This window comes from Dromiciops gliroides, chromosome 6, assembly GCF_019393635.1.
Source record: "Dromiciops gliroides isolate mDroGli1 chromosome 6, mDroGli1.pri, whole genome shotgun sequence".
NCBI classification, from domain to species: domain Eukaryota; kingdom Metazoa; phylum Chordata; class Mammalia; order Microbiotheria; family Microbiotheriidae; genus Dromiciops; species Dromiciops gliroides.
This window is the reverse complement of record NC_057866.1, coordinates 257,804,045-257,947,908: the sequence shown is the minus strand read 5'-3', so window position 1 is coordinate 257,947,908 and position 143,864 is coordinate 257,804,045. Positions and strand designations below refer to the sequence as shown.

The window sequence follows — 143,864 nt, the reverse complement described above, 5'->3', positions numbered from 1 at the left end:
TCATTCTCATCCTACACTTCACTTCACATAGGATTCTGTAAGGACAGCTCTTGGGGAGGAGGGGGGAGATGATGCTCAGTTTATTTTACCAAAAAAAAAAAGGTGGTCAGGCCAAATTTCAAAGGTTGCCTTTTCTTCTCTGCATGTTCTCACTCTTGGTCCTCTTTATCCTCATGATAGATTTAAGAATTGGAGGCAATCCTGGAGTAAGAAAGAAAGCAAATGTTGGTGTTTGATGGGAAACATGGTTCCAAATTGACCCCATAACCTAGTTATCATGGTATTCATTTTTTTTTTTTGCAGGGCAATGAGGGTTAAGTGACTTGCCCAGGGTCACACAGCTAGTAAGTGTTAAGTGTCTGAGGTCAGATTTGAACTCAGGTCCTCCTGAATCCAAGGCCAGTGCTTTATCCACTGCGCCACCTAGCTGCCCCCCATGGTACTCATTTTTACTTCAAAGGAGGAACTTGGTGTTGGTGAAGTTCAACTCTACTCTTGACATAGTTAAGTGCCCTCTCTTTTAATCCCAAGTGTGTGCATATGTGTAACTCAACCAGTGAGGAGAATTGTTGCGATGCTTGTGCACTTTGGAGAAAATTCCCTCCTTGGTCCAGTGAAGTCAACAAGCCATTAATAAGCACCTATGTTTCAGGCACTGAGGGCGCATTTGCATCCCCAGTGCTAAATGCTGGAGAAGGAAGGAAGGAAGGAAGGAAGGAAGGAAGGAAGGAAGGAAGGAAGGAAGGAAGGAAGGAAGGAAGGAAGGAAGGAAGGAAGGAAGGAAGGAAGGAAGGAAGGAAGGAAGGAAGGAAGGAAGGAAGGAAGGGAGGGAGGGAGGGAGGGAGGGAGGAAAGAAGAGAGGAAGGGAGGAAGGAAGGAAGGAAGGAAGGAAGGAAGGAAGGAAGGAAGGAAGGAAGGAAGGAAGGAAGGAAGGAAGGAAGGAAGGAAGGAAGGAAGGAAGGAAGGAAAAAATAATTTCCAGTTTAATGGAAACTAACTTTAATGAGAGTTAACAATTGTGTGTGTATAACAATCCCTTCATCTCTAGACACTGAGTATGGTGGATAAAAAGTTAATAAGATCAAATGGGATACAATTTATAAAGTGCTTGGCATATAGTAGGTGCTTAATGAATTCTTGTTCCTTCCCTTCCCTTTCCCCAACAACTGATCTTGTTCAAAAGAGAAGATAGTTGAAGATGGGAAAGATGAGCTTTCACAAAGCATTAAATAGACTCCTGTGTTACACAAACACTTAAAGAAATGAATTATTAACAAAATTAATCATAGGCATGAGAAAAAGGATAGATGTATAGCATGAATTTGTGGAAATCTTGGGTGTTGCATGTTTAGACAGAGGTCTCTCCAAAATATTATCCTCTCCAGTTTGAAAGCTTGGGTGGTTCAATCACACATCAGCCAACAAACCAAGAAGCAAGGACACAAAGCCCTACAGTAATCTGGGTCTCTCTCAGAGGTACCAGCAAGAGCTCGACTGATGTGGTGTCCAATGACAATTGCTTCATATTTGGGAATGTCTGGGTTACTGTGTTGTCAGCCATGTGGTTTCCTTTGACACAGGACATAGTGTGATCCCTTATAGGCAAAAAGTCAGCAAATACAGGTGGTCTTTTTTTTCCTTTTAAGAAAATTTTTGTGTAGGCCAAAATAATAGATGGATGTCTCTCTTTCCGGATAGCCTGTGGACTCAGATGAGAATCTCATAAGGCAAACTAGAACCACATCTCCAAGACTTCCCATTCTGGGAAACAGTGTTCTCTTCCCAATATCACACATTAGTTTGTTTGTAGTGGGATAAAATAATGGAATGTGGCAGATGCCCAGGGGTCCCACCTGAATGATCTAGTACTGTTTGGGAAACTGGCTAGGTACCTACCTGGGAGGATTGGATGTGAGCCACACCTGGCCTGCCCTGAGTGACGTATGCTGCTGATGTCAGCAGGAGAACCATTCTCCCACATCCAGCTTGAAGGACCTCCCTTTTGGGAGAGGGACAGTAAAAGTAGAAAAGGGGAGCTCATCTTTTCTGTCAGTGAGCTTCTGGCTGCACAGCTGTTTCTTATCGAAACTACAGATCCCAGGTGGTGAGTTAATAAAAATGGGTCCAGCTCTTTGAATTAGCTGAGCTGGAAGCAAGTTTGAGGATTGTGTCAGTCTTTGCTAGAGTCATGGAGCTTATCCATTTTTCTCTTTCCCTATTCCCTTGTCATTGGCTTAATTAATTTCACCTTTGCTGTATATTTTATTCCCATTAATAAAACCTGATTTTTTTGTGGAAAAGAGGATGTTAATCTCCTTTATTATTGGCTTGGGAGAAATAACTAAAAAAGGCAGTTTGGAAGGGAGGAAACTTTGTACCTAGAGGTCCCTCACTATTTTCTGAACCACAATATTATGGCAAGCCACCCAATTAACTCTCCCCATATTAAATTTGGCCCCTATAGTAGACCTTCCTCTAAATAGTAACCTTGGTCCATTGGTGAGAAATCCATTCTTTTTTTTTTTTTAATTGAGGCAATTGGGGTTAAGTGATTTGCCCAGGGTCACACAGCTAGTAAGTGTTAAGTGTCTGAGGTCGGATTTGAACTCAGGTCCTCCTGACTCCAGGGCCAGTGCTCTATCCACTGTGCCACCTAGCTGCCCCAAGAAATCCATTCTTAATAGCACTTTTTTTTTTTTAGTGAGGCAATTGGGGTTAAGTGACTTGCCCAGGGTCACACAGCTAGTAAGTGTTAAGTGTCTGAGGTCGGATTTGAACTCAGGTACTCCTGACTCCAGGGCCGGTGCTCTATCCACTGCGCCATCTAGCTGCCCCGAGAAATCCATTCTTATGTCCATCTCCTGGATTCTCTACTTTCGGGTCAATGCTGTAAAAGGTATCCTATTTCTTTAAATTAAATTTTTAAGATCCAGTCATTCTGGAGAGCAAATTGGAACTATGCCCAAAGTACTATAGAACTGCGCATACGCTTTGATCCAGCAGTACCACTGCTGGGTTTATATCCCAAAGACATCTCCCAAAAGAGAAAAAGATCTATTTGTACAAAAATATTTATAGCGCCTCTTTTTGTAGTGGCTGAGAATTGGAAATCAAAGGAATGCCCATCAATTGGTGAATAGCTAAACAAGCTGGGGTATATGATAGTAATGAAATATTACTGTGGCTTAAGAAGTGACAAGCAGGAAGACTTCAGAAAGGCCTGGAAAGACTTGTATGAACTGAGGTATAATGAAGTAAGCAGAACCAAGAGAACATTGTGCACAGTGACAGCAATATTGTTTCATGAAGAACTGTGAATGACTTAACTATTCTCAGCAATACAATGATCTAAGACAATCCCAAAGGATTAATGATGAAGCATACTATCCACTTCCAAAGAAAGAACTGATGTTGATGGAACATAGACTGAAGCATGCTATTTTTTTTTTACTTTCTTTCATTTTTTTTCTTTTATTCAAGTTTTCTTCTACAAAATGACTAACATGGTAATGTTTTACATAATTGCACATGTGTAACCTATATCCAATTGCTTACTGCCTCAAGGAAGGGAGAAGGGAGGGAAAGAGGGATAAAATTTGGAACTTAAAACTTTAAATAAAAATGTTTATTGTTTTTAAAATAAATTGAATTAATTTTTTTTAATCAGCAAAAATTCGAATGTAACTCCCTCCCACCCACCAATCCCCAATTGAGAATGCAAGAAAAACAAAATCCCTGTTACAAGCATACATAGTCAAGCAAAACAAATTTCTGCACTGGAGATACACACATACACATCTGTATATGTATATATGTGTGTATGTAAAACTCCCTGAACTTCGAGTGCTTCACCTCTTTATCAGAAGGTGTGTAACATATTTCATCTTTAATCCTCTGGAATTGTGGTTGGTCATTAAGTTGATCAAAGTTCTTAAGACTTTCAAAGCTATCTTTCTGTATAAAATTATTTTCATTATATTAATCTGCTAGGGACAGCCAGGTAGCACAGTGAATAGGGCACTGGCCCTAGGGTCACGGAATACTTGAGTTCAAATGTGGTCTGAGATGCTTACTAGCTGTGTGATCCTGGGCAAGTCTCTTAACCCAGTTTGCCTTAGTTCCTCATCTGTAAAACAAAGACACATTGGAGAAGCAAACTCCAGTATCTTTGCCAAGAAAATCCCAAATGAGGTCATGGAGAACAGGATGCAACTGAAACAGTTCAAAACAAAAAGTTTGTGTTCACATGGCTCTATAGTCTTACAGCCCAATAGTATTCCAACACACCACAGCTTGTTTAGCCATTCCCCAATTAATAGGCACCCTCTTGTTTCTAATTCTTTTTTTTTTTTGTTTTGGGTTTTTTTGTTTGTTTGTTTTTTTAGTGAGGCAACTGGGGTTAAGTGACTTGCCCAGGGTCACACAGCTGGTAAGTGTCAAGTGTCTGAGGCCGGATTTGAACTCAGGTACTCCTGACTCCAGGGCCGGTGCTTTATCCACTGCGCCACCTAGCTGCCCCTTGTTTCTAATTCTTTACAACAAAAAGAGCTACAAATACTTTGGTATTTCCATAGATCTTGTTTTATTTAGGACTAATCCTTCCATTAATCTACTTTCCCTCTAATTCTCCCTCCTCTCCTTTTCCTCTATTTTTCTTCTTGAGTGAAATGTATTTTTGTGTATGTATTCTTCCTTCTGTTGACCAGTGAGACTGAGGTTTAAGTGTCAGTCATTCTCCCAACCCCTACTTCCTTATTCACTTCTATTTGCACACCTTGATTATGTGAGGGAATTTTCCTTGACTTTCCTCAACTGCACCTCCCCTTCCATTCCCCTACCCCTACTCCCATGCATTTCTTTCCTCTTCCTTTCCATTCTTGCTTTAAGATCATCAAGATATAATAGAATCCCAGGCCTTCTGTCTAATTAGACTTTTTCTTTGAACCTTGATGCTAGGGTTCAGAGAAAATATAAGTATCATATTTCCACATTAGAATACTAAGCAGTTTATCCTTATTTTATTCCCATATGGTTGTTCATTTGTGTTTACTTTTATGTTTTTCATTTGTGTTTACTTTTATGTTCTCTCTTCTATGTTTTTACTTCAAACTTTCTAAACAGCTTTGGTTTTTTCATCAGGAATGTTTGAAATGCTTCCATTAAAGGTATATTTTAAGGGGGCAGCTAGGTGGCGCAGTGGATAAAGCACCGGCCCTGGATTCAGGAGTACCTGAGTTCAAATCCGGCCTCAGACACTTAACACTTACTAGCTGTGTGACCCTGGGCAAGTCACTTAACCCCCATTGCCCCACCAAAAAACAAAAAAAACAAAAAAGGTATATTTTAAAGTTATTCTTGGTTATAAGCCTATATCTTTTGCCTTCTAGAATATTGTATTCCAAGCTCGCCACTCCTTTTTAGTGTTGGATTCTAAATCATGTATGACATTGACTGTGGTCCCTTATTACTTGAATTTTTCCTTCTGGGTGCTTGCAGTGTGTGTGTGTGTGTGTGTGTGTGTGTAATATACATATACATACACATAACATGTATACATTAATACACACAATATGTATACATATGTGTGCATACACATATACAGGTACATGTGTATGTGTGTGTCTGCATGTGTGTATCTATATATTTGCATATAAATATACACATACCAATACATATACACAAGTAAACATACCTATATGTATGTGTGTATATGTGCCTGTGGATATATGTATGTATGTGTATGTATTCATTTTGTCTGGAAGCTCTGGATTTTGGTTATAATGTTTGTGGAAGTTTTCATTTGGAGGTTTTTGAGGAGATTAGTGAATTATTTCTATTTCTACTTTGCCCAATGGATCTAAGAGATCTGGGCTGTTTTCTTTAATGATTTCTTCAAATATTATATGCAGACTCTTTTTTTGGTCACGGCTCTCAGGTAGTCTACTGATTCTTAAAATTATCTTGGTTTTCTAGGTCAGCTGTTTTTGTTATGAGATTTTAGATTTCATTCTATTTACTCAATCATTTGGCTTTATTTTGCTATTTTGTATTATCCTCATAAAGTTATTAGCATCTAAAAAAGTTATTAGCTTCTATTTGGTTCCTTTTATGTTTTTAGGGAATTTATTGTTTGGGTAAGATTTTATACCTCTTATACCAAGCTGTTAATTTCCTTTCTGATTCTTTCTTCCATGGTTTCATTTCTTTTCCAATTTTTTTTTCCTTTAGTGCTTTCATTACATTTATAAAAACATTTTAAAAGGTTTTTAAAATTTTGCTTTAATTTCTTCCAGGAATTCTAGTTGAATTTTCACCCAAGTTGTATTTTTCTTTGAGACATTGCTTGTAGGTGTTTTGAAGTCATTCTCTTCTTTTGGGTTTATGTCTTGAGCAACTTTATCACCATGGTAGCTTTTTATGGTGGAATTTTTTGTTTGTTCATCTTTCTAGCCTACTTCCTGAATTTGAAATTTATGTTAAGGTCAAGCTTTGTGCACTTCTGGAGGAACTGTCTGGTCTGGTACTGCTGCTTTCTTAGACATACTGAGTATTGTGTTATTTCAGGCTTTCAGGGACAACACAGCCTGGTACCTACAAGTTTTCAGCACTCCCAAAGTAGTCTGATCCAGGGAAAAGTTGCTACCCCCTGGTCTGAACTCTACATGTTCCTGACATGGGATTGGGTCTAAGCAATATGTCTAGTACTTCCTGAATCTGAGACCCAGGTAAGTAAGTAAGTGACACTTGGTACCTGTTCCTGCACTCAGCATGAAGTCAGGCCCCGTTGTACTGAATCTGAGACCTCTTCTTGTCCTAATAAACATCTTTCCCTTGCACTGGAATGTTCCATACAAGCAGACTTCTGACCAGACCCTGTCCCCAGGGTCCATAGACCTCTTTTTCTGTTTCCTGGTGTTGACCTGGACTGGAAAAATGATTCACTCTTATTTTTTCCCTTGGATTTCCTGATCAAGATTTGATCTAGTGAATTTCTTAGGTTTGTTCAGAGGAGCTGGAGTGGGAGTGAGGGGATAGAGAGGATAAGGAGTTCCCTCTTAAGATCCTTATCTCCTTCCTGCTAGTCCTCCATCTTATGGCATGCTGTTTTGAAAATCACTCTCCTCCTTTAAAATGTTACATACCATAGTGATGCTCTTAGAAATAAAAATACATGAAAAAATAGTTTTATTTGGGGAATTTCATGTAACAGAGAGAAAGATGCTATTGGGTATCTCAAAATTGGTGTTGTTTTCTGCTATTCTATCTTATGCAAACTAGAATGTAAAATTTGTTTTATTTAGGGACCATGTTCTAGGTTTTATTTTAAGATAGAAAATGGTAGTAGTTACTTAAATTACCCCCTAGATCTTTTCACATGGTATTGTGACATGCCCTTATATGGAGCAAGGTATCATAGGGTCACCCATCAGTCTTTATCCCCGACAGTTTCATATATAGAAACTGACCCAGGACTACAGCAGTCCTATGGTCCATTCTTATATGAGACTTTTATTAATGTCATAGACCATTTTTTAGCTGTCCTGTTAGTAGAATGTAGAGAGAAAAGAAAAAATTTATTGAAAGGCCCCGGAAAAGAGTTTTAATGTGTGTCTTTATCTAAAACTAAAAGCACATGGTTGTGTTCTTATCAGAGGGAATAAAAAAATTATGCCATGGTTATTATCTTCCAACTGTGAAGTGGTTGGAAGGCTTTTTAACTGAAAATCAGTTTAAATGTTCTCAAAAATAGAGTGTCTGTTTGTTAACCAAGCAGTTAATTTGTCAACATAAAGTTCTTCCTAGTTTTATTTTATTTATAAAGACTTACTCCCAGGGCAGCTGGGTGGTGCAGTGGATAGGGCACCGGCCCTGGATTCAGGAGGACCTGAGTTCAGATCTGACCTCAGACACTTGACACTTGCTAGCTAGCTGTGTGACCCTGGGCAAGTCACTTAACTCTCATTGCCCCACCAAAAAAAAAAAAAAAAAGACTTACTCCCTGTAGATTGTTAATCTAGAGATTGGGAATGCTGAGTTTTGATCCAAACAGATATAAATTGTTGTTGTTGAGTCATGTCTCACTCTTGGTGACCCCAGTTGGGATTTTTACAACAAAGGTACTAGAGTGGTTTACCATTTTCTTCTCCAGCTCATTTTTACAAATGAGGAAACTGAGACAAACAGGGTTAAGTGATTTGCCCAAGGTCACATAGCTAGGAAATGTCTGACGCTGTTTGGGGTTTTTTTGGTTTTTGTTTTTTGTTTTTAGTGAGGCAATTGGGGTCAAGTGACTTGCCCGGGGTCACACAGCTAGTAAGTGTTAAGTGTCTGAGACCGGATTTGAACTCAGGTCCTCCTGACTCCAGGTCCAGTGCTCTATCCACTGAGCCACCTAGCTGCCCCTGACACTCTTTTTTAACCCAAGTCTTCCTGACTCCAGGCTCAGCACTCTATCCACTGTGCCACCTGGTAAAGGTGACTATCACTTTAAAACTAGCTAGTTGATAAAATTGTTCTTCAAATTACTTTTCATTCTGTTGATTTATAAATCAAAAGAAGTCTTGAAACCCAATTTGGAGCAATCCAAGTCGGGGAATTTCTTCTGCTTTGTAGAAAGAACTCATATGAAGAGTAATTATGGGATAGCTCGTTTAGGATAATGTATTTTAGATTTTCTAGATTCTATCTTTCACAAAAATTCCTTAAGGTGTATTACCTTTATAGTACTGGTTACTGAACTGGGAAAGGATGGTTCTGAACATCTAGAAAAGAGTTAATATGGATGGCTTCGTCAAGAACAGGTAGTACCATTCTCATATTATTTCTGTTTTCGAAAGGCTTATTAAACTGGGTCATAAGGGGATGTTATAGATAGAATTTACCTAGATTTTGGCCAAGTGTTTAATAAAGTATGTCATGTTATTCTTATGGGAAAGATAGAGAAATGAAAGGAAGGAACAAATACAATTAAATATGTTTGGAACCGTTTGAATGGCTGGGCTGAAAGAATAATCATTAATGGTTCCATGACAACTTGAAAGGAGGAATCTAGTGGGATGCTCTGGGGATCCATGCTTGGCCCTGTACTGTTTAAGATTTTTATCAATGATTTTGATAAAATGATAGAAGACCTCTATCAAATTTCAGGTGACATGAAGCTAGAAGACAAACATGATGCACACTTGTTGATAGAATTATAATTCAAAAATATCTTGACAGGCTAAAGCACTGAGCCAAATCTAATAAGAAACTAGAATAAAGATCTAATAAAGACATTTAATTAGGATAAATGTAAATTCTTATACCTGGGAACAAGACATCATTTTCCCAAGTACAAGATGGGGAAGATGTGCTTAGAAAGTAGTTCATCAAAGAACCCATTTGCACAAAAATATTTATGGTTGCTCTTTAGTGGTGGCAAAGAATTAGACATTGTAGGGATGCCTATCAATTGGGGAATGGTTGAACAAGATGTGGTATATGATTGTGATGGAATATTATTGTGCTATAAGAAATGATGAGCAGAAAAACCTAGAAAGACTTATATGGAGTGATAGAAAGTGAAGTGAGCAGAACCAGGAGAACATTGTACACAATGCCAATAATATTTTATGATGAACAACTATGAATAACTTAGCCATTCTTAGCAATACAATGATCCAAGACAATTCCAAAGAATTCATGATGACAAATACTAGCTGCCTCCAGAGAAAGAACTGATGGAGTCTGAATACAGACTGAAGGATACTGTTTTTCTCTTTCTTCCTTTCCTTCCTTCCTTCCTTTCCTTCTTAGCTTCCTTCCTTTCTTTCTTCCTTCCTTCTTTCCTTCCTTCCTTTCTTCTTTCCTTTCCTTCCCAGCTTCCTTCATTTCTTCCTCCCTTCCTCTCCTTCCTTCCTTCTTTTTCTTCTTTCCCTCCTCTCCTTCCTTCCTGTGAGGCTTCAAGGCAGTCTAAAAGTTTTTGACTTCTCTTATTTCTTAATCCTGAGCCACATTTTCTAACATTTTTCACCAACTTCCCCTATGTCCATCTTTGTATCCAAGGGACCCTTTTAGTTTCAGGTTCCCTATGTCATCTGATTTCTTTTATAGTGAGAGTGTGATGATGTGCTATTTTACACCTCCCTAACATACAACATCAGTAGAATGTTGCTATATAGATGGGCCTTCCTCTCTATGGGAAGCTTGAGGTCATTAAAGGAGTTTTTCATTTCCCTATAAGCAATCCAACACATTCTTCCATTGGACTATTCTAGGCTCAAATCAGTACTGCCAGTCCTAGATGGACAAGTTCAATGGGTTATCCATGCATGTCATAATTGGAGTACAGTACAGGCTGTGACCGGGTATTCCTTCTCTCTAGGCTCTGGGTTAGCCAAGATGGTACCATTAACTTTTAATTATTAAATATTAAACAAGAAGACAAAAGCAAGACAGCTAGGTGGCAGAGTGAATAAAGTACTGGACCTGGAGTCAAGGAAGACCTGAGTTCAAATTTGGCCTCTCACTAGTTTTGTGACCGTGTGAAAGTCATTTAACCTCTTTCAGACTCAGTTTCCTCATCTGTAAAATGCAGATGATAATAATAGAACCTACCCCCCAGGGCTGCTGTGAGGATAAAATGAGATCATAATTGTAGAGCAGTTGTCAAACCTCAAGTTGCTAGCATAAAAGTCCATTCAATGCTGGGTCACCCTTCCTTACTGATGCATACAGCTTTCAGAGGGACAGTCGGCACTTGCAGAAAACTAGCAGGAAGGCACTAATCAGGGAAAACTGTGCGTCTGGGGCAATTCACGACTCTGCACTGCATCCCTTGATGCCCTTGATCTGCTTAGAGAACAGTCTTCCTTAGGGAGGCGTTCACTCATCACTCTTCTTCAGGATTTCTCTGCTCTCCAGTAGAACCGAGCCACTTCTTAGCCGGATGATATGATCAGACTGTTGAATAGCTAACAATTATATAGAACTTTAAGGTCTGCTAAGTGCTTGATATACTGTAAAACGATATTAAACTATAAGAACTGCTGAAGCTGTTACAAGGTGAAAGCAGAGACCTTGTGCCTGGGGTCTGCAGAACTATAACTCCCATGCCTGAGCTCTGAGGCAACAGCATTAGCTGTTGCAGCAAAACAGTCTGGAATCAATAAAGCTATTTAGAACTCACTAAGCTCTGAGAGGTTTCTGCACCTCGACCTATAGGTAGAAGTCAAAAGCAAGGCAGACAAAGCTCTGAGGAGTTCCTCCTTCCAAGCTGTAGGTGATGGTAGAGAGCTCACCTTTTCCCATTTTACTTTGTGCAAAGCTTTGATTTCAGTCATAGTCTTGGCTGGGCTGGGAAAGCAGCTGCTTCCTTCTCATCCTCTGCTCTTCTGTCTCTTCCTTCTCTTGGGCTTGTCTTTTGTGTCTCTTCATCTTCTGTTTTCTTAACTTTGGTCATGGAATCTCAAAGCAGGATTTCTTGTTGTAAAATGACTCGCCTCCCTACACAGTGTGGACGGGCAATATACAATTGTCACACATACAAAGAAGCTCTTGGAAAGAGAGTTTCCTAGGTATCGGCACAAGTTTTATGTAAATAAACTGCTAGGAAATGAAACATTCTCGATGTCTTTGCCTTTTTTTTTTTCCTCAGGTCTTCTAAATAGTTTCCCTTGGGAGGCTATTTTCTCTCAGGTCCTTTCAAAACTGTTTTCCCCAAATATTTCTCCTCTCGAAGCTGCTTCTCTCAATGTTTCTCACACAATGTACTTTCCCCTACTCCTTTCAACAAATAAAAATGCCCAAATAAGAAAGAGGTAGTAGACAAGCAGTAAATATTCTTTATATAATTCTCTTCAAAGAGGCTCTGTAATATTCTGGTGATCACACCACAAATTATCCCACAAACAGAAGCATCTCTAACTTGGACTTTCTGTTAGATTCACAATAGTGAATAACTGTAGTGAGTATCCGGATTCTTGTTTTATAGCTCACCTTATGTTTATGGTCAGCGGGTGATCGAACAGTGTTATTTCTGTTTCATCTTTCCAGGAATCTTGAATGGATCTTGATGCATCGTGCTACTGGTTTTGCTATTTGGCAGGGAGACATGTAATATAGTCTCCAACAAATTAAAAATTAATATCATTCAGAAGGCAACAGAGAGGTGCATGAGGAATGTGAGCGGGCTGTAATGTATAACCAGGAAGAACTCTGAAGAACAGGAATAAAAGCTGTCCACAAGGAAATGGATGATAGAAAGAGAAGATAGGCCAATTGTGTATTGAGGGCAAGGGATGACAAGTGGGAAGGTTGAGTGCTTCCTTTATTGTCAGGAAAAAGGAAGGATGGCCTCCAGCACATTGGAGTCCATCAACAAGCATTTATGCAGTGCTAACTATATGCTAGGCACTGTACTAAGTGGTGGGGATACAAAGAAAGGTCAAAAATAATCCCACTTCTCAAGGAGCTCACTATGTGGTGAGCTTAAGGGAGCATGCAGACAAGAGTAATATAGGTCGGAACAGAATTGAGTGGGTTTCAGTCGGCATCTTTGGTTTTTTTGGGGGGGTAGGGGGGAGCAATGAGGATTAAGTGACTTGCCCAGGGTCACACAGCTAGTAAGTGTCAAGTGTCTGAGACTGGATTTGAACTCAGGTCCTCCTGAATCCAGAGCTGGTGCTTTATCCACTGTGCCACCTAGTTGCCCCCCTCATCACATCTTAAAAAATAAAATGATATTACTTTACATTAATATACCATAATTTGTGGAACTGTTTTTCAATTAATGGGTACCCACTCTGTTTCCATATCTATGCTACAATAAAAAGGGATGCTATAAATATTTTTGTACATATGGGTCCTTTTCCTCTGTCTTTGATCTCTTTGGTAAATAGTCCTAAGAGTAACATTACTGAATCAAAGAATATATACATTTTAGTGATTTGGGGGGGCATAGCATCAAATTGCTTTCTAGAATGGCTAGACCAATGTACTTCTTCACCAATAGTACATTAGTGTGTCTATTGTTTCATCAAGCAAACCATACGTTTTCCGAAGAAACAAAAGGGGGGGAATGTGGTAAAAATTATTTGTAGTAAAAATTATTGGCGTTTTAGCTGACTCATTTGGGAGGGGCCACACCTGGCCCACCCTGAAGTTACAGATGCTACTGAGGTCAAAAAGAGAACTCTCCATAGGCAGTTTTTGAAGGACCTCCCCTTTGGTGGGGGGGGGGCGGGGGAGAGATTGAACGCTCTCTGAAGGGAAGAAGAGGCTTTCCAGAATGCAAGCTCTCTCTCACTCTCTGGGTTCTCCCCTTCCGGCAGCATGAGCAACTGTAGACTTTCCAGGTTTTGGTGAGTGAACAACAGAGAACCCCAATTTCCTTTGAATTAGCTTAATTGGAAACGATCTGGGGATTGCATAGGCTAAGTTTAGAGTTAAGAGTATTTATCTGTATTTCTTTTTCCTATTTCCTTATCTTTGATTTTTATTAGTTTCACCTTTGTTGTTTAATTAATTCCCAAGTAATAAAATCTGATCCTTCTGTGAATTAAAGCTGCAAGACTCCTTGCTTATTGGCCTGGGAGAAATATCTAAAAAGGGCAGTTCAGAGGGGAGGGTGAACCTAAAGGTCCCTCATATTTCTGGGACCCCAATATTCTGGTGAGTCACCCAATTAATGCTCCATATATCAAATTTTGGCCCTCACACTACCCTTTTGAATTTCTCTTATCAACATGGAGCATCTTTTTAAAAAATAGTTGTTGATAGCTTGGGTTTTTATCTTTTGAGAACTGCCTGTTCAGATCTGGTGACTTTTTATCTACTGGGAGAGAGGTTCTTGTTCTCATATATTTGGATCAGTTCCCTTTATAGCTTGAATATCATACTTTCATCAGAAATGACTGCTGCTAAGATTTTTTCCCCAGTTAACTATTTTCCTTCTAATTTCAACTGTTAATTTTGTTGGTGCAATAACTTTTCAATTTTATGTACTCAGAATTGTCCATGCCTGTCTTATCTAGCCCTTGTTCTGTCAAGGTGTCTTCCTTCTTCTCTTCCTAGTTGTAGAGTTATCACCTCTTTTGCCCCAGGATGGTGGCAGTGTCAGAGGAGAGAAGGGAGCATATATCAGAGATAAAGGTAGCCTTTATAATAATTATAATGATAGCTAGTATTTATATAGCACTTTAAAATACTTTGCAAACATTATCACATTTGATTCTCATAACAATCCTATAAGTGATGTCATTATCCCCATTTTGCAGATGAGAATAGAGGTTAAGTAACCTGCCCAGGGTCACACAGATACTAAGTATCTGAATCTGGATTTCAGTTTAGGTTCTCCTGACTCCAGGTTCAATATTCTATGTACTATACCATCTACTTGTCTATTATGCTGCTTTCCAATAATCAGTTATTAGATCAAAGAGTATTATTATTTTTGTAATTTTTACTGTATATCATCAAACAGCTATGGGGTGGGTGCAGCAGATAGTAATGCTAGGCTTGGTTTCAGAAGCTCTCCACGTTCAAATCTAGCCTCAGACGCTTGCTGGCCATTTGATCTTGGACAAGTCACTTAATTTCTCTGTACCTCAGTTTCCTCATCTACACAATTAAGATATATGTTTGTAGAGTTTTGTTATTATTATTATAGTATCTACTATGTGCCAGGTTGTGGTAGGAATAATTTCCTAATGCCCCACCCCCATGCAAATCAGGCTAATTTTTTTTCTTTTCTTCTTCTTCTTCTTCTTCTTCTTCTTTTTTTTTTTTTTTGCAGGGCAGTGTGGATTAAGTGACTTGCCCAGGGTCACACAGCTAGTGTTAAGTGTCTGAGGCTGAATTTGAACTCAGGTCCTCCTGAATCCAGAGTTAGTGCTTTATCCACTGTGCCACCTAGCTGCCCCCTTGTTTTTTCTTAAAAGCTATCGAAACTGTTCCTGAGATTTGACTGGCTCAGAAGACTAAAGGCTTAAACTATTAACATCACTTCCTAGTCAATTGAGAATAAAACAAACACACAAGAGCTCCATCCTCTCTTTGAGTATTGTCTGGCAGACCACAATGGGATCCTCAGAGGCAGGGAAGCTTACCTCAGCTGAATCTACTCAATGTACTAGATAAATGTCCTTGTTGAATATCCTTCTCCTTTTTAAAAAAGTGTTAAATGACTTTTACCCCAATATTGAACCTAAACTACCAGGGAATTAGCTTGAGTTAGGACTAACCTAGAACACAGTTACTGCGCTAGCTTCTGGAGTTACAAAAACAAAATTGAAACAGCCTCTACTCTCAAGGAGTTTACATTCTAGCTAGAGGAGACAATATGTATTTAGAGAAACACAGGCTCGTGCACACAGACACACACACAAAATAAAAATAGATACAAAACGAAAATTTGGCAGGAAAAACACTAGCATCTAGGTGAATCGAAAAAGGCTTCAACAGCAAACGACAGATGGGCAAGAAGCATTTATTAATCTCTTACTGTGTGCCAGACAGGTGGGTGGCACAGTGGATAGAGCACTGGACTTGGAATCAGGAATATTCATCTTTGTGAGTTCAAATCCAGCCTCAGATACTCACTAACTTTGTAACCCTAGGCAAGTTACTTAACCCTGTTTGCTTCAGTTACCTCATCTGTAAAATGGCAATAATAATATTACCTACCTCCCAGGGTTGTTATGAAGATAAAATGAGATAACATTTGTAAAGCACTTTGCTAATATTAAAGTTATCCATATGGGCTAGCTTTTAAAATTGACATGTCATTCTTCTTTTTATATAGGGGTTTTTTTTAGAGCAATGGGATTAGTTGCTCAGGGAGAGGGGTGGTTGTTGTTTTTTGGTGTGTGGGTTTTTTTTCTTTCATCCAGCTGGAAATCACTGAAGTATATATGTTGTATGATGTGGGTATAAACCCTTTTCTCATCAGATTGCCATCTCCAAATGTACATTTGATTTTTGAATGGATCCTTTACCTGGTTTTTCTATTCTCTAGACTGATCATTCACTATATATTTCATACACACTCAGGTAGCTGTCTGATGTATCTTTCCTATTGCATTGATCTGTTTATTTTTCCTCATACCAGATTGTTTTGGGGATAACCTTTTCCTCCCCTCGATTTTCTTGCCCTCTTGTTGTTTTCCCTTATCTATTTATGATGATTCTCTCTCATTCTAAAGAGGAAGTTGCCTGGCATTTTGATTGGTATCGATACATTTTTATAGTAGCTTTTGATGAGATTACTTGACTTTCTGAATTTTCCTTATGACTGGCTTGTTGTCTCCATCCTTAGCCTGTTTGCCCAGTATTAAGTCCTATGTGATTTTTCCAACGACAATTCTTTGCCATCTTTCTCGAATCAGCTGCCTCGTTCGTTTGATTATGGGGCAATGAGACTCCCTGATAAGAAATGGACCATCACCACCCCACTGTGGTCACCCCATACAACCATCCCCACCTAATTACCTTCACAGCCAAGCATGGATTGCCCAGGTTAAGCCAGACAGGTGCTGCCCTCTGCTGGTCCCTCATTTTGATGGAAGCAGGCAGCATCCACAGGTGTGGAGCAAGCACCATTAAATCCCAAGATCTTTCCTGACTGTCTATCCTGCCACCATACCTGAAAAGTGATGTGGAAAATGAGAGAGCAATAGGGAAGATCACTGGACTTTGAATTGGGATATTGGATTTAAACCCCACTTCAGCCACAAGATGAGTGATCAGGAAGGCCCTGTACCTCCCCAAATCTGTTTCCTCATCAGTAAAATGCAAATAGCAAATACTTGCACTCCTTACCTCGTGGGGTTCTTGTGAGAAAAGAGCTTTATAAGAAAACCATAAGGGCCTATATCAATGTGAGTGCAGTTGACTTTTTACTAAATTTATCACTTTATTATTCTCTAGTTGTTTCTGAGTGTAAGATTTTTCTTGTTCATGAAGCTAAGCACACTGAAGGATCACACAATATATTTATTTTGTTAAATATTAACTCACCAATGGGACAAAGCACAGCAGGATGCACATTTTTAGAAAATTTAGAAAATAAACACTTGGTGAGTTGAATGAAAAATAGATTATCTGTAAAAATTAAAAATTGTCAGTAGCGCCTAAATCTGTGATTTAGGAATCCAAAATCACATTATATACCTATTATTTCTGGTGCTGACTTGGCCTTGAGGGGCTTTAAAAATGCAAGAAAAAGTTTGGGTGAAGGGTGGGGAAAATAAAATCACTTATTTTTAAATAAAGAGAGTAGGTTGGAACCCAGAGGAGAAAAGTATTTGAATTACCCATTTCTATTCTCTCCTGTCTTTTTTTTTGGGGGGGGGGCGGGGCAATGAGGGTTAAGTGACTTGCCCAGGGTCACACAGCTAGTTAAGTGTCAAGAGTCTGAGGCTGGATTTGAACTCAGGTCCTCCTGAATCATTCTCTCCTGTCTTCAGGACACCAGACAATTTTTTGTTTGTTTTTATTTTTGCACAAACAAAGCTAATGCTATTATCTTAGAAGGGAAAGAGATAAGTTTGAAGGGAAAATCTTTGTAACAAGTTTCTCCGATAGAGGACTAGGATCCAAGATGCATAGGGAACCAAATGTGTCAGTCTAAGAGCCCAGATAGAAAAATGGTCACATGATGTGAAATGATACATACATTTTTGGACATGGCCAATGTGGGAATTATTTTGCTGGATGATGCATGTTTGTTGTTTTTTAATTTAATTTTTTGTTCAATCTAAGCAGCAGGAGGGAGAAATCATAATTACTTATAAATTAAATGATTTCAACTGATCATTGTTTGGCAAGCGATAGTATTAGTTGATCAAACAGGCACTGTATATATATCCTGTCTATTGTTTAGTACATTTTTGGTGATTAAGTCATGTCTTAGCATAATCTACTTTGCCACACCCACAGATGTACTATTCCTATAATAAATAATAATAATAATAAATAGCATTTATATGGTACTTTAAGATTTGCAAAGCACTTCATATACATTGTCTTTATCCTCCCCTCAATCCTGGAAATGACCCCCATTTTATAAATAAGGAAACTGAGGCAGGGGTTAAGTGACTTGCTCAGGGTCACACAGTAAGTATCTGAGGCAATATTCACACTTAGTTGTCCTAGACTCCAAGTCCCTTAGGAATAGGAAGTGGAGGGGCAGCTAGGTGGTGCAGTGGATAGAGCACCGTCCCTGGAGTCAGGAGGACTTGAGTTCAAATCCAGCCTCAGACACTTGACACTAGCTGTGTGACCCTGGGCAAGTCACTTAACCCCAATTGCCTAACCCCCATCCCCACCCCCTAAAAAGAGATAATGACCCTCTCCGCTCTCAGAGACAAGTCATAACCAAGTAGTGTTTCCAGCTCACTCTTGGTCAGTCTGAATGCTTCTGTAACCTCTACCCCCGGCTATTGTTCCAGGCCACATCCAGGTCCTCGGTCTCCTTCCATAGCTTTTCCTGTGGCTGCCTGTGATGGCTTCTTCCCACACTCTGTGGCTGTATCAGCATTGTCAAGCTCACACTCCAGGGCACCTAGGAACTCTGGGTAGTCTGCCCCAGGCTGAATATGAGGCCCCCTGGGAATTCAGGAGTCCTTGGAGACCTGCCCCAAATGGCTGGCGAGTCATCCCCCATGTCCTGAGTTTCCACAGCAACGTCTCTGGATTTAGCAGGTTCCATTTGCCAGACTACACCTGAATCATGTGCCCTGCACAAAGGGGCCAGGTTACAGTTGCTGTGGAAACCATGGGTCTGAATCCTCTTAGTGTGACGGCGTGTGAATTCTCTCCTTTCTCAATACATTAAAACCACTTATTAATATTTATTTTTGGAGGCTCCTGGTTAAGATGGGTATGGAAAAGGTCATAGAAGAGGCCAGCTCTCCTACATCCAATCCTGCAAGTCGATCTAAGGGGACAAGAGACAGAGCAACAGTGGAGAGAAGCAGCAACAAGCCCCTGTGTCTTATCCTGGACTACACAAGAAGACAGCCACAAGTCTAACTGGGCTTGGGTTACAAAAAGGGATGTAGAAGCCAACAAGAGCCCGAAGTGACCTGAAGTCTGAGCAGGGATGAGCTGGGGACGCTGGAAAGCAGCTTGACCTCAGACCCCAAAGTCTTTATGCTGGAATGAGCATGTATCACCCAAACTCACAGAATTTAAAAGGTATTAACAAAATAAGGAGGGAGTCACTAACAGTTCTCTTTTTACCTCAATCTTTTTTGTTTGTTTGTTTGGTTTTGGTTTTGGTGAGGCAATTGGGGTTAAGTGACTTGCCCAGGGTCACACAGCTAGTAAGTGTCTGAGGCCGGATTTGAACTCAGGTCCTCCTGAATCCAGGGCCGGTGCTCTATCCACTGCACCACCTAGCTGCCCCTTTTTCACCTCAATCTTACAGGCTGTTCATCCACCTTTAGTGTCTACCTGTCACCCAACCCTCTCCTGTGGCTCTAAGAAGCTGCCCCCAAACCCCAGTAAACTGTCTCAACAGATGGACTGGTGAGTTGGGGGAGGTCTACCCCAAGCATGTGAAGATTTTCCTCAGGCAGGAATGAAATCAATTTGTTCCAATGGCCATGAAAGAAGCTGAAGTAGGTGCCTTGGTCAGGCATCGAAGATAGCCACAGTTATCCTCTGTATCCTGGGCTATCCATCACCAGTCATCTTGACTTTTGTCCTGCCACTGGAAGAAAGGGTGATGACTTTGCACAACTTTGCCTCACTTAGGTCCAAGTCACGTTCAAGTCAAGACAACACCCGTGATGTCACTGGTCCTCTCTGAAGCCAAAGGATGAACTACAGGGGCAGAGACCTGTGTATGTCAGACCCCATAGGTAGTGAACAGATGACAGAATACAGACTTCAGCGTATATAGAGCTACAAAAGAGAAAGAAGCAACTCAACAGCAGGTGCACATACCAATGGAGCCTCCTGGAGACCAAAGACTGGCACAAACTCGGACATCCGCTTGTGGCTTGTCAGAGCCACAATAGGGTAAAGAACTGCTGCTACAAGGAGGAGAAAACAGAGGACTGCAGAGGCCTTATCCTTGCACTGGGCCACCAGGAAAGATGGCTGGACCTGCTCCCAAACAAACCATCGAGAACCATGGTAGTGATATTATCCAAACTGTAAAGAAGAAATGACCAGACAGGGCCTGCTCATCCCCCCCCAGGGAAAGTCCCAGTAGAGACACTGAAGCTGATGATATGAGCAAACAGAAGAAAACTCTGAATACAGTGAAGAAACATCATGGGTTAAGAAAATTCCAAGTGGTTATCCCAGAAGAGGAGAGTATCTTCACAAAAATCAACAAGTTAAGATTCAAAGTAAAGAATGGCTTGACTATAAGGATTCCAGAAGTGATTGAAAGAAAAAAGGCAAGGGTTAAAAAATAAAATTAGAACTCTTGAGGGAGAAACTGGAAGGAGAATAAATACATTAGAAGAAAAGATGGGAAACCTCATTCAACTACTGTTACAAGATTCCCTGAACAAAGAGTGAAACAAACAAAATTAAATGATTCCATGAGACAACCAGAAATACCAGAACTAATTCAAAAGATTGAAGAAAATAGAAAACATCAAGTAACTACTACAAAAAAGATGGGCATTGAGGGGCAGCTAGATGGCGCAGTGGATAGAGCACCGGCCCTGGAGTCAGGAGTACCTGAGTTCAAATCCGGCCTCAGACACTTAACACTTACTAGCTGTGTGACCCTGGGCAAGTCACTTAACCCCCATTGCCTCACTAAATTAAAAAAAAAAAAGATGGGCATTGAAAACAAATTAAAGAATTAAGTTAACCTTAAGAATAATCAGACTTTCTGAAATACATGATAAAACAAAACCTAGCTACCATATTTTTAGCAATCACAAAAGAACTGCCTACACTTGGAGAACAATGTGAAAATAGAGAGACTCCATCTGTCACCTCCTCCTGAAAGAAACCCCAAACTGAAAACACACAGGAATGTCATAGCCAAAATTCTAAGTTTCCAGGTTAAATAAAAATACTGCAATCCTCTAGAAAGAAAGAGTTTAACTATGAAGGGACCACTGACAGAATCAGACAGTGATCCAATGCTATGATTACTTCAAAGGTGAGAAACTCTTGGAATACTTTATGCCAAAAGGCAAAAGATAAAGGACTTTTTGGGTGAGAATAACACCTTCAAAGCTGAGTGAAATCCAACATGACTAATGCAGAAATATATATATATACATATATATATACCCTAGATCAAGTTGCTTGTTGTCTTGGGGAGGGGGGAGGAAGGGAGAAAAATTTGGAACTAGAAATCTTATAAAAATAAATGTTGAAATGATCTCTACATGTAACTAGAAAATAATAAATCACTTTTATGATTAAAAAAAAACAAAATTGAAATCCTTCAGTGGGGGGAAATAGATCTTTAACAGATTAGTGAACTTTCAAGTATTCCTGATGAAAAAAGCAAAGCTGAGCAGGATCTTTAACATGCAAACATTGGAAACAAGAGAAACCTCAAAAGATAAATACATTGGAGAAATTAGAAGGAGCTAAATGATAATAAAATGCTTACATGGAAATAGAAGGAAAAGAAATGTGTGTCCCTTCAGAATCTCACTGCCTTTAAGGATGAGAGCTAAGAAAGACGAATATAAAAGTCAGCTAGATCTCTGGCAGTTACTGAAAGGGAACTGAAAAAAATAAAGATAACATTTCTCACATCTTTGCAAAAATTGAGCATGTACTAGGGTATTCAAAGCCTCCTAAACAAGTTTAGAAGAATCTTTTACTAACTACCATGTTTGCTAGAAATGTAACATACCTCTGTCCCATGCAGAATCCCAATGGAAGAGGAATTCCCCATAGATAGTCTTCCAGAATTTTTCTTCCTGATGGTAGGAACTGGTAGGTGTATCTTCATATGTTCCTCCCTGCAAATGGCTCTATGTCAACTCATCAAATCTGAAACACTGAGCTTTTAAAAGGAGATCCATGATCGTGTACGTGAGTTTGGCATCACTAGTTGCACAGGTATAACCAGGTCGATGAATAATTACAATTATAATGACAAGAGCTGGCACTTGTGTAGGGCTCTCATTGTTAAGGCTCTTTTCATGTTACCTCATTTGAGCCTCACACCCTATGAAGTAAGTACTACAGGCTTTGTAGATCCCATTTGACAGTCCCAGAGTGATAGGCCCACAGTCACACAGCCAGAAAAAGTCAAATGTGTGATTTGAACTTGGGTCTTATTGACTCCAAGTCCGGTCCTCTTTACACTGAATCTGAAGAATGACTGTTGTCCAGGCTTGATGTATACACCTTGAGTTGAGTAGCAGAAGAGGACTGGGCAGGACTGCCTTTGAGAAATTGTTCAGTGTCTTTAATGAACTCTTATTTCTCCCCTGCCTGAAGTGGTATAAAAGATATCATGAGATAGAGATACACACAGAGACCGAGAGAGAGAGAGAGAGAGAGAGAGAGAGAGAGAGAGAGAGAGAGAGAGAGAGAGAGAGAGAGGCAGAAAAGGCCTGAATTACCCCATTTTGAGGACACATGAATTCTCTCCTATCTCATTGCCTACATGTTCCATTGATAGCCACACAAAAATCAAGGCCACTAGCAGAAGGCCTCCAGTATGTTCAGTGGAGAATCTACAGTATTATATATGCAAAAGCCATACAAGTTTGGGAAGGTATGGATGAGTTACGGTCTCCATCATTGTTGGGAATAGCCCATCACCAAGATCATCAATCCACCCAAGTATTTAAAATATATATTAGGGGGCAGCTAGGTGGCGCAGTGGATAGAGCACCAGTCCCGGAGTCAGGAGGACCTGAGCTCAAATGCGGCCTCAGACACTTAAAACTTATTAGCTGTGACCCTAGGCAAGTCACTTAACCCCAATTGCCTCACCAAAAATAAAGAAATAAAGAAATAAGTAAGTAAGTAAATTAATTAATTAATTAAATAAAATAAATATTAGACTAGATGACTTCTGATATCCCTCCTAACTCCAACATTCTATTATTCTAAGAGCTTAATAACTATGAAATGCTAATAAATATAAGGTATTATTATTATGATCCCCCTTGAGTATAATTTGTTGAGGCCAGATGACTTGAATCTTTTGATTGGCTGCTTGTTTCCCATCTTTGGCTCTAATTCCATGTTCGTGCTAAACTATCCAATCTAAAAATAATTCTCTTTGATAGAAACAAAATGGAAATTGACCAACCCTCTTTTTCTTCTTTCGTTTAAAATTCTAATATGTGCATCTTTCCAAGAATCTAATTAATTCTTGATTTTTAAAAAACAGCTTTCTGACAATTTGAGTTATTCATAACCAGTGGACTTCCTTGAATGTTAGTAAATTCCCTCTTTTGTTAGAGGTCCTCAAGTAGAGACTAGATGACCACATCTTGGCCGTGTTCTAATGTAGAGTCCTTTCCAGGCATACATGAGATGAGATGGTTATTACAGTTCCCTCCAACTCGAAAATTCTGTGATTCACATGACACCATTTTTTACAGGAACCCAAATTAACTTTTCTTTGTTTTTGTTTGTTTGTTTGTTTTTTACCACAGACAAACTTTTCAAAGCTTTTTTTAAAGGTTATTGTTATCTTTATTATTTATTGAGTCTTCATTTATTCTGGGATTTGGACTTCCCAACATTATTCTTTTTTTTTTAATTTTTTTTTTTTTTTTAGTGAGGCAGTTGGGGTTAAGTGACTTGCCCAGGGTCACACAGCTAGTAAGTGTTAAGTGTCTGAGGCCGGATTTGAACTCAGGTACTCCTGAATCCAGGGCTGGTGCTCTATCCACTGCACCACCTAGCCGCCCCCCAACATTATTCTTACGGGTTTTATGTTTCTTTTTTTTATTCTTTTTTTTTTTTTAGTGGAGCAATGAGGGTTAAGTGACTTGCCCAGGGTCACATAGCTAGTGTCAAGTATCTGAGGCCAGATTTGAACTCAGGTGCTCCTGAATCCAGGGCCAGTGCTTTATCCACTGTGCCACCTGGCTGCCCCTCTGTTTTATATTCTTTGATTTTATACTCCATATATGCCCTTCTTAAATCTGACCTCATCAGGGATCTCCCTGAAGGATCATTAAAGTTTCTTTATGTATCCTTTCCTTTGCTTCTCCTCTACTACAGAAAAGTGAGCTCTCATCATCATCATTACTATCCTTAATTCAGTATTCTCTACCATGATTCCCTGTCCAAGTTTTTTGATTTATTTTATTGACATATGCCACCAACCTGCCTCATTTTTTCATTTAGAGTCTTTTTTTGTGGGGCAATGAGGTTTAAGTGACTTGCCCAGGGTCACAGAGTAGTGTCATTTCTTTTGAAGACGTGAAACCATAAGGTCTTGGTCTCCTGTGAGAGAAGCTGCCAAGATTCATTTGCTAGTAACATCCTGAATTTTGGTTAAGAGTGTATCATTGGGGCAGCTAGGTGGCGCAGTGGATAGAGCACAGGCCCTGGAGTCAGGAGTACCTGAGTTCAAATCCGGCCTCAGACACTTGACACTTACTAGCTGTGTGACCCTGGGCAAGTCACCTAACCCTAATTGCCTCCCCCCTCTCCCCCCCCAAAAAAGTGTATCATTATTTTTGACTTGATGGTTACAGGCATAGATCTAGTGTTCTTTAACCTTAGTGTTCTGCCAGTAATTATTCTTCTTACCTGATTTTGCTTCTGGAATTCTCATATATTTTCTATGTGTTTACTGTATTTAAGTCAAGTTAAGCCAACAAACATTGATTAAGCACCTACTATGGGCCTGTTATTGGGCCAGAACTAGGGATATAAACAAAGATAAAAACATTCCCAACACTTAAGGGGTTCCCAGTCTTAACGGATGAGATGATATGCAAACAAACAAGATACAGGGGAGATCAGTTGGAGACATTCTCATAGGGTAGGCATTAGCTGTAAGAGAGATTGGGAAAAGCTTCTTGTAGAAGGTGAGATTTGTAGTTTGAACTTGAAGGAAGCCAGAAGATGAAAATGAGGAGGGAGAGGACTGAAGATATGAGAGAGATAGCCAGTTATTGGTGGTGCATTTTTAAATGTTAAGTTAATGCTTTTAAGAGTCATCAAACTCACCATCTTGATCTCATTGAACAGTGTTTGTTGGCAATGGTTCCTTATGCCTAGCAATCAGGCATGTAGCATCATGAAGACTCAGTGTTTGCTCTGGCACCTGTAGCTGGGATCAGATAAAACGATTGTAAAGGCATGGCAGAGCTGTCAGTGAATGGCTTTGGGCTATAGGAATTTCAAATTGAGTCATTTACTGAGCCAGAAACACCCTTTGCAAAATGAGCTGGTATAACACCAGTGAATGTTTGGCAAATATTCAGAAGAAATCAGATGAAACTTCTACAGTCTTAAAGTATATGAGACACTTGGAGGGTGTATCTTCCTCCATAAAATGGAATTGACAATAATCCTTAGACCTGATCTCCTTCCTTGGAATTCTGTGAGTACTAATGGAATTTAAGAGTCTATAAATCACTGCTGACTCTTGGAAAAGAGGTATTAGGTATACATTGTGCTGGATCCTCTTGGGTCAGGAAGCCACTCCCTTGGGAGTGGAGAAATAACCCTATTCCTCTGGGAAAAAATTACCTATTATTTGGGGCATTGGTATAGTAATTCACTAAATACGACATGTGTGTTTGTGTGTATGTATATATATGTGTATACTATGAAAAGATGTGTGCGTATTATATTTGTGTATGCACACTCAAATATATGTACCTGACACATGTATGTTTCATGTACTTTGAGAGAAAACCTCAGTTCTTTTATGGAACCAAATTTAATAAATTATTATTCCAGCACATCAAATAATAGTTCATTTGTGTGTATATCCATATATTTACACATACATACGTACGTGTGAATGTACATGTTCAGGAAGGGGCTTAATTATCTAGTAGGAGTTAATTTAAATACAGAGTTTCATTAGTTGTGGTGTATCCACTATTAGAAATATTTCAGAAGGCCAATATTTCCTGTGACTTCTTAAATTCATTATCCTGATACTGGGAAAGAGAAGGGAAGAAATGAAGCAAAATGGGGACAGGGGCACAAGAGAAAGAATGGAAGAATGTGATAAAAGAGCCAAGGAAGAGCAAAAACGTTGCCCTATGAATGGTGAAAATGGTGAAAATGATGATATAAAACTAGTGGATGAACACAAAGGGATTCTTCTTGTGGGAGAATGTGTTAGAAGGTGCTAATGAAGGACTAGATCATGGCAGGAAGGAATTATGGGTGGTAGGAGGGGATGTGGATGATGAAAAAACAAGTTCAATATAGGCTGAGGGAGACTTTTTTTTTTTCTTTTCCCTATAATTATTTTGCTGATTGAATGGATGTGAATGCTAAGGAGTCAAGATAACATTGGAGAGGGGCAGCGAGGTGGCGCAGTGGATAGAGCACTGGCCCTGGATTCAGGGGGACCTGAGTTCAAATCTGGCCTCAGACACTTAACACTTACTAGCTGTGTGACCCTGGGCAAGTCACTTAACCCCCATTGCCTCACCAAAAAAAATTAATAAAATAAAAAAAAATTTTTAAAAAGATAACATTGGAGAAAACCCATTTTCTGTTCACAAAACTTAGTATTTTCTTGAGCAACCTAATCTAAAAAACAAAAACTAAACTTGTAGATGCAGTTATTGAGCATTCTGAGGCCAGTCTGATTAGGATGGGACTGTGCTGTCCCTCAAGAGGCTAAAATCAATCTAAGCAAAACCATGGGGTTGGAATTTCTCAGAAGGTCACCTAGAACATCTTTTCCTTCTTAGGGGAAAGTAGAATTTCAATTTAAAAGGAAGTGTGCTGGATATGATGCTATTTTCTGGAATGTTCCTGATAGTGCTTTGTGTCAGCATGTAAATATTTAGGAAACTAAAACTATGAGTGCCCATGTTCTCAGAAGAATTGTTGCATAAAAATTATAAATACTTAGCAACCAGAATTTGGAAAATGATTTACCCAGATTTAAAGAAAGAAAAAAAGAACAAAGAGAGAGAGAGAGAATGAGAGGAAGAGAAAGAAATGGAGAAAATAAATGAATGAATAAACATAAAGAAATAGAAAATTTAAATAAAATTAAATAACTATAAAGGAATAAAAATGAATGAATGAAAGAATAGGTTGATAAATAGAAATCAATAAGCATATAAATATAAAAGGAAAGATAAATGTGTATGTGCATGAACAAATGAATATAACTATACATATTATTAAACTTGAATATATGCCTAAAGAAATATTAATATGCATATATGAATGTAAACTAATATAATTGATAAAGAAGCAAATGTACATAAATTAATTTGTAAATATATGCATAAATAAATATACGCAGCATCACAGAGTTGTGCCACTTTCAATGGAGTATGTAGGGAACTCATGTAGGGTAGGTAACCAGTCCTGAATTGGTCTCTTTTACTCCTCTTTAGCCACTCTCTTCCAAATAGATAAAAATGCATGTGTCAGGGAGCTCAATTCCTAATAACTCTCAGAAGCAAAAGGTGAAGACTGAGGAAACAGCATACCCCCTATGTCCCAGGACTTAAATATCAAGTGAGATAATGTTTGTAAAGTGGTTTGCAACCTTAAACCCTCTATAAATACTAGCTATTATTATTAACTACTCTCTGGGTGCCATAGAGCAGCGAATTTGTAGTATTTCCCCTGAGGCAAGTACTATCACTGGGACCCAATCCTTTTAACTTTATATGCTAAGTACACCATCAGGGTATTTGCCAAGGACAACTTTTCCAGTCTTTACTGAAGTTATTATCTCGGTAGAGTATAAGCAGAAGCTAGCGTTTCTGTGTATTGGGATACCCCACCCATTTTTTTTTTTTTTAGTGAGGCAATTGGGGTTAAGTGACTTGCCCAGGGTCACACAGCTAGGAAGTGTTAAGTGTCTGAGGTCAGATTTGAACTCAGGTACTCCTGACTCCAGGGCCGGTGCTCTATCCACTGTGGCACCTAGCTGCCCCCCCCCACCACCATTCTACTAGCCTCAGGATCTCTAGACTTGGGTCTGAGTGACATGCAACAGACACTACATGAGTACAGACTAATGCCTCTATTTAATGCTTTTAGACCTCAAAGTGACTCCAAGATCTTTTCAATCCCCCTAGAACAGTGGTTCTCAAAGTGTGGTTTGAGGACCCCCAGGGATCCCCAGACCCTTTTAGTGGGTCCGCAAGGTCAAAACTAATTTTATACAAAGATATTATTTGCCTATAAAATGTTCTTCTTTTCCCAAACAATACATCACAATAGTTTAAACACAGAAGCAGATATGAGAATCTAGCTGTCTGAAGCATGACATTAAAGAGAGGGCAGCTAGGTGGTGCAATGGATAAAGCACCAGCCCTGGATTCAGGAGGACCTGAGTTCAAATCTGACCTCAGACACTTGATACTTACTAGCTGTGTGACCCTGGGCAAGTCACTTAACCCTCATTGCCAAGCAAAAAGAAAAAAAAAAAAGAGTCAAGGAGTCCTGGGGGCAGCTAAGTGACGCAGAGGATAGAGCACCAGCCCTGGAGTCAGGAGGACCTGAGTTCAAATTTGACTTCAGATACTTACTAGCTGTGTGACCCTTGGCAAGTCACTTAGGCCTGATGGCCTCCCCTTTCTCCTCCCTCTCCAGTGATAGAGAGACATGAACAGAGAGACAGAAAGATACAGAGACACAGAGAGGCAGAGAGAGATAGACAGAGAGACAGAGAGGGAAAGAGTAAAGGAATTCTGAAACCAAAACATTTGAAAACCACCACCATATAACCCATAAAGATGTATCAAAATTAAAGTAAGACTTATTCCAAAGATAAAGCCCCCTGTCCTGAAGAATCTTCTGTCTTTTCTGGAATCTTTCATGGCTATTTTGAGCTGAACCAAAGCTTTCCTACGTATGATGGGATCCCTACTTGCCCAGGCTAGCAGCCACCGCAGCCCCTAGTCACCTTCTAGATGCCTTGAGGCCCCAGAGAAACCCAGTCTCTGAGAGCTCATGCATGGGGTGCCTCAGAGCGTGCTGTTGGTGATGGGATCCATTTTGAGTAGTCCAGTAAATGACAGAGTCTCATGGGGGTCACAAGCGCTACAGCAACCACTGAAAAGAAGGTGGTAGCTAATCCTAGGACTCCCAGAAGATATTGTCCAGACATGGCGTTATTCCATGGGGTTAGGTCATTCATGATGTTCTCTGGGCTTCCTGAGATGTTGTGGAGCCTTGTTTCCTGAGGTTTGATTTCTGTTGTGAGGCTGGAGAAAGGTGAGGGGTGTTCTACTCTGGGAGTCAGTGACTTAAGTGGCCTTCAGTGGATGCTCCGTAGGAGCAGAATTTGAGCATCTAGAATACACTACAGATAGACTTCTTTCCATTTTGTAAGGTCCTAAAATTCTAGCTATATTGTCTAAAATATCTAATGAGTGGTCACCAATAAATTATAAGCTTTAGCAAGAGTTAGACTTTTAAGCATTTATTAAGGAGAAGAAGAATTTGGTAAAGAGAGAGAGAAAGGCCTAGATTCATCTATCTATTAAAGGGAGAGAGCATTCCTAGCTCCGCTCTCCGCCAGAGTCCACACGAAAAAGAGAGAGTCAGAGCGCCAGCCTCCCCCTTCTTCTTCCCTCAAAGCAAACGTCACTTCCTGAGGCCAAAGAAAAAGACGCATGGTCCTGCCCTCAGAGGCCTTCTCCTCATGTTGGAGCTTTCCTACAGTAAGTCTCCAGCAGGTGGCGTTATTCCAATCATTACAATTTCAAGTAGCAAAGAGATTACTTCGTGAGAGAGAGAGAAAGAGAAACACAGACAGAGAGAGAAACAGAGAGAGAGAGAGAAACAGACAGAGAGAGAAACAGAGGGAGAGAGAAACACAGACAGAGAGAGAAACAGAGGGAGAGAGAAACACACACACAGAGAGAAACAGAGAGAGAGAGAAACACACACAGAGAGAGAAACAGAGAGAGAGAGAAACACACACACAGAGAGAAACAGAGAGAGAGAGAAACACACACAGAGAAAGAGAGAGAGAGAGAAACACAGAGAAACACAGAGAGAGAGAGAGAGAGAAACAGACAGAGAGAAACACAGACAGAGAGAGAGAAACCGAGAGAGAGAGACACACACACACACACACACAGAGAAACAGAGAGAGGGAAACACACAGAGGGAAACATAGAGAGAGAGAGAGAGAGAGAGAGAGAGAGAGAGAGAGAAAGGGGGAGGGAGGGAGAGGGAGAGAGAGGAGCAGTTGATAGGTTTTCCTGACTCCAGGCCTGGCATTCTAAGTTCAAATATGACTTCAGACAATTACTAGCTTTGTGACCTGGGCAAGTCATTTAACTCCCGAACCTCAGGTGCCTCATTTGTTTAAAACAAAACAAAACAAAAAACTAGAGAAGAAAATGGCAAAACCCCTCCAGGATCTTGGCCAAGAAAACCCCAAATGGGGTCACGAACAGGACTGAACAACAAGAAGAGTGTGTGTGCGTGCGTGTGTTGGAGAGAGAAAAAGAGACAGATGGATGGGGGGGGGGGAGCCAGAAAAAGACGGGGAGCGAGCGAGCTTCTTTGTTCTTTTTCTTTTCCATTCAATGAGTGTCGCCTTTTATAAATCGTGGCTTCCAAAGCTGTTCAGATTTCCTTTGTGCCGTTTTTTTCTTCCTGGGGAGGAGGGAGGGGTACGTGAGGCTTGTCATACCCAGAACGCTTGACATGTCATTCTTCAACGTATTCGGGGCCCGTTGACTTGGCGCTCGGTCCACCCGGCGGCTTTGTCTGGCGCATCGATCTTCATTGTCTTCCGAGGCTATTGCTCAGAACAGTTTCCCGGGAGAAGTTCCAGTTTCCAAACTTAGAATTTCTTTCTTCTTCTGCCGGATAGAATGGTGTTCTTTTGTTTCTGTTGCTATTTTCCCCGAACGAACGCTTAGTCCGGTGGGGGACCCTCAAATCTTCAGAATAGAACCCAAAATGGGGGAGCTCGGGTTTCCCTAAAAGATAATAAGAATACAGTTATTGAGGGTGTCAGAAAGACAACGGCCCCGATAGGAAGGAACATCGCTCTGCATCTTTTCAGAAAAGAAATTGAATTAACTGACCTCCTTCCTGCTCCGGGGATCATGCCCATAACTTCCTGCAGGAGAAGGCGCTTTCTGTGCGTGAAGTTATAAGAAACGGACCGTCTGCTTTGTGGCTAAAATAAGATGTAGCTCTAGGAATGCTATTGTTATTTCAACGATCTCTATGTCGTGCTTTGAAGTCTGCATTTTATCCTCCGAACAACCCTGAGAAGTAGGTGCTATTATTATCCCTAATTTTTAAAAAAATTGATTAGTTGTGGGGCAGCTAAAAGCATTGGTCCTGGATTCAGGAGGACCTGAGTTCAAATTCAGCCTCAGACACTTGACACTTACTAGCTGTGTGACTCTGGGCAAGTCACTTAACCCCAATTGCCTCACTAAAAAAAAAATTGATTAGTTGTGTCCAACTGTTTGTGACCCCATTTGGGATTTTCTTGGCAGAGATACTGGAAAGGTTTGCCATTTCCTTCTCCAGCTCATTTTGCAGATGAGGAAACTGACGTAAACAGCCTTAAGTGACTTGCCCAGCTGTGTGGCTGGTTAGTATCTGAGGCTGATTTTGAACTTGGGTCTTACTGACTTCAGGGCCAACACTTTGCCACCTAGCTGTCTCAATTTATAGGTGGAGAAACTGAGGCAAGCAGAGGTTATAAAGTGACTTGCCCAGGATCACACAGGTAGTAAGTGTCTGAGACTGGATTTGAACTCAGGTCTTCCTGACTTCTGGGCCCAGAGATCTCTCTACTATGCAACAAGGAGAGTAAATATGGTTGAACCCCATTGCCCTTAAAAAAAAGTGAATTGTATTTGGGCGGAGGGGAGTATTCCTCAGTAACCTGTCTCTTTTTCCCTTTGTTTCAGCGGAGCAGGCATGGATGGGAAGAAATGCAGCGTGTGGATGTTTTTACCCCTTGTTTTCACCCTATTTACTTCAGCCGGATTGTGGATAGTGTAAGTGGCTTACCCTTCATTCAGGTATCTTGGGATACAGGTGCAAGGATAAACATGGAAGGATTCTTAGTCACTCCGCATGCTACCCTGTACTTCATGGCCTCAGTAGAGTCTAGGGGAACCCTAGTAGTGATCCTTCCCTTTCACAGATGACGAAACTGAATCCCAGGGAATTGGGAGCTGCTTTGAAAAATATACTCCAGGGGCGGCTAGGTGGCGCAGTGGACAGAGCACCGGCCCTGGATTCAGGAGTACCTGGGTTCAAATCTGGCCTCAGACACTTAACACTTACTAGCTGTGTGACCCTGGGCAAGTCACTTAACCCCAATTGCCTCACTAAAAAAAGAAAAAGAAAAATATACTCCATTCTCCTTGCTAAATTCCTTGGGGGGGGGGGGGCGGGAAAGAGAAGCTAACCAAGGCATGAATACTGATCATTTATTTCATTTTGTTAGTAAACATAAAACATTTTATGACCTGATAACATTTTTAAAATTTACTCGCTGGTTTTACTCCTCAGGCATTGGTGGGGCAAAGACTTATTCCATAATCTCATTCATAATTAGTCATCCACGCAGAGGTTAAATCCAAGCCATCATGAGTCTTCATCTTAGAGAGGCCTAGAGATAGGAACGTTCTTGCCCTAGACCACACAAACAAGTGAGTGACAGAAGCAAGAGTTGAACCCAAGGCTTCTGACTTCAAAGCCAGGAAAACAATATAAATAATGACTGTAACAAAATAAATGGAAAGAAAAACAAAATGATCAAAACTGAATGCAAAATTATAATGATCAAATTTCACCCTAAAGAAGAAAGAATGGGGGGCAGCTAGGTGGTGCAGTAGATAAAGCACCGGCCCTGGATTCAGGAAGACCTGAGTTCGAATCCAGCCTCAGACACTTGATACTTACTAGCTGTGTGACCCTGGGCAAGTCACTTAACCCTTACTGCCCTGGAAGAAGAAGGAGGAGCAGGAGGAGGAGCAGGAGGAAGAGGAGGAGGAGGAGAAGGAAGAAGGAAGAAGGAAGAAGGAGGAGGAAGAAGAAGAAGAAGAAGAAAGAATGCACAGCTGGCCCCTCTTCTTGTAAAGATGGGGAACTATGGGTGTGGAACACTGCAATGCATTGGTTTGTATTTGCTAAGCTTCCCCCTCCCCATTTTTATGTCTTGTTATAAAAGATGGCTCTCCAAAAAGGGGGGAAATGGGAGAGAAACGTACACAATGTAAAAAATATCAATAAAAAATATAAGGCAGAGGTCAGCTAGGTGGCGCAATGGATAGAGCACCGGCCCTGGATTCAGGAGTACCTGAGTTCAAATCTGGCCTCAGACACTTAACACTTACTAGCTGTGTGACCCTGGGCAAGTCACTTAACCCCAATTGCCTCACTAAAAAAAAAAAAAAATATATATATATATATAGCATGCCCCCAGTTCCTAGGTAACTGGCCACCTGATTTGAGACAACTTTAAAACAAGAAAAGTTTGATTTAAGCAATGATGCTGTGGCAGTTAACCAAATTACTTTTGGAGTGATTCACTTCTAATCCTGGTTTTGCCACTTGCGGTGTAGGCTACTCCCTTCAGATCTTACTTTTCTCTTTCAAGCAAGATTTCTTGTCATCTAGGTCAGGGGTGTGCATTGAGGACTAAAATGATATTATTGAAACTTTTGAGCTCCCACAGACTAAATGAAATCTAGTGATAGCAGTTGAGAGATCTGTTAATTGGATGATTTCATTCATTTTTTCCTAATAAATAAACCAAGAGAAATTATTCTCATTCTTCTCTCTCTTCTAAATTTCTCTTGTTCTAGATACTTCATAGCCGTGGAAGATAACAAAATTTTCTCTTTAAATGCGCCCGAAAGGTAAAGTTTATCTCTGTTGCTTTGCTTTTGGTCAGTAAGCTCAGCAAAAAAATTCACCAGTGAGTGAAACTCATCTGTGAAGTAAAAAGTCAGATCTTTAATCTGGGCTTCCATGTTTTATTCTTTAGGAAACCTGGTCAGAAACATGCACCCTATATAAGGTAATTTCATGTTGTGGGCTTTCCTGGAAGGGGGTGGGCGATGTGTCCATAGGGAAGGAGAATTTTGACCCAACTCCAATGAAACTTTTTTTTTAAGTATTGCAGGTGATGAGCCTCCTGCAAGTTGTGTGTTCAGTCAAGTGATGAATATGGCAGCATTTCTTGGTAAGAACCACATGAAGAATGGTTTATTTACTTATGGGAATATATATTCTTTTTTTTTTTTTTAGTGAGGCAATTGGGGTTAAGTGACTTGCCCAGGGTCACACAGCTAGTAAGTGTTAAGTGTCTGAGGTCGGACCTGAACTCAGGTACTCCTGACTCCAGGGCCGGTGCCCTATCCACTGCGCCACCTAGCTGCCCCCAAATTAAAAATCTTCTAAGCCTAAATCAAGTGAATTTCTCAATATGCCCAAATGGCCTTTTGTTTTTGTCTTACACAAAAATGCAACTTAACGTGAATGCAATTGTATTGCAAAGAACCGCATTTTTACTCGTCTCCTTCCCACTTCCTGCTGTAAAGATGAAAAATTGTTCCACGGTTTTCGTGGCAAATTAATTCGGGGGAAAAAACGCGGGGAGAAATTGTTCCGATACTATTCGTTTTATGTTTAAAGCTCAGTGGTCACATCGGGGTGGCATCCTCTAAGATCGTCCTAGGCAACTCTGTGAAATAACCAGAATAACCTTTCTTGTTCATCGCCTCTCCCCTGACACCATTTTGAGGATCAGCCGTCTTCTCTCTTTCCCAGGATCCGTTATTATCCCCACTGAGTGACCGATCTACCCTAATCGAATCTCCATTATCACTGGCACGTGGAAAAGAAACCAGCAGGTGGCGCTGTAGGGGGCAAAATTGACAAACTGATATCGACTCTTCGCTATTCCCTCCCCCGTTTATGGAAAGAGGCAGAGAGAAATCCTGCCTGGCCGTGCGCATCCTCTCCCATGTGCCAGCTCAGAGTAGGGGAGGGCTTGCCCTTGTACCCTCCACCTTCTTCCTCCTAATCCACCCCCATCCCCCCGGCTTTCCTCCCCTACCCCTCCCAGCCTTTCACTGGAGTGGAGGCTGGGGAAGGTGGAGACAGGCACACCTTGTCACAACAGCAGGCACCTCTACCTTGGTTTAGAGGCGAACCAAACCCCAAATTCCGTTTAAACTCTGCTTATTGAGAAATTAAGAGTGATTAATAAAATTATACCCACTCTTCAAGCCCCCAGGAAGCCTGTGACTACCACGCTGGTAAGGGAAATTTCCCAGCAAATCCGCATGGTCAAATAGCCAATGACTTCCCGGCCAGATGTAGGTTTTATGTGAAGAAAAGGTAAAGTCATTTTAAAGGAATGACAGAGTATAGGAAAGACAGAGTCATAAATTGAGGCCAGATAGTCAAACCTAGGGAGGGGGGAGATCGAGGGGAGAAAAATGTCCGGAGCTGTTGAGGTCTCAAAAGGGCAGACACCCCCTGGCAAAACAATCAAAATTCCTTTGTTCAAAGAGAGAAACTTTTGCAGCCGGCAGCATCCAAGCTTGGTCCATAACTGTGATCAACCTAGCTGACCGCCACAACTCAGCCAACCCAGAGAGACCTTTGTGAATCTCCCCATTTCTTCCCCAGGGTGGTGAACTACGACTCCCAAAATGCTTAGCTAGAAGTCAAACACTGGGGGCAGCTAGATGGCGCAGTGGATAGAGCACCGACCCTGGATTCAGGAGTACCTGAGTTCAAATGCGGCCTCAGACACTTAACACTTACTAGCTGTGTGACCCTGGGCAAATCACTTAACCCCAATTGCCTCACAAAAAAAACAAAAAACAAAACAAAACAAACAAACAAAAAAACAGAAGTCAAACGCTGAACCTTGCAGGACAACCAGCCCAAGGTCTGACTGCATGAGCCTCCTGGGCTCCCCTCCTAATCTTAAGACTTGAGTAGCAGCTAGGTGGCGCAGTGGATAGAGCACCGGCCCTGGAGTCAGGAGTACCTGAGTTCAAATCTGACCTCAGACACTTAACACTTACTAGCTGTGTGACCCTCGGCAAGTCACTTTACCTCAATTGCCTCACACACACAAAAAAAAGACTTGAGTGACATAGCTCATTCCTTAAGCCAGGCTCCCATTATACCTTCCACAGTGTTGTTATTATATTAATCTATTGTTGTAAATATCTATTAGGATAATAACAGCATCTACCTCCCAGGATTGTTGCGAGGATCAAATGAGGTACTATTTGTAAAGCACTTAGCACCGAGTCTGGCACTTAGTAGGTGTTTAACCTGTTTCCTTGCTTCCTTCCTTCTTTCCTTCTTCCTCCTTCTCTTTTTTTCCTTCCTCTCTCCTTTCCTTCCTTCTTCCTTCCCTTCTTCCCTCCCTTCCTCACTCTCTCCCTCCTTCCCTTCCTTCTTTCCAACTCTAAGGCCAATGCTCTTTTTGATGATAAACGAACTTCCCCCTACTTCATAAAGTGGTCCCACTGAACACAAATCCCAATGCTGGACATTTATAGGTGCTGCCTTACCCCTACTCAGGTACAAGGATACTAGTCAGTGTGTTGGAACCAAAAACTGTTCTTTCCATAGTCTTAAAAATAGGTCCCATATTCTCAGTGTTTTCCATTTTTCTTTACTGTCTTATTTTTTTTTATTTTTTTGTTTATTTTTAGTGAGGCAATTGAGGTTAAGTGACTTGCCTAGAGTCACACAGCTAGTAAGTGTTAAGTGTCTGAGGCCGGATTTGAACTCAGGTCCTCCTAAATCCAGGGCCGGTGCTCTATCCACTGCGCCACCTAGCTGTCCCTACTGTCTTATTTTTTAAATCATGGTGGGGGGGGGGGGGGCAGCTAGGTGGCTCAGTGGATAGAGCACCGGCCCTGGATTTAGGAGGACCTGAGTTCAAATCCGGCCTCAGACACTTAACACTTACTAGCTGTGTGACTCTAGGCAAGTCACTTAACCTCAATTGCCTCACTTAAAAAAAAAATTTAAAAATAAAAAGCTCTTTAATTCCTCGGTATCTCCCAAGTCCCATGTCAGACAGGATTAGAACCTTGGTCCTCTAACACCAGAGCCCAGTGCTCCTACTATATCAGGCTAAAGCTGGCATTACTGATTACTACAACAAACAACAAATCACCAGGTCAGTGCATCAGGCTGACTGCTTTTGATATAGCAGGCCATTTACAAATCAATCTGGACAGTGTTTATTTGCTTCTACCTTCTAGCTTAAGCAAAGATTAAATACTTAGTGGTTTTCCTTCCTGGAGTCTGGAAACCTGAGTTCAAATCCAACTTCAAACACTACTTTTGTGACCCCAGGCAAGTCATTTAATCTCTGCCTCAGTTTCCTCAACTGTAAAATGGAGGAATAATAGCACCTACTGTCCAGGATTGTTGTGAGGATCAAATGAGATATTTGTAAAGTCTGGCACATAGTAGGCACTTAATACATGTTTTTCCCCTTCTTTCCTTCCTTCCCTCCCTTCCTCTTTTCCTTCTTCCTTTCTTCCCTTCTTCCTCCTTCTGTTTCTCTTTCATTCCTCTCTTTCTTCCTTTATTTCTTCCCTCTTTCCTTCCTTCCCTCCCTCCCTCTTTCTTTTCCTCCCTCCTTCCTTCCCACCTTTCTTCCTACCTTTCAAAATTAACAATTCCAACAGGCTCCTATCTCGCTTAAACATTGAAGCCATAAGACATTTCTAAACATCCTGTCTGCTAAGGCATATGATTCTATGCCTTAGAGTGGCTATGAGGAGTTAAGACTAAAACTTTATTATTTCTTACCTAAATATTGTCACTTCACTCCCACCCAACTTTTACCCCAAATAGAATGGGTTGCTGTGTCCTATCGCATTCATAAATAGAAATTACAGATGGATAAGTAGTGAAATGAGAATTTGGCCAGAGACTGGAAAAGAACTGCTGATGGAAGAATTTATAATAAGTATTCCTCTGATGCAGATGATATGAAGGGGGAGGGGGTATTTGATTTTTCTGAGCAACAAAAGCAAAATGGGAAAGATCTGTCTTTTCATTTCTTTTAAAATGTAACATTAGACCTAAAAGTTAAAACAAAAATTGCTGGCTCTTTTTCTTTTAGAGAAGGTTCTTATTTTAAGTAATTATTCCTACTAAGTAGGTGGGGGGTTTTCAATGCAGAATGGTAATTAACGCTCTCCAAATTTCGGTGCCTGTGCGACAAAGCCTCTGCCTCTCCACCTTGGTTAGGACTCCACTGGACACATAATTAGGGTCAATTTGGCAGGAATTTCTCGTGCCTTTGTTTCCTGTGAAACTTGCACATACCCAGAGAGGTCAGCCTTTGAAGAGGAATGCCAACCATGTCTTTATAAACCACCAATACTGAGTCCAGTTAAGGCCCAAATCGATTTAGACACTGTACAGGTATCACTTTGATTCGGGCTTTCATTGCATTCATATAGGAATTGCTAGCTAAAGCCAGAATTCAGTGTCTGAGGAACTCCTCCCTAGCCGCCCATGGCTTTGTTGTTTGCCTGGATTAACACAGTGGCCCTGCTCCCTTGAACAAGAAAACTTGCTTTGAAAGACAAGGCCATGACCCCAACCCAGCTGGAATTCTGTCACAAAGTGCATCTCGCTGCAGGCTGTGGTGCTGAGATGGGGAACAGAATTAGAACCACAATATAGCTGAGTCGTGCCACACAGGGTCAGGGAAGGGAAGGTACTGCTCATAATAAGGTGTTCCCTGCTAGGCATCAGTCAGGGCCACAACCCCACTTCTCCGCTTTGAGGTTTCTAGAAAGACGATGTCCCCAGCCTTGAAATGTCAGTACTTCCCTGAGTATTTTTCTTCACTGGCAAAGATTATTGAAATCAAATCAGGTCAACAAGCATTTATTATGCTTTATATTACTATCTTTCTATATGTATATACAAGAGGATTTCCTATTTGGTCCTCGATGTAATAGGGAGCCATTGAAGTTGATTGAATAAGGGGGTGACCTGGTCAGAGCTGCTCTTTAGGAAGATCACAGAACGCTGAGTGAAGGATAGACTGAAGTCAGGACAGATTTGTGGCAGACCCATCAGTAGGCAACACCAGTAGTCCAAGCATGGGGTGATGAGAGCCTGCCCCAGGATGCTACCAGTGTTGGAGGGGAGAAGAAGGCATGTGCAACTGATGTTATGGAGGTCTAATTGACATAACAGATTGGATATGGGAGGTGAGAGAGTGAAGAGGAGGGTGGCACCTAGTTTTTGAGCTTGGGTGAGTGGGAGGATGGTGGTGCCCTCAACAGTAATAGGGAAGTTTAAAAAGAGGAAAGGGTTTGGAAGGGAAAGATAATGTTTCATTTTGGACATTCTCAGCTTGATAAGTCTATGAGACATCCAGTTTCAGATTTCCAAAGGGCAGTTCAAGATGTGAGACTGGAGGTTAAGAGAGAGGTTTCTGTTTTTGTTGTTCAGTTGTGTCCAACTCTCCATAACCCCATTTTGGGCTTTCATGACAAAGATACTGGAGTGGTTTGCCATTTCCTTCTCCAGCTCATTTTACAGATGAGGAAACTGAGGCAAACAGGGTAAGTGACTTACCCAGGGTCACACAGCTAGTAAATGTCTGAGGCCAGAGTTGAACTCAGGAAGATGAGTCTTTCTGACTCTAGGCCCAGCACTCTATCTACTGTGCCACCTGGTTTAGGGAAGGATAAATCAATGCTGAGAATCATCTGCCTAGAGTTGATAGTTGAATCCACAGAAGTTGATGATATCAGGTGAAATAGTACAGAGGAAGGAAAGAAAAGGGCTCATGACAGAGTTCTGTGAGTGTTTTATGGGAAAGACAAATATAGGGAAAAGACTTGACCATGACTCTTTACAATCCTAATCTATCACTTTTCCCCTCTACTTTCATAACATTTTATTTTTTTTTAAAATTTTTTCTTTTTTTGTGGGGCAATGAGGGTTAAAAGTGACTTGCCCAGGGTCACACAGCTAGTAAGTGTCAAGTGTCTGAGGCCGGATTTGAACTCAGGTCCTCCTGAATCCAGGGCCGGTGCTTTAGCCAGTGCGCCACCTAGTTGCCCCTTCATAACATTTAAAATGTATTAAATTTAACATATTAAAAATGCCAACTGGGGCAGCTAGGTGGTACAGTGGATAGAGCACCAGCCCTGGATTCAGGAGGACCTGAGTTCAAATCCTGCCTCAGACACTTAACACTTACTAACTGTATGACCCTGGGCAAGTCACTTAACCCCAATTGCCTCACACACACACACACAAAATGTCAACCATCTACAGGACCAAAATGTAAGTAACTTGCTCAAGGTCATACAAGTAGGAAATGGTAAAAGTAGAATTTGAACTCAGTTTTTAAACTGCAAGTAAAGCACAGTGTTAAGTTTTTCACAATGACAAATATCTCCTAAGCCTCTCTGTCCTGCACTGACCTTGTTTTTTGAGAACGCCAAGGACATTATCTTGCTGTTCTCTCTTTCCTGCAAGGCACAAACTACCTATGTCATCATTATCTACTTGAGGTACAATTGGATTCCCCAAAGGTAGATTATTGATTCAAGCACCAAAAGGAAAATTTCTCAATTCTCAATGTCAATGGACATTACTGTACACATGGTGTGAAGAAAAGTATGCTATTGTCGCTTGTTACATTTTATTTTGTGTTGTGTGTGTTTTTGATTTTTAGCCTTGGTGGTAGCTGTTCTCCGATTCATACAGTTGAAACCCAAAGTTTTAAACCAATGGCTAAACGTGAGTGGCTTGGTGGCCTTGTGCCTGGCTTCCTTTGGAATGACATTACTCGGTAACTTTCAGGTACTTTCCTTTCTGCTTTTCCCTCCTGCCTCGTACTAGTTGTTCTTCCACCTTACCTTTATTTCCAACATAACCACTAGATTTGTGCTTATTTAAAAATGGCAGCCAACCATTTGCTTTTCCTGTATCTCTGAGTGTCTAGGAAGAAGCTTAAGAATGCTAATGGAACCTCCCCACACCCTACCTCCAGTGGACTGAGAGGTCTGGATAGGTTTGCTTTGGGGGAGGCGGGGGGAGGTGTGGTCTTTCATTCTGTTCTGTCTTTGTTATGCAGTTTTGAACTGGGTGTTGGGAATAGGATCATAGAGTTCTCAGTGTCACCTACACCAACCCTTTCATTTGACAGATAGAGAAACTGAGTTCAAAGAGGTAAAGTCAGTTTTTGCCACCAGCAAATTTCTTTCTTTCTTTTTTTAGGTTATACATGTACAATTATGTAAAACATTACCATATCAGTCTTTTTATATAAGAAAACTTGAATAAAAGAAAAAAAATGAAAGTGAAAAATAGCATGCTTCAGTCCGTGTGCAATAAATATCAGTTCTTTCTTTGGAGGTGGATAGTATGCTTTATCATTAGTCCTTTGGGATTGTCTTGGATCATTTGTCTTGCTGAGAATAGTTGTTATTCATAGTTCTTCATCAAACAATATTGCTGTCACTGCGCAAAACGTTCTCCTGGTTCTGCTCACTTCACTATACATCAGGTCATACAAGTCTTTCCAGGCCTTTCTGAAATCATCCTGCTTGTCATTTCTTATAGCACAATAATATTCCATCATCATCACATACCACAGCTTGTTTAGCCATTACTCAATTGATGGGCATTCCTTTCATTTCCAATTCTTAGCCACCACAAAAAGAGCTGCGATAAATATTTTTGTACAAATAGGTATTTTTCTCTTTTGGGAGATGTCTTTGGGATATAAACCTAGTGGTAGTATTGCTGGGTCAAAGGGTATGTACAGTCCCATACCCCTTTGGGCATAGTTCCAAATTGCTCTCCAGAATGGTTGGATCAGTTCACAACTCCACCAAATGTAGACTAGTGTCCCAGCTTTCCAACATCCCCTCCATCTGCCAATATTTTCCATTTTTATTATATTTGCCCCTCTGATAGGCATGAGGTGATACCTCAGAGTTGTTTTAATCTACCAGCAAGTTTCAAAGCTAGAATTTGAACTCAGGTGCTTTAATTCCAAATTCAATGCACCTTACACTGCATATTGACTTAGAAAATCACAAAGTAGCATTATCTATGTTGTACTGGATTTTTATTATTCTGTTAAGATTTCCCAATTGCATTTTAATGTAGTTTAACCAAAGTTTGGGGGCTTTTAAGTCTGACATCTCTATGGCCTTTAACACGATGCACTTGCTGGAAGGTAGTTTAAAAACATAGCAGTTAGGTGGTGTCATAGTGCATAGAGTGCAGGGCCTGGAGTCAGCTGTGTGACCCCTGGGCAAATCACTTAACCCCTGTCTCTCAGTTTCCTCATCTGTGAAATGGGCATCATGGGTAGGTATCACCTACCTCTTAGGGTGGTTGTGAGAATCAAATGAGATAACCTTTGTAAACCACTTAGATCAATGCCTAGCACATAGTAGGTGCTTAATAGATGCTTGTTAACTTCCTTTTTTATCTGGGAGACCAGGCTTTACTTTTGCTTAATGAATGATTCAGGCAGCTAGGTTGTTCAGGGGATGGAGCACTAGGCTTGGAATCAGGGAGACTATTCTTCATGAGTTCAAATCTGGCCTCAGACACTAACTAGCTGTATGACTCTGAGCAAGTCACTTAATCCTGTTTGCCTCAGCTCCTCATCTGTAAAATGAGCAGGAGAAGGAAAGGGCAAACCACTCCAGTATCTCTGCCAAGAAAACCCCAAATGGGGTCACAGAGAGTTGGTCAAGACTGAAATGACTGAACAACAACTATCCCTAGTTTATAAATGAGGAAACCGAGATCTAGGGGAAGTGACTTGTCCAAGGTCACACAGTGAGTAAGTGTCGAAAGCAGAGCTTGAACTTAATCAAGTCTTCCTGACTTCAGATTCACCCCTTCAAGAAGCCAGAAGGCTAAGAGATCAGTGAAACCACCTAGCATTGGGTGGTCTTATCAAAGGACAAAGAAATGGGAGCATGATGATCATTCTAGTCATCTGGCCAGTTATAGCTATTACAACATGGATGTTCTGAATCACTGTCCTGATTGTTCCATGACAGCTATCAATTTCACCTGAGGACTGTCCTTCTTAGTCTTTGTCCAAATTAGTAACTTTTATCAACTACACACTAATCTCTGATCCCTGTGTACTTTCCAACTGAATGGCGGAGAGTTCTCTGATTTCCTCTTCCATACCAAATGTCTGGTGTTATTTCAAGAATAACATTTCCTATGAATCAACTGGACTTTCTTGGGGCATCAAGCCCCAACATATTACAGAGCATTGTTAACCTCTCATGAATCTTCCCCAGGGTCCCTTTAGGCCTCTGTAAGTCAGGGCCCAGATTCCCCTAATAGAAGTATAGTTATGAGGGCAGCTAGGTGGCACACCGGCCCTGGATTCAGGAGGACCTGAGTTCAAATCCAGTCTCAGACACCTCACACTTACTAGTTGTGTGACCCTGGGCAAGTCATTTAACCTCAATTGCCCTACAAAAAATATATATATAGTTATGAGAGACACATTATGAGTGGTTATATTCCCAAAATGAGGATCTCCAGGAATAATCTCCATGACCATTGGTCAGAAGGGATTCCTAATTCATTGTGTAGCTCAGTGGGCCAATATTGATGAGTGACGTCATCCTCTATAGACCACTTGTGGTCATTCAAGAAATCCTGGAGGGGGCAGCTAGGTGGCGCAGTGGATAGAGCACCAGCCCTTGATTCAGGAGGACCTGAGTTCAAATCCGGCCTCAGACACTTGACACTTACTAGCTGTGTGCCCCTGTGCAAGTCACTTAACCCCCATTGCCCCACAAAAAAAAAAAAATCCTGGAACCCAGAGCTTGCTCTGACCCATTGGAATCTCAGCCCATTGGAGAGTCTCTCCCATTGGGAATAGCCAAAAAACAAAACAAAAACAAAAAACCAGCATCTGCTTACAAAATCTTTTGGCAGTTACTTCATTCTAGTGTTTTTTCTTTGTTCATTATTTCCTATTTGTCCTGTATATAGGTTGTTGTGTACATATTGGTTTAATTCTCATCTCCCCTATTAAATTATCAGCTCCTTGAGAGCAGGGACTGTCTTTATTTATTTATTTGTTTGTTTGTTTATTTATTTATTTTTTAGTGAGGCAATTGGGGTTAAGTGACTTGCCCAGGGTCACACAGCTAGTAAGTTGTCAAGTGTCTGAGGCTGGATTTGAACTCGGGTTCTCCTGAATCCAAGGCTGATGCTTTATCCACTGTGCCACCTAGCTGCCCCCATCCTTCATTCTTGAAGAGGACCAAAGTGACATCACTATGTCGGGATCGAGGTACAGTGCGTCTAACTGTGGGTGATCAGACCAATATAAGCTTGGAAGGCTCTACCACAAGTCAGCCACACATAGTCCAGTTGAACATTTAGACTGGGGATGCCTCTAAATTTGTATATCTCACATTTCTTTTGAGCTACTGCAATTATCCTTTGCATTTTTTCATAGTATCCTTAGGCCAAAAGAAATACCTAACAGTTCTATTTATTAAGTAGTCAGTTCCAACAACTAAATAAGTACTTACATCCCAACAACTTACTGGCTATTTGAAAAAATTATATATGTGAATAGAAAGAAAAAATGTTTCCTTTAGTTTTTTTTTCTTTTTTCTTTTTGGCGAGGCATTTGGGATTAAGTGACTTGCCCAGGGTCACACAGCTAGTAAGTGTCAAGTGTCTGAGGCCAAATTTGAACTCAGGTCCTCCTGAATCCAGGGCCAGTGCTCTATCCATTGCGCCACCTAGCTGCCCCTCCTTTCACTCTTAACCACAATTACTTACGGGTGGCACGTTGTGCCAACTGGATACTGCACGATTTCTCAAAGTTTGGGATCAGAATGGACACCAACAACCTCATTTCCTGTTCCACATTGATTTTTTAGGGCACTCGCTTTTTATTCACAGCAGCTGCTGAAAACCCAGCTTCTCATAGATAAATAGGACTTCCCAAATAGAAGCTTTAGCACTCAGCAGGAGATAGTTATATTCATCCTCTGTGTTTTCCTAGAAAATTTAAAATATCCCCCAGAACCACAGAAAATAAAAGGTCACCTCCTTGACCATAGAGTCAGCCTAGGCCTTCTGTCTCTAAATTGCTTGGCTATTTTCAGGATGCCCTTGGTTGGACTTCTGAGAAACCACTCTAGACAGGCTATTCCTGGCCTAAATTTTAAAAATTTAGATCTTTACTCTCCTGAGCCAGGCTTCTGCCTGTAAAGTTTGTTATATTCAGCATCAAGGACAAAAAAGGTCTGTGGAAATCGCCTGGGCTAATGGAAGCCCCATCAGAAACAGCTTTAATAGAAAATGGAAGTAATTTTTTAAAAATTAAAAAATTTTAAAAATGAAATGGAAGTAATTTGAATAGACTGCAGCAGTAGGGGACAGATTTTTTTTTTATTTTTTTTTTTTTTAGTGAGGCAATTGGGGTTAAGTGACTTGCCCAGGGTCACACAGCTAGTAAGTGCTAAGTGTCTGAGGCCAGATTTGAACTCAGGTCCTCCTGACTCTGATGCTGGTGCTCTATCCACTGCACCACCTAGCTGACCCCGGGGACAGATTTTTTAGGGGGAAAAATCACCAAATTTATCACTTGTCTACCTCTGATAGTATTTCCAGTTTTCTCATGTCTGCTGTACTATTTACCAAAACCAAATTAACTTTTGACCAGGAGGAACAGACATGTTTAAATACTTAAGATAATCATTAATGGGAAGAACCCTACGTCTCCTAGACAAATATTTTTTTAAATAAATATTAGCTCTAATTTATAGATCAAATAGCATTCAAACCAAAGAGATTCCAGCTTCCAAATTTCTCATCATCATCATATAATAATAATAATACTGGCATTTATATAGCACGTTTGGTTTTCAAAGTACTCTACGTATCTCATTTTAGTCAGCCATTGAAGTGTGAAGTGTGAAGTGCAGGGCACCATACTAAGCACTTTGTTGTTGTTCAGTTGTTTTTCAGTCATGCCCAACTCTTTGTGACCCCATTTAGGGTTTTCTTGGCAAAGATACTGGAGTAGTTTGCCATTTCTTTCTCCGGCTCATTTTACAGATGAGGAAACTGAGGCAAAGAGAGTTGAGTGATTGGCCCAGGGTCACACAGCTCTCAAATGTCTGAGGCTGAATTTGAACTTGGGTCTTCCTGACTAGTTCTGGTGCTATATGCGCTGTACCACCTAGCTGCCCTGATAAGTACTAGGGATACAAAGAAAGGCAAAAGTCTCTGCTCTCAAGAAATTCACTGTCTAATGGAGGAGACAACCTGCCATGTACAAACAAGATTAAGACAAATTAAATTGGAAATGGGGCAGCTAGGTGGAGCAGTGGATAAAGCGCCAGCCCTGGATTCAGGAGGACCTGAGTTCAAATCCAGCCTCAGACACTTGACACTAGCTGTGTGACCCTGGGCGAGTCACTTAACTCTCATTCCCCCCCCCCCACCCCAAAGAAAGATAAATTGGAAATAAACAATGGAGGGAAAGCAGTAGAATGAAAGGCGTTGGGGGATGACATTTTGGGAAATAGATGCAACTATGATCACTGTTTTACAGATGAGAAAACTGAGGCAAAAAGAAGCTAAATGATTTGCCCAAGTTGATATAGCTAGCTAATGTCTGAAGCGAGATTTGAACTTAGTTCTCCCTGTGTCTAGTTAAATACACTACCTCCCTCACTATTTAATGGCATTACATGTAAATGAACCTCTAGCTATCATTTCTCTGTATTTGGCTTCCACAAGACATCTCCTTTCCTTGGGGGCTGTGCTCTAAGTCAATATGCAGCAGAAGCCAGAAGGCAGAGAATTTGGAAAAGAATTAAGAGGGGGAGGAGAGCTGCATTGAGTGTCAATGGCATTTACTTAGAGTTTATCAAGTGAGAGAAGAATTTTAATATGATCACTAGCTAGCAGGAATGATAGGATCAAGAAGGTTTGGGGGTGTTTTTGTTTTTTTGTCTATTTGTTTTTGGTAAGGCAATTGGGGTTAAATGACTTGCCCAGGGTCAAATAGCTAGTAAGTGTCAAGGGTCTGAGGCTGGATTTGAACTCAGGTCCTCCTGAATCCAGGGCCAGTGCTCTATCCACTGCGCCACCCAGCTGCCCCTGTTGTTTTTTAACAGTGGGGGAAACAGGCGTGTTTGTGAGAAAAAAGGAAAAGTGCAAGTAGATAGAGATTAAAGATGAGAGAGAGAGACAGAGAGAGAATATGATAGTAAACTCAATCTTCCCTAGAAGACAGATGAATTAAGAGTACAGAGACTGAATCTGCCACTTACTTATCTGCCTGTTCAGAGAGCCACATGATTCGATGGAATGCCCAAGAACTTATAGAGGTTAAGCTTCTAGTCACCAATTGACACCATTTAATTGTGGTGAAAATTTTCATTCTTTACATTTTTGTTTGTTTGTTTGTATGGGGAAATGAGGGTTAAGTGACTTGCCCAGGGTCACACAGCTGCTAAGTGTCAAGTGTCTAAGATTGAATTTGAACTCAGGTCCTCCTGAATCCAGGGCTGGTGCTTTATCCACTGCACCACCTAGCTGCCCGCATTCTTTACATTTTAGCCAAAGTCTATTAAGCATTACTACTTGGAGAGAGGTCCAACTGTTCAAAGATTCTTCCTGTTTATTGGAATCCTACCTGATCTATGAAATAGGACCGCTTACATCTTACTGTAATGAAATAAAAGATAAAATTCCACAGCCGAGTAAAACAAAAGTATATGTTAGATTTATGGTTTTAAAATTTTCATTTACAGTGAACAATAGTGATATTGAAGAAATGCTTCCCAGAAACCAGTTACTTCCTCTTTGACCACTCCCTCCAAGGTTTCCCCTTTTTTGCTCAAAGGTATACAGGAAGATTAAGTCATTTAACTGGATTTTTAAAAAAAGGCATTCTTTTTTTTTTTTTTTGGATGAGGCAATTAGGGTTAAGTGACTTGCCTAGGGTCACACAGCTAGTAAGTGTTAAGTGTTTGAAGCCGGATTTAAACTCAGGACCTCCTGACTCCAGGGCCGGTGCTCTATTCACTGCTCCATCTAGCTGCCCTAAAAAGGCATTCTTGTTCTTAGTTGAGTCACCAAAGGCTAAGTCTCTTAGTTTCAGGAAATCAAGATCCTTCCCTTAAATTGATTAAATCTTCTCAGAGAAAAAGGAAAAGAACCTATGTGTTTTCAAATATTTATAGCAGCTCTTTGCGGTGGCAAAGACTTGGAAATTGAGGGGAAATCCATCAAATGGGGAATGACTGAATAACTTGTGGTATATAGTTGTGGTGCAATACTACTGTAAGAAATAACGAGAAGGTTGCTTTTTAGAAAAACATGGAAAGACTTGCATGAAATAATGCATAGTGCAATGAGCAGGACCAAGAAAATGTTGTATACAGTAACAGCAATACTGTTTAAAGAGTAAATGTGAATGACTAAGCTGTTCTGAGTAACATTCAAATTGACCATGGAGGATTCATGAAGGAAAATGCTACCCACCTCCAGAGAAATGATATATGCAAGTATGTGTTGTATATTTCCATATATATAGTATCAAATGTTGGCCTTCTTTACTATGGGGTTGGAAAGGAAGGGAGGGAGACAACTTAGAACTTGAACTGTAACTAAAAAAATAAATTAAATAAATATAAGATAATTTTAAAAATTGATTAAGTCCGGGGGCAGCTAGGTGGCACAGTGGATGGAGCATCGGCTCTGTATTCAGGAGTACCTGAGTTCAAATCCGACCTCAGACACTTAACACTTATTAGCCATGTGACCCTGGGCAAGTCACTTAACCCCAATTGCCCTGCCAAAAAAAAAAAAAAGACAGGGAAAGTAGCCAGATTGCACTAATTAAATATAGAAATCTGTACTTGAAAGTAATATTATTTGGAGGGTATATTGAATGATCAGTTTAAAGAAGGAGATACTTAAGGCTTGGAAAAATCTGGCATTTTATTCATACCTTACAAAAGTGACTGAGAGTATATATCTCCATATCTATTTTCCCATCTATATATCTATTTTCCCATCTATATAAAAACTTTAAATTTTAAATTTTAAATCAAGGGCATCAGTTGTAAGGGTAGGAAATAAGCAGACCTTTGTGAGTGCTCTCCAATGGACAACAATACTTACCATTTCACAATTGATGGGAAAATGTCAAAGATCTAAGATCCAGTTGGGCTTTGTTGATTATGAAAAAAGCATTTGACTAGATTGAGCAGAATGCCACCTTATAGTGTTTGTTTCCAACCAAGTGTCTCCATTCCACACATCTAAATCACTCAAGACTAGCTGTGTGACCCTGGGTAAGTTGGGGTCCTCAAGATGCTCCTGTTTGCAGATGACCTCATCCTGGTTGCATTCAGTTCTGGAAGACAGCAGAGCTTCCTGGAAAGAGAAAGCCATAACCCTTCAAAAGAGTTTTTGACTTGACCATCCACAAGTAGCTAAGGAAGGTCAATTGGCCAGACTGTAACATGAAAATAGAGCTTCTATATAGCATGTCTCAGAGCTAGGATAGACAGGACAAATGGACAACTTGAGCCCAAAATTCAATAAGAAGGTGAGAGCATACTAGCTCGCCTTGGGGAAACCACACTCTATGGGTTGTACTCTCCCTCCTCTACCCCCCATTACACTTTCTCTAAGTGACATACTGACCTCAGCAAGTCAACTGAGGCATCTCTGGAAAATTCTCTGAGTGACTGTGGAGGCCACCACATTGTCCTTTTGAGACCCTCGTGGAATGCCATACACAAAGAGTCTAAAAATACACATGACACAGCTCTTTCTAAATGGTTTCTTTAATGCCATGTCAAGTTCCAGTAAAAGTCTATTCAGTCCCCTGCCTAGGATGCACTCCATCCTCACCACCTCCTCTTGACATCTATAAGTTTCCTTCAAAGTTCACCTCAAGTGCCACCTCTTACAAGAAGTCCTCTCTGAACCCTCCCAGTTGCTAGCTACCATCTCCACCAAATTACTTTGTATGGACAAAGTGTCCCAGAAGTATTACTATAGTTTTCATGATTAAAACTGCACTAAAACTTTTGAGACAGCCTGATTTGGGGACTTATAAATGCATATACTTCCCTAGATAAGATGCAAATTATTTGAGGGTCAAGGCAGTACCTGGAACTTTGTTGTTAAGTTGTTTTCAGTCATGTCTGACTCTTCATGACCTCATTTGTGGTTTTCTTGGCAAGGGTACTTGAGTGGTTTGCCATTTCCTTCTCCAGCTCATTTTACAGATGAGGAAACTGAGGCAAACAGGGTTAAGTGACTTGATCAGCTAATAAGTATCTGAGACCAGATTTGAACTCAGGAAGATGAGTCTTCCCAACTCTGGGCCCAGCACTCTAGCCATTGTGCCACCTAGCTGCACTTAGTAGGTGCTTAATAAATATTTGCCAATTGATATTTTGAAAACAATAGTATGTCAAATTTAATCAAACCCTAATCACCCATCTCCGTGGAAAGTTCTGCTGAAAGAAACAAGAAAAGCCCAATATGTGAAGCTTTCGTGGATCATTGCAGTGATTTGTGGCTTTATTTCCTTAGCCATATCAATGGGTTAGTCTAGTTTTTCAGAAGTCACTGAAAATAGTCTGTGGCATTATTCTACCTAGTGGCATGAGTTTCAAATTTCTAACTCCCAAGCAAAACCTTTCAAAGAGCTCCCCCTCCCCAAAAACTCGCTGTACCTTAAGACTCTCCTTATTTATGTAGGCCTCCAATTGCTGCAAATGCTACTTCTATGAAAGCTATGCTTCAGACAGTATATATATATATATATATATATATATATATATATATATATATATATATATATATATATATAAAATTTTTTTTTTTGGTAAGGCAATTGGGGTTAAGTGACTTCCCCAGGGTCACACAGCTCGTGTCAAGTGTCTGAGGTTGGATTTGAACTCAGGTCCTCCTGAATCCAGGGCCGGTGCTTTATCCACTACGCCACCTAGCTGCCCCCTAGACAGTATATTTTCAATTTTTGGGGGGGGGGGAGCAATGGGGGTTAAGTGACTTGCCCAGAGTCACACAGCTAGTAAGTGTCAAGTGTCTGAGGCTAGATTTGAACTCAGGTACTCCTGAATCCAGGGCTGGTGCTTCATCCACTGCGCCACCTAGCTGCCCCCACAGTATATTTTTAAAAATCTGTTCACGTGGCTACTTTGATTATACAACATAGACACAGCCAGACCCTACCTTTTCTTTACAACACAGAAGTTAAGACAACACCCTGGGCTTTCATTAATATTCTATGCTAATAAATTATTGATCCTTCAGAGTTTGCCTTCCTTTGTGAATACACAACCAACTTTCAAATTTCATTTTCTCATTCTAAAAGATAATACTTGAGGATGTGTTCCTTTAAACCATGGAAGTAACCTTTTGGCGTTTCTCCAACACACACAGGATTTTTAAATTTAATTTTAAAAATTGATCTCAAGGACTAGATCCTTATATTCTTCCTCATATAAAGAAGTTGATCAGTGACCAACCCTGCCCTGATCCCACTCCCTCTACCCCCAATCTAGAAAGCCCAGAATATGATCACAAGGTGTTTATAACTATAAAAATTCCTCTTAGCCCAGGTCCCTTTGGGATATGTGAAGACCTTTTTCTAGTGGAACTCATCATTGGATGAGAGAGGCTTTACTTACCTAAGTCCTGGGGACAGAGTTCAGTTCCAAAAAAGACAGGGCTCAGGAGCACTTTTTTGTGTTTTGGTGGGGAGTGAGGGGAAAGAGAAGCAATTTCTTTCTCTTCCTCCCATCCCATTAATCTTGGTGTCTAGAAGTGATTTGCCCAGAGCCTGTTAACCCTGTTATAGAAAATTTGTCTGAAAGTGTTCTAAGCCCAACCAGAAGGAACAAAGACTCCAGATGGGCATGGATACAGAGAGACAATCACCTGAGGGAAGAGAAGCATGATCCACGGCATCAGAGGAATGAGCCAGCCCTAGATGAGAGAGAGAGAGAGAGAGAGAGAGAGAGAGAGAGAGAGAGAGGTAGCCTTACCAACTAGAGGATGATATGATGAAAGAGAAGCCTTCCAGGGCACGGATTCTGGAATTGAGAGTGGCCCGGGCTGTGTCTCCCACGTGTACCTTACTTATTACCATCGTACCCTAAGTTGTGTTCACCCTTTCCATGAATGCTATGTGTGATTATGGAAGAACCCACGCCCAGTGTCTGGGAAGGAATATTTTAGAGTTACTTTGTTTTACTAAATATTATCTTAGTAAGTGCCTTTGCTAAGAGTTCATCGTATCTACTGGCCGATTGTTACTGGGAAGCACATCAGCAGTTTCTTGTTAGGGTTAATCTTAGAACCCAAAGGATCCACCACTTACTGGGGACCTAACCCACAGGTTTGAAAGCAAGTTGGAGGGGTAGCCCAGGGTGGGGGTATTACTCTTGAAGGTGTTTTCTCACATTTCTGTTTCCTCTCTCTTCTCTTACATTTCCCTTAACATTTTTCCCCCTCTCAGGGTGGGGATGGAAGGGGTAGCACGAGAAGACTTCGTAATCATGAAAGATCTATATTTCTTTCTTTCTTTTCTTTCTTTCTTTTTTTTTTTGCAAACGAGCCTCCACATGCTATATTGTTTATTCCTCTCCAAGCTCACCAACGATGAAGAAATCCATAACGTAGGCACCTCCCTAACTTTTGGATTCGGTACATTGGCTTGCTGGATCCAGGCCGCTTTGACACTCAAAGTCAACATCAAGAATGAGGGTCGGAAGATTGGCATTCCCAGAGTGATTCTAGCAGCGTCCATTACTCTCTGTGTGGTGCTCTGTATCCTTTTAATATAAAAAGGGTTTGGTTTTGGTTTTTATCTTTTTCTTTAGGGAGGTTAGAATACAATGCAAACATAGTTTGACTATCTAGATGTTAGAACACTCACTTCACTGAGGCCTCGATGCTATTCAAACAAAGTATCAGCAAAGAAGGGAAGGTTTGCTTTGTTTCGGGTTTTTATCATCAGCTTTATCAGGCTCCAAAGGAGATGATGTGTTAGAATATAATTTGTGACTTTCCAGAATTATTTTTAGAGTTTATTTATAAAAAGTGCATAATGCTTTCTTCTCAAAACAAAGATAGTAGATTTTCTCCCTTTGGAAAAAATGAAAAAACAAAACATTCTTAACTACAAAAGTATTGCAATTGTTTTTCTCAAAAACAAACAAAAAAGCCCCCACCAAACTTCCATTGCTATACTAGTGGGTGATTCAATTGTTCCATTTAATAAATTATCCACTAAGAGGTTTAAAAGCAAGCAAATTTATATCTTGCAGAAAAAATTAATTAAGCTATTCTAAGATGTGAACTCAGAAGCATATTTAGCCATCCCAGATAGAATGAACGATTAATACCATACAGTATGTACTATAGTGATTTGTTTAACAAAGACAACAAAGTCAAGTCTTCATTATTCAGAGACTTTTTCCGATTTGTGAGTTTTCCAGGCCCTTTATTTCTCTTTTCTCTGATCACCTGCCCTTTGGCCATCTTGCTAATTAATTATCAGCAACCCTCATTGATCAAATGGACCAAAGTTAAAGGGGCTGACACTCAAATCAGCCATATTTGCCCCTTCTTTGCAGATTGATTTTAAAAAGTAATAATAATAAGTTGGTGGGGGCAGCTAGGTGGCACAGTGGATAGAGAACCAGCCCTGGATTCAGGAGGACCTGAGTTCAAATCTGGCCGCAGACACTTGACACTTACTAGCTGTGTGACCCTGGGCAAGTCACTTAACCCTTATTGCCCCACCAAAAAAAAAGAAAAGAAAAATAATAAGTTGGTGGTTGAGAGGTTAAACTCTTTGAGTTTGCTATTTCAGTTGCAAAAGCTAAATAGGAGAGGGAGAAGGGATGGGGTGATCTGGCTGTTATAGAGAATTTGTCCACCTCAGAAATCAGTAAACACTATAAATGATTTTTTTGTTTTGATATTGTCCAGAAAATTATGGAGAAAATGTGAATAATGAAAATTAATATTAAACATATGTTGTGTTTTTCCAAGGGCTAGTTGTCTAACATTTACCAGCACACCCTTGGAGAAAGGGCCATTCCTAATTATCTGCAGATTTTCATGATCTAAGTGCTCCAGTGCCAAATTAGCATAAAGGTCTTAGCTATATTTACATCTGGACACTCCATCAGAAGAGCAATGAGCAACCTCCAGATGGTTTAGAGTGCTGAGATCATTATTCTAAATTATCCTATCATTATCCTAAGAAGCCATTTATTAGGAGATCCCCACAACAGCAAGAATCCTCTCATTATACAAGGTGGATAAACCCAGGCGTGCTAACTCTGATTCGACCCATGTGCTTTTGCCTGTTCTTTTCCCATTTAGGACTGTCACAGAGAATTGTTTTTCCTTCTTTTGGTACTCAGAACTGAGAGGAGAAAGAGGTCCAGAGCCTGTGGTATTAAGTGCTATTAAGTGTAGTCTTGGAGAAAGAACAAAGTTCCAAGGGCTTGCCTTGATTAAAAAAAAAAATTACCCCTCCTTGTTTCATGGAAGTCTGCTGTGGACACAAAAATGAATACCAATTATATCTGGGGCCTTTAGTAAACCAATTAATTCATAATCTAATGGGCAGCACTTACTACTGCTGAGTAAGCTCAAGGTACAGTTTTCCTTTTTTGTTTTTGTTTTAGTGAGGCAATTGGGGTTAAGTGACTTGCCCAGAGTCACACAGCTAGTGTGTTAAGTGTCTGAGGCCGGATTTGAACTCAGGTCCTCCTGACTCCAGGGCCGGTGCTCTATCCACTGTGCCACCTAGCTGCCCCTACAGTTCCTTTTAACAGTCATTTTGTTAGATCCTTTCCCCTAAAAATCCGTATCCCCAACAGATATTGTGGAAAGCAGTAAAAAAAGAAGGGGGAGCAGCCAGGTGGCGCAGTGGATAAAGCACCGGCCCTGAATTCAGGAGGATCTGAGTTCAAGTTTGGCCTCAGACACTTGACACTTAGCTGTGTGACCCTGGGCAAGTCACTTAACCCCCATTGCCCCAAGAAAAAAAGAACAAAAATACAAAAAAAAAAATGGGAAGGGGTTTCAACTCATTTTTTTCATAGGTCATTGCAAAGAAGGTTGAAAGCAGCCCTTGAAGATTAAAATTGTCTTCTCTGTTTCTGAATAGGAGAGGGAGAAGGGGCATCCCTAACTTGGAGTGTGACAGCTGATAGCATTTCTAGGTTAGGCTTGTCAATCATTACATCCAAAGTAGTTTCAAAAATGTCTCTTTCTTCCCCCTAGACCCTTAAGTCATTTCACTGTTGTCTGCCTCAGTTTTGTTTTGTTTTTTCCCAGTTGTGTCCAACTCTATGCGACCCCATCTGAGGTTTTCTTGGCAAAGATACTTGGAGTGGTCTGTCATTTCCTTCTCCAGCTCATTTTATAGATGAGGAAACTGAGGCAAAAAGAGTTCACTTGCCCAGTGTCACAAAGCTGGTAAGTGTCTGAGGCCAGATTTGAGTCCAGGAAGAGGAGTCTTCCTGAATCCAGGCCTTGCACTACGCCACCTAGCCGCCCTTTGCCTCAGTTTCCTCAATTATAAAATGGAGGTGATAATTAGAACCTACCTCCAACTCCCAGAGTTGTTGTGATGACTTTTTTTTTTTTTTGGTGAGGCAATGGGGGTTAAGTGACTTGCCCAGGGTAACACAGCTCGTAAGTGTCAAGTGTCTGAGGCCGGATTTGAACTCAGGTCCTCCTGAATCCAGGGCTGGTGCTTTATCCACTGCGCCACCTAGCTGCCCCTGTGATGACTTTTTTAAAGCACTTAGCCATGATACCTGGCACAATTAATAGATGCCTGTTCCCTTGCCCTCTCCTCTTATTGATCTTATGGGGTTCTTTGGGTACCAGTCAGGTCAGTCTAGCAAACTGTAATGATAGTGGCTTTACTTTGGAAATGGGAGGTTGCAACATGGCCTGTCCACCAAAGTAGTCCGCCTAAAATTCCAGGTGTGTTTTTCTTGACTTTCCCCTTCCCCCAGATTTTATCCTCATGGCCCAAGAAATCCACATGCATGCAGCCCGGATTCAGTGGGGCCTAGTGATGTGCTTCCTGTGTTACTTTGGCACCTTCGCTGTGGAGTTCCGGCATTACCGTTACGAGATCGTCTGCTCCGAGTACCAAGAGAATTTCCTGAGTTTCTCTGAAAGCTTATCAGAAGCATCTGAGTATCAAACCGACCAAGTGTAATTTGACTTACTTTGACCTCCTTGGTGACCATGGGGAAGAAGGGTTAGGGACTGACACAGGCACAGGATGTCACATATGATTTACGATACCTGACACATACAACACACATACACACATCTGTTCACAACCACTGTCACTAAAGGGGCCTCTTTTTTGGAGGGATTGTTTCTTTAAAGGGGGGAATAAAAAGACCACAGCCTTTACATGAGGACATGGAAACTCTTGCATCTTCAACACACACAACAGACAGAGAAGCTTTTGCAAGACCATATTTTTCTCCCCTTGCCTGTCCCCTTTTCCCAGCCCTCCCCACTACTCTGTTCTCCTTATCTACTATCGTTGCACCATTCATACCCTTTCCTGTTAAGTAGGGTCAATCCAATGGAGAAGGTACCAACTCCCTAAGTCTTGTTTCACATCTAAGGAAGATTGAAACAAGCCAGTCAACCTGGATGGTTTTCATAATGGATGACCAAATTGTACAAAGAAAAATGCCCAGGCGTTGGGGGTTAGGGGAGGTCAGGGAGGGAATCCCCCAAGCGCTGAGCCTGTTGTCCTATCTAACACTCCATTGTGACTTAAAAGCGGAGCAACCTGTGTTCCAATGAAAAAATTAATTTTAGAGAGAAAAATCTAGGACAGATTACAGAATTAACATTCATATGAAACGAGGTGACGATGCGGTTTCATTTTTAAATGCGCTTTTTGTTTCTCTGCTTCTCAAAAATTGCCTTGGTATCACTTTGGACAGAAAAGGATCTTAACATACAGATGTCTGCCTTGTATTGGACCCAACCATAATGAGGTCAGATTCTTATCCCCTGGAGGCTTAATTTACTGGGATTTTTCTTTCCGTTAGAAGAAACTAAGATGACTTATGGTAAAGGATGAGTGATAAAGAAAGACCAAAAAGATCTAGAGGCTGTCTCAGATTAGGTTATTTTAGCAAGATCGAAAGCAACAGAGTTCTACTCTTTGAAAGAAGCTCATGAAACACTCAGAATCTGTTTCTTGTTCTTCTTGTTGGCCCAGCATTCTTTGGATTTATGGCTCCTGGAGTGACTGGGAATGGCGGTGGCCACAACTCAAACATACATCCATCTATGCCTGCGTGTTATTCTAGCAAATCCCCTGGATGGCTCATAGGAGCTGTGGGATTTTACAGAACTTTGAAAAAACACTGCTTTGGATCCAATGAAAGGATCAAAGGATCAGCAAAAATCATTAAAGAAAAAAAAAGCAATGAACGAGAATTTTTGTTTTGTGGAACTGTCACCCACACGAGGTACAGGAAAGGAATAAAGTTAGTTGTGAAAGGAGTTTTTAAAAAAAACAACCCAACACACAACAATTAGAGAAAAGCAAGTTTGGCTAGAAGTCAGCAAGCATATTCAGGAAGAATTTCAAGCAAAGAATAGTCTTTTTATTAAAAGGGCATCTACTTGTAAATAGTCCAAGGTAACATTTATTCTTTTTAAAAAGAAAAAAAACTGCTTTTGTTTTTATCATTTTTATATTGTAAAATTTTATCAAAGAAAAACATGAAGGCTTGTGATGATTTCTTTTACTTTCCATAAGTAAAATTAAGCTGCTGACTTTGGGTGATGGGATATTGTCCTATGTTCTCCTGAGAGTCCGTCTAATGGTGGGTGCCCTCTGGCAAAGCTAAGCAATTACCAATATCACACACAGGGTCAGGACCACTAAATAAAATGCGTTTATGACTAAATAGGCTTTGTTTTTTCCTTCCCGATGCCTCCCACCACTCATGCCTCCTTCCGGAGTGAGGCTTGGGATGGACACTCCATAATAAACTCCAGTCACACAAAGCTGACGCAAAGACCAGGCTGGCCACAGACTAAGGGAGTTGGATAACCTTGGTCCAGAAGACGGGGTGCACCCATCAAGATCAGGGGCAGCTAGGTGGCACAGTGGATAGAGCACCAGCCTGGATTCAGGAGGACCTGAGTTCAAATGTGACCTTAGACAGTTGACACTTACTAGCTGTGTGACCCTGGGCAAGTCACTTAACCCTCATTTCCCGACTAAATAAATAAATAAAAATTATTATAGCAATGGGATTCTTGGGTAGAGACCCCCCATTATTCTGTGATTTAGTGGACTAGTTCTAGGAAGTTGCCTGGGGCACAAAGAAAAGACTTGCCCAGGGTCACACAGCTAGTATGTGTTGAAGGTGGAATTCGAATTCAGTTCCTCCTGATTCCAGGCCTTGTACTCTTACCCATGAATCCAGGCAGCATTGCTTAGTGGAGATTCTATTTCACTTGGAATGGAAAATTTTCTTTTATGGTGCATTCAAAACAACAACCATTTATTATATCTTGTAACTGGAACTCAGGGTGAAATTCTTCACCTTAGGGCAGCTACATGGCACAGTGGATAAAGCACCAGCCCTGGATTCAGGAGGATCTGAGTTCGAATCTGGCCTAACACTTGACACTTACTAGGTGTGTGACCCTGGGCAAGTCACTTAACCCTCATCGCCTGGCAAAAAAAATAAAATAAAAAAATTAATTCTTCACTTTAATAATTTTGATACTTATTTAATCAAATTTAATAATTTACATATACATTTAATAATCTTATATCTCTAATTTTGATAACCACACCATTTAAAATTACTTAGTAATGATAATTACATAATATTTAATATTCCCATGTTAAATTATGTTATTTTAATAATTAGATAATAACAGCAACATTTACAGTGTCTGCTAGGTGTCAGGCATTGGGCTAAGTGCTTTACAATTATTATAGCATTTGATCCTCAGAAGCCTGGGGTGTAGGTGCATTATTGGCTTACTTTGGAATGGAAAAACAATTACCCACTTCACCTTCCAGTTCTGAAATACATCCCCTTTGTGTTGCATTTGGGGACCCTCGGTTCTTTAATTTCCCTTTTTAAGAAGGTGAATTTCATAGTAGGCTTGGTAAAAGCTACTTTGGACACAACTAGGCTATTTCTGGCATCATTCTCTGAGGTGGGAATTCCAAGGAAATGTCTCAGCACCTGCTTGCTCTCAGATCAGAATGAGCAAGAGGGAGATAAGATGGCTCTATAGAATGAACACTGGTCTGGGGAATCAGGAGACATGGATTCCAGTCCCAGCTCCACTATGAATGTGCTCAGGCAAGTCATTTCCCATCACAGTTTCCCCATTTGTAAAGTGAAAGGGGGCTTGTAGTTAAGATGGGATAAAGGGAAAGGGGGCTTCCAGCTATGATGAAAGGTTGGTTACAGAGAAGCCCAGTGCTCCTATATGAACTCCCCAAAGGGCATCAGGTCAAATGATCAAGAAACCTCACGAGAAATAATAGCAATTCCTTTGTTCCAGCTCAGGACTGCACAAAGAGACTGGCAGGGGCCTGCGGGCATTGGGGTAGGGAGACTGCTAGACAATAGACAGTGTTCTAGTAGGAGAAGCTTGAGAGGGGTCAGAAGCTCAGAGGACAATGCCCCAGGATGTCTCAAGAGGAAGAGCAAAAAATTTTGCCGTCCTATGACTGAGGGGGAGGGAGGATCTAAAGACCACAGCATTCTGACCCAGAGGGGCCTGACCTCTGATCACTCGGGGTTCCTGATACCTGGCAGAGTTTTGAATTTAGAAGCTCCAGAGGAGGTAGAAAGCCAATGGTGACTGCTCAGGACCAGATACTGCCTGATCATCCCATCCAAGAGTGTGGGAGAAGCAGGAACCTGGCTCTGTCATGGCCTCAGTTCAGAAACTAAGACTGCAGACATGAATAAACAGATAACAAATACCATGGGTGACTAGAGTCATCTAGAAGGTAAAGGCTTTTAAGAAGAGATATTCCACAAGAAATAAAAGCAAAGCCTTATTATAGCTTGATCACAAGGACCCTAAGAGTGGCTGAAATGTTGTTTGTCCTTCTTGAAGAGGACCAATGATATCAGGAGGTGATGTCATGACTTGCAGGGAATTGGATTTAAGTGAGAGAGGGCTGTGCAGGGTCACCAGCCTCACTTTCTCCTCCAGAGCCATCTGGGTCCAGTGGCAAGATACACATCAGGACAACTGGAGAGGGCCCCAGATGCAGTGGGAGACCTTGGCCTTTTTCTTTTCTTTTCTTTTTTTGTTTTTTGCGGGGCAATGGGGGTTAAGTGACTTGCCCAGGGTCACACAGCTAGTAAGTGTCAAGTGTCTGAGGCTGGATTTGAACTCAGGTCCTCCTGAATCCAAGGCCGGTGCTTTATCCACTGCGCCACCTAGCCGCCTCCCAGACCTTGGCCTTTTTAAACTAAGGTGTTTCCCAGGTCTCAATTTGTCTGACGCAACTCCCATTCAGTGATTAAGGTGAGGTAAAAAATGAAGCCAAAAAATGCCTTCTTTTGCGTACTCAAAAAAAAAAAAATCAATCTGGGAAGGAAAAACCCTTAAGGTTTCTGGCCAGAAGAAAACAATCGCTATAGACACTCACCCTGAACCATAAAAACCCAAACAATGACCAAGTGAGGCTTAGATTGGGACCCATTGTTGGCCAATCAGTAAGAGCCAGAGTGATTTGGGTTTGAGGTGTGGTCAAGTAGCTCTGTTTGAAACCCAATGAACTTTATTAAAGTCTGGTTTTTCCAGTAACTATATTTCAAGAAATCACAAATGAGGGGGCAGCTAGGTGGTGCAGTGGATAAAGCACCAGCTCTGGATTCAGGAGTACCTGAGTTCAAATCCAGCCTCAGACACTTGACACTTACTAGCTGTGTGACACTGGGCAAGTCACTTAACCCTCACTACCCTGCAAACATAAATAAATAAATAAACAAACAAACTAATTAATAAGACATCATAAATGAAAGTACAGGGGCAGCTAGGTGGCGCAGTGGACAGAGCACCGGCCCTGGATTCAGGAGGACCTGAGTTCAAATCTGGCCGCAGACACTTAACACTTACTAGCTGTGTGACCCTGGGCAAGTCACTTAACCCTAATTGCCTCACCAAAAAAAAAGAAAGAAAGAAAGAAAGAAAGAAAAGAAAGTACATGGGGCAAAAGAGTTCATTGAAATAGATCTATGGAAAAAGGAAGAATTTATGACCAAAGAAGAGAGAGAACATTATGGAATGCAAAGTAGATAATTTTGATTATATTAAATTAAATAGTGTTTATACAAACAAAACCAATGCAACCAATATTAGAAGGAAAGCAGAAAGCTGGGAAACAATTTTTACAGCCAATGTTTCTGATAAAGGTCTCATTTCTCAAATATATAGAGAACTGTGTCAAATTTATAAGAATACATTTTATTCCCCAATTGATAAACAGTCAAAGGATATGAACAGGCAGTTTTCAGATGAAGAAATTAAAGCTATCTATAGTCATATGAAAAAATGTTCTAAATCATGATTGATTAGAGAAACTGATGTGGGGGCGGGTTTAATTAATCAAATTGATCATGTGGCATCCCAAAGAATTACAAGACTAAGTGACTCAGTTTCCCAAGTTTTACTGAAAGACTGCTGACCACAGGGAGAACACCATGGAGATAGGTGTCTCAAATAGGGGGAAGAAGAAGAATCATATTTATAGTGAGAAAAAGTAGGTTATCTCCTCATTATCTTAATCTTCTCCTTGTGGAAGGTTCCTGGGAGGTCTTATCCTAATTTGGACTTCCTGGGGTCCTAAAACATCCCACAATGCAGTACTTTTTTCCCTGGAGGCATGTTTTTGGGATTTACATGTCAAAAGGTGAACCTAAGGACACATTTGACCTTCTCTGTGCATGTTCCTAAAGACATGCTTAAACTTGTCAGAGCCAGAGGGTCTCTGTGTTTATGATATCTCTTTACTTAACATCTGGTTTCTAGGTGTCCTGTCATCTAGGAATATTAATGGCTATTAATGGTTAATGGTCCCTAGTTACTGTCTCTGTTGATGGTGAGAATTGATAGGGACAAACCCTCTTGGTTACAGTAAGAACACAAACCTTAGTTTCTCTGTTAACCCTTTTAGGTACTATTGATAAGGACTCAAGCCTCAGTTTATCTGTTAACCCCCTTTTACCTCCTCCATCAAAATGCATATTAAAACACTGAGGTACCACCTCACATCTGCCAGATTGGCTAATATAACAGAAAAGGAAGAAACAAATGTTAAAGAAGATATGGGAAAATTGGGACACTAATGCCCTGTTGGAGTTTTTAACTGATCCAACTGTGGGGGAAATAGGTGGTGTGGGGGTCCTTGGGTATTCCTCTTTAAAGAATTACACCTCTTGCACACAATCCAATTAGAATAAAATGGTCTTTCATTTGGGCCCTGGAGAAAGTGGCCAAGAGGGAAGTCAAAGATTTTGACTCAAGGGGAGGAGGTGGCTTAGAGACCTTTGTCCTCAACCAGAAGGGAAGCCAAAGCTTTTCTAGCAGACAGATGGGGAGGTGGGGGGGGGGACAGATGGGGTAACCACCTGACAATGGAAAGGAAATGGGGGTGGGATGGGGAAAGATTCCTGAGAGTCAGGGGGAATTTTCTTTTGGAATAATAGTCCTGACCTCTGGAGTTATCTGTCTCCTAACTCAGGTAGTAGCCACCCAGAACTGATTTTCCTGCTATCAAATTCAATCTCCTCTAACTTCTTAGGGGTGTTCCTCCTGATATCTAGTTGGCCAGTTTAAACTTTAATAGTCCCAACCTCCACGTCACAACCATTCTGGAGAGCAATTTGGAATTATGCCCAAAGAACAATCAAACTGTGCATACCCTTTGACCCAGCAATACCACTACTAGGTCTATATCCCAAAGAACCATAAAAAAGGGAAAAGGACCCACATGTACAAAAATGTTTATAGCAGCTCTTTTTGTGATGGCAAAGAATTGGAAATTGAGCAGATGCCTATCTATTGGGGAATGGCTCAACAAGTTGTGGTATATGAATGTGATGGAATACTATTGTGTACTACAAGATGAATAGGCAGATTTCAGAAAAACCTGGAAAGACTTACATGAACTGATGCTGAGTGAAGTGATCTGAACCCAGGAAACAGTAATGGCAATATTGTGGGATGATCAACTATGAGAGATTTAACTCTTCTCAGCAATACAATGATCCAAGACAGTTCCAAGATTCATGATGGAAAATGCTCTCCACATCCAGAGAAAGAACTATGGAGTCTGAATGTAGATTGAAGCATACTATTTTCACATTTTTGTTCGTCCCGTTTCTTCTTTCGTAACATGACTAATGTGTTAATAAGGGCATCTAGGTGGCACAGCTGATAGAGCACTGGCCCTGAAGTTGGGAGGACTTGAGTTCAAATTTCACCTCAGACACTAGCTGTGTCACTTAACCCCAATTGGCTTAAACATCCAGGGCCATCTCCGGTTGTCCTAAAATCTATTTTGCCAGGGTTGGATTAGTTCACAGTTCCACCAACAGTGAATTAGTTTCCCAATTTTCCCACATCCTGTCCAACATTTGTCATTTCCCCGTTCAATCATTTTAGCCAATCTGATAGGTTTGAATTGCTATCTCAAGGTTGTTTGGTTTTTTTGTTTTGTTTTGTTTTTGGTGAGGCAATTGGGGTTAAGTGACTTTCCTAGGGTCACATAGGTAGTAGGTGTTAAGTGTCTGAGGCCGAATTTGAACTCAGGACTTCCTGACTCCAGGGTCGGTGCTCTATCCACTGCACCATCTAGCTGCCCCTCAAGGTTGTTTTAATTTGCATTTCTCTAATCAATAATGATTTAGAGCATTTTTCATATGACTATAAATTGTTTTGATTTCTTCTTTTGAAAACTGTCTCTTCATATCCTCTGACCATTTATCAATTGGAGTATGGCTCATATTCTTATAGATCTGATAAAATTCTTTATATATTTGAGATATGAGACCTATAGCTGAGAAACTGTCTATGAAAATTTACCCCCACCTTTCTTTCCTTCTTATCTTGGCTACATTTGTTTTATTTGTACAAATCCGTTTTTAATTTAATATAATTGAAATCTCTTTTTTGTTAATAAATTGCTTGCCTTTCTATAAGTCTGATAGGTAATGTGTTCCATGTTCTTCAAATTCTTGTAATATCTCTCTTTATATCTAAGTCATGTGTCCATTATTGGGGGGGGGCATGTGTCCATTTTTACCTTATTTTGGTAAATGGTTTAAGATATCAGTTATTGCTAATATTGTGGGAATGCAATGGGATCCCGGTAGCTGATAAGCTACACCAAAGATGATATGCAGGATTTGGGTGGATGCTGCATATTTTAGGGATGCCCATTATTCCAAAATCTCCTCCAGTTGTTTACATTTCCCTCCCTTTGTTTTGTAAAGTTCCTTCAGTGGGACATTCACCCAGGTGATCTGTTCCTGGCCATTATTCCTCTCTCCTAATAAATCTCTTATTTTACAAGATTCCTAATGAGCCTATTTTTGGGTGAGCCAGTCCCCCATCCAGGCTGCAAGTCCCCCCAAGACTAAAAAGTTAGTTGAAACAATAATTTTAGCAAATAGGATAAAGTAAAACAACATTAGCATTCCTATATATCACCAACAAAACCTTGCAAGAAGAAATAGTAAGAGATACCTGGCAGTACACTTGCCAGGAACAATATGAACAAAATTATTTTTTAAAAAAACCAAACTTTTTTACAAATAAAATCTGATTTAAATCATTGAAGAAGTGTTCATTGTTCATGGGTAGGCAGAGCTAATAAAAATGACCGTTTTACCTAAACCAATTTATCTACTGATATCACCCTAATTAAGTGACCAAAAATTGATTTTACTAAGTTAGAAAATAACGAAATTCATTTTGATGTCGGGATAAGTCAAGAAAGCAATTGTGCCATCCCTTAGACTAGGGAAAGTTCTACTTATATTCCTTACATTCTTACATTCCTAACTCTGCTTATTGTGCTTTGGAAACATGGTAATTCTGCCATGTTTCAGAGAACTGCTTCCTGTGTTTTAAGGGATGTAGAAGAGAAATAAGGGGATGGAATTTAGGGAAATTTTCTTTAATAACATTACTTACAGACAAATTTCAACTAACTCAGTCCCAAATACCTCCATCCAAAAGCCAGTGCTGTCCCCTGGGTCTCTAATTACTGCTTTATTCAATTAGGGTGATGTAGGAGGCAAAAAAGGGGTTAACAGAACAACCTAAGGTCCGAGCTCTAATTCAGATACTAGCTCTAAAAGGGATTCAGACCCCAGTTAATGGATAACTTACAAGTCAGGACACTAGGTTCTCTCACCCACATAAATCAGTACCCATAACGGGAACAGAGGGAGAGAGGCCATGAAGACCTTAGGCTAAATGACAGGTGATAAAAACTTAGACTAGAAATAAAAGAAAAATGAAGATATTTTGAAACTAGTCATGGGAATCAGAAAGAGACGTGCACAGAAAAGGCCAAATTTGTCCCCAGATTCACCTTATGACGTGTAACCCCCAAAACACACCTCCATGGAAAAAGGTACCCGCCTCAGGGGTTGGCTTAGGACCCCAGGAACTCCAAACAACGATAAGCCCTCCCTCCCTGTACCTCCCTAAAGAGAGGATTACTATAATGAGACTGATAATCAATTTATCTACACTGTAAATATAACTGTCTTTTCTTTCACTATTCAAGAGATACCTTTCCACTTTTCTGGTTCTCTCCCTATGTTCACTCACAGCATTGCAATAAAACTTGGGAAACTGAGTCACCGAGTCTTGTCATTCTTTTGGGACGACTCACAATCAATTTGACCCTAATTCCATCCATATCAAGGGGAAAATCCAAATGGTTGCAACTCCCTTAGAAGGAAAACCGCTTCAGAGCATTCTAATACACTGCATGAGAGACTTAAGACCACTGCATCATATGAAACTGATTTAGATTTGGGGAAGGTATTATTACTGTCAGATGGAGAGATGAGGTCCTTCCCAAACTCCATCAGCAGTCTTTGGAGGGGGTAGGAAACCAGGAGGTTGCTTTAGTGTGTCAATCAGAGGATTACCCGAACATTTTACTCAAAGTGTGTTCAAATTCATTTACAAGAACAACTAGCATTTATATAGTTTTCCAAAGTTTGCAAGGCACTTTGTAAAAAAAAAATCTCCCATTTGATCCTCACAACCCTGGGAGAGGGAGGTGTTATGCCCTCATTTAAAAACCACTTTTTTTGCAGGGCAATGAGGGTCAAGTGACTTGTCCAGGGTCACACAGCTAGTGTCAAGTGTCTGAGGCCAGATTTGAACTCAGGTCCTCTTGAATCCAGGGCCGGTGCTTTATCCACTGTGCCACTTAGCTGCCCCATCAACAAACACTATCAACAGACACTTAAGGAAACAGAAGCCAGAGACTAAACCATTAATAGCCATTAATAATCCTGGATGACAGGCAACAGAAACTGTACCTAGGAAGCAGATCTTAAAGAGATATCCTAAACAGAGACCCTTGGGGTTTAAACCCGCTTTAGGAACATGTGCAGAAGGACAAGATGTGTCCTTGTATATGATGTTTAACCCCACCCCAAACACACCCCTACTGAGAAAGGTAGCTGCCTTGGGGGACGTCTTAGGACCCCAGAAATTCCAAAACAGGATGTGAACCTCCCACAAGGAGGAGATTAAGATAATGACCCACCTCTATCAATAGAGGATGTAAATAAACCCTTGGGAGAGAACAGTAGAGCCCTTAGTGTTTCAGAGGCTCTCCTGGCTCTCTGGCTTGTAGGTCTGAACTCCGTGGGTCTCCTCGAGACCACAGGCTGTATCCTTGGGAGACAGCTGGGGTCTTTGGGGGCTTTTCTCCTGCTTCCGCTAACTGGCATGCTGGCGCTCTCTCCCTGCTTTCCCTACCATGCAGCCTGAGACATGAAGTTAGGGAGACACTTTAACAGATATATAAAATCAATAAATTAAAATATGTTTATCCCAAACTGTTACCTATAGCAATAGCAATTCATTTAAAAAACCACAACTCCACACAATCTTAATGTGAACCCATGAGACTTTTACTACTCCAAGAGCTCAGCAAGTCATCACATTCCCATGTCATCCTCCCATGACACCCAGGGGCAGCTATGTGGCACAATGGATAAAGTACTGGCCCTTAAGTTGGAAGGACCCGAGTTCAAATCTTACCTCGGACACTTACCAGCTGTGTGACCCTGGGCAGGTCACTTAACCACAATTGCCTTAAACACTGGGGCCATCTCTAGTCATTCTGATGTATATCTTGCCACTAGACCCAGGGCCATGTTGGAGGAAAGAGTAAGGTTGGTGACCCATACAACCCTGTCTCAAAGTCATGACATCACCTTCTGAAGGACAAACAACAACCCACCCCACCCACAAACCCCCAAACCAGGCAAGAACTGTTTGAAACTGGTGATAGGTTACTGAATCTTGGGGTGTTACTGCTGGTAAAGAGACACTGGCTTGTGGCTGCTGTGGCCATGTTTAGCAGTGATTTTCTGTGGGATTTGATATTCCAAAGTTATCAAGTTTCACTGGTGTTCAAATATGAACTTTTGGGGGATAATTGTTAAAAAATGTCTATGAAAATTTCGATTATCTTTCTGGAAGAGCCTCCAAAAGTTGGCCTCTTCCTTGTCCATTTTCTCTTGAGTTGGACACTCTTTTCTCCTTTAACTCTAGCCTCATTATCTCCTTAATCCCATACTCCTCCTCCTTCCCCCGCCCAACCTGAATTCCCCAACCTTGATAATTAGGAAATATTCATTCCACTCACATCTCCTTTTCTTATGGGGTTTGCTTTGTCCTAATTGCATTAAAGAATTGAACATGTCAGTTTGACTTGTGAGTCACCCACAAAACTACTCCACTGCTTCGTTGCGGGATAGTGGTGACCCTCGGTTCTTAGAACCACTGGGGAGCATATTCTTTTGGCAGGTCCAGAACAGCTTTAGCCCAAGCTCTGATGAGGATGCTTCACTTGGGAGAAGGTCATTAGCACAGTGACCACAGGCTGAGGAATTCCCCAGTGATAACAACTCCTCAAGACCATTTACTAAACAACTTCAGAGTTAAGAACCTGAACCACTGAAATCCCACATCTCCAAAGGGTCTAAGTATGTAAGTTTTCTGATTTTTAAAATGGGAAATTTTGGGGGCGGCTAGGTGGCGCAGTGGATAAAGCACCGGCCCTGGATTCAGGAGGACCTGAGTTCAAATCTGGCCTCAGACACTTGACACTTACTAGCTGTGTGACCTTGGGCAAGTCACTTAACCCCCATTGCCCCGCAAAAAAAAAAAAAAAAAGGAAATTTTTCTCTTTTTGGTCCAGACCTTTAATAATTTAATTAGGGTAGGCCACTCCCTTCAGAAAAAACTCCCTCCACCAAAGCAGATTAACAAGTCATCTGTACCATAGTATTGAGAGACTCATGTGGGCAAACTGCATGGTGAAAGATGATTTATCCAATGCTACAACACAGCCCGGATGTAGACCCAAGTCTCTCTGAGCCCGGGGCAGCTCCGTCACCCCCCCATGCTGCCAATCTGTTCTAGTCTCCTCTTTGTTTCACAGGTCACTGGAAGAAATCTGTATGTACCGTCTGGCATGAGCGTAAGGACCGTAAATGACAACACCAGCCAATCAGCTCTTAGGGTCATAAATAAACGACCAGGGGAAATTGTTTTTTATTAGTCACAACATGAAATATTACATGAACACGCATATCAGAACCAAACTGGGGTAGAGAGTACTGCTACAACTTATACTTCTTCTCTAACAATTCCAAGGGAACTATTTTTTTGTTTTGGGACAAGGGTTTCTTGATGTTAGGGATGACATGCCAAGTACTCAAGTCTAGGATGATACAGAAAAGCAGCATTAAGCTTTTTGCACCGTGATAACAGGTAGTTATTAAGGCTCACTGTCAGAGCCATGGAATTACAAGCTATACCCTGACGCCAACAGCAACACTTGGTCAGTCAAGCCATGGGAGTGATTTTCATGCCTCGATGTTTTCTTCTTCACTAGACGCTAATAACCAACTTTTGGCTTTGTTGTGTGCGAGATGGCTACACTTGGGTCACCTAAGTGTTTGCTCCCACCACCATAAAGAGGACACTGTAGAAAGGTTCTAAAATCACAGCAAGTTTGCAGGAATGGTTTTAGAACAGTTAGGCTTTCCCCTCTGGTAAAAAACCAGCTAAAGCAGGTAGACAAATGGGTTTTTTCCCAGCAATTTTACCCATTGTGTTTAGCAACTGCCACCCCACGAGGGAGCAAATACTTTAGGAATGCAGCTTCAACAACTCCTATCTTCATAATTTAAAAAGAAAACAGGCCTTCCTTTCACTGACTCAAAATTCCCTTCCCTCTCCCTTAGGGACCCCTGGGGAAGGTGATCTGAATATATAATTTTCTTTAGATGTGCGATTTTATCAGTGGAATGAACCCAGAAAACAAGAGCAGAGGTACAATTCAGAGAAAGAGTTTTGAGCTCCGTTCCACAAACAGGGAAGCTTCTTCCCCCTAAGTTGACGAAGGCAAGAACAGTTCATTGAAAGAAGTGATGAGGTTGAAATAAGACTTCTCATCATCCGTCAATCCCGCATTGCCAGGTCTCACTACCACGGCCACATGGACGTCAGCCTCTTCTGCCGCGTTGGCCTCTGGGGAAACAAAAACGGGACCACACCTTCCTTAAAACAGGGGAGCGACAAAAGGAGTCAGCTGTGCCTGGGCACAATCTAAACCTCGTTCTGTTACCCTCTTCTAAGGTCACATTCTCCCCAAAATAAATGGGCTTCAGAGATCTTAAATCACCCATTGGTATCCCCACTCCCACCCCTCCCAACCCCTGCCCCAAACAGATCTAGGAAATACACTAGACTGAATCCTGGTGGGGAAGTCCAAGAAAAACAACCACAGCAATTTTTGTTTTTTCTTGCAGGTTGGAACAGAGAGATAGACAGAAGCCTGGGGACCCTCCAGGGGCACACTGCTCAGGGCAGCCCACTGCAGGGTGGGCCAGCTGGCAGCTCTGAGGCACTCAGGGTCACAGACCTGCACCCACGGGCGGCATTTTGGGGCAAAGGGTAGCGGCAGGTCCTGGGCTGGTTCAGAAGCAATCGACAGTAGTGTGGCTTGGAGCCCAGGAAGGAACGGGGTCTCCAGTCCAAAGCTGGTAGAAGAATAGCCAGGGCAGGAATCCCAGATGAAAGGGGGGCCCACAGGGTTCCCCAGGGGGCTGACCAGGGCTGAATCCAAGCGCATCTGCTCTTCATCGGACTGAAACCCCAATCAGGAACTTGTAGAGCTCAGTACAGGGGACTGCAATGTGACTGTGCACGGAAAGTTTGCAGGCCCCCAGTGTGACCCGATATCCTGCAACAACACGACACTCGGTGCTCTAACAAAGCACCAAGAAAAAGAGAAAATGGCAGTCTGGCTGGATCACAGAGTGTGAGAGTGAGGGGGGCAATGTACAATGAGATTGAAATAGTAGGTATGGGCCAGGTTTTAGAGGAATTTAGAATCTAAACAAAGGCGTTCATGTTGTATTCTAGAGCCAACAGAAAGTCACTGAAAGTAGTGAGTAGGGGAATCATACGGCCAGATCTGTGCTTAAAGAAAACTGCTTTATCAGCAGTGTGCAAGATGGACTGAAGTGATGAAAGACCAGAGGCAGGGAAGCTAATTAAGAGCATGTAGTTATCATCCAGGCAGGGGTGATGAAGGCCTGAACTGGTGTCTTTAACCAAAATAGGGAAGTTTAGATACCATGGGGCCAGGGGAAAAGATAATGACTTCACTTTTGGACATGCCTCATATGTCACCTGTTCATCGAGTCTGAAATGTCCAAATGGAAATCAGTGATCCGGGAATGAAGCTCAAGAGATATGGGGGGAGATATGATATACTTTCATACATACGGTACATTTATTCCATTTTGATAAATAATAAGGAAACAACTTCAGAAAGAAAAGAAAAAAAGTATCAAGAGCACTGGCCCCCACACCTTCTGTCATCCAATACTGTAAGAGAAATTTAGCAATAGCAACGAGAGAAGAAAAAGAAACTGAAGGACTCGGAATGAGCAACGAGGTAACAAAAATATCCTTTTTGCAGATGACGTGATGATACACTTGGGAAATCCTAGAGGTTCAACTAAAAAGCTAAATGAAATAATAATTTTAGCAAAGTAGTACGATATGAAATAAACCCATCTAAATCCTCAGCATTTCTATATATCACCAACAAAATCATGCAAGAGAATGAGAGATACCCCGTTTAAAATAACCAGACTTAAAAGTAAAATAAAATAAAAAATAAAATAACCAGACTTTACATGAACATAATTACAAAAAACTTTTTATACAAAAAGTCAGATAGAAATATTAATTGTTCATGGCTGGCCAGAGCCAATATAATAGAAATGACAATTTTACCTAATCTACTTATTCAATGCCATCCCAATTAAATTACCAAAAAAAAAAAAAATTTACTGAGCTAGAAAAAATAATTCATCTGGAAGAATAAAAGGTCAAGAATATCAAAGGAATTAATGGGAAAAATGTAAAGGAAGGCAGTAGCAGATCTAAAACTGCATTATATGGTAGTAATTATCAGAACTATCTGGTACTGGCTAAGAAATACAAAGGTGGATCAGTGGAACAGAATGAATATACAATACACAGTAGTAAATGATTATAGTAACCCTGTGTTTGACAACTGTAAAGAATTAAGGTTTTCAGGGTAGCTAGGTGGCGCAGTGAATAAAGTACTGGCCCTGGATTCGGAAGGATCTGCATTCAAATTTGGCCTCAGACACTTGACACTTGGTAGCTCTGTGTGATCCTGGGCAAGTCACTTAACCCTCATTGCCCCCCACCCCCCCAGGTAACTGGGAAATATTAAAAATAAATGAATTAAATTAAAAATAAAAAAAAAAGATTTAAGCTTTTGGAATGAGAATTCACTATTTGGCTTTAAAAAAAAAAAGACAACTGGAAAACAGTCTGGTGGAAACTAGGTATAGACCAACATTTGACATCATTTACCAAGATAAGGTCAAAATGGATATATGACCTAGATATAATGGTTGATACTGTAAGTAAATTAGAAGAACATGGAACATATTACCTGTCAAACTTACAGTTAGGAGAATAATTTATGAATAAACAGGAGAGAACTGAGAGATGTCAAAATGGAAAATTTTAAGTACATTAAAATTAAAAAGGGTTTGTACAAATAAAGCCAATATCACCAAGATTAGAAAGAATATTGGAGGGAAAATTTTATACAGTTTCTCAGATAAAGGTCCCACATCTCAAATATATATATACAAAGTTTGTCTAATCTATAAGAAACAAGTCATTCCCCAATTGACAAATGGTCCAAAGGATATGAACAGTTTCTGGATAATGAAATCAAACTACATATAGTCATGAAAAAATATTCTAAATCATTATTGATTAAAGGAATGCAAATTAAAACACTTTGAAGTATCATCTACACCTATCAAACTGGCTAAAATGATAAAAGGAGAAAAGGTTGGAGGGCATGTGAAAAAACTGGGACGCTGATACACTGTGGAACTACGAACTGATTCAAACATTGTGGAGAGCAATCTGGAATTGTGCTCAAAGAGTTACAGAACTGTGCAGACCATTTGACCTAAAAATACCACAATTAGGTCTGTTTACAAAGGTGATCAGGGATAAAGAAAAAGAACCTCTATCTTCTAAAATATTTATGGCAGTTCTCTTTGTAGCAGCAAAACACCAAGGGGATGCCCATCAATGGGGGAATGGCTTTGAGCCACTCACACTTCCACATCAGGTATTTAATCAAATAGAGAGAATTTTTTACCTTTACCTAAACCCCACTTAACCAGCTTTTCCATTTAGTGCCTTACTTTCTCTATGTGCTGACCATACTTATGAAGGCACAAAAAGTTTAAGAGCAAGAAACATATTTGCTCATTTTTGCTGAAGAAAGAAATCTACTGTCATGTGCACACTCGCAAAGCCGGCAGACGTGGCTTTCTCAAAACCCCAAACCGACCGTGCGTCTGCTCAGCTCCAGGACGGGAGCATTTCTCTCAGTGCAGACAGGGGTCTCCCAAGGGCCCCCCAGCAGGCTGCACTGTGTAACCTTGCCCCCCTCTTCTCCCTGTTTCTCAAGCTGTGCAGTGATTGGAAAGCCTCTTTCCTCCTCACTTTTAACTTCACTAAAGCCCCTTTGTTTCCTGACAGACACAGCTTAACTCCCTCGTGCATAAATATTTGGGATCCACTGATCTGAAAAATGAAGTGAATCCCTCCAGACGCTCCTCTGTGAGAAATGAACAGCTTCCCTGCTGCTAATCGGAGAAAGGTCTTGTTGGTACCCGGACATAATCGGTCAAGGGGAAACGTGTTGATGATCTGCTGGAGCGCAGCCCCTGGGCCTCGAAGGTGACTCACGCTACAATGTGCAATGAGAGGAGCTGATCAAAGCTAAAAATTATATTAACTGGGAATCAGTGTAGCACAGCGTACAATTCTGGCAGTAACTCACAGATAACTGAGTTTTAGTCACCTCTCCAAACACAGAAACCCTAGCTAGTTTACTTCTGCTTTGGTCAAATACTTTGATGTAAAATGAACCTCAAGGTACTAGATAGCATAGGATGGGAATTGGGGAAAAAAAGTTGGAGGTTGCCCAAATAAATATCCAAGATACCTAAGAATCTTACCCAGGGCAAGGATTAGCAAAACCCTAGATGTTTCAAAGTGTACCCAACAGGGGCAGCTAGGTGGCGCAGTGGATAGAGCACCGGCCCTAGAGTCAGGAGTACCTGAGTTCAAATCCAGCCTCAGACACTTAACACTTACTAGCTGTGTGACCCTGGGCAAGTCACTTAACCCCAATTGCCTCACTAAAAAAGAAAAAAACAAAAAACAAACAAACAAAAACCAAAGTGTACCCAACAAAAGAACTAAAAAAAGATTTAAAAATGAATGTTAAAAAGTGTCTTTACATATAATTGGGGGGGAGGAGGAATATATATATGTTTTTGAAATTTAGAAAGTACTAGTTAGATCTCCTCAGTTTTATAGAAATAAAGGCCAAAATACTTACTTTGGGACACAGAAGTTTGGGGTCATACCCAAGATTAGAACCTGGAACTCACTCCCGCTCCCATGCTCTTCCCACTAAGGATTCCAAGAGTGGATGAATTAGGTAAAACTCTTCCTAAACTTTGACTCAAGACCCCTGGCAGCTTCCCACCCCCTCCCCACACATCATACTTTGAAAATCCTTTTATTTTCCTTAGATTTGCTACTCCTTTCCTGAAGACAATGGAGAAAAGTGATTGGGGAGTTGAAATCAAGCATAAAAATCCCAACCTCCCACACCCCTAAGGAAAGGGTGGTTGAATGGAAGAGGTTTTTAAGCTTCTTTAGATACACAGACATTCATTTTCCAAGACTCCAGAAGGCAAAATTCCCCTTCCAGTGAGTATGTGGAGCTCACGCTGCCCCTCAAAGAACACGCCGGCAGCCTAGAGTCTGGAAAGGAGGAGAGGGACCCACCTCGGGTAACGTCTGTCAGAAACAGGATGTTGTTGGGGGAGCAGCCGATGCTCGTCGCAATTCTCCTGTAACTTTCACTCTCTATTTTATGTCCAATCTTAGTATCAAAATGGCCATCAAAAAGCTGAAGGAAGGAAACATTAAACAACAAGTCAAACGAGTACAAGGAGAATTCTCAGTCATATGATGGTGACAGCCAGTAGATCAGACAGCACCCACATTTCCCCAGTCTTCCCCAACCAACAAAACATTATCTATGGAATGAAATTTATGTAATGGCCCATATTCACGAGGCAGCAGAGTGGTACTATCCCCTCTTTGTCTCTCCTTCCCTCCTCCACTCTCTCCCTTCCCTCTCCTTTTCTCCTCCCCCTCCTATTTCTCTAGTCTCCCCCACCCCCATATACAGTTGTCTATAATGATAGCACTGAAGAGACCCCCCCAGCCATTTAACCCAAGAACATCATTTTACAGATGAGAAAACTGAGGCCCAGAGAGGGGAAGTGGTTGAGGTCATGTAGGTAGTATGTGACCTATCCAGGATCTGAACCTGGGTCCTATGACCCCGGACCCAATGCTTTTTCTTTTCTTTTTTTTTTTTTGGTTTGGGCAATGAGGGTTAAGTGACTTGCCCAAGGTCACACAGCTAGTGTCAACTGTCTGAGGCCGGATTTGAACTCGGGTCCTCCTGACTCCAGGGCCAGTGCTTTATCCACTGGGCCACCTAGCTGCACCCCACCCCCCTTTTTTTGAATGCTTTTTCTTTTGTACCACAGGTCCCATGTTCGGATTTGGGGGGAAAGTTGCTAAGTTAAAACAGAATCTGATGATCTCAAATGTGCAAAATGCTTTCTACAATAAGCATGACAAATGGATAAATGAGGGTAAAGGAAGTATGTCGTTTTGCTAGAGTTCTATCTCTAATACAACCTACTTCAGCATGCATCCAGTTTCCCTCAAGTGTGTTATAAATGCCTGCTGATTATTTACTGTTTCTTAGTGGACAGGCTCAGTGCTTTTTTTTCCTCAAAAAATGAGTAGGCTTTCCTTGCCCCCTAAGAATGTGTACACCCTGGGGGCAGCTAGGTGGTGCAATAGATAAAGCACTGGCCCTGGATTCAGGAGGGCCTGAGTTCAAATCCAGCCTCAGACACTTGCACTTGCTGGCTGTGTGACCCATGGCAAGTCACTTAACCCTCACTGCCCCACCAAAAAAAAAGAGTGTGAGTCCACCCCTTGATTTCATTTTTAAGTATTTTATTTTTCACATGTAATTAGGAGTTACAAGCGTCGTCTTCCCAAGCAGGAGGTAACCTTGTTGAATCCCTTGTGGTTTCTCTCTGCTGTTCACCTCTTTATGCTTTTTCTTGAGTCTTGTATCTCAAAGTCAAATTTCTATTCAGTGTTAGTCTTTTTATCAGGGATAAGGACTTTAGAGTCCTTAATTTCAGTGAATGCCCATTTCCCCCGCAAGGATTATACTCAGTTTTGCTGGGTTAGGTATGTGATTCTTGGTTGTAATCCTCGCTCCTTTGCCTTCTGGAATATCATATTCTAAGCCCTCCAATCTTTTAGTGTAGAAACTGTCAAATCTCATGCTATTCTGACTGTGGCGCCATTAAATTTGAATTGTTTCTTTCTGGCTGCTTGAATATTTTCTCCTTGACCTGAGAACTCTGGAATTTGGCTGGTTCCAGAATATCAGGACAGATTTCCTTGATAATTTCTTGGAATATAATACCTAAGCTCTTTCCTTGATCTATTTTCTAGATTAGTTGTTTTTCTGATGAGATTATTTCACATTTTCTTCTATTCCGCCCCCACCAATCTTTTGACTGTGTTGTTTTTTTGTTGCCTACTTGCCCAATTCTAATTTTTAAGGAATGATTTTCAGGGGCAGCTAGGTGGTGCATTGGATAGAGCACCGGCCCTGGATTCAGGAGGACCCGAGTTCAAATCCGGCCTCAGACACTTAACACTTACTAGCTGTGTGACCCTAGGCAAGTCAGTTAACCCCAATTGCTTCACTTAAAAAAAAAAAAAAGTGACTTGCCCAGGGTCACACAGTTAGTGTTAAGTGTCTGAGGCCGGATTTGAACTCAGGTCCTCCTGAATCCAAGGCCGGTGCTCTATCTACTGCGCCACCTAGCTGCCCCTCTTCAGTATTTTTTTGTGCTTCATTTCCCAAGCTGTTGACTCTTTTCATGATTTTCTTGCATCACATTTCTTTTCCCAGTTTTTCCTCTACTTCTCTTATTTGATTTTTAAAATCCTTTGAGCTCTTCTAGGAAGTCTTTTTGGGCCTGAGACCAAGTCACATTTTTCTTTGAGACTTTGGGTGTAGCTAGTTGTTGTTGGTTTTTTGTTTTTGTTTTTGTTGGGTTTTTTTAGGCAATGGGGGTGAAGTGACTTGCCCATGGTCACACAGCTAGTAAGTGTCAAGTGTCTGAGGCTGGATTTGAACTCAGGTACTCCTGAATCCAGGGCTGGTGCTTTAACCACTGCGCCATCTAGCTGCCGCCCCCCAGTTTTTTGTTTGTTTGTTTTTCGTGAGGCAATTGGGGTTAAGTGACTTGCCCAGGGTCACACAGCTAGTAAGTGTTAAGTGTCTGAGGCCGGATTTGAACTCGGGTCCTCCTGAATCCAGGGCCGGTGCTCTATCCACTGCGCCACCCAGCCGCCCCTTCCCCGGTTTTTTTTTTTTAATAGTATTTTGTTTCCCAATTACATGTAAAGATAGTTTTCAACATTCATTTTTGTAAGATTTTGAGTTCCAAATGGTCCTCTTCGAGAATGAAGGACAATCAACAATTCAGCGAGTCAGAGTGAAATGAAGACTACAGACACCCATTCTTCATCATCCCCCTACTATGTATTCCAAGCAAATCCAGCCCCCACTCTCCCTTCCCCAGACTTCGAGAGGATGGTTTGTTGTATGGTGCTAACTTAAACCATGCAACCACCCAGAGCTTGGTGGCACCAGAAAAGAAAGCTCACCTCGAGAATGTCTCCTTCTGTCGAATAGCCAAAGAGCAGCTTCTGCGCCTCAACACTACCTGAAGAATAAATATACACCTTCATGCCGGCTTGTCTCCATTTCCTGATTGCGGGAACGACGTCCTCAAAGAATCTGGAGGAAAGAAGCGAGTGAGAGCCTCTCCACAGCCAGAGCCAGGCCTTCTGCTGACAAGGAGCAGGGTCGCTAGTCTGCAATGCTGGGGGGGCCCCTCTCTATTCTCTCTCTCCCCCTGCTCCCATGAGGCTGCTGACCCGCAGCTAAAGTGGAGAGAAAAAAGCTTATCCCTTTACGCAGGAGAGCCCCCTGCCCCTCATTTGTGGTGAGTTTACTCTTTACCCAGCTCTGATAATCTGGTTTCCAGGCTGACAGTAGATTAGAATCAGCCAATTAAAAGGAGAAAGTGGCCACTATGGCCACCCAGAAGGAGAGTAACAAGTGAGAGTAGGCCTTTAGCTCATGCCCCATGAGAACTAGGGGCAAGATCCAAGAATCTTTAACCTATAAAAAGAGAAGTCTTGAGGGCCATACAAAGTGATTTTAGAGTCTCTTTCGGTTAACGAAGGGCATATTTACAATACTCAGATTAATGGGTCAAAGGTTATGATTATATTTGAAAGTCACGCAGCATATTACAGTTAGCTGTGTGATGGGGACAGTATGCCTTCTAAATTTTTAAGTCTTCTAAGACTTAGCAAAATGTTCTAGAGGAACTTAAAAATGTGTGTCAAATGAATATGCCAGACTCTTTTGCAAAATAAGTCCATAAATTTTGTTTCAACAGAAATGTGAGTTTCTCCACAACCTCATGGCCATGGAATTTTGTTTACTTTTCCCAATTTGGTGGGTGTTAGGCCAAAGTTATTTTAATTTTGCATTTCTTTGACTTTTGGAGATGTGGAAGTGATTATTTGTAAGCTATCTTTTATTATCTATTTATTTATCCTTGGATCATTTGCCCAACAGAAAAAGAGAAATTCCATCTAAAATAATTACAAAATGTTTGAAACATCTGACACCTCAAGGCACACACAGGAAGCATATGACTACATACATAAAGCCACTTTACACAAATAAAGACCTAAATAACTTAAGATTAATTGCTCATGGGTAGGCCAAGCCAATATAATAAGAATGGCAATGCTACCCAAAGTTATTTATTCAGTGCCATAATCAAACTATCAAAGGACACAAATATTGAGTTAAAAAACAGTTAACAAAATTCATCTGAAGAAATTAAATGTGAAACGTAAATTCTCAAATTGTAAGGGAAATAATGTAAAAAAAGTACCAGAACTCAAACTATACTACAAAGCAATAGTCATCAAAACAATATAGTTCTAGTTATAAAATAGGGGTTGACCAATAAAACTGATCAGGTACACAATTTTGTTCTTGTTCAGCCATTTCAGCCACGTCTGACTCTCTGTGACCCCATTTGGGGTTTTCTTGGCAGAAATACTAGAGTGGTTTGCCCTTTCCTTCTCCAGGTATTTTAAAGATGAGGAACTGAGGCAAACAGGGTTAAGTGACTTATCCACGGTCACACAACTAGTCAGTATCTGAGGCCAGATTTGAACAAGAATTCCTAGAAAAGTTAAAACAAGAATTAAAAAAAAAAAAAGAATAAGAACTAAATCATGATTTTAAAAAGTCAAATGAAAGCTATAAAACTTTACTGGGGGGCGGGGGAGACACCTTAAAAACTGGAATTAGCCAGACAGAAGCTAATTGCTCCATGAGGCATCAAGATATAATAAAAGAGCCTAGACACAATATTCTAAGCAATCTTAAAAGAAAACTGCCCAAATAGAATCAAATGGCAGAGTAAAAATTGAAAAAGGCTATCAATTGTCTCCTGAGACAAGCCTAAAACGATAACTCCCAGCAATATTATAGCCAAAGTCAAGGAAAAGCTACTGCAGGCATCCAGAAAGAAGGAAACACTGAGAAGCCACAATCAAGATCACACAAGATTTAGCAGCCATCATTTCAAGGGGTGAAGAGCTTGGAAGGTGATATTCTAAAAGGAAAAGGTCACAAGTACATCAAAGCAAAAAGTAACCTGGAATACATTTTGGCCCTTTTTTTGGGGGGGCGGGGCGGGGCATTGGGGGTTAAGTGACTTCCTCAGAGTCACACAGCTAGTAAGTGTCAAGTGTCTGAGGCCAGATTTGAACTCTGGTCCTCCTGAATCCAAGGCCGGTGCTTTATCCACTGCGCCACCTAGGTGCATTTTGATCCTTTTTAATATTACTAAGGGCTTCTTTGTGACCACATGGTCTTTTTTTTTTTTTCACATTGTTTTGTTTTGTTTTTTAGTGAGGCAATTGGGGTTAACTGACTTGCCTAGGGTCACACAGCTAGTAAGTGTTAAGTGTCTGAGGCCGGATTTGAACTCAGGTACTCCTGACTCCAGGGCCGGTGCTCTATCCACTGCGCCACCTAGCTGCCCCCCCACATGGTCTTTTTTAATGAGGCTCTCTCTGTGAACATCTGTGTATACCTTGCTTCTTTAATTCATTTATTCCACTGAACAAATCAGACTGGTAATTTCTTTGGTGTTTGTCCTTTTTTACCAAATTATCAGGGACGCTGGGATGAGGCAGGGGAGGAGAGAAAATACAGACAGACAACTGGTTTCTGTTTATGTTAGGGATTCAAGGAGAACCTGCTACTGGCAGATCAAATGCAGCTGGACAAAAAGGAAAATAATTCTATCATGAGAAAGAGTCCATCCAGAGCAGATGGTGAAAGACCAGCATGGGACCAGGACATGAGGATCAAATGAAGAAATGACTGGGGAATAGCTAGACTGGAGAAGGATAAAAATTGGGGGGCAAGGAGAGAAGGGGCATGGGATAGGACATCATAACTCTTTAAATAGCTGAAGAGATTAGTTTTGTTCTGCTTGTCTTCCGTGGGCAGAACTAGGACCCACAGACAAAAATGGTGGCATCAAATTTAATTTGAAATAATCAGACCTATTGAAAAGTAGAAGAGGCAACCATGGGAAGGTACAAGTCCCCTTAGTGGTTAATCACTTAATTTCTGTTATAGAAAAGATTATGGCTTATATACAGGCGAGTTGACCTCTGATGTCCTTTCCAATCCCAAGATCCCACAACTAGGAGAAATCAGATTCATACTGGTTCATTTCAGAAAGTTTTGCAGCCTTGTTTTATTCCAAAGTCCGAACAACCCCAAATAGTTCTTATTCTGATCATATGGTGTGATTTAAGTACTTAATACAATAAATGTTCTTTCCTTCCCACTTCCAAAATAAGCATTTCCAACTGGAGTGAAAGATATATTACTATCTCTGCAAAGACCACTAGGAAGGACAGCTTCAGTATGACAAAACATTCCAATTAAGAAGAGAAAAGACCTGTAATGAGGAAGACCACCTATACACAGCAAGGCCAGGGAGGGGAATTATGGTTTGGGAAGTCACCCATTTAGTGAGTATAAAAATAGGACAGTGCACTGTCATAGCCAGTGGTGGGTGGAAAGAGCCAGGATGCTGGGTCTGAGGGCCCTGTGGCTCCCTCAGGGGCTTGGTGCCTTCCAGACACGGGCAGGGGTGGGGGTCTGCTTTGGAAGGTGCTGGTAGAGCAGCAGCAAGGGAAGGTGGCCAGGGTGGAGAGCAGTAGCTTCCCTCCCCGGGCATGATCCCCAGCAATGCTTATACAATGAGATACTTCTCTTGCTGACTGGTCACAGGACTTTTAAAGAGGGGGGCAGGGGAGAGGAAGACACACCGGAGATTGTTTCATTGAAGCCTTCCCATTATAAATGACAGGCCCAGAGCAGCAGAGAGAGACGCCTGAGGCCATGTGATCGGGCACCAGCAGGGCTGGAAGCTGAGCAGTCTCCTCAGGCTTAGGCCGTAACTCTCCAACCCCCTAGAAATGTGATGTGCACAGGGTCCACACTCTGGAAATCCCAAGAAGCCAGTCAGATTATGGACAGCCAGGACAACCACCGCAGACGGCACCAAGCTGATCAGCTGGGCCTGGGCTTGGCAGACAGCAAAGGTTTTTTTTTGTTTTTTGTTTTTTTGGTGAGGCAATTGGGGTTAAGTGACTTGCCCAGGGTCACGTAGCTAGTAAGTGTCAAGTGTCTGAGGTCGGATTTGAACTCAGGTCCTCCTGACTCCAGGGCTGGTGCTCTATCCACTGCACCACCTAGTTGCCCCCAGACAGCTGGGTTTTAAACAATCTCAAGCTGTCTCTAGGTCCCCAAGCTTATTTGTAACACAGACATTCCCTCCGTGGGATTTAATCAAAGAAGAATCAGCAGTGCAGGGGACACGGACGGGAGGAGACAACCGATAACCTAACAAAGGTCACCGGCACTGAAGAGCTGGAGTCAGACAGGCAACCTCCAGAAACCCCCAAACCAGACTGAAACGTGACTGGGGAACATGTAACTACGTAGGAATACAAGAGAATAACCACTGGGCTCCTGCGGGGGCTCGGCAGCATCAGTGCAGGAGACGGAATCAGGGAGATGAAGGACGTGGGAACAGAAGGACCGGGTGTTTCACTGATCAGGAGTCAGGTTCCCCCCCAGCCGTCGCTTTTCTTTACAATGCCACAGTCTCATGTAGTTCAAAGAATGCCGGGGTCCTGGCTGCCACCAGTGTCACCTCCGCCATGACACTCCCCGAGAGGAAAGCTGCCAGGAAGAGGGCTCAAGGTCTCCCTCCAAAAGTGCTTTACCTACATGATCTCATTTGTTATTGCTATAATTATTATCCTTATTTCATAGATGCAGAACTGGAGGCTCAGGAGCCAGAAGCAGCCCATGGCCAGTCATTCGATTCAAGCCCGGCTCTAATAGAAAGGACAGCACCAAACACAGAGCTCTGCCACAAAAGCCCCTCCCACCTCGCAGGGGTCCAGCCCCGCCAGCCACTACAACCCTTGCACAACCGCCGCTGTCCGGGGCGCTGCTCCCCCCTCCTTAACTGGCCCATCAGAAGCTGCAATCTCCGTGCCCACAAGATGCAGATGTGAGTGTGGCATGAACTCCCAGGTCTCCAGAGGCCTTGCCAGGTGTGCGCGCCTCTGTTTGGGAGCTAGATGAGGACAGCTGGCCAAGGATATCATCCCATCACTTGTGTGCTGGACAAAGATGGAGAGAAATCACCTAACTGCTCATTATCTGGATCGTCTATCCCGCAGGAGGAGATCATACAACAAAACGAACACACCCAAGCACTGGCCCTCAGTTCACCTCAGAGCCACAGCGCCACATGCCAGGGTAGGGCAACGCCTCAGAGAGCTGGCAAAGGCCAGGGGGCAGCAGTCCTGGCCAGGCTGGGGAGGGCGCTCTGCCCACAGCCCCTCAGGGACTCCTCTGTGGGAGGCCTGCACTCTGCGGCTTGGGAGGGATCTAAGGGGGCCTGGCTGGGGGGACGGGGCTCTATCCCAGTCACTCACTCGGCCTTCACTGTCCCATCGGCGAAGGCAGCCCGCCATATGTGGCCCTGCAGCTGCTTCAGGGCGGGGGTCTTCCTATCCAGGGACATCTGCCAGTACACGTTGTCCACCACGGCCTGGATCATCTGTTCGGTGTCGTCAGCGCCATGCTCCGATCTGGGGGGGATCAGCACAACACCCTCCAAGTGGGAATCCTCTTCTGCCTTTAAGTCATTAAAGATGATTTGTTTGGTTAAATCCTTTCAAAACGAAACCTGAAGACCACAGCAGACACTGTCTTTATATACTTTGTCTTGTCATCCCAGATGGAATGGATCACTTCCTATCTGAATCAGAGAAAGGCAGGCCACAAAACAGGTAAGCTGCACGGAGACTTTAATCTGTTCTCCATTTGACAAATGAGGGAAACTGAGGCCCAGAGAGGGGCCAATGCAGCAGCAGAACCAAGACCTTCCCGCTCTCTATTGAGAGCACACTACCCTCTTAAAGGACAGCACTCAAGATACTACATCTAGAAACAGAATGTTAGTCTTCACTGTTTCCACAGCATCTGCTTTATTAAGATGCAAAATGTAAAACCGCAGGAAGAAGAGGCAGTTAGGCAGAGCAGTGGACAGAACACCGGTCCTGGAGTCAAGAGGACCTGAGTTCAAATCCGGCCTCAGACACTGACTAGCTGTGAGACCCTGGGCAAGTCACTTAACCCTCATTGCCCACCTCCCAAATAATAATATAAAAATAAAAACCACAGGGAGAGTGAGAGGGAAAGAAAGAATAAGAGAGAGAGAGGGAAGGAGGGAGAGAGGGAAAAGAAAAGGGGAGAAGAGAGGAAGGGGTAAGGAAGGGGAGAGAGAGAGGGAATGGGAGGGAGAGAGAAGAGCAAGTACATTTTGTTTATAATAAGGCATGAGCTCCACAGAGCAGAAAGAATCAAGCAGTAGATGGGAGAAAAGGAGAAAAAAAGGATTTTTTTTTTGAAGGGAAACGAGAATGTATGAATATAAAAATTTTAGATAGAGACAAATGGAGTCAAAAGTCTGGGTGCAGTTACTGGAGGGTGGGGGGCTAGACAGAGAAACAATGAAAATGCATGTTGCCAGCAAGAGAGAGGGAGAAACAGGGTGACCAGATACTGGAATGCATCAATACTCACTACAACGAAGGGGCGCATGCAGAAATGGGGGCTGGCTGCACTGAAGCCACCCTGGGAATGGGGGGGGGGGGGATGGGGATGGGGAGAGCAAGCAAACTTTCCAACCTGTTTTCTCAGCAGACTCACATCCTGTTGACACTCCTCTTCTCCCCAGTGCGTGTGCAGATAATCTTTAACATTCTCACGAATGTAGGAAAATAACGTGTCCTGGACAAAAATAATCGTGGAGAGAAAAAGAGATCACAAAAAAGATGAATTTCAAGCCTAGAGAGGCTCTCAGTTTAGCAATGAGACCATTTATCAAAAATGTGACTAAGTTTCCATTTATAGGAGGACCACCTGAGGACATATATTAAAAATAGAGGACGATGATCAGTTGGTTACACATGAAGCTCCCTATCAAAAAATTAATGCATCTTTAAGAATCCTAATACTACTATGGCTATTTAAAGTCGGTACTGCATATATAACCTCTTTCAGGTTACTTGCTATCTTGGGGAGGAGGGGAGGGAGAGGAGGGATGGAGAAAAATTTGAAAGGAGAAATCTTATAAAAACAAAGGTTAAAATAGGTACTATATGTCTAGGCAGCTGGGTGGCTCAGATCACTGGGTCTGGAAACAGGAGGACCTGAGTTCAAATCTCACTTAAAACACTTCCCAGCTGTGTGACCCTGGGCAAGTCACTTCACCTCAGTTCCTCAACTATAAAATGAGCAGAAGAAAATGGCAAACCACTCCACTATCTCTGCCAAGAAAAGCCCAAATGGGATCAGGAAGAGTCAGATGTGACTGAAACGACTGAAGAACAAAGGAGATTCTGAGATCTCTCTGGATTTTCTATGTCTAGAATTCTATTTTGTCCTCACACTGGGCTGGGCAGGTTGTGTTTTATTTACACAGCACGAGACTGTTGTAATACTACATGACACTTCTCAAGGGTGTGAGAATTCAGACTTAACCCACTGCTACCCGCCCACTGCTACCCGCCCATTCCAAACACTGGGCTCACCAGGGCACAGAGAGGACACAATTCTCAAAAAATGATTCTGGCAAAGTACCGACTATGCCAGGCTATAAAAACCCAAGAGGCTACAGACTTGGCAATGAGTTTGGAGAGGCTCCTCACCAGTCGGCTGGGTGCCCACCAGAGACCATCCACAGTCTGGGCTGTGGAGGAAGCAGTCGCACTAATGAAATCAATAGACACAAGGTCTCCCAGGGACAAATCAGAGCCCAGTATGTCTCTGGTAGAGTATTTCTCTTTCACAAGACTACAACCAACAATCTCAAACATGAGGTCCCTTGTGTAAATGGCCATTTATGCTACTGAGAATACTGTATCTGAGAAAGTCCTGTTGGGGGGGTGGGGGGTGGCATGGTGGTTAAGAGTACTAATCCTGGAGTCAAGAGGACCTGAGGTCAAATCTAGACTCAGATGCTGTGTGACCTTGGGCAAGTCACTCAACCTGTTTACTTCTTTCCTCACCTGTATAATGAGCTGGAGAAGGAAATGGTGAATCACTCCAGTATCTTTTCCAAGAAAACCCCAAATGGGGTCACCAAGAGTTGGACCTGACTGAAAACAACTAAAGAACACTATGTGATTTTTGGAGAGCAAATTAGGCAATATTACTCCACACATGTTTAGAGATCCAAGTAGAATTTTATTTTATCAAGCGACTGCTTTAATGAAAATGTTGTACACTAGATCAAGAATGATGAAGTATATTTGTACTCCAGGCATGGCCACTGTGTTGATTTATTTTACTTTATTCTACCTAACTTAACTCTACTACATGGCAGGGTCTGGGCATGAAAGCCCACCAAAAAGGGGAAGGTAAGACTGAGTCATCTGTATAACACCATAGTTTGGGTTTCCTGAACTGACCTAGATGAAAGCTGATTTTTATCAATTTTCAGTTACAAAGTAATTAATCAAATGCTTCATTTGTCCAAATAATACTATTTTATTGAACATGCAAGAGTCACTTTCAGCCAAAATAGTTGTCTGACCCTCCCCAGGCCTCCCAGGAGGCCCAGTGTCTGCAAATCTACAGCAAAACCTGACATTCATACCTATGGAGCAGTGATCAGGAAATGCAATGAGAAGCTATCTTGACTTCTCCCCCATCCCCAGTTGCATCCATCCAAAGGCAATAACAGAAAGGGGGCATCCACCAAGCCAATAGCGCCCCCCCCCAATTTGGGCAGCCTTGTAGGGCTCTGGGTTTAGAGGCAGCAAGAGTAAGGCCCCTCTCCCACCCCAAAACACACACACACACACACACACACACACACACACACACACACACACACACACACACACACACACACACACACACACACACACACGGCCAGGCTCAGATTGGCTGCCCCATGTCCTGAGATGCTAGAGAGGAACCTGAAGATCCGGTGCCCTGAAGTTCAAAGAGAATGGGTCGAGGAGTCAGCATGGGGATCCAAGGCGAGACCAACCCGGCCATGGCAGAGGATAGGGCCTGGCTCTAGAACCAAGCCCCGATTCAGCAACAAAAACAGCTAGAGGAAATGCCAGAGAGCAGTATGATAAATTATTGTAAACCCAGAGGTCCCTTGAAGGAAGGAGAGAACACTCAGTAAAAACTGACTGGGTTTTCAAAGGAAAAAAATGTATTTTCCACAAGGGACACGAATAACTAGAAGAAATGAGATTTTAAAAATAGAAAGAAAGGGATGAAAGCTCTTACAGAAGGAATGGGAAGGGGGAAAAACAGCTTAGAAGAGAAGCTGATAAACTCTACCCAAGTAATGGTATCCCTCAAAACTAGCCTAAATCGGGGCAGCTAGATGGCGCAGTAGATAGAGCACCAGCCCTGGAGTCAGGAGTACCTGAGTTCGACACTTAACACTTACTAGCTGTGTGACCCTGGGCAAGTCACTTAACCCCAATTGCCTCACTGAAAAAACAAAAACAAAATAAAACAAAAAAACCCAACTAGCCTAAATCAAACAGAAATTGAAGACTCCATGAGACAGCAAGAATATTAGGACAAAGTCGACAGATTAAAAACAGAAGAAAATATCAAATACTGGGGGAAAGAAGCCAAAAAATATAATTTCTGAATTCTTAGATTCCCTAAAAGCCAAGATTTTTTTAAAAGCCTGTTCGCAATATTTCAAGAAATTGTGAATAGCCTGGCCCAATCTAACAGAACCTGAGGGCAAAGTGAAGACAAAAGGAGAGCACCAATCACCTCCTGGGGTGGGGGGAACCCCCAAACCCAGTGGAAAAGTCCCAGGAAGATGATGACAAACTTGGGCAGCGTCCGAGCCCCAGGGATGGACCAGTCCAGCGTCTCTGAAACCTCTCTCGTGCTTGCCCAGGGCCTGGCATGAAGGCCTCTGCATACATTCATTTTCACTTTTTTTCTGGGCTGTTTCTGTTTTTCTGATTTTAATTTCCACGACACAATTAAATTCCCAAATAACACTGCATGAGTACTTAGCAACAAACATTTATTTTATTTTATCCAGTTACCTGTAAGGGTAGTTTTCAACATTCATTTTCATAAGATTTAGAGTTCCAAATTTTTCTCCCTCCCTCCCTCCCTTTCCTCCCCCCTCCACAAGATCTCTACCAGGTTATATATGTATAATCTACTACGGACAGTAAGCTTCCTCATTAGTTCCTTGGGATTGTCTTGGATCATTGCGCTGCTGAGAGTAGCTAAGTCATTCACAATTGCTCATTGAACAATCCTGCTGTCACTATGCACAACGTCCTCCCAGCTCTTCTCACTTCATTATACATCAATGTTCATTAGTCTTTCCAGGTTTTTCTGGGATCATCCTGTTTGTCATTTCCTGTAGCACAAGACCATTCCACCACAATCATACAGCACAGCTTTTTCCATCATTCCTCAATTGATGGACATTCCCTTGATTCTCAATTCTTAGCCTCCACCAAGAGTTGCTATAAATATTTTTTGTACAATTTTTCCCCCTTTTTTCTTTTTCATGATTACTATTGTTAACTGTTTCCCTTCCATCCTAATCCCTTTCTCATGATATTTATTCTATTATCCCTCTTCTTTCATCCTATCACTCTTCAAAAGGATTTGCTTCTGTCTGTCCCCTCCCCCAATTTGCCCTTCCTTCTTTTGCCCCTCACTCTTTATCCCCCTCCCCTCCTATTTTCCGGCAAGGTTAGAGAGATTACTCCACCCAGCTGAGTGTGTATGTTATTCCCTCCTTGAGCCAATTCTAATGAGATTGAGGTCTTTGAGCCAATTCTGATGAGTGTTAGGCTCATTTACTGTCTGGGCTGTTTCTGAACATAGAAAGCCCCACCAAATGGTCAAGGAATGGTTCGGCAAAGCATGGGGAGGCACCTAGGGAGTGGATGGGGGCAGTTCACTCGCAGGAGCCAAAGGACCTTGTGATTTTTCTATCTGCCTAAACATGATGAAACCTGGGTGACAGAAGGAAACCCTGAAGTGGGTGCTGCCCCTTGGGGGGGGGTGGGACGGGGACTGGGACTGGGAGAGGCTCGAGGTCAGCTGGAGGTCGGAGTTCATGGGCAAAGAATCCCCCAAGCATCAAGAGAGAAAACTGGAGGCTGGTGGTATAAAAAGCAGCCAATACACTCTGGAGGTTTATGGGGATCTACCTGAAAATAAAAGCCCAGGTGCTTGTGAAAGCGCTGAAACACCTCCTTGAGATCCAAGGCATCCTGGGACTCTCTGATGCCTGAACTCTGACCTGGGGGTGGCTGCTCACCACAATGGGCAAAGCTCTCCTACCTTGGAGAGACAAAGGCTGTATCCAGAGCAGACGCTGGGACTCTGAAGTGAAGGAGTCTCATTATCCTCTTGGGGACGCATCTGTCTGGGAAGGACAGAAATTAATTCCACAGGATGCAGGCCCCGTCATCCTGCCATCTCCAGTACGCCGGTTTCTCTGGATCGTTTTTTTCCAAAAGGTTTACCAGGCATGCAGCCAAGGAATGCTGAACCTAACTGGACCCCGAAGGAAGAATAAACGGGACCGTTCCAGCTTTTCTGCGATAAAGGCAGACGGCTTGTGTGTGAGATGAAGGAGAGGCACGTTTCCAGCACAGAACAAAAAACTTCCCGGAAATAAAAATACCAGTTTTCAGGACACCCAGAGTCTCCCTCCCAGAGCCAAGAAGCAGTCGTTTGCTGTCAGGTCTGGTAGTGAGCACCCATCTGGCCGCTAGACTCCTCCCACATGGGGGTCATCTGGTAGCCAGGCAATTCCAAAAAGAATGACCATTTCACAGAGCCTGGCATCATCTGCGCTGCTGTGACTTGTGGTCTTTTGGCTTTAATTTACCCGGGAAGGGCCTAGGAGATGGTTATTGAAATAAGTTTAGGGACCGGGGCAACTAAAGATATGAGGCCTACATGGAGCAGTGCAGAACCAGGAGAGTAGACCCCCAAACCTATTCTTTCTAGTGCAGAATTTGGGATCGCACGGCTCCCCACAGTTTCCTATTCTAAATGTACAGCTCTGCTGCAAAAACACATTTCAACTGGAAAGTGCTCATTTGTTTTTAATGAGCCAAATGTAGCCGGCTATTGCCCGTCAGAATGCAGCCAAGGGGAGAAGACAGAAATAGAAAAATGAGCAGACGGCTGGTGGTGCAGGGGACAAGTCAGGAAGACACCTCCTCAGGTTTGGCTGCTCTGTGAGCTGGGGAGGTCACCACCCCTCTGACTGACTGCCTCGGTCTCCTGTGTAAAATGGGGATCACAGGGTCCCATGAAATAATGACTGTAAAGCACTTAATGCCAGGCCTGCCACGTGGCGGGTGCCCTACGACCGTTAGCTACTAATTGTAGCCATAAGACCAACCCAAGTCCTGGTTCTGCCCTGGGAAATCGTAACCCGTCTGCACCGGCTTCTTCACCTGAAATAACTGGGGAACGTGCCCTGTCCCTCGCTAGGGTTCAGACCCAGCTCCTTGGGCGGGTATCATTTACAAGTGGCTATTTCTTTTAGAGAGAGCAAGGCTCTGCAGCTGAGGGGCCCGGGGCGGGGAGTTCCAGCTGGGGCCCAGGGACAGGGTGGGGGAGGGCTGGTTCCTCAGGCTGGTCAAAGGAATGTGGACGAGTTCCCAGTTCTTTACCACCACACATGTGCCCAGCCCCACATCTGGGGCCACACCCTGGGGCTTGTTACAAGACCTTGCTCAAACTCCTCGGCTCAGCACCCAAAGCCCTGTTGGGGCTGGGGGCTGTGGCTCTTTGGACGCCATGGACGCTCTGGCAACGTGGAGAGGCCGAGGGGCCCGTGTCAGCCTCATGGGGTTAAAGGCAATAAAATGAAGTACACAGAGTCACCAAGGAAACCAGAGATGTGAAATGGTCATCACACTTCTCTCAACCAGACTGGTCCAGTCACCACTCCTGCTACTCTGCCTTCCCCCCCCTCTGCCTGACGAGGAAACCAGCATTTATTCATAGGACCTTATTTGAGCAACACAACAATGCAGGGAGGCAGCCCCTGTTATTATCTCCATTCTGTGGGTGGAATGACTTGCCCAGGGTCACACAGCTAAGAAGTCTCTGAGGCTGGACTGGAACTCAAGTATTCTTGACTCCGAGTTCTGTGCACTGCACCACCCAGCTACCTACTAAATGAAGTCTGAACCACGGAACCCAGCACGGGGTTCCACCAATGGACACGGAAGTCCACCACCCCTCGCCCCCAGCAGCCCTGGAGAAGATGCAAGCTGTCACAGGCCTCTGGGGCTGCTGCAGCCCCCAGGCCCTCAGCAAAGACTCTCAGCCCTGCCAGGAGATGGCTTTATCAGAGAGAGATGCATTTATGGCCCTCTTTGCCCCAAACCTCTGGGGACAGCTGGATGCCCCGTGTGTACGTCTCTTCCTTTGTGGGGGGTGGAGGGAGAATGGGGGCTAATGAGCTCCTGGGGGGGGGGGGCAGGAGCCTCCCCCCAAGCCATAACTCTGCTTTGCCAGTCTGTATCTGTAAGATTCTCCTTCAAAAAGCATGATCCCCAACAGTGCTTTGGGGATGAACTACAGTGGGTAATACGAGCATGTGCTACTCAAATTCTTTGTTTTTTAAATAATTATTTGCTACTTATAGAATAACAGCTCTCGCACCTGTTTAGACAGTAAGTATTTATTATTAATTTCAGTAAAGAACTGACTGCGTGGCAGTTCACAGAAGCAGAAAAGCCCCAGCTCCTTGCTGTCTCTCAGAGAGCACATGGCTTACCGCCTCCCCCCCCCCCCAAGAGCAGCACCAAGTGACAGAGGGTCCAGGAAGGAAGCCAAGAACGGGGTCCCTGGCCTGGTCTCTACTTTCACCCTCTTTTGAGAGAGGCAGGTCAAAGCTAACTGGCCAGCACCACTCAGTGCCCTTGCTTGGCATGACTTGAGGGTGGTCCAAATTAAAGTGAATGGAGGATGCAAAAGGCCAGGGCTGCAGGCGAGGCTGGAGGAGTCCAGGTGTGGCTTCAATCCCAACAGCCACCCCCACCCCCACCCCCAGCTAGAAAAGTCTCCATCTCCATCCCTATGGTACACCTGGGGCTGGACCTGAACTTTCTGGGGGAGGGGCGGAGAAAGCCAACTAAGACTGGGTCCCTGAGTCCCCCCCAAGAAATCCATTGTTGAGAATTCTTTTCTCACAAGCAGGGTGGACAGGACACACAGCCTGCCCCTCTGGCCCCCTCAAAGCCGGATGCACTCAGAGTCACGGGCGCCCCGGGGGGCGAGCTTCCTAAGCCAGAGAGGCAGGCCCTCAATATCTCCAGCAGAACACCCCCAGCAGCTAGCGCACCTGCCAAAGGGCTGGTCCGTGGGGACTTTCTCCGGGGACTGGCAGGCTTTGAGAGCGAAGCCAGGTGGCTGAGAGGCAGCATGGTGGCAAGGTGGAAGGAGCAACCAGGCCCTGCGCCCAAATCCTGCCCCCGGTGCCGTGTGCCGGAGCAGGGGGGCTCGCTTCTCTGGGCCTCAGCCACCCCAGCTGTACAATGGGGTGCTGGGGTTAGATGGCTCCTGAGGTCCTTTCCAGTTCTAACTCTGTAAAAGCCCCCGGAAAATGTGGAGAGTGTTCAAGTATCCAATTAGCACCAAGCCCACGGGCGGCCACAAAAGGGCTTCCCTCCCCCCCTTCGGTCAATAATGATAACAGAGTGGAGAACCACCGGATTCAAGTTTGATAGCAGGAGAAAAAACCAAACCAAACCAAACCAAAAAGGCCTATCTTTGCATGAAAAAACAAGCTTATCTTTCAAATGATCGACTATTGGCCCCGGCAGGGCCGGCTGCAAATGACAAAGGATCTACTAAGTGAACTCCACCGGACAGGTCACTGACAGGGCTGAAGGTTCCCTGGACTGGTCACTCACTGCTCCCGGGCTTCTCTCAAGACAGCTTGGATCCCAACTTCTGTAGGAGGCCTTTCCCAATCCCCTCCACTGCTAGTGCGAGAGAGAGACACACACACACACACACACACACACACACACACACACACACACACACACACACACACACACACACGGCTTCCTTACACTCAGGAAATGGGGCAGCAGTGTCCACAGCCAGAGCGGGTCCCCAGAGCCAAACAAGCCTGGAAGTGCCCTCCAGCTTGCCGTTTTTTTTTTTTTTAAAGCAAGGCAATTGGGGTTAAGTGACTTGCCCAGGGTCACACAGCTAGTAAGTGTTAAGTGTCTGAGGCCGGATTTGAACTCAGGTTCTCCTGACTCCAGGGCTGGTGCTCTATCCACTGCGCCACCTAGCTGCCCCCCTCCAGCTTGCTTTTAAGGAAAAGCAGGCCTACCCTGCATGGGGGCAAGGATTAGAGTAGGACTCCCACCACATACCCTGAAAGGATCCAAGGATAGAGTTCTGGGGGTGTCTGTGAACTTGGGCAGAAAAAGAAAAATGACATTTCCTCATGTTCTAATTGAAATTTACAAGGGGCATCAACTGTTTGAAAACATTATTAGGAAAAGGGGTCCACCAGGTCTCAGCAGACTGCCCAAGGGTCCCAAATACCAGTTCTCAGGAGGACCAGCCTTGATTTCTTTTCCTGTCCTTATCAGGACAAATTCCATCTCCAAATGTTTCTTTTTTTTTTCCGAACCAGCGTCCTTCCTTCCCAAGCCTTGGAAATGTTGGGACAGCAGTTTTCATACTCAGGTCACATCCTATGCTGGTGTGGATCTTTCAGGCCCCAAAAGCCTCTAAGTTAACCTGTGTTCAGAACAAGGATCCCTCTGACAATGGCTCTAACTCAGTGGCCCCTCCAGGGATGGGGGAAGAAGCCATCAGCTTTCCCAATTTGGCCTGTCCCCCTCCTGGAGACCTCCAACAATGAGGACCCCCTCCACCCCCATTTAACTTCTCTGCATTGGCCGTCTCTCCAAGGCTGTGAGCTCTATGGAGCCTTGAAATTCACCCAGGCCGAGAGCCTTATTTTAGAGAGAAACGACATACTGGAGAAAAGCGAGGATTATAGAGCCTCAGATTTTCTGGTCAAGTCAAGCTACATAGCCAGGGTTATATGGAGGGCGGAACAACTTAGAGTGGTGGTTTGGGTGATGACCATAAACTACGATTCTTGTCACTCCTCCATGCAACTGATAAAATGTTTATTGAGTCTAACTGAATTTTAGCATTTCCTTCAACTGTCTAAAACTATTCTTCCAAGACAACTCTGAAGGACTTATGAAAAATTCGATCCATCTACAGAGAAAGAACTGATGGTATCTGAATACAGATGGAAGTATAAATATTTCTGTTAGTTCCTTTTTAAAAGTTCTTTTGTCTGTCTTCTTTCACAATCTAATGTGGAAATGTTTTGCATGACGATACATGTATAACTTATATTGAATTGCTTGAATTCTTAAGGGGGGATGGGGAGGAATAGAATTTGGAACACAACATTTTTTAAATTGATGTTAAAGTTTGTTTCTACATGTAATTTGGGGAAAAAAATAGAATTCTAAATAAAGTTGGAAAAAAATATCCCGAGAAGAGCTCCACAGGTCTCACCAACACTGCCAAAAGACCCTTCACAAAATCGGCACTCCCGGTACTTCTGAAAAACTATAAAGAAAGCAGACTATTCTTTGTCCAGTTTCCAGAACAAAGAGAGTTTAATTCATGACCATCCTGTTATGGTCAGGTCTTTAAAAATGAAACACCAAGCACAGAGACCCCATGTTCCTCTATGGGGGGAGGGTAAAAATCATCTAGCAACTGTCCTTAGCGTCTACGTTTTTTAGTAAAAGCATATCAGAGTCTTTTGAAAACCCTTTTTTCTCATCTTTAAAAAAAAGGGCTGGATCGGGTCACATGACCACAGACTAGGAAGATCCTGGTTCTCTCAAATGCACCTAACTTTTGATTTGAGGCCTCAGCCCTTCAGTCACAAGTCACAGGCACCTGGATTTCTGGATACTTATTCTGACAGTAACACATTAATACCCTTGATAAAAACAGCCCACCTTCCAGCCAAAAGAATATCCTCATCATCAGTCTTAAAGACAACCCTAAAGGATGAGTGCTCCCACCTTATTCAAGTTAATTCTTTATTCTACAAAAAATAAAAATAAAAACAAAAATTCTTTATTCTAGGTAACCCAGAAAAGCAAACAGGAACACATACTATTTCTTTCAATTGTTAGGTAGCTTTGCTTACCCCCCCCTTTTTTTGCGGGGAAATGGGGGTTAAGTGACTTGCCCAGGGTCACACAGCTAGTAAGTGTCAAGTGTCTGAGGCTGGATTTGAACTCAGGTAACTCCTGAATCTAGGGATTTGAACTCAGGCACTCCTGAATCTAGGGCCGGTGCTTTATCCACTGCGCCACCTAGCCACCCCCTTTGCTTAACTTTTTAAAAACTTTCTTCCATCGCATGATTCGAGAATGGATTTCAACTTTTATTAAGCACCTACTACGTGCAAGGTACATTATCGGAGTGAAAACCAATTTCCCTGTGATTGGCATGTTTGTGGCTGCTCCAGCGCCCCACTCTCCACCACGGCAGAGATCCAGTGATTTGCCATGTCCTTCTCCGGCTCACCCTACGGATGAGGACACAGCTAGGGAGCGTCTGAGGCCGGATTTGAACTCAGGAAGGGGAAGCCTTCCTGCCCTCTGCGGCTTCGAGTACAGCAGGTGCTCAGAACCACACTAAAGGTGGCTGGTGCGCACGGAGTGTACCAGAGGCTTGTCTTTATTGGCGCATCGCCAGATAATCAATCAAAAGATCCTTGGGTCCCATCTCTCGCCTTCCAGAGGATCCTGGGGTCCAGACCCCTGCCCAGCCACAGGGTCAGTGTTGGGTCCACGTGGCCCCGCCAGGTAAACCCACGGGGCGCCCACTCCAGCATGAGAACGACTTCCTGGGTGCCCCCAAAGGGCGGGGATGAGGCAGGTGAGAGCCACCACAAGTGCTGACACCCCCGCCTTTCGGGGCACCGGGCCCCGCCCCGCCACAAGCCTCCAACCTCCAGACCGGCCCCGGTCCCGCCCCCTTTCAGTCCCCACCTGGGGCGGATCACCTCCTCTCCCCCCCCCCCGCACGTGGTTGGGAGCTCCTCCCAGGCAGGTCCTGTCCCGGGCCTTTCTTTGTATCCACCCCTCCCCCGGGCACTCAACACACAGTAGGCACTTAACATATGAGTCACAAGAGAAAGCAGGGAGGGGATGTGTCTTCGGCCTTCCGGAGCTGCAGGAGGAAAGCTGGAGGGGGTGCAGATCAACAGGCCCTAATCCCCAAAGTCGGAATTGAACAGCGCGCACTTATTAAGCGCCACCCCGTGCCAAGCCCCGCACCTGTTCTCGGGAGCTCGCCGTCAGGTGGAGGAGGCCACCCCCTGGTCGGGAAGGATGACGGTGCATTGGGAGTGGTCCCGACCCCGCCTGTCCCCAGGGGCACCCCCGTACACAGCAAGCGCTTCCTAGCTGCCGGCCCCTTCCCCCGCAGCCTCCCCCACACACAGCCGGCGCCTCCTAGATGGCAACGTCGCCCCCCGGGGCCCTCGGTACACAGCAGGCACTGCCTAGATGTCAGCCCCTGCCCCCCGGGACTCCCAGCACACAGCCGGCGCCTCCCCCCGGAGCGCCCCGTACACAGCAGGCGCCTCCTAGATGGCTGCCCCGCCGCCCCCCTCCCCCTTCACGGTACACAGCAGGCGCTGGCTAGCTGCCTCCCCTCCACCCCCGGTACACAGCAGGCGCTTCCTGGATGCCGGCCGCGCCGCCCGTTCCCGGCCGCCCCTCACCTTCACGAAAGCAATCGGGGTAGTGGTACCTTCGATATCCAACAGGATCACGGTCACCTCCGGGGGCACCGAGAGAACCACCATGGCTCCGCCCCGGCTGCTGCGGCTGCGGCTGCGGCGGGGAACGCGGGAGGAGCCCGGGCAGCCCAGCGGGGACGCTCGGGGAGCTCTCTGCGCCGGCGCGCTGGACAGCTGGGGCGAGGCGGTCGGCACCACGTGGGGAGGAGGGGGCGTGTCCCCGCGACGGAGCGGGCCAGGGGGGAGGGAACAAAGCGTGCTCAGCTCAGGGACTGCGGGAGAGGCCTGGGAGCACGTGCCGAGAGGTTTTCCCCTCCCCTCGTTCTGACGCTCCTTCGACCCTCCCGCCCAGCGCCTCCTTCCCCTTTCTCATGTTCGCAGACGGGCCCCTTCCCCGCCCCCCTCCCCCATTCCCACTCCCCGTCCCCGACGAAAGCCTCCGCGAGGCCTCCCGCTCCCGCAGCCCGGGCTAGAGACTTTTTCGGGGGGGAGGGGGGAGCTTGTTGCGTTGGCGTGGGGGGGGAGCGGAAGCGCCTCCCGGGCCGCGCCACCGCCGAAAGGCGCTCCCGGGCGCGCACGCTTCCTGTGCCGCTAGTTCCTAGCCGCCCGAGGGAGGGCCCAGCACGCGTGCGCGCTCGCCAGCTAGCGCCGGCCGCAACGAGCGGGCCCCCGGCGCAGCGCTCCTGGGCTCCGCGGCGGCCCCAGCCGAGCCCCGGGCGGCAGGAGCGGCCGCGCGCGGGGGGGGACCGCGGGAGGAGGCGGGGCCGGACGGGACGCCGCCGCGCAGACCCAGGTACCCGCGGCCGCCGCCCGCCCCACGGCGGGGATCGGCAGCGCCCGGAGCGGCGGTTCGACTCGGGGGTGGGTTTTTGTATCGAGCGGCGCCCCGTGTAACGCGGCCTCCCCCGGCAGGCTCGGCCGTTATGGAGGTCCCGCCCCGGCTCTCGCAGGTGCCGCCGCCATTGTTCCCCTCGCCTCCCTCCGCTCCGGCCCCCCGCAGCCTCTCCCATTGGCGGCCCCGGGCTCCCCGGCCGCCGGCCCCGCTGCTGCCGTCGCTGAGTTCCGGCTCCGCCCGGCAGGGGGCGCGCCGAGCGCCGCGCCACGTCACCGCCCCCCAGCCCTCCCGATTGGCGGGCGGGGCGTCTATAAAGGGAGGGCGCAGGCGGCGCCCGGATCTCTTCCGCCGCCATTTTAAATCCGGCTCCATCCAACGCGCCGCCGCTGCGACTCCCTCTCCGCGCCGCCTGCCCCCGGCCGCCAGCCCCGCCGCCATGGAGGACGTGAACGAGTACAGCAACATGGAGGAGTTCGCCGAGGGCTCCAAGATCAACGCGAGCAAGAACCAGCAGGACGACGGGTACAGCACGCTTCCTTCCTCCCCTCGTGCCCTCCCGCGCCTCCGTCCCCGCCCGCCGGGCCCCGCGTCCCGGGCTCTGCGCGCGCCGCCAGCCCCCGCGCGCCGGGGCCTTGGGTCCCCTCCCGGGCACGGGGTGGGGGGGGGGGTGAGGAATGGGGGCGGGGGTGGGAAGCTTGGTCCGCTCCCCTCCCCCTTCCCGCGCGGTGGGGGAGGGGCGCGGGCGCCCGCGGGCCCGGGTGCGCAGGCGCCGCCGGAGCCGGCAGGGGGAGGGGCCGGGCGGGCCGCCCCGCACGCCGCCGCCTCTTTGTGCGCGCCCGCGGGGCTTCTCCGGGAGGGGGCGGGCCGCGAGGTAACGGGGTCCCCCCCCTCTCTCTGCAGTAAGATGTTTATTGGGGGGCTGAGCTGGGACACGAGCAAGAAGGACCTGACCGAGTACCTGTCGCGCTTCGGGGAGGTGGTGGACTGCACCATCAAGACGGACCCCGTGACGGGCAGGTCGCGCGGCTTCGGCTTCGTGCTCTTCAAGGACGCCGCCAGCGTGGACAAGGTGGGGGCGGGGGCGGCCCGGGCGGGGGGCGCCGCGGGGGCGGGTCCGGCCGCGCACGAGCCTCTGCCTCCCCGCAGGTCCTGGAGCTCAAAGAACACAAGCTGGACGGCAAGTTGATAGACCCCAAGCGGGCCAAAGCCCTGAAGGGGAAGGAGCCCCCCAAAAAGGTGTTTGTCGGCGGCCTGAGCCCGGACACGTCCGAGGAGCAAATCAAGGAGTATTTCGGAGCCTTCGGAGAGGTAGCGGCGCCGCGGGGGGCCGGGGGGGGCGGCCGGGCCGGGGGGGGGGGGCGCGATCTCACTCGGCGTCTGGCTCCTAGATCGAGAACATCGAGCTTCCCATGGACACCAAGACGAACGAGAGGAGAGGCTTTTGTTTTATCACCTACACGGACGAGGAGCCGGTCAAGAAACTGCTAGAGAACAGATACCACCAGATCGGCTCCGGCAAGGTGGGCGGGGGTCCCGGGAGGAGCGGGCGGGCGGGGCTCCCGGGGGGAGCGGGCGGGCGGGGCGGGGCGGGGCTCCCGGGGGGAGCGGGCGCGGGTCCCGGGGGGAGCGGGCGGGCGGGGCGGGGCGGGGGTCCCGGCGGGGCGCGCCCCCCCCCCCCACTCCCCCCCCTCACCCGCGCTTGGCTTCCCCGCAGTGCGAGATCAAAGTTGCCCAGCCCAAAGAGGTATACAGGCAGCAGCAGCAGCAGCAGAAAGGAGGGAGGGGCGCTGCGGCTGGCGGACGAGGTGGGACTAGGGGGCGTGGCCGAGGTAAGCCCTGGCGCCGGGCGCAGGCCCTTGTCATCTCCTAAACCCGAGCAAGCCCAAAAGAGATTAGAAGTTGCTCGTGTCCGTGGGCGATTTCAAACTTTTTAAATTCATTTCACTTTATTTTATTTTTTTACTTTTGGAAAAGCCGGTCTTTTTTAAGGAATAATTGCACTGAAATTTAGTGTCATCACTAGTAGGATAAAGGTAAAGGTTATCAGTAGGGACACCATGGCGTTTGAAATTTCCTTGGGAGGGGGGAGTCCTGTAGTCCTAAGTGGAACGGCAGCCCACCATCTATATTAATTTTGTCCTGGTTTTCCATTAAATTTAGGAAGCATGATACTGGCACAATTGGACTTTCTGCCCCCTTTTATGTCAAATGAAAAAGATGACTGAAGCAGATAGCACCAAAGGTGCCCATTCTGCCGCTTAAGATTTGTAGGATGAGGGACAATTTATCTTGACTAGAAATTCAATCCTCTCAATTTTATGTTAGACCTGGGGGTCAGAAGTTATTTCCTAACAATCATTGTGCATTGTTTCAGGTCAGGGCCAAAACTGGAACCAAGGATTTAATAACTATTATGATCAAGGATATGGAAATTACAATAGTGCCTATGGTGGTGATCAAAACTATAGTGGCTATGGCGGATATGATTATACTGGGTATAACTATGGGAACTATGGATATGGACAGGGATATGCAGACTACAGTGGTAAGAATATTTAACTTAATTTCATTGGCATTAAAATTCAGTGTTTAAATACAGTCCCCCTCTGAAATTGTTTTGGTGCATAGGTTTATCCTTTTATCGAAGTATTTGGCTCCACTAAAAACTGAGCTTGTAAGACAGTGTGTAGAATGATAGAAAATGCGTATGTTAATTGACAGTGAATAGTTCTGAATGTAATGAAATGCATATTTTGAAGACCAGTTTGCAGCAACTATGAAACTATTTTTCTTTTTTGCTTTACTACTTAATGTTGGGCATGTCAAGTTGTTGGGGGTACTCGATTTTTTTCAGCACTAGTAGTAGTAGTAGAATCATGCCTAACCCATTGCATACACATCTAATTCTTTTTGGGTTTTTTGTTTGTTTGTTTTTAAATAGGTCAACAAAGCACGTATGGCAAAGCATCCCGAGGGGGTGGTAATCACCAAAACAATTACCAGCCATATTAAAGGAGGACACAGAGAAAACAGGTGTGTGTGAGAATGCAAGAAACCGTTTAAAATGCTTACTGTTATTTAAAGATCAATAGACCAATAGGTGAAAGTATATTTATGTAGCTTTTTTACTAAACTTTGTTTAACTTAAAACCATTTTTTTAAAAAATTGTATTTTTTTTAAGTGTCTATAGATCTTTAACTTTAAAATTTGATCTCGCCTTCCTTAGTACTCAGAAAAACTTAAGAGTTTTTCTGTTCGCTTTGTGTGCCAGGTGGTCTAAAGGAATAATTAAACTTTTTTAGAGCTATTAACAGGTAAAGTACTGAAATGGGTACAACTTAAGGAAAGCAGGAATGTTGTCTTCTAACTCTGACATTATACCTTGTTTGTACCCGCCAGCGGGAACTTCATTGCAGGCCGTGTGTCACCCTGACCACGTCTCTCTCTGGGGGTCGCACGTTGCGGGCAGAGCGCAAGGCACACACCAGAAAACGCTGTCCTGTGGTATGGTCTCTTCCAACTTCATGTACCAGCGTAAAGATTAAAGTGGAAAACTTCAGACTTTGGCTTCTTTTTTTAATCTTTTTGAAGATTAAGTCTCTTAACTTAAATGGTTTTTTACAGGAGTTAAAGTACATTTTTACAGCTTAATCATTTTGGTCTTCTGTTTAGTGTTGTATTTCAATTGTGGAGCCTCATTTTAAGTGTGTATTCTTTAAGATTTAATGCTTGCTTTTTCTTTTTATAGCTAATAGTGAAATCTGCAAACCAAAACAACTTTTAAATCTGGGGAAAAAAAATTAAAGATCATATGCACAAACAAATTGATACTTTATGGTAAGCCTATTGGAAATCCAGGTGTTTGATCAACATCATTGAAATTTTCACTTACTGGAGGTGCTTCTAACTAAAGCTTACCTAGTTAATTCAGGCTTCTGAATTTCAAAAGTTCGTGTTCCTGGGATCAGAAGAGACACATAACTGCCATTAAACTGAAGACCCAGGTCAACATTTAAAAGTGTAGTAACATCATTTTTCCAATAAATATGCATATGATCTTTAATTATTGAAGAAAAGAATAAATTGAGGACTTAAAGCAATTCATGAAAATGGACCTTTGAAAACTTATGACAATTGCAGAGATCTGATGGGTCTTCTGTTTTATTTTAGGTGCAGTTGTTACAACAGCCTATCTTGCAGGATGACGACATTGAATGGAGAGTGGTCTTCTATTGATCTGAGATGACTATTTTGTAAAAGACTTTTAGTGTACATGACACAACTGTGTCCAATTGTATATAGCGGCCGATTTAGTTTTCTTGTTTTTGCTTTGTCCTTTGCCATCTGTGTTATGACAAATGTGGATTTGTGTTTATACAAATTTTATTTGTATAATTTCATGTTAAATGATTCTCAAAAATAAATTACTTGTGATTGTTTTTCTGTGTCAGGTACTAAATAGCTCTGTAAAAATGTAATTTTAAATAAGCAATAATTGAGGCACAGTTTATTTTCTAGGAGTCATGGTCAGTGGGGAGAAACAGTGATCCTTTATAAATAGTGAGCAGCAAACTGCCTTAGTTTCCTAATTCCCTTGACAAGGTCTATGCTAAGGATTTGTGTCCATGTTTAAAATAACCATAGCTGCTACCATGCAGTTTTACAGTGTTTGTCCCCCCACATGCATTCTTGGGATCTTTGTGATGAGAAGTGTTAATTCAGCATGTTGTGAATAGCTGAAATTGTTTTTATCAGGACATAGATCCCTTGACTTATTTTCAAGAAGAGGAGCACCTTTTTATTATACACCATTCAAATAAGGCATAGTTAGTAACTGCTTTTGAGTTGACAGGATGCTTTGAGTCTATTTGTTAAAAAAAAAAAAACAAAAAAACCCATCTATTATGATTATTTGACACTTGCATTGAATGTGAGTGTAATTCAAATTGCATATTTCTATATCCATTGGAACTGGATCAAAGATTAATATGGGCAAGATTTTCACTATAGAGTTGTAAGAAAATCAGTTGTACTCTGAAAGTAGTGCATTATGTCACTGCCAAACTATAGATAGCTATTTTCCTGTTGGAACACAGATTTGGAAAGCTTTAGTAGATTACGCCTTTTGTCATGGAAGTTTTTAGGAAAAGTCATAATAGTCAATCCCATAAACTCATGTATTGTTTTGTATTCTAAATAAAGGTTATTTTTCCATTTTTAAATGATATTCATAGTGCATGTGCTCTGAGTAGTGAAGCATTTCCATATTCAGATAAAGGGGGAGGAGGGAGGTATGTTTTAACCAGAAACTTAAAGCCTTCTTTATGTGACACATTCTGTGTAATTATAGCAGGGCTTCCTAATAGTATACTGCAATTGAATCTGGCCTTCATAGCTCTTGAGCAAAGAACCAAACTAGGCTCTGTATTTAAAAACTGGTTCCAATTCCCACAGATTCCCCTGTAGTTAGTTTATGGTCTTTGTTAGACCTGTAATATCAAGATTGTTCTTTGAGCCTAAACTTTACTTCTAATTTCATGCAATCAAGTTAAGCCTTAGTCTAATATCTGTTGGTTTTGTCCACACTGCCCCTTTCCCCGCTTCCGTCCTCTGGACTTGTCTTCCTTCTCGTTCTCCTAAGGGCTCTCAAGTTTACTTCACATTCTCCTAGCTTTGATTTTCCCCATGTTGGTGTTGCTAAATTGGCCTTCCTTACAAGCAGAGCGACAGAATTGGATTTCACCAGGAATTGTTTCCCTGTTGACTCAGAAACAGGAAATTGGAGGGAGATGATTTGGTTTTGTGTTGTCAAAAGGCAATAGATGCAGTGTGTTTAGGGGAGTGATTCCTGTCAAGTTGACATTGAAATTGTCCTTTCCCTAACTACAAATGAATAAAAGTTTTTTATCCTTTACTCTTCATTCAAGTCTTGCTATATTTGATTTTGAGGAAGTACTTTGGGAAAACAGACAATGCTAACCAAATGCTTCTCCCCCTGCCAAAAAAAGCCACCGACACTTGTTTTTACTAAGAAACTAAGGTACTTGAATTCTAAATTGTTTTTAATAAAGGCACCTATGGATTATGTAGGGGAACATTTTTTGGTTTTGAGTCATACCTAGCTTGACAATGGGAAGCACCTGAACTCCAAGCCCCCTGGTAGCAGGAATGTGGGTTCAGGGGCTTATTTCATGTGTTAGAACATAGATTGATTAAATGGCTGGTGGTGGTGAGTTAGGTTACCAGATATCCAGAAGAGTCATATCTAGTATGATTGAACACTTTTTGCCCAAGTGCTCCAGCCAAACAGCGCTCTATTTAAAGTGGGAATGGAACCAATGGGAAGAAGTGGTTCTTGGTAGCTTTCTAAAGAGAAACAGTCTGCTAACTTGCAGAGAATTGTTGGAGCATTGTTGGCAAGTAGGGTTTTCCCCATCCCTATCAAACCTGGGAATGGGTGGGGACCATTCTCTGAAACTTCTAAAGTGAATCCTGAAGTCATTAAAACCCACCATTTAGTGGTGAATGGGGTTCTTTTTCTTGGCCTGAAGTTAGATACTTGGGCCAGGGAGACCTAATGTAGCTGTGCATCATTTTATTGTATATGACAACGGAATGCCAGGGGACCATGCTTGAGGTTGAGTGGGAGAAGATGTTTTAAGTCCTGACCCCTGCTACCTCTGGGACTTGGTGGAGACCACCTCACTGGGCCTGTTTTCCTCATCAGCATAGTGAGAGAATTGTTCCACCACCCGCTTAGCTCTGAATCTATGATCCTGGCTCTTTAACTGGTAGGAATTTTAAATGCCCAGTTGCATATTTTGTGGGGATTCTGAAGAGGAGAGTTGTTTTGGTCACAAGAGCCCTTGTTGCTGTTTCAGTTTTATACTGGGTTCTGGGTAATCACAATCATATAATACTGCATAAAATCACAATTATATAATACCTACCTACCTGCCTTCTCAACCAACAGATTAGGCAGAAACCATAAATCAAGGAGCAAAATACTGCATTAGAACGGAAGATCAAAGTAAATAGTAGAGGGGAAGGGAATAAGCATTTATATGGTGCCTACTATGTTCTCATCTCATTTGATCCTCACCACAACTCAGGTGGGTGCTACTTTATCCCCATTCAACAGGTGAAGAGACCGAGGCAGACAGGTGAAGGTACTTGCCTGGAGTCACACAGCCCCTATAAGTATCTTAAGGCTGGATTTGACCTCAGGTCTTCCTGACATCAAGCCCACCCAGGAAGTAGTCTTCCACAGATTTCCCACACACACACACACACCACCCCCCAGGGAGAGAGGGAACCCTGTGGGTAGCCCATGCTCCTACTAGGAAGGCATGTTGTGATGGAACGTCTCTCAGGTTCATCCCCTCACCATCCCCCCTCCCCCTACCCTGCCCCAAATCTACCACGGCTTCTTGAGGCTTCCAAAATTACCATTCCCTGCCTTCTGTGGGAGCTGCCCGACATCTGTCACTGTGGCTTTTCCTCTCCTCCCATTATTGCTCTTTTGTCAGATTACCACAGACAAAGAATGTCTTTTGTTAGTCAGACCTCCCAGACTTTGACTATCCCTGGTTAGGCCCTCGGGTCCCACATGCACAATGAAAAGCCACCCCCACCCCCCACCCCCTCACCACCTCAGGACTCCAGCTGAGTTAAGGTAAGCCAGGGTACCCAAAAGACCAAAGATGTGGCTTCATATCCTGCCTCCACCCAGAGCCCCTTGTCTTAACTTGAAGAAATCAACTCAACTCCCCCAAGATGGAGGAGTTAGATTAACCTCTGCTGTACAGGGCTATAGCCCTGTCATGGGGGCAAAGCTGTAGGGAAAAACTTGCAGAGGAGAGGGGACATCTTTGCAATGGATACCATGGTCCCTGCCCTCCCTTAACAGAGTTTAGTATTGAGCTCTTTGGAGATTCCATTTGATGAATGTCTTTATTCATATCCAGTGGAACCGAATTGAATGTGACTAAATCAGATAAGGAGGGGGCTAGGTGGCAGAGTGGTTAGAGTGCCAGGCCTGGAGTCAGGAAGACTCACCTTCCTGAGTTCCAATCTGGCCTCAGATACTTTCTGTGTGACCCTGGGCAAGTCACTTGACCCTGTTTGCCTCAGTTTCCTCATCTGTGAAATGAGCTGAAGAAGGAAATGGCCAACCACTCCTACATCTCTGCCAGGAAAACCCCAGATGGGGTCACAAAGAGCTGGACACAACTGAAACAACTCTACGGTGACAACAAATGCTGTTATTAGCCTCCTTGTGCCTTGCTTTCCTCTCTAGTCTTCACATTTCTCTATGATCAGAGTCCTTCACATTAAGGAGACTTTCTTTTTTTTCTTTTTTTTTTTTTTTCCGTGAGGCAATTGGGGTTAAGTGACTTGCCTAGGGTCACACAGCTAGTAAGTGTTAAGTGTCTGAGGCCGGATTTGAACTCAGGTACTCCTGATTCCAGGGCCGGTGCTCTATCCACTGCGCCACCTAGCTGCCCCTTAAGGAGACTTTCTAAGTACTTTGGAGACGAATTATAAAAATCGAAGGTCAGCTCCAGTTGAGCTGGGCACCAGAGCTGTTTACGAACAACAATTTTTGACTCTTGAGGTTTGAATTCAACTAAGCATTTATTCCATTCAAGGCAGGGCACCAGGAACTGGGGCTAGAGACAAAAAAAAATGAAAACAATTCCTGTCCTGAAGGTACTAATGTGAACTCCGTGTATACAAATAAAGAAACACAAACCAAAATAATTGGATAAGGGAAGTGCTAGCGACTGGGGGACCAGGAAATGTCTCCTTGGGGCAGGAGGTGGTTCTTGAGCTGACCCTTGCATACGTACAGTGAGGGACTCCAAAAGGTTGTGAGGAAACAGAGGGTCATAGGTGTGCATGGGGAGGGAGTCAGCCAGTTTGTGGAAAGACACTGAGGACAGACAGGGATTGCCCGATATGAGAACAGCAAGTCGAGATCACATAGGGAGGTAACTCAAATGGTGAGATAATGAGGGGCTTTAAATATCAAATTGGAGGATTTGTATTTTATTGTTCTTGTTGTGCCATTGGTCCTTTTCCTCCTGGAAGAGGACCAATGGCATTGTGGGTCATGTCTTGACCAGCGAGTGAATTGGATTTTAATGAGTCAGAGCTGTACAGAGTCATTAATTAGCCTCACTCCTCCAGGGTCATCTGAGTCCAGTGACAAGTAATAGGTCAGGACAACTAGAGATGACCCCAGATTGGCCTTTTTAAGCTAAAGTGCAAGAACAGAGCTCGGGGAGAGCCAAGGGCTAGTTGTGTAGATTTGGGAGTCCTGTGCTTAGGGAGAGATGATAACTGAATTCATGGGAGCCGATGCAATCACCAAGAGAGAGGAGAGGAGAGGAACCAGGAAAGAGCCCAGGGTTCTATCAGTGAAGAGAAGTGGGAGCTCATGGATGAAGGTCCAGCAACAGATTTAGAAGCAGTCAAAGCAGTAAGAAGAGAGGAGTGGTTGGGGAGAATGCTAACATTCTGTTCTGGCTAGTGAAGACTAAGGATGAGTTGTAGTGTGCCCATTGTGGATAAAGGCAGTGACTACCTTAATAACAATATGGCACCTTAAGGTTCCCAAGGAACTTTACTATAGTATATCATTTGATCCCGCAATAAATCTGTGAAGTAAATACTATTATCATCTCCAGTTTGTAACCAGTCATCCAAGCAGGAAGTGTCTGAGCCAGGATTTGAACTCAAGTCTTCCTAATTCCAACTCTAGGACTTAAGGTGCTGTACCACTTGCCTTCCTTTAGGAGGAAAAAAGCACCCACCTCACTTGGGACTCTAACCAAAGATGTGGTCCTATACCTAATTATGACTGAATTTTCCCTTCATAAAAATCATATTGGAATTTTTCTAGAGACCTAGCACTGAACTCTCATTTCCCTCCAGTTTATAAGGGGATGATGGGTAGTGTGGGGGAAACACTAATTCCCATGAAAAGTCCTTTCTATGGAGTTAACGAAGGTCTCTTTCAATCTCCCTCTTATGCTATTAGATAAAGTGCTTTGTAAACCTTAAAGCCCTCTCTATTAGCTATTACTATTATTAGCTATTGTGGAGGATACAGATGGTTCAGCAAGAGGTTTGGGGTGACTTTTGTTACCCCAGAACTTAAGTTCTGTTGCAGTAAAAGGAGTTAGATGAAGGTGTGAGAGTGATGGCTATATGGTATGGTAGCAGGAGGGAACAGCATGTGGTAATAATGATAATAATAACAAATAATATTCAATTATTATGCAAGGTCTATTATATAATGAATATATGTCATTATGCAAACTAATAATTAGTACATTAATCATAGCTAATTAAGAAAATGGCATTGATAATAAGAAACATAACAAATGATTATATAGCATAGAACTAATTTAATAGTTATTGTTAACAACTAAGGAAACATCACTGATAATAAAAATAACAATTACATTAGCATATACTTAATATGATTATATATCGTTATTATATTTAGAACAGATAGGTGGCACTGCCTTGGATAGAGTGCCTGACCTGGAGTCAGGAAGACTCACTTACTAGTGACCCTAGGCAAGAAACTTAATTCTACCTCAGTTTCCTCATCTATAAAATGAGCTGGAGAAGGAAATGGCAAACCACTCCAGTATCTCTACAAAGGAAATCCCAAATGGGGTGATGAAGAGTCAGACAGAACGGAAACGACTAAACAGCAAATTATTATATTTATTACATAATGAATAATTATTAGCATTTATAATTCATTAAGGGAACAGCATATTATAATATTGATCATCATGATGACTAATAATAGTATAGGTATGTATATACACACCACACACACATTCACTTGATCCCTATGAGGAGATCTTTGTTGAGAGGCAGCCTATATTGTGGTAGAAAGGGTGCTAGAGTCAGGAGACCTAGGTTCCAATCCTGGCTCTCTATCTCTATACACGGGTGATCATAGGTGAACCTCTCAGAGGTTCAGTTTCCTCATCTGAAAAATGAGAATAATCAAACTTGTACTACCTACTTTAAGTTCCAGTCTTAAGGAGAGCGGTTTGGAAGTCTTAAATTGCACTGTATAAATTTGTGTTATTCTCATTTCACAGAGATGAAGTGACTTCCCAATGGCCACACACACAGCTAGTAGGTATCAGAGATGGGATTGAAATCCATCTCTCCTAACGCCAAGGCCAAGACTCTTTCTCCTATGTCTTGATGCCAAGTGGGGCCTTCACTAGTTGTCCTGATCTGTATCTTGCCACTGGATCTGATGATTCTGGAGGAGAGTGAGGCTGATGACTTTGCACAGCCCTGCCTCACTTAAATCCAATTCATTTGCACTCAAGACATGACCTGTGATGTCACTGGTCCTCTTGGAGAAGGAAGGATGAATAACAACAATCTGATGCCAAATATAATCATAACAACTCATAGTATGTGTTTCTCAAAGCTTACCTTTAATACTTGTGAAGTAGGTATTAAAGATGTAGAGAGATGAATGAATGAATGAATGAATGAATGAATCAATCAATCAATCCATAAACATTTATTCAGCAACTACTCTCTGCCAGATACTGGGCAAGCGTCTGGGGATAACAGGGATACAAATGAAATAGCCCATTGCTTCTAGGAGCTTGTAATCCAGCCAGGAGAGATAATATATCCCTGTGTGTTGTTCAGTTGTGTCTGACTGTTCATAACCCGTATGGACTGTATTGTCCATTGGGTTTTCTTGGCAAAGAAACTTGGAGAGGTTTGGCATTTCCTTCTCCAGCTCGTTTTACAGAGGAAACTGAGGCAAGCAGGATTAAATAATTTGCCATGGGGCACACAGCTAAAAAGTGTCTGAGGATCGATTTGAACTCGGGAAAGTACCTGGCACTCTATGCCCTGCAGCGCCACCTAGCTGCCCCTAATCAAGAACTACTGAAGTTTATTGAGTAGAGGTGGTACTCAGCCAGACACTTGCTTAAGGAAAACCCCTTTGGAAGCTTCGGGGAGGATTGTTTGGAGTGAAGAAAGACTTGATGGAGGAAGATCAATTACAAGGTGAGAGGGGTGGCCATGGGAATAAAGAGGAGACTGAGCTGAGAAATGTGGTGGAGGTACAAGTGACAAGATTTGGCAACTGATTAGATGTGGGGTGAGAAAATTTTAAAAGTCAAGATAATTACAAGATTCCAATCTTGGGAGACTGGAAGGATGGGGGCATCCTTGAGAGACACAGGGAAGTTTGGTAGAGGGGATGGCTCTTAGTGGCATACCATGCTTCTTTCTTTCTTTTTTTTTTTTTCTTAAAAATATAATTTGGCAGCTAGGTGGCACAGTGGATAAAGCACCGGCCCTGGATTCAGGAGGACCTGAGTTCAAATCTGGTCTTAGACACTTGACACTTACTAGCTGTGTGATCCTGGGCAAGTCACTTAACCCCAATTGCCCCGCAAAAATAAATAAATAAATAAAGAATAAAATATATATAATTTGATATTTTATTCCCCCCAATTACACATAAAAACAATTTTTAAAATTTTTTTATTAAAATTTGAGTTTTAAATTCTCTCCTTCCCCTCCCCACTCATTGACAAGGCAAGCAATTTGATATAGGTGATACAGGTGTAGTCATGCAAAACATATTTCAGTCATACCATAGTTCTAATTTCCCCAAACACTGCTACCGCTGAGGTGTTATGAAAACATCTGGAGTTTGTTTGTTTGTTTTGTAGATGTTCGTTCTCCATTTCATAGGCCTATAACTTAAAAATGACTCCTACGTTTAGGGCCAGAGATTTTTGTAATATCAGATACTTGCTTCACTTAAACATGCCTCACAGTGCACTTCCCTGAAGTTGCAGCATATTGGTTCAAGAATCCCCAGGGAGCAACCAATTATTGGGCCTCAGCCACTGCCCAATTTTATCTCTTGGTGATAACAATTCTTACTTTTATTTCTTCATTGACAATTTGACGACTGGATTCGAGGGGCTTCTACTCCTACATGTTAACCTGTCATATATGGACTACGCAAAGCCACAAGGAGCTTTGTTTGATCCTACATTTGATTCCTTTAAAAATAAATCAAGAGAATGACCATTGATAGTTCACTTGTCTGGAGCACATCGGCTTCATGTCAGCTTTTTGGGAGGAAAGCATTTGCTGAGAGCTCTAAGACAGCAGTTGTTGATTCTCGGATAATAGTTTAGAGGGGATATACTTTGTTCTCAACTGCTACTTCTGAGAAAAAGGAGGAGAAGAAGAAAAAGGAGGGAAAACACAAGATATTCTTCTGTACTGCACTTATTGCTAAGAGGAAGAGAAGAAAAATCCTGCTAAAAGATTATCTGTCACTCATAGATTCAGGCAGAGCCAACACCCTTTACCGAGGTGATCTTTTCCTAAAAGAGTACAATTCTACTTTAGCAAAGGGTGTCAGCTCAGCTTGAATCTAGAAGTGACAGGTTGTCTATGAAGAGAGCTCAGCTGAGCTTAGTGTTTGAACAGTTCAAATCATCAGAGAAGTAGCCCTAGGAGTTGATCCATTCATCTGAGATGCCATGAATGGTGACGTGTTAGTTCAGGAGAGTGTAGATCAGTTGAGTTTATCGGTGAAATCATTTGTTCACTTGAAGCTATGTTCATGAAAAGACTTTTATGGACAATTCCTGAGAAAGAAGACAATTTAATATCATCTGTGGCTCCTTAGTTGTGAGTTAGTTGCTCTGGCCACTTAGTACAAAGTATTCCTTACTATCTTGGTACTGAAATTGTGTGCCTACTCAGTCTGCAAACATTATGTATATTGGTGGGAGAGTATGATCCAGTTATTGGGTGGACATGTGTTATATAAATATTATATATTTGCTTTGCATTTTTTTTGTTTGTTTATTTGTTTTTTAGTGAGGCAATAGGGGTTAAGTGACTTGCCCAGGGTCACACAGCTGGTAAGTGTTAAGTGTCTGAGGCCGGATTTGAACTCAGGTCCTCCTGACTCCAGGGCTGGTGCTCTATCCACTGCGCCATCTAGCTGCCCCTTGCATTTTTAGTATATGTTTTGGTTAATGTGTAATCAAGTATTAGTTGCTATTTATTAATGTAAAATACACCAGTGGGGGCTCATGAGCTATAGCGATGTCGGCAATAGTGTCTCATAAGAGTTATCTCTAGGACATTAAGAGTAAGATGTACCTGACATTCTTCTGGGAAACTCCAGCTTACTTTTATAGAGGCAGGAAAACGAGTCACAGAGAGAAAGAATGAGTTTTCCTGGTGTGGTGGTACTAAAAATAAAAACCAAGATTTTTTATTTCTTTGGTTTATGAAGTCTTTTCTTTATAAGGAAGACAAACATATTGGATAAAGGATTTTATTCTGTCAGCACACTGTTTGGATTTTGTAGGAATGGTGGTAGTCATTGGGTATATCTTATATCATTTAGGAAAACCTTTGCTCCCTGTTATGGTTTTCATTTGGAATTTTATTTCCTACCTGTCTCTTTTATTCAAAATTATAACACTTTCTGGGGGCAGCTAGGTGGCACAGTGGATAAAGTACCAGCCCTGGATTCAGGAGGACCTGAGTTCAAATCCAGCCTCAGACACTTGACATTTACTAGCTGTGTGACCCTGGGCAAGTCACTTAACCCTCATTGCCCCGCAAAACAAACAAAAAACTATAACACTTTCTTCTAGCAAAGAAGGAAACCCGTTAACTCCTTAGACTTGCAGAGAAGATGGACATGGAATAACTTTTAGCTATAGCAATAAATTATTGAGGATGAGCTTGAAACCAAAGGGACAGAGCTCTGCTTCTATATGCTAACCTGTGTCACCATGGAGACACAACCCCAGAGCTGGTGACACCGGGGAAATGGTGTTTCTTGGACTGCTTTTTGGGGGTTTCTGTGAGAAACAGAGCCAAGTAAGGAGTGCAGGGTGTGGAGTTCACTAAGCCACAAGGCAAACTCTGAACTTTGAACTCCTGCCCTGATTCCATTCCTTCTGGTATCTTCAATTCACGTCAAATCAACAAGCATTTATTAAACACCTACTATTTTCCAAGCACTGGGGATACAAAGAAAGGTGGAAGACAGTCCCTGCTCTCTTTCTTTCAGAAATTCCCACAAAGCAATCCCAGAAGCATTATGGAAATGCATATTGTAATTAGTTGGTGGATTCTGGGGCAGTGTCTCCATGACAACGTGGATTACAACAGAAATACAAGAAACAAGGACAAGAAAGAAGACAAAAGGGAATGGGCAAAGCATAGCGCCCCTGGTTCATACTTTTCCTTGCTTACAAAGAAGAATTAGGTTAGGTTTGCTTTACAGACAGGAATAGAAGGGAATCATTTCCTTTCCTTTTCCCAGCATCAGTAATATGAACAGAGGATTTCTGCGAGAAGCCTGTAAGTTAATAAAGGGGGATCCTAATAAATATATTTGACTTGCCCTCTTGGCTTAGCCCACAAGTAAATGTTACTACAGGTCTAGTTCAGGCAGGCAGGTAAAGCTTTACTCTTTGAAGTATTTCAGACACCTGACTGTGTGTGAGCATCTGTAAAGTATACAAAGGGGGCTCTAGTATAATCAATGCATGGTATAGAATTCCCTTCCCCAATTCCCTCGGCTTCCTTTTGCCTCAAGAATTTATCTCCCAGGGCAGCTAGGTGGTGCAGTGGATAGAGCACCGGCCCTGGATTCAGGAGGACCTGAGTTCAAATCCAGCCTCAGACACTTGACACTTACAAGCTGTGTGACCCTGGGCAAGTCACTTAACCCCAACTGCCTCACCAAAAAAAAAACCCCAAAAAAATTCTTTGTGTTTTTTTTAAATCTCCCTTTTGTCTAGGGATTTTGATTCACTTTAGTTATTCATTTCTGTTTACAATCTCTTATGATCATGAATTGTGTACTGGCTTAGGAGCACTATGCCCGTGCGCCCCTCCAATCGGTATGGACCTTGGTAGGCAACCATCGCTTTCTATACCTCCCTACACTGAAGACTTGCTTCTTTCCAAACCACTCCCTGCCTCACTTCAATCCAATTCACTTGTAAGTCAAGACATCATGCTCCTGATGTCATTGGTCCTCTTCAAGAAAGAAGGATGAATGGGGCAGCTAGGTGGCGCAGTGGATAGAGCACCGGCCCTGGATTTGGGAGGACCTGAGTTCAAATCCGGCCTCAGACACTTAACACACTAGCTGTGTGACCCTGGGCAAGTCACTTAACCCCAATTGCCTCACCAAAAAAAAAGAAAGAGGGATGAACAACAATCTCTTTCTGGTTCTCTCCAAGCCATGCCCTCCCTACCCATATCTGTGCTGTATCAAGCAACAAAGATTTATGGACAGTCCATTTTCTTTTATATAAAGGGGGGGGGATGAAGCAATAAAACTTGACAGACAGCAAAGGGAATGGGTGAGGGTCATTGGATATTTGCAGAAAGAGAAACCATCTGCTTTTAGCTCCTTTCCATTGTGGGACAAAGTGAGACAAAATTCTGGAGAAGTAGGACAGCTAGGAATTGCTCCTATCCCTGATGAAGACACAGGGAGTTGAAGGATACACCTTCCTGGCCATCACTCAGGTCATAGTAGTGTCTCAGCAAAGCAATAATTTCTTTTTTTTTTTTTTTTGGTGGGGCAATGGGGGTTAAGTGACTTGCTCAGGGTCACACAGCTAGTAAGTATCAATCATCTGAGGCCAGATTTGAACTCAGGTCCTCCTGACTCCAGGGCCGGTGCTCTATCTACTGCGCCACCTAGCTGCCCCAGATCTTTTAAAGATCAGCCTCAGCTGAAGAACATAATGGAGTTATGGGTTGCTAATTCATATTTTAATTCTTTGTCAGTGCACACTTATGAGTCTTTCCGGTTTTAAGCATTTCTTTTGTGTGGGGAAGAGTAATAGCTGTCCTATACCTAGTCTCCCATGTACCCTGAGTACCTTTCTATTCTGTAAACTAATCTAAGATTTAAAAAAATTTCCATGAGGCTCTGCAGTAGGCATAAAGATTTAGAGAAGGCAAGAAGAGTCCGACTACCCTTTCTGTAGAGCTAATATCTGCCCAAGGTGTAACCTGGTCTACAAGAGTCCAGAAGCCAGGGCTACCTAGTGGGAGATAGTGTCCTAGTCCTACCACACCAGCACCAGTCTGCTGTAACACCCAGTTTCCAAATTCTGTATTATTCTCTTCTCCAAACTTCTTTTCTTTAAATTTCTCTGCTCCATTCTCATCTTCCCCCTCTCTTTCTCTGAAGAGTTGGAGCTTCACTGAGGAAATAATTACTTTTCCCTCACATTTGCTTTCCTCTATGGGTAATCTATTGATTTAGAAGGAATCTTCTTTTAGAAGGAATCCCCTTATTAGGTTGGAATGACCACAAAATGGAAATATTTTAGTTTAAAACAGGCTGTATCAAGACTAAAATAGATCTGTGATCACACTGATGTCCCTTCTCCCTCTAAGGATACAGTTTAGAATATTCGCAATTATATAGTATTTCAATTTTTGACAAAATGGCAAAGTGGTGTCTTTCTTTTCTTTTTTTTTTGGTGGGGCAATGAGGGTTAAGTGACTTGCCCAGGGTCACACAGCTAGCTAGTAAGTGTCAAGTGTCTGAGGCTGGTTTTGAACTCAGGTCCTCCTGAATCCAGGGCCAGTGCTTTATCCACTGCACCACCTAGCTGCCCCAAAGTGGGGTCTTTCAACAAAGATGGCCATGTGAGAGGTTTTAGCCACACCTGGCTGCCTGGAGAACTACTCCAGGAACAATGGGAAAATAGCCAAATGAAACTAGAGGAGCATTAAACAAAAGAGATGAGCTAAGAGGAATATGAATGAGATATTTCTCATTTGTAAAGAGACACACTACAAAGGCCCACATCAAGATTTGAGCCAGTACCTGAAAAAGTCCTAAGAGGACCTCCATTGGAATACCTGTCTTAAAGGGTAATGGGCAGGACTGGCCAATGAGGGTCCCATCCTTCAAGCATGAACAATGTTTTCTGCCTACTGCATATTCACCTGGAGGCTGGGCGAGCCTGCTTCTGTAAAGGCATGATGTGATGAAAGGACCCTTTCCCTCCTTGATTCAGAGCTTTCTTGGTACCCTGTGAACATTTTCTGTCTGTATACCGCATGATAATGAAAAGCCTTTTAATTCACTGCTGAGCCAGAGCTGAAAATACCTTCAGACAAAAGGCTTGAATGGATGAAAATATTTTTTCCCTGGTGGTTCCAGAGAGAAGAAATCCTGTGGGAAGATAGGCTGCAGGAGTGACATCAGCAGGTCCTGCTTCAGCTGTCTTATCTCCCACCTGAGATGCCATGTGGCCGTGGACATTTGCCACCACTATTGCTGTTTCTATTGTTTTTGTTATTTCTGATTTTAGGTGACTGGGTAACAGAGATAAAATGGACCAGATTAAGACCTTGTGGGCTATTAATGGGCAAAAAAGCCCTCAAAAGTGCAGCACATTGGGGGCAGCTAAGTGGCGCAGTGGATAAAGCACTGGCCTTGGATTTAGGAGGACCCGAGTTCAAATCCAGCCTCAGACACTTGACACTAGCTGTGTGACCCTGGGCAAGTCACCTAACCCTCATTGCCCCGCCCCCCCCCCCTCAAAAGTGCAGCACATGGAGTTCATAGTAGGATCTGCTAGTAGTCATAGCAGAATGACATTGAAGATGGTGAGGAGCCACCTATGGAAGATGGTTTGGCCATTGGCTATGTCATCCCTTCCCTTTCCTGCCCCCCACCTCTCACCCCCTGCCCTGGTGAATGTGGTCAGAGGAATATTTGTAAGCAACCAGTGGAAATTTGATCCTAGTCTCCCTAGAAAAGGAGGTGGTAGAATATACTTCCCGTTTAGGAGATTTTTGTTCTCCTGGTCTTGCTATATTTTCTCGGTAAATATAAAAGCTAACTGATCATAGCTAGTAAACTGATATTGAAAAGAAATCAACTTGTCAATGTCAACATTGGGAGAGATTAATCAATAATTGATATTGGAGGTAATTGCAATTGTTTGAGGGCACAAGAGCAATAGTGCAAGCATACTTCATTTTATTGCACTTTGCAGATACTGCATTTTTTTACAAATTGAAGGTTTGGGACAACCCTGTTTCAAGCAAGTCTTTTGGTGCCATTTATCTAATAGCATGTGCTCGCATAGTGTCTCTGGGCCACATTTTGGTAATTCTCACTGTATTTTAAACTTTTTCCTTTTTATATTTGTTATGGTGATCTATGATCAATGATCTTTGATGTTGCTATTGTAATTGTTTTGGGTGCCACAAACCATTCCCATATAAGAGAGTGAACTTAATAAATACTGGCTGTTCCCATCTGTCTCCCTCTCCTTGGCCTCCCTATTCCCTGAGACACAACAATATTGAAATTAGACCAATTGATAACCCTACAATGGTCTCTAAATTTTCAAGTGAAAGGAAGTTGATAAGGCAAACTTCATTTTTGTCTTATTTTATTGAATTGTCACAGCCACCCCAGCCTTCAGCAAACTCCATTCAGCAGCCATCAATATCATGACAAGATCCTCCACCAACAAAAAGATTACAACTCTAGCAGTGGATAAAGCACCGGCCCTGGATTCAGGAGGACCTGAGTTCAAATCCAGCCTCAGACACTTGACACTTACTAGCTGTGTGACCTTCGGTAAGTCACTTAACCCTCATTGCCCCACAAAAAAAAAAAATACAATTTCTACCCATAACAGAGAGAGATATATGAACTGCTTCTACTCAAAAAGATTACAACTCACTGAAGGCTCAGATAATAGTTAGCATTTTTTAGCAATAAAGTATTTTAAATTAAGGTCTATATAATTTTTTTAGACAAGATACTATTGGCACACTTAATAGACTACAATATAGCATAAACATACTTTTTATATGCAGAGGGAAACCAGAAAATGCATGTGACTCACTTTACTGCAGTTGTCTGGAACTGAACACATAAAGTCTCCAGGGTATGCCTGTATCAGAAAGTCACCCATAATCCCTCAGGGTTACCCCTAGAAAGCTGAGAGAGTATTTTTGCAGTTCTCTTCTGGGAGATACAATCTGTTGCTGTGAGTGCAAGTTGAAGGAGTGATACTAGAGTCCAAGTGCTAGCTAAGCGTTTGAAGGGTTGTGACACAAGGGAGGGATTAGACTTGGTTTGTTTTACTGAACCAGGAGCAATGGGAATGCAGTTGCAGTGAGGCCAACTGAGGCTTCATGTCAGGGGTCATACAAAAGGAGGAATGGGCTGCCTAGAGAGAAGTCTGCAGGTAGCAGCTAGATGACCTCTTCTCAGGATATTCCTTTTGTACACGGTTCACACCAGATGGCCACTGACGTCTGTCTCATTCTCAGATTCTGTGACTTGATGATTCTATGATCCCAATTCTCTCTCCTGTAGCCCCTTCCAGAAAATCAATAACGTGCAAAGAACAGGATTCATGCTTCAACCTCTTATCTAACTCATCTAGGAATAAAGCAAGGATGAAGGTCCTGCTCATCCTTTCAATCTGAGACTGTCAAAGGGAGCGAGTCCCAACACAGTGTAGAGTCAGTGTAGTGGTGAGAGGCAGAGGGTGGCAGGGCCTGGCCCTGCTCACTTTGAATCCCAGGTCAGAATCTTGGTGCAAGGAAGCAGGGAAGGAACCAGGGATCAGAAATCACTAGGATTCCATTTCAGGATTTCAGGAAGAAAAGGTACAGAGATTATGATCCCAGACTCAGCTGCCCCGTTCACGAACACCACCTCCACCTTAGTGCACTAGGCCAAGACCGCTGGAGAGCCTAGGCCCAAGAAGTGATTATCAGGCTGACTTACTTCTCCAGACTGAGACAGGAGACTTCAGTTTGTTGGCTTGCAGCAATTCATTCCCATCCTAGGTCCTTTCCTGAGTGACAAGAATGGCAATAATTTTAATAGTTGTAAAGAAACCAAGAGAAGTTTGAAAGAAGCAGAAAAAATGGGGGCCTTTGCCCCATCTCAAATTAAGAGGCTGAAGACATGAGAAAACAAGAAAACTCTGGATACCATGAAGAAATACTACTGGTTACACAGAAAACCCAAATATTAAGAAACTCTGCAATAATTACAAATAAAATCTCAGAAAAAAAGAATGGATAGACCACAAGGACTACAAGAAGGATTGGAAAAAATAAAGGAAGAGTTAAAAGAGATAAAGAATGAGATTATTGGGGCAGCTAGGTGGTGCAGTGGATAGAGCACCAGCCCTGGATTCAGGAGGACTTGAGTTCAAATCCAGCCTCAGACACTTGACACTTACTGGGCAAGTCACTTAACCCCCAATTGCCTCACACAAAAAAAGAATGAGATTATTGCTCTCTGGACAAGAATCTGACTAAAATAGATGGTAGGAACTTGAACCAAGTTGTAAATTTACTGAAAAATAGAATGGAACAAATAGAATTCAAAAAATTCAATGAAAGACTGGATTGATGAAAAACATGGATGAAGCACTTATAGGAGTTCTAGGGAGGCACACAGAAGTGCAGTCCAAAGAGTTTACATTCTAATAGAAGGAAACAACATATATTGGAGGGTGTGACTGTACAGTAGAAGAAAAGACCTAGAAACCATACAGTTTCAGCTGCAATTTAGATGATCCATAGGTACATTGAAATATCAGTCTTCCAAGTACCTGGATGGGACTGGCCCATCACCACTGAGAAGGGAAGAGTAAGGATCATAATAGAATAGTGACCCTGGTTTCTATCTGGCAAGCGTAAAGATGGTGAAGGGAGTGGGGAATGTTTATGACCATCCAGGAATGGAAAGGGGTAGGGAAGCAGTGGGAAGAAGATGGGGTGTGGATGACCTGAGGCAGGGGAGGGGGAAGGTCTCCCTTTGGGCTCTCTAGGTTCCAAATAACTAATGAAAAATATAATCATAACAATGCTGGGGATTTACTTTACACACATAGCAAACTGGAGAAGATGATAAAAGATAGGAATGTTGGAGAGGTTATGGAAAGATGAACACACTGATATACTGCTGGTAGAGCTGAGAATTGGTTCCATCATTCTGGAAAGCAATTTGGAATTAAGCTTAAAAAGTGACTAAAGTGTGTATGCTGTCATTAGAGATCCCACTGCTAGATATATACACAAAAGAGGTTAGTGATAAGAAAAATTCCATATACACCAAAATATTTATAGCACTAATTTTTATAGTAGCAGAGATTGGAAACAAAGTATATACCTAATGTCTAATACATAAATGTACTGGAATATTACTGCTCAGTAGGAAATAAGAGGTATGGTAAATATAGAGAAGTATATGAAAAGACATATAAACTGATGCAAAGTGAAGTAATCAGAACCATGAAAATAATATACAAAATGAATACAAAATGGAAATGGAAATAGAAACAGAAAATTTGAAAGTAAATAATGTGAAATTATAATTATTAAGGTTGGCTCTAAAAAGGATATATAACAATGCACTTTCTTCACTACAGAGGTGGAGGACCATACCATTTGTGTTGTGCTACATATAATGCCATCCTTGGTTGATATGTTGGTTAATTTTTACTGAATTATTTTTTAAATTTTAATTTCTTGTTATAAAGGGTTACTCTTTGGGAGAGAAAGGAGAGATATATTTGGAAATAAAGAGGAGGTAAAATAAATTACTAAAATTGTTTAGAACAAAAAAATCAATGCTATGGCAAGGAAAAGCAAAAGACTAAAAAATTAGAAGGAAATATGAGGTAACTATGCTTTTAAAAAACCAACCTGGAAAATAGAATGAAGAGAAATAATTTAAGAATCATTGATATCTTGTAAAATAATGACAGAACAGAACTACAGGATGCCATATTTCAAGATATCACGGAAAAAAGGAAAAAGAACAAAAAATCGCTCAGAACTAGTCAGATAGAGAGCCCAAGTTACCTCCCATTCTGCTCACTTCACCTGCTATCGGTTTATATAAATCTCTCCACATTTCTCTGAAACTACCCCCTTTCTAGTTTCTTCATAGCACAATAGTATTCCATTACACTCATATACCCTAACTTGTTCAGCTATTCCCCAATCGATGGGCAGCCCTTCAGTTTACAATTCTTTGTTGCTAAAAAAGCTTCCATCAACATTTTTGTACCTATACATTTTTTTCCTTTTTCTTTGATCTCTTTGGGGCATAGCCCCAGCAGCAAGTAGGTCTAAGGGTATGTGCAGTTTTGTAGTCCTTTTTTAGTACAGTTCCAAATTGTTCTCCAGAATAGTTGGACCACTTCACAACGATGTACCTGTTTTCCCAAATCTCCTCCAGCATTTGTCATGCATCTTTGTCAACTTAGTCTGATGGTCATCTCAGAACTATTTTAATTTGCATTTCTCTAATTATTAGCGATATGGAGCATTCATAAATGAACTTGAAAAAAACCAGTCAAGATAAACTTATAAATGAGTCCTATAAAATGCTCTAGAACAATAAACTCCTGTATTACATATGTAACTTCTTTGGTTTTCTCTTTCTTTTCTTTCTTTTGAGGCAATTGGAGTTAAATGACTTGCTCAGGGTCACACAGTTTGTGTCTCAGGAGAGATTTGAACTCAGGTCTTCCAAACTTGTTCTATCCACTGCACTACCTAGCTGCTGCATCTCATTTAGTGCCAAGCTTAGCACAGTGATCTACTGTCTTGCCTAATAAATGTTTATTTATTAATTGGTCTTCTATGAGAGTGGCAAATGCGGCCAGCGTGGCCTTCTGTTTTATACTTCACTAGATTTGCTGTTATATCTTTGAAGGAATCTTGTTGAATTCTGATGCGGGCATGGGAGAAACTTTGTTGGAGAATCTAAGTTGGTGTTTTGCTCTACTGAATCGAATGCCTTTTTTTTTTTTTTGATCAGTAAGTGTGCTGGTTTCTTGTATTCTCAACATTTGGTTATTCTCTGATGACAAAGATGTGGCCCAGTGAAAGCTTGTCTGTTGCCTTCCAATACCTTTATCGGGAAACTGTTGATGGAGGCATAGATTATTTTCATAAAAATTTGTATAAATTTGATTATGTATTATATAGACACTAGAACTGTGATTTCATTGATATAGGGAACAACTTCCTGGTAAAGAAACTCCTACCCAAGCAAACTGGTCCTTTCTCTTCTACTTATAACCTTAGGGATTTGCCTAAAGCTTTGGGAGGCTGATTATTTTGCCCAGGGTCAAATGGCCAGTCTGTTTTAAAGCTGAGACTCAAAACCAGGTCTTCATGGTTTGGGGGCTATGTCAGGATGCCTCCTTTAATGTTACAGATTTTTCAAAAACTTTAAAAATGAGAACAGAAATGAAATGAGAAAAAACCTTGGCAGAGAATATCTCTGATAAAAAATCTGACATTCAAAATATACAGGAAACTGATCCGAATGTATAAGATTAAGAACTGTTTTCCAGTAGATAAGTGGTCAGATTAAATGAGTGCAATCCAACAAATATTTCCAGGTGCAGTGCAATGTGCTAGACGCTAGAGATACAAAGATAAAACGGAAAGTAGTTCCTCTTCTCTGGGAGATTATTGTCGGTTGGGGGAGATACAACACACATAAATCTAACCACTAGAGAGAGCTCCTGAGTTTAGACACTTGGTAATACGGCCAGTTTGTTATGGTAGCATGGCTATAATAACCCTGCATTAGTAGTTTATTTCCGTCAGTTAGGTTTGAAGGGTCCTCATTCCCCACCCCCTTCCCTCTAAAGGATTTAATTTGGAAATGGGAGTGGGAAAGCTGGCTGTTCCAAGTCCCAAAGCATCAGGTTACGAGATGGCTTCCTTTTTTAAAGGGAAGGGGGAAGGGGGAAGAAGGGAAAGGAGGAAACTGGAAACATGCTAGGGTTAAATTTGGCCATGGGGACCTTTTCCCAAGCCTTGTGGAAGATAACACTGGTTCCCCCTCTCTTCCTTCGCAACTCCAGCTCCAGACCAGCCTAACTGGGCAAACATGTCTTTCTTCTCTGAAAGGAGAATTGCTATCTCTATATGAGTTAAAACACCCAAAGTCTTGGTCTTTTGTTGACTAACAAACTTTATCACACAGTTAAAAAATTAATACAGAAAGTAGACATCTGGGAAAGAACAAATCTTCCAGACCTCTTCCTTGATTCCTAAATAGCCAAGCAGGGTCAAAAGGGAGCAGAAAGGGAGTTAGTGGTTACTGATGACAAAAAATTTTAAAAAGAAAAAGAAGAAAGAAAACATCAATGAACCATTAAAACAATACACAGAAGAGAACAGAAACAGGGCAGTTTTATTTCTATCGTGCTTTTAAAAACAATGCAAAAGACACCCAGTTTTAGATAAAATCGTTTTCTGTCCTTTGTGCGTAGAAATGTTCTTGTTGTAACTGTACACGTATAACCTATAACAGGTCGCTTATTGTCTGAGGGAGGGGAGAGGGGAGAGAGGAAGGGATAGAATTTGGAAGTTAAAACTTAAAAAAACATCAGTAAATGTTAAAAAGTGGTTTTTACATGTAATTGGGGGGAAATAAAACGTTATTTTTTAAAGAAAATGTTCATGTTGGTTGATGTGAGTTAATTTCATAATTAAAAAAGAAAATTGACATTTGTGTTCCTGGGGTTTTGGGGGGGCATGCCTGTACATTTGTTTCTGTTACTTTCTTGAAGGAAAAATCACTCTGTTGGTTACTTTGCTCATGGATGAACAACAATGTGGCTGTCCTCATTTGTTGAGACAACGCTATAAAGGGAGAGGTTTGGGGTTCTCTGTACTGAGGCCAAGATGTGGCCCGATGACAAACAGGTCCCAATCTTTGGCCTCAGCATTTATCCTTTTCCATTTTAAGTGAAGAATTGGAGGCTCTGATTTTGTAAATTTAAAAACACAGGTGCAGGAGCTCTTGGTTTTGTAGGCAGTGAGGTGGCTGGGTCTGGAATCAGAAAGACCCGAATTCATAATTCTCCTCAGATGCTTACTGGGTTAGACACGTTTCTGGTATGACCCTGAGCAAGTCATGTCAAATGAGGATAATAATAATAATACCAACCTCCCAGGGTTGTTGTGAGGATCAAATGAGACATTTGTACAATTCAATATAAACCTTAAAGTGCTATGTAAATGTTGCCCTTATTCATTATTACTATAGTCATCTCAGCATTGATAATCCAACAAGGAGGAAGGAGCGACCCTTAAAAAGATTTAAGGGATTAGATCTGATATGTAGAGTGCCTGAAGGACTAGGGACAGTCACAACATTGTACAGGAGGCAGCAATAAAAACATTCCAAAGAAAAAAGAAGGTGGCACAGTGGATAAAGCACCGGCCCTGGATTCAGGAGGACCTGAGTTCAAATCTGGCCTCAGACACTTGACACTTACTAGCTGTGTGACCCTGGGCAAGTCACTTAACCCTCATTGCCCCGAAAGAAAGAAAGAGAAAGAGAGAAGCGTAAGAAAGTAAAATGGCCATCTGATGAGGTTTTACAAATAGCTGAGAAAAGAAGGAATGCAAAAGGGAAAGGGGAAAAGGAAAGCTATACCCAACTGAAAGCAGAGTTCCAAAGAATAACAAGGAAAAAATAAGGTTTTCTAAAATGAGCAGTGCAAAGAAATAGAAGAAAACAATAGAATGGGAAAGACAAGAAATCATTTCAAGAAAATTAGAAAAAACAAAAACAAACCCCTCAAAACATTAAAAACCATTTTGGGGGGGCAGCTAGGTGGCGCAGTGGATAAGGCACTAGCCTTGGATTCAGGAGGATCTGAGTTCAAACCCAGCCTCAGACACTTACTATCTGTATGACCCTGGGCAAGTCACTTAAAACCCCATTGCCCTAAAAACAAAACAAAACAAAACAAAACAAAACAAAACAAAACATTTGGGGGCAGCTAGGTGGTACAGTGGATAAAGCACCGGCCCTAGATTCAGGAGGACCTGAGTTCAAATCTGGCCTCAGACACTTGATACTTAACTAGCTGTTTGACCCTGGGCAAGTCACTTAACCCTCATTGCCCTGCAAAAACCAAAACCAAAACCAAAAAACAAGAAAATCAGAGATAGCAAGGGAAAGTTTAATGCAAAAATGGGCATGATAGGAGACAAAAATGGTAGGCATTTAACAGAAGCAGAAGAGATTAAGAAGAAGTAGCAAGAATATACAAAAGACCTATATAAGAAAGATCTTAACATCCCTAATAACCATGATGATATATGGTGACTGATCCAGAGCCAGACATCCTGCAGAATGAAGTCAAGTGGGCCTTAGGTAGCATTGCTAACAATAAGGCTAGTGGAGGTGATGGAATTCCACCTGAGCTATTGAAAACCCTAAAAGATGGTGCTGTTAAAGTGCTTCATTCAATTTGCCAGCAAATTTGGAAGACACAATAGTGACCACTGGATTGGAAAAGATCAGTTAATGTCCTAATCCTAAAGGAGGACAATGCCAAGGAATGTTCAAATTATGGAATGACTGTACTCATTTCAGACACCAGCAGGGTTATGCTTAGGATTCTTTTTTTTTTTCTTTTTGTGGGGGCAATGAGGGTTAAGTGACTTGCCCAAGGTCACACAGCTAGTAAGTGTCTGAGGCTGGATTTGAACTCAGGACCTCTTGAATCCAGGGCTGGTGCTTTATCTGCCGTGCCACCTAGCTGCCCCGATGCTTAAGATTCTGCAAGCTAGGCTTGAGAATTACCAGGAGAGCAGGCTGGTTTTCAAAGAGGCAAAGGAACTATAGACCAAATTGCCAACATCCTTTGGATTAACCAGAAAAACATCTTCTCCTTCATTGACCACATTAAAGCCTTTGACCGTGTGTATCACAACAAAATATGACAAGTCCTCAAAGAGATAGAAGTACCCTATCATCTTATTGTCTCCTGAGGAACCCGTATTCAGGCAAGAAGTAACAGAACTGAATATGGAAACAACTGATTGGTTTGAAATTGGAAAAGGAGTATTATGGGGAAATCAGTGGTGTAGGAGTCCTTAGGTATTCCTCTTTAAAGAATTATAACTCTTGGGGCGGCTAGGTGGTGCAGTGGATAGAGCACCAGCTCTGGATTCAGGAGTACCTGAGTTCAAATCCGACCTCAGACACTTGACACTTACTAGCTGTGTGATCCTGGGCAAGTCACTTAACTCCAATTGCCTCACCAAAAAAAAGGTGGGGGGGGAGAATTACAACTCTTGAACACAATCTGATTAGAATAAAATGATCTTTTATTTGGGCCCTTAGAGAAAGTGACCAAGAGAGAAGTCAAAGATTTCACCTCAAGGGGAGGAGGTGGTTTAGAGCCACGACTCTCTAAGACACCTTTCTCCTCGACAGGAAAGGACAGATGAGGTGACTGCCTGACTCTGGAAAGTTCCCTTTGGAGGAGGGGAAGGCTTGAATGAGGGGTGGTAGTATCTCTCTCGTGGCACAGCTCAGGTAGCAGCCATGCCCAATGGGTTTATGTCCTGGTAGGGTGGGAGAGGCTTGAATAGTAGCCCTGACTTCTGGAGCAATCTTTGTCCCGAGCTCTGCTTCTCTCCCCCTACTTCTTAGGTATGTCCATCCTTTAGTTTAGCTTCTAACCTCTGAGTTAGGCCAGACTCATATCCAGGACTATGACAAGGCTGTATATTGTCATCTTACTCATTTAACTTATATGCAGGATATGCCGTATGAAATGCCAGGTTGGATGACTCAAAAGCGGGAATCAAGGTTCCTGGGAGAAACATCGACAACCTCAGATATGCAGATGACACCAGTCCGAAGGCAGAAAGTAAAGAGGAATTAAGACATCTCTTGTTGAGGGTGAAAGAGGAGATCTTAGAAACTGGTCCCATCACTTCCTAGCAAACAGAAGAAAAAGAAATGGAAGGAGCAGCAGATTTTATAGTCTTGGGCTGAAAGAACACTGCACACAGCAACCGCAGCCATGAAATGAAGAGGTTTGCTCCTTGGAAGGAAAGTTATGACAAATCTGGAAATCATACTAAAAAACAGAGACATCACCTCATTGACAAAGGGCCATACTAGGTAAAGCTGCGTTTTTTCCGGTAGCAACGTATGGCTGTGAGAGTTGGACCATAAGGAAAGCTGAGCGCCGCAGAATCAACACTGTCGAATTGTGGTGCTGAAGAAGACTTTTGAGAGTCCCTTGGACAGCAAGGAGATAGAATCAGTCAATACTTAAAGAAATTAATTTTAGCTGCTCACTGCAAGGTTGAATACCGAAGCTAAAACCGAAATACTTTGGCCACATAATGAGAAGACAGAACTCATTGGAAAAGACCCTGATGTTGGGGAAAGATTGAAGGCAAAAGGAAAAGGGCATGACAAAGAGTGAGAGGGATAGTGTCATGGAAACAGTGAATATGAACTTGGACAGACTTCAGGAGATAGTGGAGGACAGAAGGGGATGGTGTATGGTCCATGGGGTCATGAAGAGTTGGACAGGATTGAACGACTCAGCCAGAACCCTGAGGTTCCTTGCTAAGTTACACTTGCTCTTGCGGGGTTGGGTCCCTAGAGAATAGTAGTTGCTCCCAGAGTTCAAGGTTCAGAGTTTTTCTAAAACTATAGGTCATGAGATGCTCCCCTCCTTTCTTCCCATTAAAAGTCAGCCACTAAACAGAAAACTGAGAATTGAATGACCATATACATCTTCGAGATGCCGACTTGCTTTTTCTTCCAATCATTTTGCTTTCTCTTTGGTAGACTGACTTTACATCACAAATAAAACTAAACTGCAGGTTACTGGTGGTAACTTGACCATACTTTTTCTCCCCACAGTGCCCCTTTGGGGGCACTGCTCTGGTCATTTCTATGTATTTGATTATTATCAAGATTTTAAGGGCAAAGGAAAACTTAATCGTTATGGCCTACTGATAGATTTATTGAATGCCCATGACGTACTTAGTATTGTTCTCAAAACACACATCCACATAACATGGTCACCATTAGTTTCTTTCATTCTGTGGCAGCTTGGTCCATGTCATGCATGATATACATGGATCATACTCAGACACTCTGTATTGATATATAGGCTAAGTATTGATTAGGTACTCGATAAATATCTAAAATTTAGTGCATTTGTGTTTTAGATTTGTAATTATTTGTCCTAGTTTCCCTAGCAATTTGGTAGTATTGATACAACATCTTTGTAGGACAATTATGCTTTAAATTTTAAAAATTAAATTTGAAATTAATAAGCATTTATTTTCTCTTCCTCTCACCTTCCACTGCCCCACCATTAAAAGGAAGAAAACAAAACTTTTCCATGAATAAGTAGAATCAATAAAAGTATATTTCCACATTAGTCATGTCCAAAAATGTTTGTCTCATTTTGCATCTTGAGTTTATCATCTCTGTCAGGCAGTGGGAGGAGAGGTTCATCATCAGTCTTGGTTAAGCTCATTTTTTGTTTGTTTTTTGGTGAGGCAGTTGGGGCTAAGTGACTTGCCCAGGGTCACACAGCTAGTGTCAAGTGTCTGAGGCTGGATTTGAACTCAGGTCCTTCTCATCATCAGTCTTGGAATCATGGTTGGTCATTTCATTGATCAGTTTTAAATCTTAATTTGTTTGCCTTTACGTTGTTGTTATTGAATAAATTGTGCACTTACTTCTGCTCACTTCCCTCTAAATGCAAGTCTTACAAGGCATCTCTAAAACGGTCCCTTGTGTCAGGTCTTATTGTGCAATAGTATTCCATTACACTCACATACCGTAATTTATTCATCCATTCCTCAATTGATAGGCACTCCATTACCCTCGCCAGTGCATTCATGTGACAGTTCTCCTGCAGGCCCTCCAACAATCGGCATTTTCCTTTTTTGGGGGTCAACTTTGTCGATCTGACGGGTGTGAGGTAGAATTTAGGAGTTGCTGTAATTTGCATTTCTCTTACATGGCTATCGATAGGACAATTATTTTAGCTGAAGATTTGGTATCTACCTCCAAATCTGCTTTGAGGGAAAACTGTCTTTCCCGGCTAAGTCGAGCTAGAGTTGAAATGGATCTGTGATTTTGGAAAAATGTGCAGACTGCAACTCACCCATACCTTACCCTAGTCCACTTTCGTCTGTATGATCCCATCCACTCTCCAAAGGGGCCATATGCAAAGCGGTGGATTAATAAAATGCAGAGTAATATTGCATCATGGCAAAGTAATGCTTGAGGTGTGCATTGCTACATTACTGACCCATCTCCATGTCTGAGCACATATTTTCTAGACGTCTTTTTAATATCATGTTAACCCCCAAAGCCTTATTTGTGTAACATAGTGCCCTGGAACTACCTCACACCAAGGAGTCCCTCACAGGTTTGCAGGAGAAAACTACTCCCCACTACAATGTTACTCTGTGGGTCCTCAGACTTAAACCTATGCCTCAGAAGCCCCTATTGGTGAGCTTAACTTTAATAATCAGCTGATAGATGCAATTAGCACAAAGCAAAGGAATTTACTAAGGTAGCATAGTAACAATGGGCATGATGCTCGCTGACAAGAAGGCATGAACAAAAACGAAATTGTTGATGCCATCAAACAAATTATATTTTTCTTTTGGGGTGGAGAATAAAAGATAAACACATGTGATCCATAAATAAAAAGCACCTATACATTACCCCCATAAACCTGGGTTACACTTTCCTGCAAATATGTGGAGAACATCATTTTGTTACCACGAGGGATACACGGCCAGTGACTTCAGCACTAAAGAGTCAGATGTTCTTTCTCTTTTTGTGGTATCCTTGCACTGCTCCCCTATAAGCACAACTTCTCTGCAGGAGTTAAGGGTCATTTGACTGTGCACCTTAGTTATTTCTTGAATCTATAACTGGCTCTCTTCTCTGCTGCCAGAGGTCACGCTCCTTGAAGCTGCTTTCTGTCCCCTACTCCGAGTTAGTCAGTTTCTGCTCTTTTTTGGATGTTGTTTTCCCTACAGTGAGTAGCTCTTCTGCAAGATAAGAGAGGGGGCAGCTAGGGGGCGCAGTGGATAAAGCACAGGCCCTGGATTCAGGAGGACCTGAGTTCAAATGTGACCTCAGATACTTGACACTTACTAGCAGTGTGACCTTAGGCAAGTCACTTAACCCCAACTGCCTCACCAAAAAAAAAAAAGAAAGAAAGAAAGAAAGAAAGAAAGAAAGAAAAGATAACATAGAGAATCATGGGTGGAAGGAAAGAAATTCCTCTCTTCTACTTTCTGCATGCTCTGGTAGAGGTATAGGGGATCACATTCCACAAAACTGTTCTCTGCCTTTAACTGACTCTGCTGCTTCTAGGGCTAAGAAATCTAAGATTGTTAAAGGTCACCAGGGGGCTGACAATCTATTTCCGGGCAATAACCAGATGTCTTCTAATTCCATTAAGGGAACTTCTTTACTCTTCATAAAGGAAGTTCCCTTATCCCCACCAGACACACTATAGTTATCCCTTTCACATCTCAACTTTCCCTATTGAAGTTTTGATACATCTCTGGTAGGTATAAGGAATTAAATGGGAATTTTTGAGGAGTTTTGCCGAATCTACAGATGACAGATGAAAACCAGCAGACACTAAGCCTATGCCCAAATACTTAACCCAAATTTTACAGTAAGATATTGTAAACACTCCATAAAAGAAAAAGAAAAAATCCAGACTTCTCTGTGAAGAGAACGGGCCACTGGCATCCTGAAGTATTTTTGCTTTAAGTGCCTTGGTCACATGCTCCCTACATATTGTACTCTAATTCAAAGTATGTATAATTATGTGGTAGGCTTTTGGGGGGGGGAGTAAGGGGAATTTTGTAGTTACTATTCCTGCTATTCCATCTCAGTAAGCACCTTTGCTTTAAGTTAATTACGTCTACTGGCTGAATGTTAATGGAAAACACTCCAGTGAGCTGCTCTTGTGTAGAGCAGCAGAGATGAGTACTCACAGGGTCTCCCCCTAGACTCCTGAGGTAACAGCCACTTTCTAGGGATCCAGTTCATGAGTACAAGTTGGGAAAGCATGCCCAAAGGGATTGCATAGATCCTTTTTGTCTTTTTAAGGGTTGGAAACCAGCAGTAGTAGCATCTGTTATTCATTTCAATCATCTTTAACATTAAGATTTAAAAAAACATTTATTATTATTTATTATTTGATATCTATAAATTATTTAATTTATTTTAATAACAATATTTTCAGCACTTCTATCTAAATGAAGGTACCCTCACCTATAAACATGCAGCCTCCCGGATCCCAAGCTGTGAAATTATCTGCTCTGATCCTAGCTTCTAGTCCTTTGATTTTTAACTTTCCTCACTCTTGCTAAGCCTATTTTTCATTCTTACTGTGACATCCACCCGCCCTTCTCAGTTCTCTTCACTATTACCCTAGTTTCAATATTACTTTCCCCCTTCACAATCCTGTGAAATTCAGCCATAGGTTACCCTTTGTCCTTTTGTTCTGACATTCACACCCTACTCATCTTCAGCCCTGGGCCATTGAAATTCATTCTTCTTTTCTCCCACTCTCACCCTGCAGAAAACGGAGGAAGTCACACGACTATGCTGATTGTGTTCCACTGTGAACCCAGGTGATCTAGTATCATATTTTTTTTTCCTATGCAACAATATCACTACCCATCAACATGATTTATTCTCATTTGGGCTTTGATCCTTTCACTGTTTCCCAATGAACTCTCATATTTTCCATGGCAGCCATTCCAAAACGTTTTCCTATGGTATAGTTCCTCAAACCCTTTCGCTCCTTAACAAAAAAAACCTGACCTCCTATTTTAATTTTCTAACCAGGGGGCAGCTAGGTGGCGCAGTGGATAAAGCACCGGCCCTGGATTCAGGAGTACCTGGGTTCAAATTCGGCCTCAGACACTTGACACTTACTAGCTGTGTGACCCTGGGCAAGTCACTTAACCCCCAAGGCCCCGCAAAAAAAAAAAAAAAAAAAGAGAAAGAAAACCAGGGGCAGCTAGGTGGCGCAGTGGATAGAGCACCGGCCCTGGATTCAGGAGGACCTGAGTTCAAATGCAGCCTCAGACACTTAACACTTACTAGCTGTGTGACCCTAGGCAAGTCACTTAATCCCAATTGCCTCACCAAAAAAAAAAACAAAACAAAAAAAGAAAACCAAGGTCACCCCTATTGAGCTCCCTAATAAATCTAATGCCACACCTCCAAATCCCATTACATTTTTACCCATCTCCTCCTTTATTCCACCAGCTGAAGAAAAGGTGGTCCTTCTTATCTTTATTGGCAACCTCATGGGATCCCCTAGGTTTAACCATCATCTCTATGCAGATGATTCACAGAGCTATCTAAGCAATTCCAATCTCTCTTCCAAGCCGCCGTCCCAAGATTATTGTCTATTGAACATTTCAAAGCAGATGTCCCAGAGACATCTTAAACTTGAAATTTCTAAAATTTAAGTCATCATCTTGGACCCCAGACACTTCCCTTATGCTATAGGAAGTACAATCATATTGGCTGGTTGCTACCTCTGTGGCTTGTATAAAACCAGGGAACTTGGTTGGTGACTCTAAACTCTCCCCTCCTCCAAAACATCCGTATTTCTTCTGGGGTTTCAGATTCATATTCTTAGCAGTAAGAGGGAGTCCTCACTCTCCCTTCATCCACATAACCAGTCAGCTGCCACATCTTACCATTCATACCTGCATAACGTGTTTTAAATCTTATCTCCTTTCCACTCATACAGCTACAAGTGTAGTACAAAATCTCATCACTTCTCACCTACATTATTGCAAGAGCCTAATTGGTTTCTCTGCCTAAAGTTTGATACCACCTCATACAGTACTTGTTAAAAGGAAAATTCTTCATTTGGGCTTTTCACTCTCTGATTCAGGAGACAAAACTCAGGAAAAAGAGAATTAAGAGTGTATTATATGTATGTCAAAGTAACAACACATAGATGAACTGATCAACTGGAGATCAGCAATGGATTCGAGATGGAACCAGCTTTTATTTGGTACTTTCCCAATGAGACAGACAATTTAGACAGGTCAATGTCAGTAATGTCAGTTCCTCCCCAAGGTAGCAAAAATGTCACAGTTTTCTGGTAGGGGTACAAAAGTCACAGGCAGGGGGTGACTTGGCTAAGTGACAAATATCAAGGAATGGGTGACACATCCCCTGACACTGACTGACAAGCAGGGCTGGGAATAATGGGTCACTGAGTCAAGAAAATTTTCAATAGCTGACAATTATTTTCCTTAAAGTGAAGATCTGACCTTCACACCCTATTCATCTTCAGCCCTGGGCCATTGCGAGTCCCCTCCCGAACAAACCGCAGTGACTTCCTATTGGCTCAGTCTTTATACTTATAGCCAGAACACCTAGACCTTAGTTCAAATCTGGCCTTAAGCACTTTATTAGCTGTGTGACCCTGGGCAGATCACTTCACTCTGTTTGCCTCCATTTCCTCATCCGTAAAATGAGCCGGAGAAGGAGCCAAGAAAACTCCAAATGAGGCCACAAGGAGTCAGAGAGGTGACTAATCAACTGAACAACAACAGCAGAATGAGGCTAAGGGGCGCTCTCCTCTCCCCCCAACAACTCGACAGTGTCCCTCCTCTCTGCTTCCATGTACTCACTTCTGACACCAACCAAGTTCCCTGGTTTTATACAAGCCACAGAGGTAGCAACCAGCCAATATGATTGTACTTCCTATAGCATAAGAGAAGTGTCTGGGGTCCAGTGAACAATGGAGATGTGTCCTCCAAATAAAAGGATGAGAATGGGGATCTTTTCACAGGTGCTTTAAGTGGAGTAGTGCGGCTTGACTGATTTATTCAATCAGCTACATCATTGTAATTTCTTGCCCAAATGGTTAAGATCAAACAGTGTCATTGTTGAAAGGCTGGTTGAATAAATGGAAATGCAGAGCCCAAGAGCTAGAGCTTTTGCCCTCAACAAGGTAACTCCTGAGATGCTGAATTGGAGTGTGGCAGTTCTTCTCTGAGATAGAGTAAGTGAGCCAGGGCCTGAATCTCACTGGTCTGAGGAATCCTCCCTCTCCCAATTCTAATAACTGTCTAGAGACCTACTTGACTCTTAAGTATGATACCCCGGGCAGTCCACATAAAAGAACCACACTAATTAGGCTTGTAAAATATTCTGAGTGAACTCACCAAGAGTGAATAGGTGTCCGTAATCCCTGGTGAGAGGTGGGAAGTGCTAAAGTGTGGGTGGCCAACCCATGAAACCATGATACTAGTTTTCCTGGTTTTTGTCTTTCTTCTTTTCAAATGATCTTCAAAACGGATGACAAAACAAGCTTTGTAAGGGACAGGTCTTGTTACTTTGCTTTTGGAAAACCTCCAGCGGCTCCCCATCATCTATAAAATTGGCTCCACATTTGAGGCCCTCTACAAGGGCCCTCCCCCCTCTCTTCCCAGATTAATTCATCATCTCTGTTGCCCCAAAAAACTGGACGACTCCAGGTTTCCTAAACTGACATCCTATCTCCTATCTATATTTGCATAAGCCATCCACCCTATCTCGAATACACTTCTGCCTAAAGCCTTATCTGCCTTCAAGGCTTATCTTGGAAATCCCAACTCCTCCCAGCCTTCCATAATCTTTAGAGTTGGTAAATTTCTCTTCCTCTTCCAATCAACATAGATAAGAGATGGAAGAGCTGAGAGTGCCTCTAGTCTAATTCCCTCCTTTTACCGATGAGGAAACTGGTGTAAAGCACTCACAGCCATGCCCACGAGACAGGAAAAAACAGCACCTGTCCCGAGGCCGTGGTCGATGATGAATCCATTTTTTTGTCCTTAGAGGTTAAAGTCACTGATCTATTTTACCCCAAAAGGGCAATTACCCTTTCTAACATTTTTCTTAAATCTGTTTATACTGACAACAAAAAGAGTTATTTGGGGATAGTTTTACCACATCCTACTGCAGTGCTCCATGGAGCTGCGGGTATGATGGAGCTAGTGTCAGAATGAAGTGCGTGCTCTGGTAGGGTCTCTCCCGTTGGAAAGGCTTCACATGGTCCAGGCAACTGACTGAGTCTACTTTCTGAAGACTAGTTCAGAGGGGCTTCTTTCTAGTCAATAGGGCTGGCTACTTGGACAAAAAACATTTATGTGCTAAACTGGGAATACAATGAGGAAAAAAAAAGATGGTCCCTATGTCAAGTAGCTTACATTCTGATAGGGGGAAATAATGCATGGGGAGAGATGATCAGAGAAGAGAGTCGTGTTCTGGGGAAATGGAAGGATTGGGGACACAGACACTGGCAGGCAGATAGTGAGAAGGTCTAAGTGGATGGCTGCTTGTGGAGTGAAAATGGAACATGATCTGGCCATCTAGGGCCAGATGGTAGATATGGTGGGATGAATGGGCTACTCTGCATATATTCAGGTACCAACCAATCAACTGGTGATGGTGCCTGCTTAGTAGAAAGGGGGCAGTGAGTGCTAAGAGTCACATAGCTTTTGGGTAGTCTATACATTTTATTTTTTTTTGCAGGCCAATGAGGGTTAAGTGACTTGCCCAGGGTCACACAGCTAGTAAATGTCAAGTGTCTGAAGCCACATTTGAACTCAGGTCCTTCTGAATCCAGGGCTGGTGCTCTATCCACTGCACCACCTAGCTGGTGGGAGTTTGAGGACAGTGAGCATCACAACATGACACCCAAAAGTCTCTCACATTTGAATGAAGATAAGCTCATGTTTCTAGGGAAGACACGGGCGAGATTGGCCGTAGATGACCTGTAACATGTCAGCTCGTAGGGCAATCCTTGACCTAGATAGAATAGTTTACAAACCTAATTTAGAGGGGTCCTTTTCCATAGACTGGCCAGGGTAGCTATCTAGGCAGCTACTACAGAAGGGGGAGGAAGGGTCCCTCTGGCTATTGGCTTTCAAGCCCTACTCACTCCCTGGCTAAGCAAGTTCTGCTCCCTGAGTTCAGACAAAACTGACACACAGAATTCCTTATTTCACCTTACTTTCCCACAAATTTCCTGTATCTCTATACCAAGGACCATATTTTATTTTTGTTTTTTTTGTGAGGCAATTGGGGTTAAGTGACTTGCCCAAGGTCACACAGCTAGTAAGTGTTAAGTGTCTGAGGCCATATTTGAACTTAGGTCCTTCTGACTCCAGGGCTCTATCCACTGTGCCACCTAGCTGCCCAAATGTTGGTATACTCTTAAATGAGAGGTCATTGTTCAATGACAAACAAGTGGACATAATTCTGGAGGAATTGAATCATATGAAATTTTACATTTTTATTATAAATGGAAATAGAAGTTGCATTTAAATGGAAAGTTGGCTCATAGAAGGAGCTGGTGGAGTGAGTTTTATTGTAAAGGCAAAAGAAAAATAATTTCAAGGAACACTGGTGATCACATATTTTAGTATTAATAAGTACTTGTAAAAAAAAACCCCAAAGAATACCTCCAAAATAATTGTAATTTCCATACCAAAATCACTTAAAGAGGAAGAAGTGGTAGAGAAACTTTATAAAGAAATCAGTAACTCTCCAAATCAAATCAACATACATTCATCCTTTGTGGCTTCAATGCAAAAGGTGGGGAAAAGGTGAGGATGGGGAGAAATAAATGGAAAAGTATGGTCCAGGAGAAAAATATATCATAAAGAATTTTAGATTTTACAGAAGTCTCACACCTTTAGATCATGTACTTCTCTCTAAAAAATTGGTTTTTCGATACAGGGCAAACATGTCTAAATTATCACAAGGAATAAATCTACTATTTTAAACATTTTCGGAAAGACTTATTAAGGAAGGACATGGGAGTTATTCCTGAATCAGTTCTCTATGCAGTTAGACTACCTATTCATCAGAGCTAAGACCAGAATTTATAATAAACAAGAATTGTAACTAAAAAGAGATATCGTGTGCAACTAATATTTAAATCTGAATTATTTAAGCTAGCTACTGAAAAAAAATGGGAAAGGAACAGAAATGACATTGACATGAACGATAATAATTCATCCAGAAGTTAAACTAATGTAAATGAATCACAAGGAAACAAAAAGCCCAGAAGTCAGGAAGCTTTTGATTTACTTGCCATATCAAGATGGCTGACAAAGGTAACCCTGGATTGGAATGTAAACTTATTTGTAAAATATTACAAAGGAAGAGGGATTATTATGAGCAGTATCTTTTCACAAAACAGAGAAAAGTAGTAGAGGATAAAACCGATCTAAAGAAAGCTTGGCAAACTATCCAACCAAGCAAAGTTATCTTAAGGGCATTGAAAGATAAAAATCAAAAATCAAAAAGATTTGTAAAAATTATTGCAGTAAACTGTGGAATGGGTTAGATGAGAACAATTTGTTCCAACAGCCCCGAAGGTGATGGCAGCAGATGCTGTGGAGCACGTAGAGCTTGGCCAGTCATCAAAGATTCCAAGGTCCTTCACTCGGGACCTCACCAAGTTGTCATGACTTTTGTTTTATTACTGCCCTTTGATGACTCTGGAAGAGAGAGTGAGGCTGAGCACTTTGTGGGGCTCTGCCTTACTTAAACCCAATTTAATAGTAAGTCAAGACATCACCCTGTGATACCACTGGTCTTCTTGAGACAAATTGGCTTGTTTCTCAAATGACTGTCAGAGTTGACACTGTGCCTTCCTCTTTATAGGTCTTGCCGAAATTTTTACTCTGATAGAGACTTTGGGGGCTCAGGGTCACCTCCAAGCCACAAAATCCCGATTACTCTTAGTGAAAGTGAATGAAATTAACCCTGGTAAAACCACACACAAATCCCATTAAAATTTCATTTCTGAAAGGACCCACGTCAGTTATGCATATATACATACAGACTACAACTATACTCCAGTGGATCTGTGGTCTAACCGGTGCAGGTATTCCCTCTGCTGTCAATCAATAACCCATCCTTGAGGGACTGAGCTGTATGACTGGTCTCCATCCTTCCCGGGTTCTGCAATCATCAGTCAGTCACTTAATATGTCTGAGCAGAATCTACTTGAGGTCAGAGGATCGGGACTTTAGGGCTAAAAGGGACCTTAGAATTTGTTCCCCTTCATTTACGAAGAAGGAATGGAAAGGATTTCTACAATTACGGGGAGGGGGCGCTCGGTGGGGCACACTTCTAGAGGTATTTTTGACCCCTGCCAGGCTCTGCCAACCCTGCCACAGCAGGTCAATGTCAGCCATTGCGGTCCCATTCAGGGCGAGCCCGATGCCCCGACTCGACTCGTCTTTCCTCCTCCGGGCTGGGCTCCCAGTGACCCTCCCCAGTGACCTCGGGTTTCGCCGCTGGGGGGATGTCCGGATGGACTCCGGCCAGAGATGGGACGGGCGTCCGGGGAGCCGCCCCCGATGGGGTGGGGGGCGGCCCATCCCGGGCAGGACCGAGCCGGCTCGGACCCGAGGAACGGCGGTGGGGGTGGCCTTACTGGACAGTCTTCTCCCTTTCATTGGGACGAAGCGGGTACCGGCCTCTGGCCGAAGGGTCAAAGAGGGCCAATGGAGACCGCACGTTTCCTTCCCAGGATCCTCGCGGGGAACGAGGGCCGAGGACAGTCCAAGGACCCCCTCCCCCCCGCCTTGAGTTCAATGCTAACTCGTTACAAGAAAAGTTTGGGAAAGGCCCGGACTTTGATGATCAGACACAAATAGTCCGTCCTTGGGCACAAGTCCGCGCGCCCCTCACTAGGGCCTTAGCATCCCCGGGCTGGAGTAGACAGGAGGCGCTTAATAAATGCGGGCAAGGCCGTGGGGCCTTCCCGCTCACTCCCCTTCCACAAAACTCACTGGGGGGTGGTGGGGGTGTGTGTGTAGGGGGGGCACAAACTTCTGCGCCCCCCTCCCCCCAAGCCTCTCTCAGGGCCGGCTGCGCTCACGCTCAGCACAGCGCCCGGCACGTGGAAGACCCGGATGGAGCCTCGGCGGTCCCGGTCCGGGCCATGGAGCACCTGCGCCTGCGCCCCGGCGCGCGCGTTCTAGCGGCTCAACGGGCTCCGGCGTATTTTACGAGTAATCAGTTACACGAGCCGGAGGGCTCCGGCCTCGGGCGGGAGGGAAAGCGAGGGGCTGCCTCTCTATCCAGTGCCCGGCCGCCCGCCTTGTTCTCGGTGGCTCCCGCCCGCGGCCGGGACCGACGCCACTTCCTCTTCCTCTTCGAGGCGGAGCGCGCAACGTGGGGGGGGGGCTGGGGGGGGGTGTCTGGCGGGGGAGGGTGAAGAGAGAGAAAGTGAGAGCAATCGAGGGAGAGAAGAGAAAAAAGGGGGAGGGCGAGGAGGAGGGCGAGCGGCTCCCGCGCGCCGGCGAAAGAGTTAAGGAGAGGGGAAGAGGAAGAAGAAAGGGCAGCGATGAGGACCGGGAGGAGGCGGAAAGGGCGCGCTCCTGTGTCACGTGACCGGGACGTGCCGCTCTTCCGCCGGCCATTTTAGGTGGTTCGCGGCGGCGCCATTAAAGCCAGGAGGAGGCAAGAGCGGCCGCCGCTGCTGCATTTTCTTTTCTGCGCTACCGGGGCGAGCGGGAGTGCGCGCCGTGCAAGAGTGGGAGGAGCGGGGAGGGGGGGAGGGAGGCCGGAGAAGCCGCGCGCGCGCGCGCCCGCCCGCCCGTGTGTGTCCGTGTCCGTGTCCGTGTGTGTGCCTGTGCCTGTGCGTGTGCGTGTGGGGGGGCGCCTCGCGCGTTAAATCGAGCGAGCGCGCGGCGGCGGCGGCGGCGGCGGCTGGGATTACTTTGCTGCTAGTTTCGGTTCGCGGCTGCGGCGGAGGCGGCGGCGGCGGGCGTAGTCTCGGAGGCGGCGGCGGCGGCGGCAGCATGTCGGAGGAGCATTTCGGCGGGGACGGGGAGGCGGCGGCGGCGGCGGCCCCGGAGGCGGGCGGCGGCGCGGCGGCCGCGGCCGCGGCGGCGGAGGAGCAGGAGGGAGCCATGGCGGCGGCGGCGGTAGCGGCGCCGGCGGCCCCGGCAGCAGCGCCGGCGGCGGGCGCCGGGGCCGGGGCCGGAGCCGGAGCCGGGGCCGGGGCCGGGGCCGCGGACGGAGCCGGGGCCGGGAGCGGCGCCGGAGGCACCGAAGGGCCCGGCGCCGAGTCGGAAGGGGCCAAGATCGACGCCAGTAAGAACGAGGAGGACGAAGGGTGAGTAAGGGGCGGCCAGGCCCGAATCCCCCCTGCTCCCCTCCCCCCGGCCGGGCCGTTTTCCCGCCCGGGGCTTTTTCCTTTTCCCGCTATTTTTGTACCCCCCCCCCCGCCCCGTGCGGCCCCTCCCCCTTTAATCCCCGGGATCTCCTTTTTAAAATCCCCGGGGGGAGGGGGCGGCCGCGGAGCCTCGCGGGCCCCCCCGGCCGCGATCTCCGCGGGGGCGCGGCTCCCGAGCACATGGCCCGGCCGCGCCCCCGGCCCGGCCCCGCAGGCCCCGCCGGGGCCTTTTTTGAAAGTTTGGCGGGCGGCGCCCCGGGCATGTCCGCTAGGCCGCGGCCTCCCGCGCGCCGCCCCGGCGCGTAGACGCGGCCTCTCCGCGCCTCTGCTCACGCGTGGACGCGTCCCGTCTGTCCCGCGTTTTGGGGGCGAACTTGCGTGGCCGGATCGGCCCGGGGTCCGGGGGTCCTCCTTCCCCCACGGCCGCCCGCCTTTCCACTCGGGCACCAGCCCCACGCGGCCGCTGGTTCGGAAGCAGTTTGCTGTGGCTGTGGCTCCTTGGCGCTCACCCACTTGCCCAAGCGGGAATCATAGTTTTGTATACTGACTAAAGCTGCTCCTTTGGCGCCCCGAGTCACGAGTAGCGCTCGGGGACGGAGGAGACCCGGGATGCCACCCCAGGGCCCCGAGGGGGCTCCGCTTGTGACCCGGGGAAGCAGCCCCCACTCCCCGCGTGTAACAGGGGCTGGTATTTTGAGATCACCTAGCAAGGTGCCTCTGGATGCGCAGAGTAGCGGTGACGTGTAGCTTTAAGCCAGTATGAGAAACCATGGTTCCCTTTTGCGGGGAGGGGGCCGGCGGGCGGGCCGCGGGGGGTGGGGGGCAGCATTTGGAAATCGGAATTTTTGAACCCCGGCCCAGTCAGGTTCTTGTCACGTTGGCTGTGCTGATCCTACCGTTTGGGGAAGGGGTGGGGGGCGGGGGGCAGCTAGCCCTTAAAAAACTAATCTTGAATGATGTGCTTTAAGAAAGAGAGGAATTAAACCCTTGGAAACTTAAGCCTTTTAACATTTCGGTTTTTGTTTTCGCTGATTGTGGGAAAGGCACTAAAATGACTAATGCATAACTATTGCTGTTTGGGGGTGGGATTAACTATTAATTTGTACGGGCAGACTTTCTACTAGTTGAGAGTTTTCACTTTACAAAGCAGCTGCCTTTGTAGTAATCTGTTTGTTGAACTGAAGTGTAAATGAATTAAACATTTTTAACCCTAACAATGTCGAAAACTAAAACTAGAATTTTGATTGGTTGCTGTACCGGTTGTTAATTCCCTAGCCATTCAAACTCCTCCCCACGGCACTCTGAAGCAGCGACGGCACAGCGGGAAGAATGGTAAAACTTTTACATTTTATTTCTGTATTTTAAAGGTTTCGATAGCCATATGACATTCAGAGGCCGTGTAGTAGTGTATTTGTTGCCCATTGATTTTCCCCAGGAAATTCTAATCGTTTAAGGGAATAGGATGTTACATACCTGGGATAGAAAAAACTTCTTATAATTTGTAATCCATGGGCAAAAATTGACGCCACTGTATGTAGTTCTTGGTCTGTGTGGTAATGCATGTAATTGCAGTTGGCCAAGATTAATAAATAAGCTAAATATCTCTGGTGATAGTTTTTTTGTTATCTGTAAGGAAGAAATAACAATGCATACGATGATGATAGTTGATTTACATAGTTTCCTAGGAAGATGGAAAACAATGAAGTAGTCTGTGTTTGTTGAAATTCTATGTTAAATGCTGAATGTGAGGCATATTGGTTGTAGAGATTGTTTAGAAATATATTGCATGTTAGAATAAAAAGTTCTGGAAGTGGCAAAAGTAAAATCATAATTTTAATTTTAAAAATAGTTCTGTATTCATACCAGACTTACACACTTCCTATATGTAAGTTCTTTAGTTCAGATGACAAAAGATGGGTATGAAATATTTACTGGCTTTTTACTTTGTCCCTTAATTTTCAGTAAACATTAAATATGCCTGTTTAAAACTACAAAAAGGCATGTTCTCTACCTTAATGGAATGTAAAAGGGATTATTTTAGATGATTTGGGGTCTTGGGAAGGCAGGAATGTTTGACCCTAATTGGTTGATATTTCTTCACACCTGGATGTCTTCTCTTTGGAAGGTTGGTTACATTATTTTGTTCTTCAGAATAACATTTTCTTTCTCCTTTTAAGAGAGGAGTGTTTAGGATTTTTCTGAGGTACCCAGCCAGATGTATAAAGTAGTTTGGAAAGCAGTAGGTATGTTTAAGTATGGCAATGCACACATCCTTTGTGCAAGTCTATATTTGCATGCTATTCTGAGGAATTTAAAAGTTGATTTCATTTCTCTGTTAAAAGATGATAGTGTAAATATTGTCCTTTATCACTCACTAAAAATAGCTATAGGTCTTTTAAATAAGAAGTACTAGAATTAAATGAATCAGACATTAGCCCAAAGGGTAGTCTTTAAGGACCAGTGCCCAGTGGAAAGTGAATAGTTCCTGGACCAGAACTGGAAGAAAATTGGGTAATGGGGAGATACTCTAGGTAAATTTTACCATCTCTGTGATGGCCCATAAAACTGCTGGAGCTAGAGACTGTGAGACTGAGCTGGCTCTGAGGAGCACTTCAGTGATTTTTAGAAAAAGATTAGATAGCATGGTAGAGTTGGGAGGTGTGGAGTCCGGCTTCCCAAGCAGCCAGGTAAAGGGGTTACTTTGGAACCCTTTTAATCAATCTTGTAATGGATAATTGGCATGAACTGAAGTCTTGTTTTTGTACAAACTAATTCCCTTTTAGACAGTAATAGTTTAAAGGCAACAGGCAGGGTGAAGCAAATGATGAAGTGCCCAATTTGGAGTCAGAAGACCTGGGCTTCAATCCTGCCTTAGATACTGCCCTATGGTGTGGGAATAATTGCACCAACCTATTAGGATTGTAGAGAAGTGCCCCGTGTTCTGGGCTGCCTTCAGCTTCCCCTCCCCAACATTGGCCTTTTGCTCTTGGGAGTCAGTAAGGGCTCTCTTGGACAAGAGAGAGGGAGAGAGATTGCTTAAATAAAGACCAAGCCCCACAAGCTATGTTGTTGTAAAATAAACTAATGCTAAATACTAATATTCTTTATATATCTTAATGAGTTTCCTTTAGTGGTATGGAGTTCTGCAAAAGTGGCAGATTTGTATTGTTTTTCTATCCTAAAAACGTTACTTTGAAAATAAGCTTGTGGTATTCTCGCAGATTTGGGGGCTTTGGATTATTAAGAATGATTTTGTGTCATACACCCCCCACCCCTCTATAACATGAATTTTACAGCATTTGAGTAAAAGGTTCCTGTAGGTAAACCCTTAGATCTCCTAGTGTAGTTCCCTAACGCTGAGCTGTGCTAGGGAGGACAGTTCCTGGAGAGTTGGTCTCTTTGCTTTGATGTTTTTCATTCTCTCAAAGTTATACCTGATCTGAGAGATGATGGGCAGGACCAGTGAACAGGGAGAATCGATTCTACAATCATCTCCTGCTTTCCTAGGAAGTTCCATGGGGTCTGAGATCCCCCCCAGTCCGAGTGTCCATTTCCTGGCTGGCCGTGAATGGCAGTATACATAGATGTTTTGGAGTGTTAAAGTCTAAACCAGACGAATGGGCATAGAGGCAGACTCCACTGCACTAATCCAGGGTGGATAATTATGTTTCCTTTGTGTGTTTGCAGGAAACTTTTCCCCCATTCCTCCTTTCAGTCTCCCTTGGCTATGTCTGAAGCCTATCTAAGTCACCTGGGATGACTCCCCCCCCCCCCCCCCCCCAAGCTGTTTAGGTGGAAGAGTTGTGCTTTAAGGGCTCATTTGTTCTTTTTTTAAAAGTAATGGACCCCAAGTGTGCTTTGGGAATACTTATGCACAGGAAAAAAATTTCATTTTACTTAGAGGTTGCTATATGAATGAAACCCAATTTGGTTAGGAATATCTGGCTGTATAATTACTAATAGGAGTAAGTAAAATTGAGAACATGGACCTAAACCTTCTGGCTTAGTAGGTTATATGTTAACTGAATTAATGGGCA

The 143,864-nt window shown here is 43.0% G+C and overlaps 4 protein-coding genes across 16 annotated transcripts in view; 3 read left to right on the top strand and 1 right to left on the bottom strand.

Moving 5' to 3' along the window:
- Positions 1-57,630, top strand: part of TMEM150C (transmembrane protein 150C) — a 60,996-nt gene extending 3,366 nt beyond the window's left edge. For all 3 annotated transcript variants that reach the window (XM_043973093.1, XM_043973094.1, XM_043973092.1), the window contains exons 2-8: positions 32,001-32,090; positions 33,909-33,962; positions 34,091-34,123; positions 34,221-34,288; positions 40,805-40,932; positions 52,797-52,974; positions 56,193-57,630. In XM_043973093.1, the coding sequence (XP_043829028.1) occupies positions 32,011-32,090; positions 33,909-33,962; positions 34,091-34,123; positions 34,221-34,288; positions 40,805-40,932; positions 52,797-52,974; positions 56,193-56,401 (750 nt within the window). In that variant the 5' untranslated portion in view covers positions 32,001-32,010 and the 3' untranslated portion in view covers positions 56,402-57,630. The remainder of the gene's footprint in view (positions 1-32,000; positions 32,091-33,908; positions 33,963-34,090; positions 34,124-34,220; positions 34,289-40,804; positions 40,933-52,796; positions 52,975-56,192) is intronic.
- Positions 57,631-68,996: 11,366 nt separating this feature from the next.
- ENOPH1 (enolase-phosphatase 1) lies at positions 68,997-97,198 on the bottom strand. Of its 5 annotated transcripts, XM_043969568.1 has the most exons (8): positions 96,813-97,198; positions 89,324-89,404; positions 84,647-84,748; positions 83,389-83,591; positions 77,923-78,055; positions 74,926-75,049; positions 74,471-74,544; positions 69,900-70,014 (listed from the first exon to the last, which is right to left on the bottom strand). In XM_043969568.1, the coding sequence occupies exons 1-7, from the start codon at positions 96,894-96,896 to the stop codon at positions 74,519-74,521; spliced, it is 753 nt and encodes a 250-aa protein (XP_043825503.1). In that variant the 5' UTR covers positions 96,897-97,198; the 3' UTR covers positions 69,900-70,014; positions 74,471-74,518. The 5 variants fall into 5 exon arrangements, with proteins under 5 accessions (XP_043825500.1, XP_043825502.1, XP_043825501.1 ...); XM_043969565.1 differs by lacking the exon at positions 74,471-74,544 and having other exon boundaries at positions 68,997-70,014; positions 96,813-97,191; XM_043969567.1 differs by lacking the exon at positions 74,471-74,544 and having other exon boundaries at positions 68,997-70,014; positions 89,324-89,408; positions 96,813-96,880.
- Positions 97,199-97,680: 482 nt separating this feature from the next.
- On the top strand, positions 97,681-103,587 carry HNRNPDL (heterogeneous nuclear ribonucleoprotein D like). Of its 4 annotated transcripts, XR_006353507.1 has the most exons (9): positions 97,743-98,187; positions 98,566-98,734; positions 98,812-98,973; positions 99,054-99,185; positions 99,380-99,494; positions 100,040-100,210; positions 100,607-100,698; positions 101,066-101,170; positions 101,837-103,587. XR_006353507.1 is itself a non-coding variant. In XM_043969564.1 (8 exons), the coding sequence occupies exons 1-7, from the start codon at positions 97,754-97,756 to the stop codon at positions 100,675-100,677; spliced, it is 1,254 nt and encodes a 417-aa protein (XP_043825499.1). In that variant the 5' UTR covers positions 97,681-97,753; the 3' UTR covers positions 100,678-100,698; positions 101,837-103,587. The 4 variants fall into 4 exon arrangements, 2 of the variants coding, with proteins under 2 accessions (XP_043825499.1, XP_043825498.1); XM_043969564.1 differs by lacking the exon at positions 101,066-101,170 and having other exon boundaries at positions 97,681-98,187; XR_006353508.1 differs by lacking the exon at positions 100,040-100,210.
- A 35,307-nt stretch (positions 103,588-138,894) lies between these two features.
- Positions 138,895-143,864, top strand: part of HNRNPD (heterogeneous nuclear ribonucleoprotein D) — an 18,251-nt gene continuing 13,281 nt past the window's right edge. Inside the window, exons 1-2 of one of the 4 annotated variants that reach the window (XR_006353559.1) lie at positions 138,897-139,767; positions 141,103-141,159. Coding sequence is in view for 2 of the 4 variants with exons in the window: in XM_043970715.1 (XP_043826650.1) it covers positions 139,451-139,767; positions 141,103-141,159 (374 nt within the window). In the remaining 2 variants the exon portion in view is untranslated. Of the gene's footprint in view, positions 139,768-141,102; positions 141,160-143,864 lie in introns of all 4 variants that reach the window. The other 3 variants (XM_043970715.1, XR_006353560.1, XM_043970717.1) reach the window with 3 other exon arrangements.

Coding starts and splice junctions, on each gene's coding strand:
- ENOPH1 (XM_043969565.1), bottom strand. CDS start 96,896: ATGGTGGTTCTCTCGGTGCCCCCGGAGGTGACCGTGATCCTGTTGGAT. Junction 84,749..89,323: donor ACAGCCTTTGTCTCTCCAAG/GTAGGAGAGCTT, acceptor ATTTTTGTCCAG/GACACGTTATTTTCCTACAT. Junction 83,592..84,646: donor TGAGTCTGCTGAGAAAACAG/GTTGGAAAGTTT, acceptor AATGACTTAAAG/GCAGAAGAGGATTCCCACTT.
- HNRNPDL (XM_043969564.1), top strand. CDS start 97,754: ATGGAGGTCCCGCCCCGGCTCTCGCAGGTGCCGCCGCCATTGTTCCCC. Junction 98,188..98,565: donor AAGAACCAGCAGGACGACGG/GTACAGCACGCT, acceptor CTCTCTCTGCAG/TAAGATGTTTATTGGGGGGC. Junction 99,186..99,379: donor ACCAGATCGGCTCCGGCAAG/GTGGGCGGGGGT, acceptor GCTTCCCCGCAG/TGCGAGATCAAAGTTGCCCA.